Source organism: Phyllobates terribilis, unplaced genomic scaffold (assembly GCF_046119375.1).
Source record: "Phyllobates terribilis strain yellow unplaced genomic scaffold, ASM4611937v1 Scaffold_9__5_contigs__length_417890890, whole genome shotgun sequence".
Taxonomy (NCBI): domain Eukaryota; kingdom Metazoa; phylum Chordata; class Amphibia; order Anura; family Dendrobatidae; genus Phyllobates; species Phyllobates terribilis.
In genome coordinates this window covers 330,795,546-330,939,724 of record NW_027362769.1, presented here as the reverse complement: position 1 = coordinate 330,939,724, position 144,179 = coordinate 330,795,546, and the positions used below count along the sequence as shown (strand labels likewise).

General features: G+C 45.3%; 1 protein-coding gene and 1 long non-coding RNA gene across 3 annotated transcripts; one reads left to right on the top strand and one right to left on the bottom strand.

Moving 5' to 3' along the window:
• Window positions 1-12,815: 12,815 nt before the first annotated feature.
• Window positions 12,816-13,853, bottom strand: LOC141160980 (uncharacterized). The gene is made up of 2 exons (XR_012250602.1): window positions 13,772-13,853; window positions 12,816-13,632 (listed from the first exon to the last, which is right to left on the bottom strand). It is a non-coding gene; the product is annotated as an uncharacterized lncRNA (long non-coding RNA).
• A 57,305-nt stretch (window positions 13,854-71,158) lies between these two features.
• Window positions 71,159-143,721, top strand: LMTK2 (lemur tyrosine kinase 2). 2 transcript variants are annotated; one of them, XM_073647994.1, is made up of 14 exons: window positions 71,159-71,547; window positions 94,637-94,758; window positions 97,660-97,804; window positions 107,031-107,104; window positions 108,870-108,988; window positions 109,268-109,355; window positions 120,464-120,597; window positions 125,500-125,584; window positions 127,300-127,421; window positions 128,206-128,355; window positions 129,930-132,405; window positions 134,044-134,176; window positions 136,417-136,671; window positions 138,646-143,721. In XM_073647994.1, exons 1-14 carry the CDS (start codon window positions 71,457-71,459, stop codon window positions 138,672-138,674), a joined length of 4,023 nt encoding a protein of 1,340 aa, XP_073504095.1. In that variant the 5' UTR covers window positions 71,159-71,456; the 3' UTR covers window positions 138,675-143,721. The 2 variants fall into 2 exon arrangements, with proteins under 2 accessions (XP_073504095.1, XP_073504094.1); XM_073647993.1 differs by having other exon boundaries at window positions 71,159-71,553.
• The last annotated feature ends 458 nt before the right edge of the window (window positions 143,722-144,179 follow it).

The following is a 144,179-nucleotide window of genomic DNA, read 5'->3' as shown; positions in this document are numbered from 1 at the left end:
CGCCCCAGGGAGCATTTCTGACCCCCAGGTCACTGCTGTCAACAACGTGGTCAGAGGTATTAAGCCACTTTTACGGACTCACAATAAAACGTTAAAAAACGAAACTGAAACTGTTTTCCTGTGAAATATGTTAAGTAACATCTTTTCCAGGGTAAAGACTTGTGTATAAGGTAAAATAAATAACCAAAAACAAAAATACTCCTCTACACCTTGGGCTATGTTCACAAGTAGCATTTTTTATGCGTTTTTGCACTTTTTTATTGCTTTCAAGCGTGACAAAAGCATTCACTGGGAAATGTCATTTTAACATTTTACAACCTTATCTGGCCATGTGCTGTGTGACACATGCATACAGTGCTGAAAAGACATGGGAACAGCATGGGGAAGACCCCTGGAAGCATCTCTGACACCAGGTCACTGCCTAAAAGTGTGCCCATCAGAAGTGATCCTTGCCGCATCAGAAGATGCAGACTTGCAATTATCCCCGTGCAAGTCCTTGTCCCAGGGCAGTGTTCAATTGTACCTTCCACATTCCTTGCAATGGAAGCGCAAATATGCAGCCAACTACTCACCCACCCGCAGGCTGCAATACTATACTGCTAGCTTGCACTTGAAATGGGGCCTTTTAGTTTGGAGGAGGCCGAAGCTGGCCACTACCTCATGGCTGCGTCGGCGGCGAGGTCTCCATACTCAGTCCCCAACCGCCACTATTTGTCCCAGGAACCTTCCCCACACTTTTCTTAGCCTGTCCTGCTTTAGAGCAGCATTGGGCGAGCCCACCAGGCAACCAGAAACTCCTCCGGTGGGCCCTGGCTTCTCCATCAGGGGAGTTGAGAGTGCCAAGGTGAGGAGCATGATGATGATGATAGAAGTTAGCATCCGCTTTCTTTTCTTGGAATGCAAGCGTAAGTGTGCAGCCTGCCATCCACCCACCCCCAGGTTGCAATACCATACTGCTAACTTGCACTTGAAATGGGGCCTTTTAGTTTGGAGGAGGCCGAAGCTTGCCACTACCTCATGGCTGCTTCGGCATCGAGGTCTCCATACTCAGTCCCCATCCGCCACTATTTGTCCCGGTAACCTTCCCCACACTTTTCTTAGCCTGGCCTGCTTTAGGGCAGCATTGGACGCGCCCACCAGAAAACCAGACTCCTCCGGTGGGCCCTGGCTTCTCCATCATGGGAGTTGAGAGTGCTAAGGTGAGGAGCATGATGATGATGATAGAAGTTAGCATCTGCTTTGTTTTCTTGGAATGCAAGCGTAAGTGTGCAGCTTGCCACCCACCCCCAGGCTGCAATACCATACTGCTAACTTGCTTGCACTTGAAATGAGGCCTTTTAGGCTTGTGGAGGCAGACGCCGGCCACCATGTCATGGCTGCGTCGGCGGCCTGGTATCCATACTCAGTCCCCAGCCGCCCGGCGGCCAAGTGTCCACGCTTGGTCCCCAACCGCCAGGGGGCGGCCGGGTGTCCATACTCGGTCCCCAGCCACCCCGCGGCCGGGTGTCCATAAACGGTCCCCAGCCACCCCTATTTGTCCCGGTGCGCCTTATACACAAGCGCGCATACCAAAACATTACCTGTGCCCTCCCCAGTGCATTTAGTGGGAAGGACAGCCTAACCACAAACACGTGGACAAGTGAATGTAGCCAGGGATGGTCCATCTCACTGACGCCTTCACACTGGGTTAATATTGTGGAAGCCAGGACACAGTTGGTCACTGGGATGCAACACGTCCTCCAGACATAGAGGATTGCGGGTCCTGGGTCAATCAGGCTTCAACACAAAGTTCAGAAGGCAGACAGCAGCAGTGGTTGGCCTCCTACACAACGAGTAAATTATTCATGATCATGAGGCAATCCATCTCCTTAGCTTTCTGTGCTAGGCCTGAGGTGGTCAGCGTTTTGGCGCATATCCTACCTCCTCCGAGGATTGCAGGATGTTTTCCTGCTACTATCCCAGTTCTATGACTCCCGTTAAAACAGAGCTTCAGGTGATGAATGATGGATGAGGCAGTGGCAAAGGAGAAAGAGCAGGAGGAACAGGGACCATTCACATCAATATCAGGCCAGTCAACCACACATGAAAAAACAGGAGAAATAGCGAGTACATATGGCATAAAATAGATCTTTATTTATAAATAATTAATTATTTAATTTCTTCACTGCTGTTAAGGACCTCCACCTTTTTGCCCGTAAATTAATTTTGAAAAAACTGCATTCCAAGCCAAGTGGTGATGGAGACCGGGTGACTGTGGCAGAGAAGGAGGCCATACAAGTTCTCGAAGACCTACTCCTGGAGCAGGAACCCTCAAATAGAGGTGGGTTGCTACAAACATTGCTACCAAAATCAACAAGGTTCCCTCCCCTGTCAATTAGTCCGGCAGTGGAAATCTTCATACGACTGGACAACTACATCAGCTGTCCACTCGCAGAAGATTTGACAACCTAACGCACCCGCAAAGGACGGCTATTCGCCAACTACGATCCCTTCGGATCGTAGTTAAACCAGCAGACAAGGGAGGGAACATTGTTATATGGCCGTGCTCCAAATATGAAAGGGAGGCATTGAGACAATTACGAGATACTAACACGTACTTAAAATTATCATGGAATCCCACGGCCTCCTTCTCTGCTGCGCTCCAGGGAATCCTGTCCCGGGCCTGTGACCAACATATTATTGACAAAAAAACTGTGGAGGCGTTGACTGTGCGCTTCCCTCGAACTGCTACATTTTATCTTCTTCCTAAAATCCACAAGGACGCCCTCTCCCCTCCGGGACGCCCGATTGTGTCTGGTGTGGGAGGCCTTAATGGTCCAATCTGTACGTATATTGATAATCATCTTCGTCCACTGTTGGAGACAACACTCTAATGGTCACGGCCGATGTCGAGAACCTCTATACCTGTATCGAACATGAACTCGGTTTGGCGGCGGTCTGCCTCTTCCTTGGGGGCTTGGACCTGGACGGCCCTTCCTGTGACTTTCTCCTTGAGCTCCTCCACTTTGTCCTTCATCACAATTATTTTCTTTTCAAGGATGTGGTTTATCTCCAGAGGCGCGGCACGGCCATGGGCGCAGCCTGTGCGCCTTCGTACGCCAACCTCTTCCTGGGCGCATGGGAGAGGGAGATTTTTGGCTACGGGGGCGTGCTGGACGTTGACCGGGTCGTGACGTGGCTCAGATATATAGATGATATTTTCTTCTTGTGGCAGGGCACATTGAAGAAGCTTGAGGAGTTCATGAGAGGGCTGAACAAAAATAAATGGGGCATTAAGTTGACACATATTTACCATCAACAAAAAATGCCATTTTTGGACATCAGTCTGGAGGTCGATCCAACTGGTCGCATCCAGACTGACGTTTTTCGCAAACCGACAGCAGTCAACTCTCTAGTTCATGCTTCCTCTGCGCATCACACTTCAACCATTGGGGCTGTCCCGGTCGAACAGTTCCTAAGGATGAGGCGGATTTGTTCCTCTGACTTTCAATTTGAGAGACAGGCGACTGATCTGACAAACCGTTTTAAAAACCGAGGATACAGCAATAGGTGCATCGGCCGTGGCTATAGGAGGGCGCGGGGGACTTCACGTAATCATCTACTATACCCCGCTTCCAATGATAGGAAGAAGGATTTGGGGAGGATCCGCTACATCTCCACCTTCAATCATGAATGGGTGGCGATGCGGCGGATTTTCTCCAAACATTGGGGAATTCTCAGTGCGGAGCCCTCCCTACGTGACTACATTGGAGATTATCCGTTGATGACTCCTCGTAAGGCCAACAATCTGGGGGATCTACTGATGTCTAGTCACTATATCCCACCTCCTCCTTCAACTCACCCATTCGGATCTCGGGGACCTAGGGTGGGGTTTTTTCCATGTGGCCACTGCCTGGCATGCGCCAATATCGTGCGCTCTGTTACCTTCACCTCATCTGATGGCTCACGTGAATTTCAGATCCGCAGCTACATCTCATGCGGTTCCACACATGTTATTTATTATGCGACCTGCGCATGCCAATTAATTGATATCGGCCTGACCACTAGGGAGCTCAGAGTGAGGGTGCGGGAGCATGTGCGCGACATTTGTGCGGCCAGATCTGTGACTGATCCCCGGGAACTTAGGACTCTCCCACGTCACTTCCAGCGCAAACACAATTGTGACCCCAAATCCTTGAAGATATGCGGGATATATATCTTGCATTTGGGTTCCCGTGGAGGTGACTGGGGGAGGATTTTGGCCCAAAAAGAGGCTAAATGGATTATTAACCTTGACACCATGGCTCCTCGAGGTCTGAATGAGGCATTGGGTTTCGCTTCCTTTCTGTGAACACTCTTACTCACGGTCAAATCCCTTTATTTACCTCATTATTTAAATCCCGGCATTATTTGTTTTTAACCTTGGTGTCTATTCTTTAATCATTATACTTTTCTTTCCATTAGTATTGGAGTAGGACATGACCCTAGCTTCCGAATCATCTGCACGACGGGGAGAAATCTGTTGGACCATTTCATCCGTCTGTGTCCAGAAACTGTGCGACATGAACACATTAATGTTGTCTTCCCATGGATGTAAACTGTTCTGTTATACACCATTATGTATTTTGTCATTTTGAGTACTTCTCTATTGTGATATTAGGGTATACGACCTATCATTTGATAAATTACTTTATACCTGTCCATGAGATACCTAATTACCTGCGATGTATGGTGTGGTGCGCATGCGCTCTGGTCCCTTGGCTGCTGGGCCCGCACTCTGCTGTCTCCTCTCCAACGGGCGCTCGCGTCCGATATGCACATTCTGGTGCCTCCGGGTGTGCGCTGTCGGGTGACGGCCGACGCTCGCGCCGAGGCATCCTGGGACCTGACGCATGCGCCATTAAGCACCCACCGCTAGGTGATCTCCCAATCACATGACCGCGATCCGGTCATGTGACTGCATGGGGAGGTACATATAAGGTCCTGCTGCCTTATCATACTTATGCCTCTTGAGAAAGCCAGTTGTTCCAGTGGCGAAACGCGCATCAGAGCTCCTTTTCTGCCGGGAAACTGATCACTGTTGTCCCCCCTTTTGGCTCCCCACTACACTTAGTGGTAAGTAGGATTTATTTGACTTTAGATGTAATTTTTATGCACATCATTGCACAGTGCATACTCCAGCTTCTAGCTGGAACTTCATATACCACTGGGGATTACCTATTTGGGTGACACAATGGTCTTTCCTACATTTTGCACCTTTCCTATTGAAGATTGAAATTTTGATGATTGAGTATGTTACAACTTTTGATAGATGTTTTTTAATTATTTATAAATAAAGATCTATTTTATGCCATATGTACTCGTTATTTCTCCTGTTTTTTCATGTGTAATTGAGTAGGCGAATGGGGTGAAAAGCATAACGGAATGACGGATGGCCTGTCAACCAGATTATAGATATGAAGGCCGATCTCTGTTTACAGTCAACCACACATGTCTTGTAGGATATGTTTCTGTACCAAAAGGAGCGGTTCGGCTACACAGTTATAGGGCATACAGTGAGTGCAAAGCCTACCAAAAATTTCGAGGCACTCCAATGCCCCTTGGAAGTGACATGGAGGTCAGAGGGCCTTAACTAAATAGTTTTTTCCATTTATAGCAACTGGGTCTCCTGTACACTGTTGACCTAAGCAGTGAATGGAAGGCTTTCCAAAAATTATGAGGAACTGCAATTCCCTTTGAAACAGACGTGGATTACAGCGTACTAAAAACCTTCTACCCATTATTGGGGAGTGGGTCTCCCTTAGTGTTCGCCTATGCACTGAAATGCAAAAGCTAACTAAAATTAGGAGGCAATGCAATGCCAGTTGGAAGAGTCGTGGAGGTTAGAGGTAATTAAAAACAACATTTCAATGCCCCTTGGAAGAGCTGTGGAGTTCAGAGAAGTTTAACAAGATGGTTTTAATGCCCCTTGGAAGAGACGTGGAGGTCACAGTAGCTTAACAAGACGGTTTTAATGCCCCTTGGAAGAGATGTGGAGTTCAGAGTGGTTTAACAAGACGGTTTTAATGCTCCTTGGAAGAGACGTGGAGGTCCCAGTGGAATAAAAAGACAATATCAATGCCCCTTGGAAGAGTGGTGGAGGTCGCAGTGGAATAAAAATACAATATCAATGCCCCTTGGAAGAGTAGTGGAGGTCGCAGTGGAATAAAAAGACAATATCAATGCCCCTAGGAAGAGAGATGGAGGTCCCAGTGGAATAAAGAGACAATATCAATGACCCTTGGAAGAGACGTGGAGGTCACAGTAGCTTAACAAGACGATTTTAATGCCCCTTGGAAGAGACGTGGAGTTCAGAGTGGTTTAACAAGACGGTTTTAATGCCCCTTGGAAGAGACGTGGAGGTCACAGTAGCTTAAAAAGATGGTTTTAATGCCCCTTGGAAGAGACGTGGAGGTCACAGTAGCTTAACAAGATGATTTTAATGCCCCTTGGAAGAGACATGGAGTTCAGAGTGGTTTAACAAGACGGTTTTAATGCCCCTTGAAAGAGATGTGGAGGTCACAGTAGCTTAACAAGACGATTTTAATGCCCCTTACAAGAGCCATGCAGTACAGCATATTAAAAACATTATTCCCATTATTGGGGAGTGGGTCTCCCATAGTCTTTGCCTATGCCTTCCAAGCAAAAGCTGCCAAAAATTAGGACGGAGGAACTTGCAATGCCCCTTACAAGAGCCATGCAGTACAGCATATTAAAAACATTATTCCCATTAATGGGGAGTGGGTCTCCCATAGTCTTTGCCTATGCCTTCCAAGCAAAAGCTGCCAAAAATTTGGATGGAGGAACTTGCAATGCCCCTTACAAGAGCCATGCAGTACAGCATATTAAAAACATTATTCCCATTATTGGGGAGTGGGTCTCCCATAGTCTTTGCCTATGCCTTCCAAACAAAAGCTGCCAAAAATTAGGAAGGAGGAACTTGCAATGCTGTCAACACGGACCACGGTCACCTTGGTGGTATAGTGGTGGTGGAGGCTGAGGATAAGGAAAAGAGCAAAAAACAGCTGAAATGAGGAAGCGTATACCCATGTGTGGGTGTGAAGCGGTGCATGGGAATACACCTCCCGAAATAACACAGTGGAATTGACTTTATGTTACTCTGCTGTCATTTGGTGGTGATGAGAAGTCTGGCCCAATCCAGCCCTTGTTCATTTTGATAAGGGTCAGCTTGTCAGGCGAGTGCGCTTATCAGTTATAATTCAGTTATAGTTATCAGTTATAATTCCCCCAGCGGCACTAAAAACACGCTCCGATAACACGCTAGCGGCAGGGCAGGCCAGGACCTCCAAGGCGTACAGAGCGAGTTCATTCCAAGTGTCCAGCTTGGATACCCAATAATTAAAAGGCACAGAGGAATCACGGAGGATGCTGGTATGGTCGGCAAGGTACTCCCTCACCATCTTTTCAAACTTTCCACTCCTTGTGAGAGTACCCCACGCTTCAGGGCCTGTAAGCTGGGCGGGTCTCAGAAAACTGTCCAAGAACCTTGACATTGTTCCCTTGCCTCTGCTGGATTGGAGTTGCGTCTCTCTCGCCTGTACACCTTGGTTGGGCAACGAACTGTGACCTCTGCCGCTAGCGTGTTCAGATGGGAATTTTTTTAACAGTTCTGCAGCAAGGGCCTTCTGGTACTGCCCCATTTTTGTAGACCTCTCCACCTCAGGAATAAGAGAGTGAAAGTTCTCCGTGTAGCGGGGGTCTAAAAATGTCACCAACCAGTAATGACTGTCACCCAACATTTTGACAACGCGAGGGTCACGGTTAAGGCAGCGTAACATAAAGTCAGCCATGCGTGCCAGACTGGTAATGGGCAAGACTTCCGTGTCCTCACCAACATGATGACTCACCATGCTCTCCTCCTCCCCCTCCCCCCTGTCCTCAGGCCACCCGCGCTGAACCGACGGTATGACAGATGTACAGGTACTACCATCTACAGCGCATGATACCAGCTCCTGTTCTTCCTCCTCCTCCTCTCCCTCATTGTCTCCCAATGCACATTGGGATGAGATAAGGCTGGGCTGTGTGTAATCGCCCGCTACGGCTTCTTGATCCATCTCTTCATACTCTGGCTGCAATGCCTCCTCTTTAATTCTCTGCAGAGAGCGTTGCAGAAGACAGACAAGTGGGATGCTGACGCTAATGATGGCATCATCGCCACTCACCATCTTGGTGGACTCCTCAAAGTTTGTCAGGATGGTACAAATGTCAGACATCCAGGTCCACTCCTGAGGTCTTATGTGTGGAGTCTGACCTGAATATTGACGGCCTTGTTGCAGCTGGTACTCCACAACTGCTCTCTTCTGCTCACAAATCCTTTGCAACATGTGGAGGGTAGATTTCCAACGTGTGGGGACATCACACACCAGTCGGTGTCACGGAAGCTGCAAACGCTGCTGCAACACAGCAAGGGCGGAGGAAGCTGTAGCCGACTTGCGGCATACTTTGACGAGCAGATCTGGCAACTCGGGGTACGATTTAAGAAACCGCTGAACCACAAGGTTAAGCACACAAGCCAGGCATAGTACGTGTGTGATCTCGCCTCGCCTCAGAGCCGCCACCAGGTTACGGCCATTGTCACACAGGACCATGCCAGGATGTAGGTTCAGCGGTCTCAGCCACAGATCTGCCTGCTCTTTCACAGCTGTCCACAACTCACAAGCAGTGTGAGGTTTATCACCTAAGCTTATGAGTTTCAGCACAGCCTGTACCCGCTTGACTGAGGCAGTACGGCAGTGCTTCCAGCTTGTAACTGATGTGGTGATATCTGAGATGGAGGCTGAACATGAGGAGCAGGATGATGCGCAGGAGCTGTCCACTGTGGGGGCAACTCTGACTGACATAGGGCCCACAATCCTCGGTGTGGGGAGGATGTGTTCCCTCCCAAGGTCCGACTAGGTCCCAGCTTCCACTATGTTTACCCAGTGTGCCGTCAGGGAGATGTACCATCCCTGGCCACAAGCACTTGTCCACGTGTCCGTTGTCAGGTGGACTCTCCCAGTAACTGCGTTGTTGAGGGCACGGCAGATGTTTTGGGACACGTGCTTGTGGAGTGGGGGGATGGCACACCAGGCAAAATAGTGTCGGCTGGGGACCGAGTACCGAGGGACGGCCACCGCCATAAGGTTGCGGAAGGATTCCGTCTCCACCAGCATCAAATGCAGCATTGGACGTGGACGTTGATGCTGTTTCTTGAGAAACTGCCATAACAAGTGAAGACTAAGAGGAAGGGGCATCTTTGCATGTAGTATGGACAGGGGATTGCCTTGCACGCACAACAGGGGGTTCTCTTACACGCACAACAGCGGAAGAAGCAGTGGTGACACCCGCTGACACTGGTCGTGGACCCTGGGGTTTGCCCCACAAAGTCGGGTGCTTTGCTGACATGTGCCTGATCATGGTGGTGGTGGTCAGGCTGGTAGTTTTGTCACCCCTGCTGATGCTGGCCTGGCAGGTGGTACAAATGACCTTTTTGGGGTTATCAGCAGAATCTTTAAAAAAAATTCCAGACTCTGGAAGACCTACCGGTTGTACTGGCAACGTCCCTCGTGTTGGTGTTACGGGGAATAGTTACCCACTTTCTGTCTGCGGCCACCACACTGCTTCTTCCTGCCTGTTGGGGTACTCTGCCTCCCTCCCCCTGTGTGCTGCTGGCCTCGCTCTGCGTGTCCTCCTGCCACGTTGGGTCAGTTACTAGATCATCCACCACCTCCTCCTCTTCCAATTCTGCACCACGGTCCTCCTCCTCACTTCGTGGCAATTGTGTCTCGTCATCGTCCACCTCTTGTGACAAATTGCCAGCGTCGACTTCCTGTGGCCGTGGCTATTCAAATATTTGGCCATCGCTACATGGGATCTCCTCTTCCACCACTTCAAGTGGAGCAGGCGAGGGGCACAAATATGGAAATGGACCAATGAACAGCTCTTCAGAGTGTCCAACTGTGGGATCAGTTGCTGTCTGACGACACTGGGCATGGTGGGAGGAAGGAGATTCAGGGTGAGGAGGAGTATGCAGTCGAGACTCACGGCTACTAAGACTTGACCGTGTGGAAGACAGACCGGAGGTGGTGGTGCCCAGGTGACTGGAAGTATTATCTGCTATCCAATTAATAACCTGTTCACACTGATCAGTTGGCAATAGTGGTGTTGTTGTGTGCGTCCCTAGTAATTTGGTCAAGAACTGGAAGCGAGAAGATGTGGCTGTTGGTTGTGGCACATTTTCACCTTGGCCACGGCCCCGTCCTCTGCAAGCACCATCACCAGAACGTCCAGTTCCACGTCCCTTGCCACGTGCCTTGCCCATTGTAAATGAAGTAAAATAGCTTACACTCGCACTATCAATGGCAAAAGGGTAATAAAAAGGAGATTAGAACAGTGGAAGAGGAAAACCACAGTTCTATTTCTCTGGCCTACACCAGAATCTTTTAAACAGATATATTTGTGTCTGATCAGTCAGCGGGACACTCAAACTGTTTTTTTATGTAAAAAAGGCAAAAAGGTGGATTACACCCAGATTTGAACCGTGGAAGAGGAAAACCACAGTTCTAATTTCCTGGCGTATACCAGACTTTTTTAAATAGATATATTTGTGTCTGAACAGTCAGCGAGACACTCAAACTGTTTTTCTTTATGGAAAAAAGGCAAAAAAGTGGATAATACAGAGACTTGAACCGTGGAACTGCAAAATCACAGTTCTAGTTATCTGGCCGAAACCAGACTCTTTTAAACAGATATATTTGTGTCTGAACACTCACAGACACTCTCAATTTTTTTTTTGGGGGGGGGGGGATACCAAATAAGACGGGTATTTGTACAGTCTGACTGAGAAAAAAAAAAAAAGAGGATTTAGATGAAGAAAAAAGGATTTTCCTGGCCCCTGAGACCTGGGGCTAAGTCTAGCAATTTGAGTAGCAGCAGCACACAGGACTGTAATGCAGTGTTGGTTGGTATAACCACTGCGTCTCCTATACAGCCTGCCTGCCTGCCTGATTTCTGGGATGGATATTAGTCCTCAGAAGGACTGTTCGTTTGACTTTGCAGGCTTTAGAGACCCTATACTACCTATTTCACAGTATAAATCTCTCCCTAGCTCAGCAGCACTCTCCCTACACTGTCTGATCCGGAGCGACTGTGTCCAAGATGGCGATGCCTGGTTTTAAATACTCGAGGTGACGCTGTGCGGCCATCCAATCACCGTAATGCCCACAACCAACATGGCTGCGGCATTACAGTGACTGGCTGGCAATCGCTGCATGTTCATTGGCTCTGTAAAGAGCGCCAAACATGCAGGGCGGAGACCCGAGCACCCGCCCGAATAACCCGAAAATGCTCGGTGCTCGACGAACATCCCGAGTAGTGAGATGCTCGGGTGAGTACCTAGCAGTGTCGAGCATGCTCGCTCAACACTACATATTATAACTACTATTGATGGTCAATGGGACAGGGGGGTATGAAAGGGCCTTTTTGCTTAATGACCTTGGCATTTGCACTTTATAGTTTTTGCACCTTAAATATGGGGATAGGTGCAATTAAACATTAATTTATAGAATACAAATCTGTGGCAGTCATTGTGATTTCAGCTTGTGGTTGGTAGTGGTTGTATTTTGAAAGTACCTGGATTTTCCTAATGTTTATTTTAAATTGTATAAAATAAAAATATTTATTTTAAAATTATGTTGGTTATCTTCCTATTTTGAAACTAGTGTAACATGATACTAGCTTCTTGTTGTGATTATATGATAACTGGGAAGCAATTATAATTGGACCTTGAGTGTATTAATTAGAAATGTAGTGTAGTTCTTCTGATTAGCTATATCGCTTTCCCCATCTGCAGAGCTTTGCAGTAGCTTAGGTATCCATGATTACAGCCACTGATATAGTGACAGTTAGTTAGCTGTTAGTGGTCGTAACCATGGATATCTAAACTACTGTAATGCCCTGCACATGGGGTAAGCGACATAGCTAATCAGAAGAACTATACTACATTTCTAATTGGAGGTATTTGCTAATATTATTATTATTACACCTATTAAATATGGGATAGGATCTTGGAGATGGGAATACCGATTAAGTGTATGAGAACCAGTATGAGGCTCTCATAGGCTGACATTGTGACTGTTAGCCCTGACTTCCAGCCAGTCAAAAGTTGCAGCCACAAGATAGCGGAATGGGACTGGACCGGCGCTGGGAAAAGTAAAGTTATGAAGCCCCATAAAAGTTCACTTTGAGGTCGACGCTACGAAACCAGTCTAGCTGCTTTCAATCATTTTTTGTTTTGTGGTAAACACTGGATGTTTTTTCGTAGCCAGTAGATCACAGTTCACGCCTGATAGTACAGATTGTGTTTTTAGCATACAAGGCTATTTCCACGTGACAGAGGATGGTGGTTTGTTGAGGTCCATAACGCTTCCCTCTACTGCAATAAAGAACCAAAACATTTAGAATTTATTAGCAAACAGACTAATGGCGACTTTGCGCTAAGGATTTGTCCAGTCGTCCTCAATAGCAACCTAGCCATTCTTATGTTCACTAGTTATTTCTGTTTTTAGATACGTTTTGGAATGAAAAAAAGCAGAAAAAAAAGTATACCATTTGATGTTGACGGAAATGTCCAAAATTGTCTTTTATTTGACTGCAATCCAGCTGCAATCTGTTTTTCTTTTTTAGATATTAATCAAAAAATGGAGTTTGCATAACTTTTTTTTGGCCAAAGAGAAACAGATAGCAAAAGGATCCATTTTTTTTTACATTGGAGTCCATAGGAAATAAATCATAAGGGATGGTTATCATTATTATTTATTTATATAGTGCCATTGATTCCATGGTGCTGTACATGAGGAGGGGTTACATACAAAATACAAAGATCACTTACAGTAAACAAACTAACAATGATAGACTGGTACAGAGGGAAGAGGACATTCAACAGGATGATGGGGAAGGAGACAGCAGGTTGGGGGGTTGCAGCTGCTCCGGTGTTGGTGAGGAGGCCGCTCCGGTGTTGGTGAGGCGGCAACTCCGGTGTTGGTGAGGCAGCAGCTCCGGGGTTGGTGAGGCGGCAGCTCCGGGGTTGGTGAGGCGGCAGCTCCGGGGTTGGTGAGGCGGCAGCTCCGGGGTTGGTGAGGAGGCAGCTCCAGGGTTGGTGAGGAGGCAGCTCCGGTGTTGGGGGTTACAGCAGCTCTGCTGGTGGAGCGGTGACAGCGTGGTCATTGCAGGTTGTAAGCTTTCTTGAAGAGATGGGTTTTCAGGTTCCATCTGAAGGATCAGAATGTGGCGGATAGTTGGACATGTTGGGCACAGAATAGGGAGGAGAGAGGTGGATTAGTCGGGCAGCAGAGTTGAGGACGGACTGGAGGGGTGTGAGAGTGTTAGGAGGTAGGCCACAGAGGAGGATGTTGCAGTAGTCCAGGCGGGAGATGATGAGGGCATGCAACATTTTAGTAGATTGAGGGTTGAGGAAAGGACGGATTCTGGAAATATTTTTGAGCTGGAGGCGACAGGAGGTGGCGCCTTATGTCATCCATTAACGGATCGGATTCTAAACACTTTGTGTGTCCAGAAAATTAGAAGTCTTTAGAGACACCACTCGTAAAATCGGATCTGTTGCAAACATAACAAAAACGGATGTAAATGGAAACCAATATGTCGGTTTTTGCTCCAATTGTAAACAGATCCAGTTTTTTTTAATACTTGATCTATTACAAGAGGATTACAACCAAACATGTAAACGGCGCCTTACCTATGCTCCAGAAAATAAAGTAAATGAGCTAGTAAAATGCTTCTCTTGCTTCTTCCTCAAAGGGGGTTTGTTTGCTTTGAGTAATTACAGTGAACCTGCTGGGTTAACAAGTAACCGTAGATAAGAAAAAATGTTACTGGATGTAAGTAGTCTTCAATGCCAAGAATGTGAAAACAAATGAAGAAACTTCCAAGTTCAAGCACTGCAGATTCATTCATGTTGTCAAATGAAGGTCAATTCCCCATAGGTCTTCTAAACCTGCTCTTGAGTCAAGTAAGTCAATAATTCCATTCTTCCCATTCCCAAAATCCTATATGAGAAGTCAATTTATTTAAAGAAGCACTCCCATATAAGAAGCACTCCCAAAATAAGAAATTGTAAGTACACAACCGCATCTTTTATGCTGGCCAAAAAATCATTGTTGGGCCAAGGCACATTTTCTGCTGTGAACAGTACATGTGCCATCAACAATATGTAAACCACAAGGGTAGTGAACAATCATATCAACAATTGTATACCTGATACAGTTTCTTTTGGTTTATGTGAAATGGCCTCTAAACAAGCGCTGATCGTCTTTGCCTTTATGAATTACTATATCACCTTCCAATGTCTTATTGTAGAAACCTGTAGATTATAGAATCATAGAATGTTAGAGTTGGAAGGGATTTACAATGTCGTCATGTCCAACCCCCTGCTCAATGCAGGAGTCACTAAATCATCTCTGAAAGATGTCTGTCCAGCCTCTGAAGACTTCCAAATATCAAAAGACTGACCGTAACTTCCAAAACAGAAAACTGGTGTGTACAGGTGCATAAATTGGCCAATTCATGTATACCAAGCATCTCCACCCCTAAACCTCAGGCGATTTTAATTACAGCAGGATTTTACCTTCCCATACACATGCAGACTTTAGTCTCTAAGAGGGGATTCACATTGGTAGGTTCGTGGCAACGAGAAAGCCTTACCATGGCTGCCAGGTACACATGAATTGACCAATTTATGCGCTAAGATTTCTCAGTTATTTCTATTTTCTAGAGTAGTAATGCAATTCAAATTTCATATATTTCATGTTTGCATACTTAGCGTTACAGAGTGCTACTTTATTTGTCTGAAGACTTCCATTGAAGGAGAACTCACCACCTCTCGTGGCCGCCTGTTCCACTCATTGATCACCCTCACTGTCTAAAAGTTTTTTCTAATATCTAATCTGTATCTTCTCCCTTTAAGTTTCATCCCATTGCTTCTCGTGTTTCCATGTACAAATGAGAATAAGAATGATCCTTCTACACTATGACAGCCCTTCATATATTTGTAAACAGCTATTAAGTCTCCTCTCAGTCTTCTTTTTTTGCAAGCTAAACATTCCCAGATGCTTTAACCGTTACTCGTAGGACATAGTTTGCGGTTCGCTCACCATCCTGGTAGCTCTTCTCTGAACTTGCTCCAGGTTTTTGATGTCTTTTTTAAAATGTGGTGCCCAGAGCTAGATTAGCCATGTAGAAACCTAAGAAAATAACCCTATCTTCCAAAAGGTAGGGGAGAAAACAAGGGGATCTGCTACTTTGGATCTAATCCTTATAAACAGGGATGAAATGGTTGAGGAGGTAAAGGTGGCTGGGACCCTAGGAGGCAGCGATCATGCTATTATAGAATTTTCGATAACTAGAGGAGGAAGACATGTGAAGACTCAAACTTCAAGGTTAGATTTTAGAAAGGCAGATTTTAAGAGACTCAGAAAGAGAACAGGAGGGATCCAATGGCTGGATGTCCTTAAGGACAAAAATGTCCAGGAAGGATGGGAAATTTTTAAAACTGAGATTCTCAAAGCACAATCGTTAACAATCCCGAAAAGTAGGAAGAATGGGAAGCATTTAAGGAAACCAGGATGGATGAACACAGAACTTAAACACATGCTAAAAAGAAAGAAAGAAATGTTTATTAAGTGGAAAGAGGGAGGCATATCTAAAGAAGATTATAATGCAGTCTGCAGATCCTGTAGGGCACGTATCAGGTTAGCTAAAGCTGACAATGAATTAAGGCTTGCAAGAGATGTCAAAAGCAACAAAAAAGGATTTTGGGGGTATGTCAAAAGTAAAAGAAAAGTCAAAGATGCTATAGGATTTTTACAGGATGAAAATGGAGAAATGGTAAGAGAGGATGTTGAGAAGGCCGAACTTTTTAATTCCTATTTTGCATCTGTTTTCTCTCAGAAAGAAAATGTATCATCAACTGATCTTCACTGTCGTTTTAAAGGAATAGAAGAATCCAAGTTATCTGTAAACAGAAAGATTGTGAGGGAATATTTAGCTAACATAAATGAGTTCAAGTCTCCAGGTCCAGATGAATTACACCCCAGAGTACTGAAGGAGATCGTAGAAGAAATTTTAGAACCACTCTCCATAATCTTTGAAAATTCTTGGAGAACAGGAGAAGTCCCAGAAGACTGGAGAAGAGCAAATGTTGTTCCTATCTTCAAAAAGGGGAAGAAGGTGGACCCAGGGAACTATAGGCCGGTGAGTCTGACTTCTATACCAGGAAAGATCTTTGAACAAATTATTAAACAACATGTAGGTAAGTACATGGATAAGAATGAAGTGATTAACCAGAGTCAGCATGGGTTTGTAACTAACAAGTCATGTCAGACAAACTTAATTTCCTTCTATGACAGAATCACTGACTGGGTGGATCAGGGAAATGCTGTAGATATAGTATATCTTGACTTCAGCAAAGCATTTGACAAAGTATCTCACACCATCCTTATTGAAAAAATGACCAAGTATGCAATGGACCAGGCAACTGTTAGGTGGATTCATAACTGGCTTAGTGATCGGACTCAAAGGGTGGTTGTAAATGGCTTCACATCCAGCTGGATGAATGTCTCAAGTGGGGTACCACAGGGCTCCGTCCTGGGACCTGTATTGTTCAACATCTTTATCAATGATTTAGATGAAGGAATTGAGGGTAAACTGATTAAATTTGCTGATGACACAAAGCTAGGAGGGATAGCTAATACTAGAGAAGAGAGAGAGAGGATTCAAAAAGACCTAAATAAACTGGAGCAGTGGGCAGCAACCAACAGAATGGTTTTTAACAGGGAAAAATGCAAAGTACTACATCTGGGCAATAAAAATGAAAAAAGCATATACAGAATGGGAGGAATAGAGCTAAGCAACAGTACATGTGAAAAAGACTTAGGTATACTAATAGATCATAGACTGAACATGAGTCAACAGTGTGATGCAGCAGCAAAAAAGGCAAATACAATTCTGGGATGTATTAACAGAAGCATACAGTCTAGATCACGTGAAGTCATTATCGGACTTTACTCCTCTTTGGTCAGACCTCATCTGGAATACTGTGTACAGTTTTGGGCACCACATTTTAAAAAAGACATAGACAAACTGGAGCAAGTTCAGAGAAGAGCGACCAGAATGGTGACTGGTCTGCAAACCATGTCCTATGAGGAACGGTTGCAGGATTTGGGAATGTTTAGCTTGCAAAAAAGAAGACTGAGAGGAGACTTAATAGCTGTCTACAAATATGTCAAGGGCTGTCACATTGTAGAAGGATCATCTTTATTCTCATTTGCACAAGGAAAGACTAGAAGCAATGGGATGAAAATAAATGGGAGGAGACACAGATTAGATATTAGAAAAAACTTTTTGACAGTGAGGGTGATCAATGAGTGGAACAGGCTGCCACGAGAGGTGGTGAGTTCCCCTTCAATGGACGTCTTCAAACAGAGGCTGGACAGACATCTGTCTGAGATGATTTAGTGAATCCTGCTTTGAGCAGGGGGTTGGACCAGATGACCCAGGAGGTCCCTTCCAACTCTACATTCTATGATTCTATGATTCTATGATTCTATATATTGACAGGTATCTAGGTTGTCCCCAAGTTTTCACAGATTTACAGGGGATTTAAAGAGAATTTATGACTGGATTTTTTTTATATTGAAACTGAGTACCTCATCTAATTGGGATGATCCACTGATTTTGGAACAGTTTTTATTTTTCTTCTGTAACCCATCATTCCAAAGTTATGCGCCGTAGTAATAATGACGCGAATTTTCCCTTCAAATTTCTGGGCATGTACCACAGAACTTACCTGTGGGCATGGCTGGTTTTTGATTGGCCAGCATCAGAGAAGGAAAAGCAAAGTTCTGTTACGCTCAGCTGGTTGAAGGGGAAAATGTTCTCCATTATTCCAAATAACTTTGGAACGGAAGGGGACAGAAGAAAAAGTAAAACTGTTACGGGATCAGTGGAGAAGAAGCAAATGGATGAGATATTCAGTTTAAATTGAAAAAAACTCAGTTAAAGATCTTCTTTAACCCCTTTACCCCCAAAGGTGGTTTGCACGTTAATGACCAGGCCAATTTTTTAAATTCTGACCACTGTCACTTTATGAGGTAATTACTCTGGAACGCTTCAACTGATCCCCCTGATTCTGAGATTGTTTTTTCATGACATATTGTACTTCATGATAGTGGTAAAAAAAAAATTCAGTATGACTTGCATTTATTTGTGAAAAAATCGGAAATTTGGCGAAAATTTTGCAATTTTCAAAATTTGAATTCTTATGCCCTTAAATCAGAGAGATATGTCACACAAAATAGTTAATAAATAACATTTCCCACATGTCTACTTTACATCAGCACAATTTTGGAACCAAAATTTATATTTATTAGGGAGCTATAAGGGTTAAAATTTGACCAGCGATTTCTAATTTTTCCAACAAAATTTACAAAACCATTTTTTTAGGGACCACATCACATTTGAAGTGACCTTGAGGGGCCTTTATGACAGAAAATACCCAAAAGTGACACCATTCTAAAAACTGCACCCTCAAGGTGCTCAAAACCACATTCAAGAAGTTTATTAACCCTTCAGGTGCTTCACAGGAATTTTTGGAATGTGGAAGAAAAAAATGAACATTTAACTTTTTTCACAAAAATGTTACTTTAGACCAAATTTTTTTATTTTCGCAAGGGTAACATGAAAAAACGGACCCCAAAATTTGTTGTGCAATTTCTCCTGAGTAAGCCAATACCCCATATGTGGGAGAAAACCACTGTTTGGGCGCACGGCAGGGTTCAGAAGGGAAGGAGCGCCATTTGACTTTTTGCATGTAAAATTTGCTTGAATAATTAGTGGACGCCATGTCGCGATTGGAGAGTCCCTGATGTGCCTAAATAGTGGAAACCCCCCACAAGTGACCCCATTTTGGAAACTACACCCCTCAAGGATTTTATCAAGGGGTATAGTGAACATTTTGAACCCAGAGGTATGACACAGAATTTGATAACATTAGGTCATCATATTGAATAAGATGTCATTAGTCTTGAATGCAAGTGCTCGCTACTTGAGTTTACATCGGGTACTCGGGTATGCACCATGTATCGCGGATGCTTGAGTCCCCACCCCCCATGTTTCACGGTTATTAGACATCCAAAATAAACATGCGGGGATCGCTCGTGCCATATGGGGTGGAGACTTGAGCATGTCACTCGAGCACCTGCGATACTCGGTGCATACCCGAGCACCCAATGTAAACTCAAGTAGTGAGCACTTGCACTCAACACTAGTTACCATATCGTCGTCATTTTTTTTCTTTACTTTTGAAAAAATCACAACTCCAACACAACCCTAGCACAACCCTAACCGTAGCACATCCCTAATCCTATAACAACCCTAATCCTAGCACAACCCCAGCCCTAGGACAATCCTAACCCTAGCACAACCCTAACCCTAGAGCAACCCTAACCCTAGCGCAACCCTAACCCTAGCACAACCCTAACCCTAATCCTAGGACACCCCTAACCCTAGAGTTTATTTTTTACGACGTTCTCCATGCGGTATAAGTTGTAATGCACACGCCCGGGGAATACAGGAGCAGGCAGGCTAGAGTGCAGGCTGGGTAGGGTCCAGTACAGACTGGGAGACGGGTTCAGAGCTGCAGATGCATTAATCAAGCAGAGCAAAGCGAAACCGCAGATGCGGTAGACAAGGCCGAGCAGAGCAAAACCGCAGACGCGGTGGACAGGGCTGAGCAGAGCAAAAACCGCAAACGCGGTAGACAAGGCTGAGCAGAGCGAAACCGCAGACGCGGCAGACAAGGCTGAGCAGAGCAAAACCGCAGACGCGGTAGACAAGGCTGAGCAGAGCGAAACCGCAGACGCGGTAGACAAGGCTGAGCAGAGCGAAACCGCAGACGCGGTAGACAAGGCTGAGCAGAGCAAAACCGCAGACGCGGTAGACAAGGCTGAGCAGAGCAAAACCGCAGACGCGGTAGACAAGGCTGAGCAGAGCGAAACCGCAGACGCGGTAGACAAGGCTGAGCAGAGCGAAACCGCAGACGCGGTAGACAAGGCTGAGCAGAGCGAAACTGCAGACGCGGTGGACAAGGCTGAGCAGGCAGGAACCACCGAAGCAGTAAGTAAGACAAGACAGAGATAAATCGCCGAAGCGGTAAACAAAGACAAAGCAAAGGGGACAGGGCTCTGTTCACAAGGAACAGACTGGAAAAAAAGGCAGAACCAGATACACACAAGGTACTTGCAAAGAGGTAGCGAAAGGACTCCAACTCACAAACGGAAGTACAATGACAACGAGTAGAAGTTAGGTGCAGGTTCAGACTCTACAGCAAAAGGGAAAAAACGGACATAAAGACAAAACAGGTAAGAAGCTAGGAGACAGTTCAGACAAGAACAATTACTGCAACAAAATGCAGGAACGAGCCTAGGTAAAGCCAAGTGCTGGTTCAGACACTGCAGAAAAAGGGAGCAAACGGACATAAAGACAAAACAGATAAGAAATTAGGAGACAGTTCAGACAAGAACAGTTACTGCAACAAAATGCAGGAACGAGCCTAGGCAAAGCCAAGCGCTGGCTCAGACACTGCAGAAAAAGGGAGCAAACGGACATAAAGACAAAACAGATAAGAAACTAGGAGACAGTTCAGACAAGAACAGTTACTGCAACAAAATGCAGGAACGAGCCTAGGTAAAGCCAAGTGCTGGTTCAGACACTGCAAAAAAAGGGAGCAAACGGACATAAAGACAAAACAGATAAGAAACTAGGAGACAGTTCAGACAGGAACTGTACTACAACAAATACAGGAGCGAGTCTGGGTATGCGGCCCCCAGAGGGCAAGACGAACAGGCTAGGAGCGTGTTCAGACAGGCCTGGAAATACAGCCTCCAGGAAGGCACAGAGACAGCTGGCTAGAGTGCACAGACAGGACACAGTTCAGACACGGGAACTGATACCGTAAGGCAGGAAACATAGACAGGACCTGGCACGTCAGCGACCAGAAGCCAACTGACAGAACAAGATGCTCAGGCATGGATTCCAAGAAGCAGCTGGTTTAAATACCAGGTGACAGACAGCAATAGGCTGAGGACACATTAGGGGTGTGTCTACAGCAGCTACAAAAATCAGGAAGTTCGGCGGGCGTCGCTCTAAACAGCAAGAGCAAAGCAAAGCAGACAACATGGAAAGAAGCCAAAGTGGCAGTCTGGACTGGAGATCAAATGCGCGCTCTTGCACAGTGGGAGATGGACCACTATGCAAGGACGCCGCCAGGTATGTTACAGTACCCCCCCCTTACGCCCCCTCTTCTTCAGGCCTGCCAGAATCTTCCGCAGGGAATTTGAGGGCCAATCCTTCTCTTCAAGGAGATTACTTCTACTGTCCACAGGAAGAGACAAAACTGGTCTCATCTGGGTAGCTAGGATGCTAGCTCCTATCCAGCCATCCTCAGCACCAGACGAAACGGATGGAATACCAGGAACAGCACACAAGGAAGTCTCTCTCCACTCACCATCAGGCAGCACCCCAGAGGGTCCAGAGACAACCGGAAGTCCTCCGCCGGGCCGGAGGGGCGCAGAGACTCGGGGGTAACCTCTGCTTCGAGGTACATCTTGTCAAGCTCACAGGATGAAATAGGCGAGGTATCAGGTACAAGGTGTAGAAAAGTCACTGTCCCTTTGTTATCTGGTGGTACCCCAGAGGATTCAGGAAACCGGAGGTCCTCCGCCGGGTTGGAGGAGTGCAGAGACTCGGGGGTAACCTCTGCTTCGGAGTACACTAGGTCGGACTCACTGGACGAAGCGGGCGAGGTATCAGGTGCAGAGTATAGGAAAGTCTCTGTCCATTTGCTACCAGGTAGCACCCCGAAGGGTTCAGGAGACAACTGGAGGTCCTCCGCCTGGTCGGAGGGGTGTAGAGACTCGGGGGTAACCTCTGCTTCGGAGTACACTAGGTCGGACTCACTGGACGAAGCGAGCGAGGTATCAGGTACCGGGTGCAGGGAAGTCTCTCTCCATTTGTCATCAAGTGATATCCCGGAGGATTCAGGAGGCAACAAGGGGTCCTCCGCCAGGTTGTAGAGGTGCATGGACTCGGAGGTAATCACTGCTTCGGAGTACCCTTGGACAGGCTGCCCGGTTAAAGTGGGTGAAGTATCAGATACCGGGTGCAGGAAGTCCTCCTGTGTGGATTCTGGGTGGGCAGCAGTCTCTTCGGGCAGGAGAACTGGTGCGCTACCCACGCACAATACCCGTCGGGTCTGCTCCGGGATACTGGGAAGTGAAGCTTCAGCAGGGACTTCAAAGTTGGGGTCAGGAGGTCTTTGGGAGGACAGACCCTAGCGTGACGGCTTGCCTCTACGCCTAGCACGTCTGGACTGCCTCTTGAGGTTGGAAGAAGTATTCCGGAGAGCGTAGTCATCCTGTGTGGATTCTGGGTGGGCAGTAGTCTCTTCGGGCAGGAGGACTAGTGCGCTACCCACACACATTACCCATCGGGGCTGCTCTGTTATATTGGGAAGTGAAGCTTCAGCAGGGGCTTCCGGGTTAGGGTCATCAAAGACCATTAGAAAGGCCACCAGGAAGGCCTGCAGGTCCAGGACGATAGGATCCTGTGCGTCCCATAGAGGGGTGATCCATTTCAAGGCATCACCCGCTAGGTAAGACATCATGAATCCCACCTTAACCCGATCGGTGGGAAAATAAAGAGGGTAGAACTTGAAGTGTAGCAAGCATTGCTCCACAAATGCACGACTCAGTCTTGGATCCCCATAGTACCGTGGCGGATCCGCAGGAATGAGTGCTGATAGATCCATCTGGACGGGTGCGTAATTCGCCTGGAACTCAGCTGGTAGCAATAAAAAAAAAAAAAATTCTTCTAGATGCACGTATTCGCTGAAAAATGTCTCAGAGAGCGAAGGCCGTGGGGCTCAACGGGAACCATGGCCTGAGCATGCTGTAATGCACACGCCCGGACTGACAGGCGTGTGCGTGTTTAGTGGTTCCACTGTGCCATGAACCGGAGAGTGCCTGGAGGGGCGTAACTAAGTATCTGCTCGATCCGACCAAGGTCGCACGACGGCATACGACGCCAGTGCACCAGGGAGGAACCAAGCAGAGGGACCAGGGTCTACTCCAGGTCAGACTCCGGACACGGCTGTTGACCCACACTGGGGAATACAGGAACCGGCAGGCTAGAGTGCAGGCTGGGTACGGTCCAGTACAGACTGGGAGAGGGGTTCAGAGCAAAGCGAAACCGCAGACGCGGTAGACAAGGCCGAGCAGAGCAAAACCGCAGACGCGGTGGACAGGTCTGAGCAGAGCGAAACCTCAGACGCGGTAGACAAGGCTGAGCAGAGCGAAACCGCAGACGCGGTAGACAAGGCTGAGCAGAGCGAAACTGCAGACGCGGTAGACAAGGCTGAGCAGAGCGAAACCGCAGACGCGGTAGACAAGGCTGAGCAGAGCGAAACCGCAGACACGGTAGACAAGGCTGAGCAGAGCGAAACTGCAGACGCGGTAGACAAGGGTGAGCAGAGCGAAACCGCAGACGCGGTAGACAAGGCTGAGCAGGCAGGAACCGCCGAAGCGGTAAGTAAGACAGGACAGAGATAAATCGCCGAAGCGGTAAACAAAGACAAAACAAAGGGGACAGGGCTCTGTTCACAAGGAACAGACTGGAAAAGAAAGGCAGAACCAGATACACACAAGGTACTTGCAAAGAAGTAGTGAAAGGACTCCAACTCACAAACGGAAGTACAATGACAACGAGTAGAAGTTAGGTGCAGGTTCAGACTCTACAGAAAAAGGGAAAAAACGGACATAAAGACAAAACAGGTAAGAAGCTAGGAGACAGTTCAAACAAGAACAGTTACTGCAACAAAATGCAGGAACGAGCCTAGGTAAAGCCAAGTGCTGGTTCAGACACTGCAGAAAAAGGGAGCAAACAGACATAAAGACAAAACAGATAAGAAACTAGGAGACAGTTCAGACAGGAACTGTACTACAACAAATACAGGAGCGAGTCTGAGTATGCGGCCCCCAGAGGGCAAGACGAACAGGCTAGGAGCGTGTTCAGACAGGCCTGGAAATACAGCCTCCAGGAAGGCACAGAGACAGCTGGCTAGAGTGCACAGACAGGACACAGTTCAGACACGGGAACTGATACCGTAAGGCAGGAAACATAGACAGGACCTGGCACGGCAGCGACCAGAAGCCAACTGACAGAACAAGATGCTCAGGCATGGATTCCAAGAAGCAGCTGGTTTAAATACCAGGTGACAGACAGCAATAGGCTGAGGACACATTAGGGGTGTGTCTGCAGCAGCTACAAGAATCAGGAAGTTCGGCGAGCGTCGCCCTAAACAGCAAGAGCAAAGCAAAGCAGACAACATGGAAAGAAGCCAGAGTGGCAGTCTGGACTGGAGATCAAATGCGCGCTCTTGCACAGTGGGAGATGGACCACTATGCAAGGATGCCGCCAGGTATGTTACATAAGTGATTAGACGACTTTATTCTTCGGGTCGGTGCGATTACAGAGATACCAGATGTATATCGGGTTTTTATGATAGACAGCTGTTACACACTAAAAAACCCTTTTTTTTTTTGCAAAGACTAGATTTTGCGTCGCCATATTTTGAGAGCTATAATTTTTCCATATTTCGGCCAACAGAGTCATGTGACGGCTTTTTTTTTGCGGAACAAGATGATGTTTTTATTGGTACCATTTTCGGGCACGTGACATTTTTTGATCGCTTTCTATTCCGATTTTTGGGAGCTATAACTTTTTTATTTTGCGGCTGATAGAGCGGTATGGTGGCTTGTTTTTTGCGGGACAAGATGACATTTTCAGCGATACCATTTTTATTTACATTCGTTTTATTTCATTTTTGGTTTGGCGGTATGATGATACAGCATCGTTTTTTGATTCGTTTTTTATTTTATTTTTTGGATTATTTTTTTCATTTTTTTTTATATTTTTACAAAAAAAATTGTATTTCTTTTTTCACTTTTTGATACTTTTTCTTACTTTTACACTTTGTCCCAGTATGGGACTTTCACTTTTTGCAGCCTACTCGACTGTATAGCACAGGATTGCAGCAGCATCTCTATGCTAGCCAGGCTGTCAGCGCTGCACAGATAGAAGTTACTTTGATCGCGCATTGCTCATGACGAAAGTAACTTCCTGCTGTCTGATGACCCGGGTGTCATCATGACAACCACCGGAACCCGGCAGAGACAGCGCAGGACGCCGGAGAGGATGTAAGTATCGGCGCTCGCCTCCCCTTGCTCCCGGAATTCTGTGATCGACTTCGATTGCAGCATTTCGGGGGTTAATGTGCTGGGAGCGGTGCGGCACCACTCCCTGCACATAGTACCGGGTGTCAGCTGTGACAATCAGCTGACACCTGGCGGCGATTGCGCCCGCACAGGCCCAAAAGGCCCAGGGCACAGATACGTATTAATACGCCCCACGATAGAAAGGGGTTAAAGAGTTAGTGCCAGAATTGAAAATTATTCATAGGACAGCGGATAATTTAGTGGTTGCTGGGTGTCTGACGAATGGGACTCCCGAGAACGGGGCTGTGTATCCCAAAAACGGGGTTTTGTAGAGTCCCATTTTGAATGGAGCGGAGATGCGCAAGCTCGACCTCTGCTCTGTACAGTGTCTATGTGACTGTCAGAGAAAGCAAAGTACAGAGTTCGCAGTACCATAGACAATGAATGGACAGGTGTTTGGTATTCGGCCGGGCTTTACAGAGCTCCGGTCCCTGGATAACTAGGGGTCCCAACGGTTCGACCACCAGGGCTCAGTAAGTTATCTTTCAATGCTCACTCATTGATTTACAGCAGCCATTCTCTATTAAAGTCTTTGAGATTTCTGGAAAGCCGACTGCTCCTTGCCTGACTCTGTCAGTAAATGTCACTATTGAAATCTATGGCGGAAAGTATCACAGTGAATCGTGGTCACAAACGATCCCAACCGATCCAAGCGATGTTTGTCAGAAGCTATGTCACATGTACATGCAGCAATAGTAGGGACATTAGACATTCAGAGGACCATTGAGGAAAATCAGTTTTGATTCGACTGAATACACTTTAATGAATCATTTATATAATTCCACATTTTGCTTCTTTCCTCCCCTCCAGCGACAGGAGAGGGAAACAGCTGGACTCATGTCATTTCTGTGCAATTTATGTACAGCCTGGAGGTGTAGTCAGAATAACTTGATATGATTAATCATCTAGATCTTGTAAATCCTGTAAATCTGCACCACAGTTGGAACAGACCCAGATCCTTATATAGAAACAGGGTTTTCCCACGGACAAAGTTAATTTTAAAGTCAATTTTAATCAATAGATCTTGGAATAATAATAATTTCCACAATTGGATGCGTTTAAAAAAAATGTTCCTGTGCTGAGATAATCTTATAAATGTGCCCCTGCTGTGTACTGTGTAATGGCTGTGTCTGACCATACAGGAACATGGTCTGATCATACCACATCTCCTGGACAGGGGGGGAGGCAAAAGAGAGGATACAGACAAGAGAACAGGGGTCACAGCTGATTCTTTTTGTGAGAAAAAGAATTTCCCTGCCTGTTTTTAAAAAATGTTTTACCTCAAAGAATTATTTGCGATTCCGTGCTGTAATATCTGTATAGACTTTTGCTTTCTCCCCTGCCCAGGAGCTGTGTTATGATCAGACCATGTTCCTGCACAGTCAAACACAGCCATTACACAGTACACAGCAGGGACACATTTATAATTATTCATGCTCCATCATGAACTGGAGCATCTCTGCAGGGTCAGACACAGCCATTACACAGTACACAGCAGGGGCACATTTATAAGATTATCTCAGCACAGGAACATTTTTTTTTAATCACATCCAAATGTGGAAATTATTATTATTCCAAGATCTATTGATTAAAATCAACTTTGTTCATGACACAACCCCTTTAAAGGGAAACTCCCCAATGTAACTGCAGAGGGGTCCTTTGATGATAACCCGTTCACTAAGTGTAATTTGCTTGGACCCAGAGAAATTAGCTGTAATCTGTGGAAAAGAGCGCCACTACAGGGGGAATTAGGCGTTACATTAAGTCCATTCAAATCAATGTGTTTGTCTGTGAAGTACTGGAGAGAACAAGTCCTCCAAAGAGAGAGACGCTCTTTGTATCTGCTCTTCACTGTGGCTCAGAGATGAAGATTATCAAAAAAGGACGCCTTTTATTAGATTAAAATGCACTATGAAAAGGGTGCAGAAAGGATTATTTCTAGAGTTGGTGCGACTTGATTCGGAGGAGCCACGTCAGTAATCTGTGGCCGCTGGATAGGACTCCTGCATCCCGCCGGAATCTGCGGCTCTTCTTTTGATTGATTCCTGGGAGAACCCATTAAAGGGAATTTTTCATTAGAAAATGACCAATTATTTAAATCAAGTTTTTATGTTAAATGTATTTTTTAAAAACTTTTTTAGATATATTTTTTTATTTTTCATATCACTATATTTTAAAAAATGTAAAACAATCTTGCAATTATCACAAGTCCAATATTAGAGTCCTACTTCCTGGTCATGGATATTGGTATCAATATACTGACTCAGACCCTGTTTGTTTGTATAGAAGTATAAAACTGGCATGCTCTAATCTGGGCAAGATTAATTTTGAAGGGAGGATGAGCAGGTGAGCTGTGACATCACTTATTGAAATTTGTGATCCTATGTTATCTACTGTATATAGAGGTGTTATCAGAGGAAGAGGTGAGCTGTGACATCACCTATTGTTCATAAATTGCGGATCGTGTTCTATCTACTGTATCTAGAGGTGTTGTCACTTATTGTATAGGAGGAGGTGAGCTGTGACATCACCTACTGTGAACGGTGCATTCTAGGTTATCTAATGTATATAGAGGTGTTATCAGTCATTATACAGGAGGAGGTGAGCTGTGATATCACCTACTGTGAACGGTGGATCCTGTGTTCTATCTAATGTATATAGAGGTGTTATCAGTCATACCGGAGGGGGGAGTGAGCTGTGACATCACCTATTGTTCATAAATTGCAGATCGTGTTCTATCTACTGTATCTACAGTAGAGGTGTTATCAGTCATTGTACAGGAGGAGGAGGAGGTGAGCTGTGATATCACCTACTGTGAATGGGGGATTCTGTATTATCTAATGTATATAGAGGTGTTATCAGTCATTGTACAGAAGGGGAGGAGGAGGAGAAGGAGGTGAGCTGCGATTTCGCCTATTGTGAATGATGGATTCTAGGTTATCTGATATATATAGAGGCATTATTTTTACTGTAATTGTGTCTGTGATGATAATGAGACTGCTGAAAAGGTATCTGTATAGAACAGAAAGTCTGAATTTATTATAAGGCCTAGTGGACTGAGTGAAAATGTAAAGATTTCAGATTTTTTTTATAGACAAGGAAAATTGAAAACAATTTTTTTAAATACATTTTGCAACGGGAGTGGTGGAACCACTGTGCTGTGGTCCGAGGAGAGCCTGGAGGGGCGTAACTAGGTGAACACCTGACTCTTCGCTAGAGTCCCTGATATTGGGGTTAGACTTGGCTCCAGGTGCTTCACCAGGACCGACCTCAGACAAACATCAGCTGACCCCCAAAGGGATAAGAAGCTGGAATGGCCAAGAAGGTAAGGTTCAGCTGATACAGGCAGGCACAGTAGGAACCCAGAAGCGGCAGGTGCTGGCGGGCACAGCTGGCATGCAGGCATGCACTGGCAGGTGCAGACAGGGACAGCTGGTATACAGGTGGCACTGGCAGGTGTAGGCAGGTACGGCTGGTATACAGGCAGGACTGGCAGGTGTAGGCTGGTACAGCTGGTATACAGGCAGTTATAGTAGGTGCAGGCAGGTACGGCTGGTATACAGGCAGGACTGGCAGGTGCAGACAGATACAGCTGGCATACAGGCAGGCACTGACAGGTGAAGGCAGGTACGGCTGGTATACAGGCAGGACTGGCAGGTGTAGGCTGGTATAGCTGGTATACAGGCAGGAATAGTAGGTGCAGGCAGGTACGGCTGGTATACAGGCAGGACTGACAGGTGCAGGCAGATACAGCTGGCATACAGGCAGGCACTGACAAGTGAAGGCAGGTATGGCTGGTATACAGGCAGGACTGGCAGGTGTAGGCTGGTACAGCTGGTATACAGGCAGGAATAGTAGGTGCAGACAGGTACGGCTGGTATACAGGCAGGACTGGCAGGTGCAGGCAGATACAGCTGGCATACAGGCAGGCACTGACAGGTGAAGGCAGGTACGGCTGGTATACAGGTGGTACAAGTTGATGCAGGCAGGTACGGCAGATATACAGGTGGCACTGGCAGGTGCAGTCAGGTACGGCTGGTGTACAGGTGGCACAGGCTGATGCAGGCAGGAACGGCAGATATACAGGTGGCACTGGCAGGTGCAGCCAGGTATAGCTGGTATACAGACTGGCACTGGCAGATGTATGCAGATACGGCTGGTATACAGGTGTTCACTTGCAGATGCAGGCAGGTACAGCACGGCAGGTGCAGGCAGGTATGCCTGCAGGCACAAGCAAGGACAGGCAGGAACTAGCAAGAACAAGCAGGTACGGGCAAACAATAGCAGGTGCTGGCAGGTACTAACAGACTTGGGACCTAAGAACTAGCAAGCTTGCAGACTAACTGACTAAACATGTTGCTCAGGCACCTCCCAACAGATGGAGGTGCCTTAAACAATAAGTGTCTCCCAGCCATTGGCTGGGGACTGTTAGAACCTTGCTCTTAGGTTTTTTTTCCTTTGCTGGTCACATGACCTTGTTGGCCTATTTAAGCCTGCTCCGCCCTTCTGGCTTTGCTGGACTTCATTGTATTACTACTTTCTAGCTAGCCTGTGCTCTGTATCTTACTCTGTTAGTTTGCTTGGTCTACGGACCTCTATGTTCTATATATATTGTTTGTTCGTCTGTCTGCTACTATTTCTGTTAGGAGGTGTCCCATATTCCTCCCAGTCCTTAGTACTTGTAGGGATTCCTTCCCCACATCTATAGGTCTCCGTACAGACTAGCTTAGGACTTTAGCAGGTCTGATCGCAGGATCAGGTCCCCTGTTACATCGTAGGGATAAAGCTGAGTTCTATCGTAGGGACAGATCTCCTCTCTTTCCTTAGCTCTGGTAGCAGAACATAACAGTAAGTCCAGCCTGCAAATTCTCTAAGGAAAGATTTTTCTGTTCCATCATGGTGTCGGTTCAGGATTTGGCTCATCGCCTGCAGGGACTCTCTCTGGAGGTGACCGAGCTCCGTCAGCACGTGAGTAACTGTACTGGAGCACATTTCTTGGAGCCTAAGGTATGTTTGCCGGATTTATTTTTTGGTGAACATCGAGAATTTTTTTCATTTAAAAATGCTTGCTTATTGTATTTTCGTTTGAGACCCAAGTCCTCTGGGGATGAATCCCAGCGCATAGGGTTCATAATGTCACTTTTGCGCAAAGAGCCTCAGGAGTGGGCCTTTTCTTTGCAACCTAGTGATACATGCTTCAGATCAGTGGATAGTTTTTTTTCTGCTTTGGGACTATTATATGATGATCCTGACCGTGTTGCATCAGCTGAGACTGAGTTGAGACGTTTGAAACAGGGATCAGGTAATGTGGAAAAATATTGTACTCATTTCCGTCGTTGGTCCACTCAAATAGGGTGGAACGATTCTGCTCTGAAAAGTCTATTTCTTGCTGGGCTCAGTGAAAGGGTTAAAGACCTGCTAATTGCTTATCCTACACCTGAAGATTTGCAACAGGCTATGCAATTAGCTATACGGGTGGATAGGAGACTGCGTGCTAGGGTTAATGAGAGCAAATCCTCTGCTATGTCAGTTTCTGGTTATGAGAATGTGTGTACTAACAGTGGTGAACCGATGGAGATTGGATCGGTGGCACCTCGCTCTCAAGAAAAAGACCGTCGATTTTCTGAAGGCTTGTGTTTCTATTGTGGAAAATCTGGTCATTTGATTAAAGGCTGTGAGCTTCGTATGAAGAAAGAAAAAAAAATGGTCAGTCATGCCCGTATTGCCTGTTTAAATTCCAAGGGTGTATTTTTAGCTGCTTCCACGATTGCTCAGGAAAAATTAATGGAATTTCGGGTGTTTGTCGATTGTGGGTCTACTCTGAATGTAATTGATGGGGGATTCTTGGAAAGACTCAATTTAAAACCCGAACCTTTATCATCCCCCATTGCTGTGGTTTCTGTGGATGGTTCCCCTTTGAAGAATATTACTCTCAAGGTCTGTGAATTTCCTCTCACTATTAATGGTGTTCACCATGAGAAATTGGATTTGGTAGTTTTGAATAACTTGCCTTCTCCAGTAATATTGGGATTGCCCTGGTTAAAATTTCACAATCCTGTACTGGATTGGTCTACCAATGAAATTAAATCCTGGAGCCATAAATGTTATGACAAGTGTTGTAACGGGCGTATTGCAGCTTTGGATAGGGGAGAATTGCCTGTTCCTATTCAGGATTTTTGGAGAGTTTTTTCTGAGAAGGAATCGCAGGTTTTGCCTCCCCATAGAGACTATGATTGTTCTATTGAATTTGTCCCTGGAGCGACTCTTCCTAAAAGTCATTTATTTAACCTTACTATTCCTGAGAGGAAAGCTTTGGAGGAATACATACAGACAAGTTTGGCTGCCGGTCACATTAGGCCCTCTAAGTCTCCTGTGGCGGTTGGATTTTTTTTTGTAAAAAAAAAAGGACGGCGGTTTACGTCCTTGTCTGGATTTTCGTGAGATTAACAAAATTACTGTACGCAATCCTTACCCACTGCCATTGATTCCTGATCTGTTTAACCAGTTAATGGGGGCCAAGTGGTTCTCTAAAATTGACCTTAAGGGGGCATACAATCTGTTGCGCATGAAGGAGGGTGATGAATGGAAGACTGCTTTTAACACTCCTGTGGGTCATTTTGAGAATCTGGTTATGCCTTTTGGTCTTACTAATGCTCCTGCATTTTTTCAGAATCTTATTAATGACATCCTGAGACCTTTGATCGGCAAAAATGTGGTTGTGTATTTGGATGACATTTTGATTTATTCGCCGGATCTGGAGTCTCATTGGCGGAGCGTACGTGAGGTATTACAGTTGTTAATGGACAATTCGCTTTTTGCTAACCTGGAGAAATGTGAGTTCGCTGTACAGAGAATTAGTTTTTTGGGTTACATTATCTCCAGCGAAGGTTTTGAGATGGACCCGGTTAAAGTTCAAGCTGTACAGGAATGGCCTAGGCCTATTGGTTTGAAATCGATACAGAGGTTTTTAGGTTTCGCCAATTATTACAGAAAATTCATAAAAAATTTTTCTAGTATTGTCAAACCTCTGACCGATCTCACCAGGAAAGGTGCTGATGCGGTTCAGTGGTCTTCTGAGGCCATTGAAGCTTTTGTGTATCTCAAGGAGAGGTTCACCTCTGCTCCCATCCTTATGCAGCCTGATGTGACTAAGCCGTTTTTGGTTGAGGTTGATGCTTCCTCTGTGGGGGTTGGCGCAGTATTGTCTCAGGATAACGGGGATGGATTACATCCCTGTGCTTTTTTTTCAAAAAAATTTTCGGAGACTGAACTGAATTACGATATTGGTAATCGGGAATTATTGGCTATTAAACTCGCATTTGAACACTGGCGTCACTTCTTGAAAGGTGCGGAATTTCCCGTTCAGGTTCTTACGGATCATAAAAATCTGATATATCTTGATGCTGCCAAGCGCCTGAATGCCCGTCAGGCTAGGTGGGCACTGTTTTTCTCGCGGTTTAATTTCTCCGTTACTTACATCCCTGGTACTAAGAATGTTAAGGCGGATGCCTTGTCTCGCAGTTTTTCTCCCATAGTCGGTGCTGAGAAAGAGGAGAACATTTTACAAGAAGGTGTTGTGATAGCTGCTTTGGACTCCATTTTGGAAGATGAGATTCTTAAAGCACAGGAGAATGCCCCATCTAACACTCCCCATGGGAGGTTGTTTGTGCCTGGGACCTTTAGGAGAGATTTATTTGTTGAGTGTCATGAATCTCGGTTGGCAGGTCATCCCGGAATCTCTGAGACCAAGAGACTGGTGGGTCGCAGTTTTTGGTGGCCTGGATGGCAGAAGGAAGTCATTAAGTGGGTGCGTCAATGTACTATATGTGCTAGATCTAAGTCCTCTCATACTCCTGCTGCGGGGTTGCTTTGTCCTTTGGAGGTTCCCAGTGCTCCTTGGACACATTTGGCTATGGACTTTATAACTGACCTTCCCCCCTCTGAGGGTTTTACTGTCATCTGGGTGGTCGTGGACCGTTTTAGCAAGATGTGTCACTTGGTTCCCTTTGTCAAACTGCCCTGCGCTAAAACTCTCGCTAAGGCCTTTGTCAAGGAAATTGTCAGACTTCATGGCGTTCCTACTGACATGGTTTCTGATAGGGGTCCTCAGTTCGTGGCTCGTTTTTGGCGTGCCTTTTGTGACAGGTTGGGAGTTCATTTATCGTTCTCGTCCGGATATCATCCTGAATCTAATGGCCAGACAGAAAGGAAAAACCAGGATGTTGAGCAGTTCTTGCGTTGTTTTGTGGCAGACAATCAAGAGGGGTGGTCTGAGTTTCTGCCACTTGCTGAATTTGCTCTGAACAATCATACATCTTCTTCTGCTGGTTGTTCGCCTTTTTTTTGTTGTTCTGGGAGACATCCGTCGTTTGGGTCGTTCTCCAAGTTGGGATCTGCCGTGCCTGAGGAGGAGAATTTTTCCGGTGATTTGGAGAGAGTTTGGACGGATGTGCGTGGTAATCTTCAGGAGGCCAACAGAAAATCTAAGGACTACTTTGATAGGAAACGACAGGAGGTTTTGTTCGCTGTTGGTGACATGGTTTGGTTGTCCTCTAGGAATCTGCGGTTGAGGATTCCTTCTAAGAAATTGGGTCCCAAGTTTGTAGGGCCCTTTAAGGTGCTTCAGGTTGTCAACCAATCTGCTGTTAGGTTGGAGGTTCCTACCTCCTGGAGAATTAATCCGGTATTTCATGTCTCTCTGTTGAAAAAAGCTGTTGTATCGGATTGTGACGCCTTTGCCTCTGTTCCTCCGGTGGTGGAGGACGGGGAATATGAAATTTCTCGCATCCTTAACTCTAGACGGTATAGAGGTAGTTTGCAGTATCTTGTGGCCTGGAAAGGTTTCGGACCCGAGGATAACTCTTGGGTGAGGTCAGATGATGTTTCCGCGTCCAGACTTATCAGAGCGTTTCACAGGAGATTTCCTGATAAGCCTGGTCCTAGGGGATCCGGAGGATCCTCTTAGAAGGGGGGGTACTGTTAGAACCTTGCTCTTAGGTTTTTTTTCCTTTGCTGGTCACATGACCTTGTTGGCCTATTTAAGCCTGCTCCGCCCTTCTGGCTTTGCTGGACTTCATTGTATTACTACTTTCTAGCTAGCCTGTGCTCTGTATCTTACTCTGTTAGTTTGCTTGGTCTACGGACCTCTATGTTCTATATATTTTGTTTGTTCATCTGTCTGCTACTATTTCTGTTAGGAGGTGTCCCATATTCCTCCCAGTCCTTAGTACTTGTAGGGATTCCTTCCCCACATCTATAGGTCTCCGTACAGACTAGCTTAGGACTTTAGCAGGTCTGATCGCAGGATCAGGTCCCCTGTTACATCGTAGGGATAAAGCTGAGTTCTATCGTAGGGACAGATCTCCTCTCTTTCCTTAGCTCTGGTAGCAGAACATAACAGGGACACCTTAAGACGATGCACACTGTCCCTTTAAGAGGGAGCGCGCACGCCCTAAGCACAGTGCCTTCTAATAAGTATTTTTTTACGCTCATGGCACCACTTCATGCTCTGCACCCACAGTTTTTGATATTTGCAATTATTTCAGAATGCCAATGCCTGATGGCAGTGCAACTAGTGTGAGGCCATCCATACAACTGACAACATCTCTTCCAGGAACTCTGTAACTCGGGTGACTTAGAAACATTGCCAATAACTATACCTGTTTTATCAGGTTACAATTTACTGCCAAAGGAGGTACAACCTACCCTTTAATAATTGTTTATTATGGTAGATTATATGAATTAATCACTAATGATTATTATATTGGAATTTATTAAATAATTTTAAATATATATAATTATTTTTAATAATGTAATTTATAATTTCTATTTTGTTTTCATTTCTTATATTAAATTATCAATCCCCCAATGTAATACTTTCTATAGATGCAGAATTGCACATTAAGAGGGACCACAGATATTGATGGTGTGATTGTTAGAAAACGCCCGGCTTATGCCTCGATTGCTAATGCCATTCCTGACTGACCCACTGGCACAGTCTCCGCTATTGCTCTCCCTCTCTAATACGTCTCTGTCCAGACAGTGCAGATCAGGTGACGGGTGATTCTGTCTGGGATCTGCCTTGATCTCTGCTTTGCATGTGTCCCTCGCCTTCGCTGTACACTACTAATACCAGATGGCTTTTGCCACCTGCTGCATAGGCTCTCGGATGGTTGTGTCATAATTAAAGGGGTATTCCCATCTCCTAGATCCTATCCCAATATGTAGTGCGTGTAATATTAATAATATTAGCAAATACCTCCAATTAGAAATGTAGTATAGTTTTTCTGATTCGCTATGTCTCTTTCCTCATGTGCAGGGCATTGCAGGACCTTAGGTATCCATGGTTACGACCACTGATATAGTGACAGTTAGTTAGCTAGATGCTAGTGGTCGTAACCATGGATACCTAAGGTCCTGCAATACCTGCACACGAGGAAAGACATATAATTATGCTCCTTTAAACTTTTACAGTATGGCAAATCCATAGCACAGCCTGCCCAGCTGTTTTTGTAATCCTGGCCACCCCTGCCACTTCCATATAGGCAGATATTCCCATCGCCATCACAAATGGCTAAGATGCCAATACTCATTTAAAAGAAATAATATAAAATAAAAAATAATAATAATAATAAATAATATGTCAGAAACCACCACCACCCTTAATTGCTGGCAGGAGCGGTCTGTGACTGCAGAGATTGGCGTTGGGCAGAACAGGCTTTTAGGCCCATAGTAAAAAAAATTGTCGTGGATAAATCCTTTAAGTAATTGTTATTTTTTATATTTTATACTATTTTCTTATTGTTAAAGAAGTTTCCTAAAATCCCAGACAACCCCTTTAAGCATTTATCCTATTTGAACACCTTTGGAATCAATCGGTTCATGCTAATTCCAAGAAAAGTAAAAGTTCTCGCTAACAAGTCAAGTGATATTGACAGGAAAAAAAAAGCAAATACCTGATTTTCTAACAGTTTACACCCTGGAAAGGGAAGTATTGTAGTTTGCCCACTACAATCAGTTGGGTTCCATCTTTTCCAATGTATGATGGGGTTCTCCAAAGTTGAGACTTAGGCCCTGATTCATCAAAAAAATTCTAGAACAGCTTATCTGATGGCTGTGAAAAAATGTTTCAACTTTGGGAGTTTTTACTCCAGTCCCAGCCAGCTTCACTAACTTTTCGGAAAATGGCCAAAGTTCTACTGGGAAGGGGCATGGCCTGAAAAATACATTAAAATTTTACCCCAAAAGTGGCATAACTTACTACAGAAATATCAATTGCAAAAAGAACTTCGGCACTCCATACATGAATATATAAGAAATATTGTATCTAGACTAATGTCACTTTGAAAAATGAAGTTTTTTTGCGCATAATTTGGCCAATTTATGTGTGCCCATCAACCACGACAAGGTCACCTTCGTATGATGGGAAACTACGCTACGCTACCACTGGATATGCCACTCTTGGGCTGTAAGCCTGTATGAACAATATGTCTCTGCTTGGGCTTTTAACCTACAATGGGCTTTTAACCTACATTTTTGGGATCCCGCTCCTGGAACACTGCAGCAGGTACGTGTTCACACTATTAGAAGTTTGACAGCCTTTTTTCTGACCATGTGTCCCTCCCATTCAGTCACAGGTGGTTTTAACCAACTCTACCAGCCCATACATTGTAGGTTAAAAGCCCAAGCAGAGAAAAAACCTTCATTTTTCAAAGTGACATTTGTCTAGATACAATATTTCTTATATATTCATGTATGGAGTGCCGAAGTTCTTTTTGCAATTGAGATTACTTTTTTCTTCAGAGCACCCGAATAGACCAGTGAGCGACCCCTCTCTTTTTTCTATTAATCATTTTTGGGATCCCGCTCCTGGAACATTGCAACAGGTACGTGTTCACACTATTAGAAGTTTGACAGCCTTTTTTCTGACCATGTGTCCCTCCCATTCAGTCACAGGTGGTTTTAACTAGCTCTACCAGCCCATACATTGTAGGTTAAAAGCCCAAGCAGAGACATATTGTTCATACAGGCTTACAGCCCAAGAGTGGCATATCCAGTGGTAGCGTAGCGTAGTTTCCCATCATACGAAGGTGACCTTGTCGTGGTTGATGGGCACACATAAATTGGCCAAATTATGTGCAAAAAAACTTCATTTTTCAAAGTGACATTAGTCTAGATACAATATTTCTTATATATTCATGTATGGAGTGCCGAAGTTCTTTTTGCAATTGAGATTACTTTTTTCTTCAGAGCACCCGAATAGACCAGTGAGCGACCACTCTCTTTTTTCTATTACTACAAAAATATACTACAGTCTCTGCCTGGAATACATTCCTTGCGTTGCCACGCTGCAGCTGAAAGATGCATTAAATTCTAGATTTGGTTCATTTGTGGCGCATACTTCATCAAGACCGATGCGTGAATAGTCAGCCTTGATGAACTAGAGCTTTAGAGTTTACATGAGCGACAATTTATTGAGAAGTTTTTTGCTAGTTCTCTGGTGTAAAACTGCTTGGAATGATGCAAACTTTTTGTGTCGCTAGTCGTTGTGTGAAAGTTTTACAACTTTTTACGCCAGTCCTGGCCATCCATGACAAATTTTTGAAAAGAGGGCAAAGCTTCATCGTGAGTGGACATGGCCAAGTGCGGTCAACAAAGTCATCATAATTTACTCTACAAAGTATATTTTTTGCGGTGGCGCCTGATAACCGAAAGATGCACCAAATTCAACAGCACATCTTACTCCAGCGCATTGTTCATAAGGACTGGCGTACAAGAAAAATAAATAGGGGCCACAGTACTTGGATAATTAACTGCACCATGTCCAGAATAGTTACCTATGTAGGTATGCAGGTATGTTTTTCCTAAAATATTTCATTTCCTGAAGGATTAAATACTTAATTTGCAGTTTCTGATGGCAATAAAAGCTCTACAGCCGGCTAGACCCGCTAAGCACTAGTAAGCCGAATCACATCTTCCTGCCAAGTCACGCAGAAAGGATACAGCTTAGCATAGAGCGACCATGGACCATGCAAAATATTACAGCTGCTCGGGAGTTAATGACACATAGTGCCCCATCCTGAGAGGGTTAACAGAAAGGAAGAAGATTATGGAAATAAAGCTTAAAATTACAGGCCGTGCCCATGTCATTAAAGAACATAACGCGCTAATATGCATCGGTAATTGCTGGGTCCATATACTGAGCTCAGTGGCTATTCCAATGTTTTTGCCACGAGCCACTGACCTCACTGACTGGTTGCAGTGATGTTGATGTCATCACTGCTGCCAATCAATTGGGGCAGCTGGGGAGAAGCAGCGCTGGACTCGCAGAAGGTAAGTAAAGTTCAGTGTATTATTTTAGGCATCATTGATCCTGTAGGATAAAAATAGTGGAAAAGGTATTACCCCTTTAAGGAACACCAGTCTCTAATACTGGCCCTGAACTGTATAGTCAGCAAGCTTTAACGCTGTGTTACCTAATAAAATGTTGCATCACATCGGATCCTCGCTCAAACCAAGGAGCAAAAGCTTATTCATGAGTGAGCCGAGCACTGTATGGACTTGTATGTATATTAAAGGGGTTCTCCAGTGAAAATGTAGCGCCCCGAGGGCTCGGTCGCTACAGAGGTATTGTATCTCAACCAGATGTGCGATATCTCACTTCCAGGTAAGGATGGAGTGTGGATAAGGACCCTGAGACCTGCATGCATTACACCACATTTCCGGGGGACAGGGCGACCAATATGCTCCAAGTAGAGCACGACAGTCCCTGTCCCTGGCTGGAGTGGGGGGAGGGAACACCGAGGAAGGGGGGACCCTGTAGTGCATAGGAGGGAGAGGGCAGTTCCTGGGTGCACCTAGAGGGAGGTATAAAAGGTGGGCACCATCTTAGGTCAGAGAGTGAGAGAGGAGAGTTGAGTCAGAGGAGGAGACTGGGAGCAGAGGCTCAGGCCGAGCTCTGCTCCGCAGGCAGGCCGGAGAGAACGGCCGGAGCCTGGAGGAAGGAGAAGGAAGGAAGCGGAGCGGAGGAGGCTCCAGGAACAAGGAACGAAGGGTCCCCAGGGGTGTGGACCGGCGAGTCGCCACCACACGCCCGAATCTACCTGCGTAGGGGGGTCAGGCCAAAGGGGGAGACCGGTCCCCGAAACTAGTGGAGGCGGGGAACTACCCTCAGCTAGAAACCGGGGGCTGTGACATTTTATGTGGCGCAGCCCCTCGCTACACCTGCTAGGAAGGCACCACATAGGGTCAGGGAAACGGCACCAACGCTTACCAGAGAAGGCCCGAGGCAGCCGGACAGAAGCGAGGTCACTGGCGGGGTATGACAGGCCAGAGAAAGGACACACGAAAGGGGTCCTGTGAAACGCTCCAAAGTTATCCGAGCCCCTCACCTGGTGAACACAGTGTGACATGGGACGTTATGACCAGCTGGAGTAACGTGGATAAAGAACTGTGAGTAAATACACTGGACTGCATTACAGGACTCTGTGTCGTTACTGCTGCTCCCACGCGCCATCACCCCCAACATCCACACTTGCTGCCCTGAGGCTATACTCCTCCCGTGGGGAGTGATACTACCCTCCGCTGCACCCTCAACACCAGCCTCAGTGGTCTGCCCTGTAGCGGCGGTTCACCCTGACCGCAATCCACGAGTGGCGTAGTCGGACATTTAATTTCATAAAAACCACATAAATAGACTGCCACTGGTTTGACCGCCCTGGGCACGGACCGGGTCGCCGCCACGGAGACTACAACCCCCAGCATCCACAACAGATCCGGTTCCGGGTATCCCCACACACATAAGGCCCAGGGGGCGCGTCAAGTGCATGGATGGTATGAACATGATTTTGAAGAAAATGTTAATTTGGGCCAAACTGGGACAGTTAGATAAGTATGTTGAGGCAATAGGCCAGTCTAAAGAAATGAGTTTTTAGGGCATGCTTAAACTGTGGGTATTGGGAATTAATCGAATTGTCCTGGGTAGTGCATTCCAAAGAAGTGGTGCAGCACGTGAGAAATCTTGGAGACGGGACTGGGAGGTTCGGATTATTGAGTATTTTAGTTTTAAGTCATTAGCAGAACGGATGGCGCGGGAAGGGTGGTAGACTGAGATGTAGAGTGGTGCTGAATCAGTGTGTATATGCATCCATTCATTCACTATGGATCTGCTGAGTGCCGTGCTTGGCTTTTCCCGGCAGCCCCATACAGAATGAATGGAGTTGATGTTTGGCCATCCGACCTGCAGCTCCATTTTGTCACGGGGATAAAAGTGCTCCACTGGGGATAAAAAAAATCCCCGTTCTTCCGATTGGTGCAGGTCCCAGAAGTCGGACCCCCCATGACCAGCAAATAATCACTGTGGATAGCTGGTTACTTAGCCTATACAACTCTCTATGTGTGCTAAAGCACTTTTGCCCCACTAGCTTCCGCAGTCAGTAGGGGTCTCAGTGATCCACTAATCAACACTAGCAAACATTTCACATATCAAAATGTTGCTTTTTACAGTTTAGGTATGCTTTAAATAAGACTATTTGTATTGGAAAAATACAAAAATAATAGTTGTAAAGGATGGACCTTAATTTTGAAAATCCATTGTTATTCCCTACAACAACTGGACCAAGTAACAAGAAATGTCTTGAATTCCACCAACCAAAGCTAGCTATGTGTAGTAAGACAGGGCCGTGTCCACCCTGGGCTCCCCATTCTTACCTACCTATGTTAGTGTGGCACCCCAGGGGTCTGGTTGCCACAGTAATTGAAATATTACGTCTGAGAGCAAGTGGGAGGTTTCTCTGGTCAGGAGCCCTTAAGCATGCAACACTTCCTGCCCAGACCTGGGAGGGGAGGAATCTGCCCTTATAAACTGGGTCTGGGGCGGGATTAGTGAGTCAGAGCCTGGAGACAGTTCCAGACACAGGGAGAGAAACAGCAGGAGCTCTGTAGGAGCTAGGAGCAGAAGACCAGGGGCTGGAAGCTAAGCAGAGATATAGCTCGCCCTGGCAGAAGAATCTAGGAACCGGACACAGGAGTCCGAGGCTGTGGGGACTGATATTCACCCAGCAGCAGAAACCAGCCGGCAGGGGATTCCAGGTCCTCTGGCCATAGAAGCCCGGAGGCTCAGTCACAAGGAAGGGACCAGCACCGCCATCCAGGAGCGGAGGCTAACAGAAGGCCCCAAGTCACCAGCCATACGGGTGAGCACCACACGGTATACTCAGGGACGTGGGCTACTTCTACCCGCTTACAGCAAGGTAGCCAGAAAGAGTGCAGATAGACGGGGAGGCCTACAACTCCACCTGGTCAGGGGAACTCCTGTTTGCTCACAGACTGACCAGGCCCCTTATGTTAGCCAGTACTCCCGGGAGGGTCTGCCTTAATATCACCAGTAAAGACCCTGAACTGCACTGCAAAGACTCTGAGTCATTTCTGCTTCATCGCCGCACCAGCACTACTAGTGCTGGGACTCCCGTGCACTATCACCCTCACCATCAACTACACTGCCCTGGGGCTCCACTCTTCCCGTGGGGAGTCACACTACCTCAGCTGCACACACCATCAGCCCCAGCGGTCTGCCTTGCAGCGGCGGTCCGCGCTGACCGCAAACCACGGGTGGCGTAGTCGGACAATTAACCTAAAACCTCCACAAAATACCGCCATCGGCCTGACCACCCTGAGCCACGGGACCGGGTCACCGCCACGGATTCTACAACCCCCAGAGACCTGGCTCCAGGTATCCCACACACGTCCACACTAGGCCCAGGGGGCGAGTCAGCTTTGGCGTAGTCGGCAGGATTTCGTGCCCGCAACCACCGGGTACTGCGCGCCTTCAAAAGACTGTCCTACCTGCCGTGGTGAAGGTTCCCGCCATCCGGAGCCGTTTCCCGCCATCTTCAAAAGTTCCCCGTCATCTTCAAAAGTTTCCCGCCATCCGCAGTCGTTTTCCCGCCATCGGACGCCAACTTCGGGACGCCGTGCGGGAAGAAAAGGGGCGTGGACGCCGAAAGCGCGCGAGACCCGAAGCTCCGCCCCACGCACCGACGCTGCGCAAGGTCCTGGAAGGGAGAGAGAGCGATGCTGACGTCACCAGAGCGCGACGCAAGGTCCTCCACCCTGACGATCGTCTGCGAAGCCGCGGCCTACGGAGAAGAAGCAACAGAAGGTAGGCCACACTTAACTAGGGGGGAGGAAGATGACGGATATGGAAGGACCCTCTACCACCAGCGCGGCCGCCGCCGCAGTAATGCCATTTACAATGCCCTATATCCCCGGAGCCGCCTGGCTGCCCCAGTACTCAGGGGAGTCGCATACCCTAAGCGACTTTAAAGAGAGACTGTACAGCCTGTTTAAGGTGTACCCCCTGACAGAGGGACAAAAAGTGAGCATATTGGTAGGCCAGCTAACCGGGGCAGCCCAACGTGAAGTAAAGTCCTGGTCAGTCCGGGACAAGGAGACTGTAAAAGAGATCTTAACCCATCTGAGGGACACTTTTGATACCCGTACCTCAGCAGAGATCAAAATGAAATTCTATGGGTGCAAGCAGCGGGCCCAAGACAGTATAAGAGACTATGCTTTGAACTTGCAAGAGGCCCTGGGAGCCATTAAACAGGCAGACCCTGACAGTGTGCGGAATGCAGATGAACTGTTAACTGAGCAATTCATTGAGGGTCTGCTGTCCAATGCCCACCGAACCCAGTTACGTGCAATGGCCTTGCAGAACCCTGGTTTGGACTTTGCAAAGTTCAAAGACAGGGCCATCCGGGTGCTCCGAGAACCGGCACCGGGTAGCGCTGTAACCCATCGGCGCCCTGCTATTACCTATCACCAGGAGGCGGCGCCCTTGTCTACAGAGTCTGTAGGAGCTGGTGCGCAGGCTTTGGATAACAACCCGGCTACAGACCTGCACCATCAGGTCCAAGAGTTAACCAAAAGTGTAGCCGCGCTAACCAGAACTGTGCAGTCTTTACAGGTTTCCCCTCCAGGGAAGATCCAGCTGGCATCCAGACCGGAGGACGTCCCATGGCGCCGACAGAGGAGGATCCCAACGTCCAGAGGAAGACCCAGCGACCGATACAACGAGGACGGACAACCCATCTGCCGCCGCTGCAATCAACCCGGACACATGGCAAGGTACTGTCATTTAAACGGGCACAACCTGGGGTAGAGGGCCAACCCCCAGGCATAAGATCATCAGGCCCATCGAACTGGCGTGATAAATACGTAGGGGGACGTCCGGTCTTGCCTGTGGTACTGGATGGCATTCCTATGAGTGCCCTACAGGACACTGGGTCACAAGTGACTACCATCCCGTACGTGCTCTTTAAGCGGTACTGGAATGACTCGGACATAACCTGCTACCCAGATGACGACCTGAGTATCATCGCCAGCAATGGTCAGCCCATGCCGCAGGTGGGATTCAAGGAGGTGACCCTTAAGGTCGGTAAAGTCGAACTGGCAGCACAAGGACTGATTATTGTGGACATAGACCGTCATGAGAGCCACCCTAGAATAACCTTGGGAACTAACGTGATTGAAAATTGTCTTGCAGAGATGATTCTCATTTTACAGCAGGTTGCCAAGAACGCCAGTTCCAGCCAGCAGCGTGTGCTCCAAAAAGAGATCCGGGCACTGATAAAACGGCAACAGGTGGAATTATCTGGTGGTGAGATAGGTAGCGTGAGAATGTGTGACCCGTTCCCTATTGCCATGCCCCCGAAAAGTGAGATGATGATCTGGTGCCGGGCAGCTATTGGTCTAAGAGGTAGAGACTACCAAGCAATGGTAGAACCCGTCTACTCAGACAGTAGGCCCACCATTTTGACAGCACAGGGGGTGGTCAATGTACGCCATGGGAGGGTGCCCGTCCGCATCATAAATATCGGGGAGAGAGAAGTATACCTGCCCCGGTATGCCACGCTAGCCAAATTGTTCACCATAAACCAAAATTCTGTAAAGGCCGTAGAACCCTTGCCTCCATCTCAACAAGAGGAAGGTAACGGCTCTAAGAAACAAATGGAGGACTGGTGTCAGCAACTGCATTTGGGTACTGACTCCACTCCCTCACACCAAAAACAGGGAGTCTACCGGGTGGTTCAGGAGTACGAAAGAATCTTTAGTAAACACCCGCTAGACTTCGGGCGGGTAAAGGGGGTAGAACATCACATCCCAACAGGAGACCATCCGCCCATAAAGGAAAGATACCGACCTGTACCCCCTGCACACTATCAGCATGCAAAGGGGATGTTGCGGGACATGAAGGAGGCTGGGGTAATCAGGGACAGCTGTAGCCCCTGGGCAGCTCCACTAGTTCTAGTGAAGAAGAAGGACAACACAATGAGAATGTGTGTAGACTACAGAAAGGTCAACCGTATCACACACAAAGATGCGTACCCGTTACCTAGGATAGAAGAATCTTTAGCTGCATTAAGATCTGCTAACTTCTTCTCCACTTTGGATCTTACTAGCGGGTACTGGCAGGTTCCTGTAGCAGAGGCAGACAAGGAGAAGACTGCATTCACCACCCCGATGGGCCTCAGCGAGTTCAACTGTATGCCGTTCGGGCTCTGCAACGCACCAGGAACCTTCCAACGGTTGATGGAATGCTGTCTGGGACACCAGAATTTCGAGACGGTCCTGTTATACCTGGACGATGTCATCGTCTATTCCAAAACCTACGTGGACCATCTGAAACACCTGGCAGAAGTGTTTGACGCCCTGGCAAGCTACGGCCTAAAGGTGAAACCCTCCAAGTGTCACCTCCTGAAACCAAAGGTGCAGTACCTGGGACACGTGGTGAGTGCTGACGGAGTGGCTCCCGACCCCGATAAGATCACCGTGATTAAAGACTGGCCAAGACCCTCCAGCATAAAGGAAGTGCGGCAGTTCCTCGGGTTGGTAGGCTACTACCAAAGATTCATTCCCGGTTTCACCAAAATGGCAGCTCCTATGCAGGACCTCCTGATAGGTCAATCCAGGAAGGCCAAAAACCAGAAGCCGCTCTTCAGGTGGGAAAAGCTGGAAGAGGAGTCCTTCCGCCAGCTGAAGATGGCCCTCACGGGGGATGAAATCCTGGCGTACCCTGACTACAGCCAGCCCTTTATCCTCCACACGGAAGCGAGCAAGATCAGGCTAGGAGCCGTACTGTCTCAGATCCAGCAGGGGAAAGAACGGGTAATTGCTTACGCCAGCCGAAAACTACGGCCCACAGAGAGAAACCCTGAGAATTATAGCTCATTCAAGCTAGAGTTCCTGGCAGTGGTGTGGGCAGTGACCGAACGTTTCAAGCATTACCTTGCCTCTTCCAAGTTCACCGTGTACACGGATAACAACCCGTTGACACACCTGGACACTGCAAGACTTGGTGCCCTGGAGCAGAGATGGATGGCCCGCCTGTCCAACTACGAATTCACCATCAAATACCGGGCGGGACGCTCAAATGCCAACGCGGATGCCCTGTCCAGAATGCCAAACTTACCGGACGTCGGGGAAGATCCAGAAGAACTGGAAGAAATCGAACTCCCTGCGTTCCACCGTCATGGGATTACCCTGTATTCCCACCATGTGAGGGACAGGCGCTCTGCTACGTTCAATCCCTTACCCCACTACAGCTGGGCAGAGACACAAGACAGTGATCCCGCAGTCCGTCTGGTGAAGGAAATGCTGACACAGGCTGATGCCCGTCTTGACCCAGACACTCCGGAAGAGACTAAGCAACTGTGGAAGGAGAAAAGCAGGCTGTTTCTTTACAAGGAGAAGCTGTGCCGGAGAATAGTCAACTCTAGAACACATGAGCTGACCTGGCAGGTAGTGGTCCCAAGACGAGACGCGGCTATGGTTCTGGAGGCGTACCACAACGGAGCCGGACACTTCGGATGGAAAAAGCTGGAGTTCTTGTTGCGTGAACGGTTCTACTGGGTAGGCATGAGAGGAGCTATCGAGAGGTGGTGCAGAGACTGTGGCCCGTGCAACCTAAGAAGAAAGGACCGTGCCAGCCAGAAGAGTCCCCTGCAGACCATGATCACCAGGCAGCCACTGGAACTGGTAGCCCTGGACCATGTGAAACTGGCTCCAAGCAAATCTGGGTACGTCTACGCCCTCACCATCGTGGATCATTACTCCCGGTTTCTGGTGGTGGTCCCTGTCAAGAACTTAACGGCTCAGACAGCAGCCAGAGCCTTCCAGCTGCACTTCTGCCATCCACACAGGTATCCGGAGCAGGTGCTGACGGACCAAGGACCAGCCTTTGAAGCGGAGGTCTTCCAGGAGTTCTGCAATCTGTATGGCTGCAGGAAGATAAGAACGACGCCCTATCACCCTCAGACCAACGGACTATGTGAGAAAATGAACCAGGTGGTGATAGACTTGCTAAAAACGTTGCCCCTGGAAGAACGCAGTCTGTGGCCTGAAAAACTGCCTGACCTGGTGGACTTGTATAATCACATCCCCGTAGGCTCCACCAACTGTACCCCGGCTTACCTAATGAGAGCAAGACCTGGTAAGCTGCCTATTGACCTGGATATGGGAGTCCTGACACCTGAGGACACCTCGCCAGAGGCAGACTGGGATACAGAATGGCAGCAGCAGTATCGGAAAGTACAGGAGAGCGTCGAGCGAAGTCTGTCTCAAGCAAGAGAAAGGCAAGAGAAGGCTTATAACCAGTATGCTCCCGCTGTTCCCCTGGTACCTGGAGAGCAGGTCTTGAAGAGAAAGAGACGGCTCCACAAGTTGGATGACCAGTGGGAGAAGGACCCGTACACCGTACTGCCCTCAAGTCATGAGAACCCAAAAGTATGTGTCATCAGTAAGGATGGAGGAGAGACCACAGCCATTGTCTCCAGAGACCACCTGAAGAAGTGTCCCGAGCAGCTGCAAAGCCCTGACGAAGATCAAGAGAACCCTCAACCTGCAGAGGAAAGGGAAGAAATGATCAGTACCGTACTCGGAGACTTTCCCCGGTCCTGGACTCAAATCAACAAAGCAGTCGGGATACCCGTCCTCACCTTTCTCCAGCCAGCCCCTCAAGAGCCTACAGAAGAACAGGGAGTGTCAGGAGAGCAGCCGGCCCAGGAGGCAGAAGAATCCATACTAGCAGCCCAGGAGAATCAACCCTCTGCTAGTAGTGAGCCTGCCGTGCCCCTAGTAAGCCAAAGAGTACGCAGAAAGCTGCCAGACCTACCCGCAACACCTCCTACACCCTGTAGTGCAGAACTAGACAGTGGGTTACGTAGGTCCACCAGGAGCACTAGAGGACAGATGCCCGCTCGCTGGAGAATCTAAACTGTGATACCTGTAAACTGCAAGTGTTGAAAATGGTTTATGTTTTTGTTGCCTGTTCATTGATTATGTTTCTCTAGTTACTCTGCAGGTTTATTTGGACTGACAGTTTATGGACGCTGAGTAACCGGAACTACATTGTAGATAGTTGCACCTTGGTGCCTCTTGCGAAGATGGCTGCGGAAGAGAAAACCTGTCTGGCGTGGCCTCCTTGTGGCCCAAAGTAGCTAGCCTCAGCCTTGCAGCCACGCCCAGGGCCAACGCTTGGGGTTTGCTTTGGACAAGTCCCCTACTCTGTGCCAAAACTTCACCTTGTTGGGTGACATGGACACCCGGTTACGGACACGCCGTGACCTCTAAAGACTAAAGCTTCTTGTATATATATGTTACTGTATTATTGTTTATACCCTGTATTTGTGTTTTCTTAAAAAGTGTTTAGCCCCGGAGTACTAAAATTCACTAGGGGGGAATGTGGCACCCCAGGGGTCTGGTTGCCACAGTAATAGAAATATTACGTCTGAGAGCAAGTGGGAGGTTTCTCTGGTCAGGAGCCCTTAAGCATGCAACACTTCCTGCCCAGACCTGGGAGGGGAGGAATCTGCCCTTATAAACTAGGTCTGGGGCGGGATTAGTGAGTCAGAGCCTGGAGACAGTTCCAGACACAGGGAGAGAAACAGCAGGAGCTCTGTAGGAGCTAGGAGCAGAAGACCAGGGGCTGGAAGCTAAGCAGAGATATAGCTCGCCTTGGCAGAAGAATCTAGGAACCGGACACAGGAGTCCGAGGCTGTGGGGACTGATATTCACCCAGCAGCAGAAACCAGCCGGCAGGGGATTCCAGGTCCTCTGGCCATAGAAGCCCGGAGGCTCAGTCACAAGGAAGGGACCAGCACCGCCATCCAGGAGAGGAGGCTAACAGAAGGCCCCAAGTCACCAGCCATACGGGTGAGCACCACACGGTATACGCAGGGACGTGGGCTACTTCTACCCGCTTACAGCAAGGTAGCCAGAAAGAGTGCAGATAGACGGGGAGGCCTACAACTCCACCTGGCCAGGGGAACTCCTGTTTGCTCGCAGACTGACCAGGCCCCTTATGTTAGCCAGTACTCCCGGGAGGGTCTGCCTTAATATCACCAGTAAAGACCCTGAACTGCGCTGCAAAGACTTCATCGCCGCACCAGCACTACTAGTGCTGGGACTCCCGTGCACTATCACCCTCACCTTCAACTACACTGCCCTGGGGCTCCACTCTTCCTGTGGGGAGTCACACTACCTCAGCTGCACACACCATCAGCCCCAGCGGTCTGCCTTGCAGCGGCGGTCCGCGCTGACCGCAGTCCACGGGTGGCGTAGTCGGACAATTAACCTAAAACCCCCACAAAATACCGCCATTGACCTGACCACCCTGAGCCACGGGACCGGGTCACCGCCATGGATTCTACAACCCCCAGAGACCCGGCTCCGGGTATCCCACACACGTCCACATTAGGCCCAGGGGGCGAGTCAGCTTTGAAAGTGCCACATTAGGTTCTGTTCACATGTCGTTATGTGACCACTCCTGGTGTACACAAAGGGAAAATCCCAACACATTCACCAAAAAAACTAACTGATTCAATGTTGACTAGAAGACTGTACTATTGGCCTTTAACAGGGGTCAAGTGCTGACATTTGATTTTTTAACCTATAGGGAAGAAGCACAGACGACTGAGAAACCAAAAAAAGATTAGGCAAATAGCTGATGTATCGGTATGTGTAAACAGAGCTTTATCCCCTCCCTCTTCTATTTGCCAATCTATAATTTCCTTCTGTAAAATAGAAAGAAAAATTGGCATCAGAGCTGTTTGTCACTGTCCATGAAAGTGGGTCAGAGAGTAACAGAAGTCCCAATAATAGTGCATGATCTCCACAGTTCTACTTAAAGGGGACCTGTCACTAGGTCAAAAATGTCCAATTTTTGCTCATATTTTATTCCCACTGCTCTTCTGAGAATTGCGCAGTTTACTTTTTTAAAATCCGCCATACGGTTCCACAGATATGAACCTTTTTATTAAGCACTCATTTTTATTGTCTTTACTAATGGGGTGTGGCTCACAGGGTAATTATAAAGTGCAGACTAAAGACACGCCCCTAGAGAAAAATGACAGCCACGCCCCTTTTAGTAAAGACCATAAAAATTAGCATTAGCTAAAAAGGCCTGTATTTCTGGAACCGTGTGGCGGATTTAAGAAAAGAAAACAGCGTAACACTCAGAAGAGCCGCGGGAATAATATAAGAGCAGATTCTGGACCTTTTAACTTTGTGACAGTTTCCCATCAAATAGATACATAAATAGACTATTCCTCCAAAAACAAAAAAATCCTAAATTAAAGATTGTCTCTTTAAATGTTCTTTTTTTTATTTTTGCAAAGTTCTTCTATAAAGCAGTTGCCAGCATTAAATACTGCAGAGCTTACAGATGCTTTTATGTAAGGTTGGAGGCGCTAAATATAAATGCCTCTGTCAGATTGTCATGGAAACAGGATGACTAAGGTTCATGGCCAGTGTACTAAAATCTAAAATTCATGATGAGGAAAAGATTAAATGATGAACTCGGCACAAGGGAGTGTGGTCTCTCTCCTTGTGCATAGATCTGCGTGCAGGTTCCTGAGGGTCCCAATGATCATCTAACAGCTCCATTGTCTACTATGAAGAATAAGAAATACTCAGCAGCAGAGGTTTGCACATACAGTGTACAGTGCCTTGAAAAAGTATTCATACCCCGTGAACTTTTCCACATTTTTTCACGGTATAACATATATGTATTTTATTGGGATATTATGTGATACCAACACTAAGAAGCAAGTACAGTTTTGCTCAAACGTTTACATATCCCAGCAGAATTTTTCCTTTCTTGGCCTTGTTTCAGAGAATATAAATGATAACAAAAAAACTTTTTCTCCACTCATGGTTATTGGTTGGGTGAAGCCATTTATTGTCAAACTACTGTGTTTTCTCTTTTTAAATCTTAATGACAACCAAAAACATCCAAATGACGCTGATCAAAAGTTCACATAACCTGGTGATTTTGGCCTGATAACATGCACAGAATTTGACACAAATGGATTTAAATGGCTACTAAAGGTAACATCCCCACCTGTGACCTGTTTGCTTGTAATCAGTGTGTGTGCATAAAAGCTGAGTGAGTTTCTGGGATCCGGACAGACTCTTGCATCTTTCATCCAGCCACTGACGTTTCTGGATTGTGAGTCATGAGGAAAGCAAAAGAATTGTCAACAGATCTATGGGAAAAAGTAGTTGAACTGTATAACACAGGAAAGGGATACAAAAAAATATCCAAGGAATTGATAATGCCAGTCAGCAGCGTTCAAACTGTGATTAACAAATGGAAAATCAGGGGCTCTGTAAAAACCAAACCACGGTCAGGTAGACCGACGAAAATTTCGGCCACAACTGCCAGGAAAATTGTTCAGGATGCAAAGTAAAACCGACAAATAACATCAGCTGAAATTGAGGACTCTCTGAAAACTAGCGGTGTGGCTGTTTCAAGATGCACAATAAGGAGGCACTTGAAGAAAAATGGGCTGCATGGTCGAGTCGCCAGAAGAAAGCCATTTCTTCTGGCGAATGCCACAAAGTATCTCACCTACAATACGCCAAACAGCACAGAGACAAGCATCAAAACTTCTGGAACAAGGTAATTTGGAGTGGCGAGACCAAAATGTAACTTTTTGGCCACAACCATAAACGTTACATTTGGAGAGAGGTCAACAAGGTAAAAGTTTAAGGAAAGATGAATGCAGCACATTATCAGCAAATACTGGAGGAAAATTTGTACTCATCAGCCCGAAAGCTGAGCATGGAACATACTTGGACGTTCCAACATGACAACGATCCAAAACACAAGGCCAAGTCGACCTGCCATTGGCTACAGCAGAACAAAGTGAAGGTTCTGGAGTGGCCATCTCAGTCTCCTGACATCAATATCATTGAGCCACTCTGGGGAGATCTCAAGCGCGCAGTTCTTGCTAGACAGCCCAGGAATTTACAGGAACTGGAGGCTTTTTTGCCAAGAAGAATGGGCAGCTTTACCATCTGAGAAAATAAAGAACCTCATCCAAAACTACCACAAAAGACTTCAAGCTGTCATTGATGTTAGAGGGGGCAATACACGATATTAAGAATTAGGGTATGTGAACTTTTGATCGGGGTCATTTGGATGTTTTTGGCTGTCATTAAGATTTAAAAAGAGAAAACACAGCAGTTTGACAATAAATGGCTTCACCCAACCAATAACCATGAGTGGAGAAAAAGTTTTTATTATCATTCATATTCATATTTCCAAGAAAGGAAAAATTCTGCTGGGGTATGTAAATTTTTAGCACAACTGTATTTGTGATGTGTAAAGGAAATGATACATAAAAAATATAAACCCGAAAATTGTGACGTACATTTTTATTCAGCCCTCTGTCAAGGACAACAGCCGGGGGGGGGTCACGCAGATTCCACTGCTGCCACTACCAATCGATTATACAGGCCGATTGGACACTCGTTACAAGGTAGAGTATGGCTTCAGGGGGCAGTTTACAGAGCAAGAGGATCAGAGCTATTAAATTCGATATATTTAATCCAGAAATGTAGGCAGTGTTTACAAAAAAAAAATATGCAAAGATGATACAAAATGGAAAAAAAACAATACGATGTATACAATTACATGAAGATAAAAAGGAATAACAAAATAAAATTACTAAACCTGATGTAATGGAAACGGCTCAGAGCTTAGCGTAGGGAAGCAATCCGATTGGGAAAAAAGAACACTCTTACAACAAACTTATGTTTTCTAAAATGAACAAAGAAAGACACCCAAACTTTCATTTTTATTAGCTCAAGGTTATGCCAACATACCTCCCTTTGATGAGCTAATATAGAGGCTGGTTGTGGGATGTGCTAGATCCTTCAGAATTCCATGAGATCCCCAACTTACAGGATATCTTCGCCCCTGGAGGCCCCAGGTGGTAGATATTGTTGTCATGTTTCTTATCGCGATTTTATCAGTCTATAGAGATGAAACATGGCCTGGATAGCACCATTCATTGGACCGTCATTAAGTTGGAGGGGTTAGAATGGCTTTACGGTGATGTTAGTGAATGCATTATGCCTGTCGCCTCGCTAAGACACTGAAGATATATCTCCCATAAATATCAGATTGATGCAAACCCCAATATTCATCACTAACCACTCGCTCCAAAATGTCTAAAAATATTCTTTGATCAGAGGAAGCCCTATCCCTGAGAAAGATACTTTTCCACCTCTGCATAAACAGATCTCAGACTTGTTGTCTTCTTCCCAGCAAATCTCCCTCCTGTAATTATCTGGTCACTGCCGGAGGCCCCTACTTCAATAGTGATGGAAGTGCCAGCTCTCTTTCTGTTTCCTAGTTATAGTTAGTTTTCCTTTTCCCAGCTATAATTAATCCCATATGTTCAATGTAGAGTAATACTACAATGGAGGTTGAAGTGTTAGTTCTTTCTCTCTTCCCAGAAGTTCAATGTGAGGGGGCATGTCCCCTCCCTGGAGAGGTCTGTGTGGATTTTCATTTTTCTCTATGACACCCTTAAATAAAATCCTGAGTGACCAATTGTCAGCAGAAGTCGAAATGGATTTGGATTGGTTAGATACTTGGGCTGAAAAGTAGCAAAGTGAGGTACAACACCTTTATAACCATGCCATTTTTCATTTTACACTTTCATATTGGGGCTCAAAATGTACATTCTCTATGGGCATCTTCAGTAGACCCTCAGCTGACAAGGCAAATTTTGCCAAATTTGAAAATCCACAGCATGCTCTCATTTTCATATCTCATCACTGTCCCCATTGGGGATCACAATCTAAATTCCCTATCAGTATGTCCTTGGAGTGTGGGAGTAAACCGGAAAACCCACGCAATCATGGGGAGATCATACAAATTCCTTGCAGATGGACGCACCCCAAATTTTGGGGAGGAAATAGGAAATACTTTTTTTTAATAAAATGGTGGTGCGTCTTATAGTCCGCTTTTACGGTAGGGGGGCGGCTGCGATGGGTCCCAGAGGCAGGGTCGCTGCTGCAGCTGGCAGCAGCAGGAATGAGGCTATGCGGGGGTGTTCGGCAGTGCAAGGATGCGGCGGGCCCCGAGCTTTCATAAAATGTTGCCGGTGCCCCTGCACTTCCCATGGTTTTCAATGCGGTGGACTTTGGGAAAATGACTGCCGGAGATGGCGCTGCGCAGATTAAGATCTCGGGATGTAAGCTACATTCGTATTATAAGACGCACCCCCATTTTCCCCCCAAATTTGGGGAAAAAAGTGCGTCTTATAATCCAAAAAATATGGTATATACTGTATATTTAACAACATTTTTTTAAATAAATTTTTAATCTACTATTTTAGTCCCGCTTGGGAACTTGAATTAACTTTTAATCACTCGTATAAGAAAATGCAATGCTACAGAATATAGTGAAATTAACAAAATCTTATGAAGCCCAGACACAGATTGAGTTTCATGCAAATAAGATGGTGGCAATGGGGACCTTCGGAAGACCCCCAGCTGACAAGTCAACCTTTTGGTAAATTTGAAACTCCACAGCATGCTCTCATTTTCAGACATCATTCAGACATCTGTTTTTGCAGATAGAACTCGTACCCATTATAGTCTATGGGGTTGTTCACATGCTGGTAATTTTTTGCAGATCGAGGCGTCCTTAAAGGGGTATTCCCATCTCCAAAATCCTATCCCAATATGTAGTAGGTGTAATAATAATAATATTAGCAAATACCTCCAATTAGAAATGTAGTATAGTATTTTTGATTCGCTATGCCTCTTACCTCATGTGCAGGCAATACAGGACCTTAGGTATCCACGGTTACGACAACCATGGATACCTAAGGTCCTGTATTGCCTGCACATGAGGTAAGAGAGATAGTGAATCAGAAAAAATATACTACATTTCTAATTGGAGGTATTTTCTAATATTACTATTATTACACCTACTATATATTGGGATAGGATCTTGGAGATGGGAATACCCCTTTAAATAAAATAAGGGAGGCATATCCATTGAAAATCTGCAGCAATCCACAAACAAAATTTGCAATGTTTTTTTGCCGCTGTGGACTTTCCACTGTGGGTTTTCCTGTGTGCTCATACCCCAGTTTTTTGGCTATGCGCGGAATTATAGCCAAATCCATTAGGATTGTGATTGATTTATGGAAAGGATGTTTTTATAGCGCTCTGTCTATACAGTGGGTACGGAAAGTATTCAGAACCCTTTAAATTTTTCACTCTTTGTTTCATTGCAGACATTTGGTAAATTCTAAAAAGTTCATTTTTTTCTCATTGAAGTACACTCTGCACCCCATCTTGACTGGAAAAAAGAAATGTAGAAATTTTTGCAAATTTATTAAAAAAGAAAAACTGAAATATCACATGGTCATAAGTATTCAGACCCCTTGCTCAGACACTAATATTTAAGTCACATGCTGTCCATTTCCTTGTGATCCTCCTTGAGATGGTTCTACTCCTTCATTGGAGTCCAGCTGTGTTTAACCCCTTAACCCCCGAGGGTGGTTTGCATGTTAATGACCAGGCCAATTTTTACAATTCTGAACACTGTCACTTTATGAGGTAATTACTCTGGAACGCTTCAACGGATCCCCCTGATTCTGAGACTGTTTTTTCGTGACATATTGTACTTCATGATTGTGGTAAAATTTCTTCGATATCACTTGCGTTTATTTGTGAAAAAAACGGAAATTTGGCGAAAATTTTGAAAATTTAGCAATTTTCAAAATTTGAATTTTTATGCCCTTAAATCAGAGAGATATGTCACACAAAAGACTTAATAAATAACATTTCCCACATGTCTACTTTACATCAGCACAATTTTGGAACCAAAATTTTTTTTTGTTAGGGAGCTATAAGGGTTAAAAGTTGACCAGCGATTTCTCATTTTTCCAACATGGTGTCCGCTAACAAATTGAATGGAAAATCGGCTCAATTTGTTAGCGGACACCATGTTGCGTTTGGAGAGCCCCTGTGTGCCCAAACATTGGAGCTCCCCCACAAGTGACCCCATTTTGGAAACTAGACCCCCCAAGACACCTATCTAGATGCATAGTGAGCACTTGGAACCCCCAGGTGCTTCACAAATTGATTCGTAAAAATGAAAAAGTGAAAAAAAAACAAAACATTTTTTCATTTTTATGAATCAATTTGTGAAGCACCTGGGGGTTCCAAGTGCTCACTATGCATCTAGATAGGTGCCTTGGGGGTCTAGTTTCCAAAATGGGGTCACTTGTGGAGGAGCTCCAATGTTTGGGCACACAGGTGCTCTCCAAACGCAACATGGTGTCCGCTAACAATTTGAGCCGACAATTTGTTAGCGGACACCATGTTGCATTTGGAGAGTCCCTGTGTGCCCAAACATTGGAGCTCCCCCACAAGTGACCCCATTTTGGAAACTAGACCCCCCAAGGCACCTACCTAGATGCATAGTGAGCAGTTGGAACCCCCAGGTGCTTCACAAATTGATTCATAAAAATGAAAAAGTGGAAAAAAAATATTTTTCCATTTTTACGAATCAATTTGTGAAGCACCTAATGGTTCCAAGTGATCACTAGGCATCTAGATAGGTGCCTTGGGGGGTCTAGTTTCCAAAATGGGGTCACTTGTGGGGGAGTTCCAATGTTTGGGCACACAGGGGCTCTCCAAACGCAACATGGCGTCCGCTAACAATTTGAGCCGATTTTCCATTCAATTTGTTAGCGGACACCATGTCGCGTTTGGAGAGCCCCTGATGTGCCTAAACAGTGGAGCTCCCCCACAAGTGACCCCATTTTGGAAACTATACCCCTCAAGGATTTTATTAAGGTGTATAGTGAACATTTTGAACCCAGAGGTACGACACAGAATTTGATAACATTGGATCATCATATTGAATAAGTTGTCATTAGTCTTGAGCGCAAGTGCTCGCTACTTGAGTTTGCATCGGGTACTCAGGTATGCACCATGTACTACGTGTGCTCGAGTGACATGCTCGAGTCCCCGCCTGGATGTTTCACGGTTATTAGACACCCCAAAAAAACCATGCGGGGATCGCTCGTGCATGGCAGGCAATCCCCGCAAAGTTTTTTGGGCCGTGAAGCATATGGGGCGGAGACTCGAGCATGTCACTCAAATACCCACGATACTCAATGCATACCAGAACACCCGATGCAAACTCAAGTAGCGAGCACTTGCGCTCAACACTAGTCGCCATATACTCATCTTTTTTTCTTACTTTTGAAAAAAATCCCAACCCCATCACAACCCCAACCCCAGCCCTAACCCTAACACAACCCTAACCGTAGCACAACCCTAACCGTAGCACAACCCTAACCCTAGCACAACCCTAACCCTAGCACAACCCTAACCCTAGCACAACCCTAACCTGAGAGTTTATTTTTTACACCGTTCCTCATGCGGTATAAGTGATTTGACGACCTTATTCTTCAGGTCGGTGAGACTACAGCGATACCAGAATCATATGGGGTTTTTATGACTGACAGCTGTCACACACTAAAAGATGCATTTTTTGTAAAATCTAGTTTTTGCATCGCCATATTTTGAGAGCTATAATTTTTCCAGATTTTGGCAGACAGTCATTTGACGGCTCGTTTTTTGTGGGATGAGTTGACGTTTTTATTGGTGCCATTTTCAGGCACGTGACATTTTTTGATCGCTTTCTATTCCGATTTTTGGGAGGCAGAATAAACAAAAACCAACAATTCAGGAATTGTTTTTTTATTTTTTTATTCTGTTCCGCGTGTGGTAAAATTGATAAGGCAGCTTTATTCTTCGGGTCAGTACGTGTTCAGCGGTACCACATTTATATCGTATTTCTATGTTTTGCACTTTTACATAATAAAAGCAATTTTATAGAAAAAATTATTTTTTAGCATAGCTTTATTCTGAGAGCTATAACTTTTTTATTTTTCGGCTGATGGAGCTGTATGGCGGCTTGTTTTTTGCGGGACGAGATGGCATTTTCAGCGGTACCATTTTTATTTATATTTGTCTTTTTGATCGCGTGTTATTCCATTTTTTGTTTGGCGGTATGGTGATAAAGCATTGTTTTTCGCTTCGTTTTTTTTTTTTTTTTTTTACCGTGTTCACTGAAGGGGTTAACTAGTGGGACAGTTTTATAGGTCAGGTTGTTCCGGACGCAGCGATACCAAATATGTGTGCTTTTATTGTTTTTTTTTTTTTTTTTTATAATAATATTTATTGATGGGTACATTATATTTTTATTTTTGGTGGATTATTTTTTTATTTTATTTTTTTATATTTTTACAATTTTTTTTTTATTTTTTTTTTCACTTTCTGATAGTTTTAATACTTTATTACTTTGTCCCACTATGGGACTTTCACTTTTTTTTCTCTGCTCGCCTGCATGGCACAGGAATGCAGCACCATCCCTGTGTCATGCAGGCTGTCAGCGCTGGACAGGGAGAAGATTGTTTGGAGATGCACTGCGCATGTCCAAAAAATCTTCCTGCTGTCTGGTGACCCGGATGTTGTCATGACGACATCGGGTCGTCATGGCAACATCCTGGAAGCCACGGCAGTCAGCGCTGGAAGCCGGAAGAGGAGGTGAGTATCTGCGATCACCTCCCCTTGCCACCGCAATGCTGCGATCGACTTCGATCGCAGCATCGCGGGGGTTAATGTGCTGGGAGCGGTGCAGGACCGCTCCCTGCACATAGTACCGGGTGTCAGCTGTGACAATCAGCTGACGCCCGGCGGCGATCGCGCCCGCACAGCCTGTGTGCGCGCGCGATCGCCATGACGTACTAATTTGGGTCTGGCTCTTAAGTCCCAGGGCACAGACGCGTATTAGTACGTCAAATGTTGTTAAGGGGTTAATCAAACTGATAGGACTTGATTTGGAAAGGCACACACCTGTCTATATAAGACCTCACAGCTCACAATGCATGTCAGACCGAATGAGATCATGAGCTCTAAAGGCCCTGTCACACATAACGAGATCGCTAGCGACATCGTTATTACGTCACGGTTTTGGGATCGCTGGAGAGTCGTTTCGTGATCGCTGGGGAGCTGTCAAACATGCAGAACTTCCCAACGATTTCGCCCGCCCCAGCGATCTCGGCGGTCGTTGGCACGCTTTCACACAGCAGCTATTTCAACGATCCACACCTTGATAGGGACTGTACCGTGTCACAAAGGCATGCATAAAATTACTCGCGCCCCCTCATCTCCGATTGGGGGAAGCTACTGCGTTCTGATTGGGCGGCCTTGGTTTAAAAGAAGGCCACGTTGTAGCAATTCCGTCCCTTTGTTCCTGACTGCATTCTGGTTTCAGATCGTAGTAGCGTTCTCCGGCTGTGACTCTGTATCCATTCATCTGGGCTTTGTTCCTGACTGCATTCTGGTTTCAGATCGTAGTAGCGTTCTCCGGCTGTGACTCTGTATCCATTCATCTGGGCTTTGTTCCTGACTGCATTCTGGTTTCAGATCGTAGTAGCGTTCTCCGGCTGTGACTCTGTATCCATTCATCTGGGCTTTGTTCCTGACTGCGTTCTGGTTTCAGATCGTAGTAGCGTTCTCCGGCTGTGACTCTGTATCCATTCATCTGGGCTTTGTTCCTGACAAGCGTTCTGGTTTGTGGATTGTAGTAGTGTTCTTCGGCTGTGACTCCACATCGATTTCTATTCTGTTGCCTTCTTTATGCACGGCGGAAAATGAGAACGCTGTAGCGACCACCAATCGGGGACGAGGGGCGTGGAAAAGTCCAAATTATGCACGCCTACGTATCTCAGTTCTGAATCGCTAACGAGGTCATTGATAAGGTGTCAAATACAGCGATGCACACTGCCCAGCGGGAGCGCAACGACCCAGGAATGGTCCAGGAAGCTTTGTAACGATCAGCGATCTCACAGCAGGAGCCTGATCGTTGCTACCTGTCAGACATAACAAGATTGCCAGCAAGATCGCTATTGCGTCACAAAAACCGTGACGTATCAACGATCTCGCTAGCGATCTCGTTATGTGTGACGGGGCCTTAAGGAACTGCCCAAGGAGCTCAGAGACAGAATTGTGACAAGGCACAGATCTGGCCAAGGTTACAAAAGAATTTCTGCATTACTCCAGGTTCCTAAGAGCACAATGGCTTCCATAATCCTTAAATGGAAGATGTTTGGGACCACCAGAAGTCTTCCTATACCTGGCCGTTCAGCCAAACTGAGCAATCGTGGGAGAAGAGCCTTGGTGAGAGAGGTAAAGAAGAACCCCAAGATCACTGTGGCTGAGCTCCAGAGATGCAGTATGGAGATGGGAGAAAGTTCCACAAAGTCAACTATCACTGCAGCCCTCCACCAGTCGGGCCTTTATGGCAGAGTGGCCCGACGGAAGTCTCTCCTCTGTGCAAGACATATGAAAGCCTGCATATAGTTTGCTCAAAAACACATGAAGGACTCCTAGACTATGAGAAATAAGATTCTCTGGTCTGATGAGACAAAGATAGAACTTTTTGGTGATAATTCTAAGAGAAAACCAGGCACTGATCATCACCTGCCCAATACAATCCCAACAGTGAAACATGGTGGTGGCAGCATCCTGCTATGGGGGTGTTTTTCAGCTGCAGGGACAAGACGACTGGTTGCAATTGAAGGAAACATGAATGCGGCCAAGTACAGAGATATAATGGATGAAAACCTCTTCCAGAGTGCTCTGGACCTCAGACTTGGCCGCAGGTTCACCTTCCAACAAGACAATGACCCTAAGCACACAGCTAAAATAACAAAGGAGTGGCTTCAGAACAACTCTGTGACCATTCTTGACTGGTCCAGCCAGAGCCCTGACCTAAACCCAATTGAGCATCTCTGGAGAGACCTGAAAATGGCTGTCCACCAATGTTCACCATCCAACCTGACGGAACTGGAGAGGATCTGCAAGGAAGAATGGCAGAGGATCCCCAAATCCATGTGTGAAAAACTTGTTGCATCATTCCCAAGAAGACTCATGGCTGTGTGACACCCCAGGGGTCTGGTTGCCACAGTGATAGAGATATTACGTCTGAGAGCAGGTGGGAGGTCTCTTGGTCAGGGATCCTATGCATGCCACACCTCCTGCCCAGTCCTGGGAGGGGAAGAACTTCCCCTATATAAACCTAGGGCTGAGGCAGGGTTAGTGTGTAGAGAAGAAGAAGAGACAGAGAAGAGAAGCAGATATAGGAAAAGAACATCAGGAGCTCTGTGGGAGCAGTGCTATAAGGAGTCAGGGGCTGGCAGCTGCAGAGCTCGCCCTGACTGAGAAGCTATCACTGGACCCGGAGTCCGAGGCTGTGGGGACTAATCTTTACCCAGCAGCAGAAACCGCCCGGCAGGGGATTTCAGGTCCTCTGGCCAAGAAACCCGAAGGCACGGTCACACGCGTGGGACCAGCACCGCCGTCGTGGAGCGGACGCCACTAGAAGGCCCCGAGTCACCGGCCATACGGGTGAGCACCACACGGTACACTCAGGGACGTGGGCTACTTATATCCGCCTCTAGCAAGGTAGCCAGAAGAGTACAGTCAGTTTGGGAGGCCTACAACTCCGCCTGGCCAGGGGAGATCCCATCTGCTCAAGGACTGACCAGGCCCCGATCGCTAGCCAGTACTCCGGGAGGGTCTATCTTTATCACCAGTAAAGACCCTGAACTACACCGCATCGTCTCTGAGTGATTCCTGCTACCCCCTTCATCCACGTCGGCTGCCCTGAGGCCATACCCCTCCCGTTGGGGGTGATACTATCACGCTGCACAATCCTACCACCGGCCTCAGCGGTCTGCCCTGCAGCGGCAGCTCCTTCGCTGCATTCAACGGGTGGCGTAGTCGTCCAACATCTACCGCTAATACAACGCCACTTAGTCTGACTCCCTGGGCACGGACCGGGTCACCGCCACGAGACTACAACCCTCAACAGATCCGGTTCCGGGTAAGCTCCTGCATGCGCAACGCTGTGCGACACAGGCCCAGGGGTGCGTCAACTTTTGGCGCAGTCGGCAGGATCTCGTGCCCGCAACCACCGGGTACTGCGTGCCTGAAAAAGACTGTTCAAACTTACCAGTGGTGAAGATTCCCGCCATTCGTGGAGGTTTCCCGCCATCCGGCGCCATCTTCTGCCTTCTTCCCGCCATCCGTTGAGTTTTCCCGCCGTTGGACGCCATCTTGAAGACGCCACGCGGGAAGAAGAGGGGCGTGGACTCCGAAAGCGCGCGAGAACTGAAGCCCCGCCTCACGTCCGGACGTTGCGTAAGGTCCTGGAAGGAGCCCAGCAGACGCCGACGTCACAGGAGCGCGACGGAAGGTCCTCAACCCTGACGATCCACTGCGGAGCCGCGGCCTACGGAAGAGGATCATCGCAAGGTAGGCCACGGTCCACTAGGGGGGAGGAAGATGTCGGATACGGAGGAGAGCTTCACTGCCTCAACCCCCGCCAGCGCCACCGCTGCTGCAGTCATGCCTTTCACCATGCCCTATATCCCGGGAGCGGCCTGGCTACCCCAGTACTCAGGGGAGTCACATACCCTGCATGACTTTAGAGAAAAGCTGGATAGCCTCTTCCAGGTGTATCCCCTCACAGAAGAGCAAAAAGTGAGCATCCTGGTGGCCCAATTAACCGGGGCAGCCCAAAGGGAGGTAAAGTCCTGGCCACCTGGGGGGAGGACTGTTGCAGGGATACTAACCTGGCTGAGGGACACCTTTGATACCCGCACCTCAGCCGAGATCAAGCTTAGATTCTACGGGTGCAAGCAGCGAGCACACGAGAGTATAAGGGACTATGCCCTGAACCTACAAGAAGCCCTGAGAGCCATTAAGCAGACCGACCCTGACGGCGTGGGAGACGAGGACAGGCTGTTGACTGAACAATTTATAGAGGGTTTATATTGCAATGCCCACCGAACCCAGTTGCGGGCAATGGCCTTACAGGACCCTCATCTGGGATTTGCACAGTTCAAGGACAGAGCCATCCGGGTGCTCCGAGAACCGGCACCAGGTGGCGTTGTGACCCACAGAGGCCCCACTACCACTTACCAGGAGGAGGCGGCGCCCTTGTCGGCAGGGCCTGTGGGAGCTGATGCGCAGGCTTTGAACAATGACCCGGCTCCAGACCTGCACCATCAGGTCCAAGAGCTAGCTAAAAGCGTTGCCGCGCTAACCCGAACTGTGCAGTCTTTACAGGTTTCCACTCCAGGGAAGATCCAGCTGGCATCCGGACCGGAGGACATCCCGTGGCGTCGACCAAGGAGGACCCCACCGGCCAGAGGAAGACCCAGCGACCGATACAACGAGGACGGACAACCCATCTGCCGCCGCTGCAATCAACCCGGACATATGGCAAGGTACTGTCCTTTAAACTGGCACAACCTGGGGTAGAGGGCCAAACCCCAGGAAAAAGATCATCAGGCCCATCGAACTGGCGCGACAGATATGTGGGAGGACGTCCAGTCTTGCCTGTGGTACTGGATGGCATCCCTATGAGTGCCCTACTGGACACCGGGTCACAGGTTACCACTATCCCGTACGTGCTCTTCAAGCAGTACTGGAATGACTCGGATATCACCCGCTACCCTGACGACGATTTGAGTATCATCGCCAGCGATGGTCAGCCCGTGCCACAGATTGGATTTAAAGAGGTGACCATTAAAATCGGTAGAGTTGAACTGGCGGCACAGGGACTGATCATTGTAGACATTGACAAGCACGAGAGTCACCCAAAGATAACTCTAGGAACTAATGTAATTGAAAATTGTCTTGCAGAGGTGATTTTCCTTTTACAGCAGGTTGCCAAGAACGCCAGCTCCGGCCAGCAGCGAGTGCTCCAGAAAGAGATCCGGGCACTGATGCGACGGCAACAGATAGAACTCTCCGGTGGTGAGATTGGTAGCGTAAGAATGTGTGACCCTTTTCCTATTGCCATGCCCCCAAAAAGTGAAATGATGATTTGGTGCCGGGCAGCTATTGGTCTGAGAGGTAGAGATTACCAGGCAATGGTAGAACCAGTTTACTCAGACAGTAGGCCCACCATTTTGACAGCACGGGGGGTGGTCAATGTACGCCATGGGAGGGTGCCCGTTCGCATAATAAATATCGGGAAGAGGGAAGTGTACCTGCCCTGGTATGCCACGCTAGCCAAATTGTATACCATCAATCAAAATTCCATACAGTCCGTAGAACCCTTGCCTCCATCTTCCCCGGAGGAAGGTAACGGCTCTAAGGAAACAATGGAGGACTGGTGTCAGCAACTACATTTGGGTACTGACTCCACTCCCTCACACCAGAGACAGGGAGTCTATCGGGTGGTTCAAGAGTACGAGAGAGTGTTTAGTAAACACCCGTTAGACTTCGGGCGAGTCAAGGGGGTAGAACACCACATCCCCACGGGAGACCATCTTCCCATAAAAGAGAGGTATCGACCCGTACCCCCTGCACACTACCAACACGCCAAGGGGATGCTTAGGGACATGAAGGAGGCTGGGGTGATCAGGGATAGCTGTAGCCCCTGGGCAGCTCCACTAGTCTTAGTCAAAAAGAAAGACAACACCATGAGGATGTGTGTAGATTACCGGAAAATCAACCGTATCACACACAAGGATGCGTACCCCTTACCAAGGATAGAGGAGTCTTTGGCTGCTTTAAGATCTGCTAACTTCTTCTCTACCTTGGATCTCACTAGCGGGTACTGGCAGGTTCCTGTAGCAGAGGCGGACCGGGAGAAGACCGCATTCACCACCCCGATGGGACTTAGCGAGTTTACCTGCATGCCGTTCGGACTCTGTAACGCACCAGGAACCTTTCAACGATTAATGGAGTGCTGTCTGGGCCACAGAAACATCGAGACGGTCCTGTTGTACCTGGACGATGTCATCGTATATTCCAAGACTTATGAGGACCACCTGAAACACCTGGCGGAAGTGTTCGAAGCTCTGGCAAACTACGGCCTAAAGGTAAAACCCTCCAAGTGTCACCTCCTAAAACCAAAGGTGCAGTACCTGGGACACGTGGTGAGCGCTGACGGAGTGGCTCCCGACCCTGATAAGATCACCGCAATTAAGGAATGGCCAAGTCCCTCCAGTGTAAAGGAAGTGCGGCAGTTCCTCGGGTTGGTAGGCTATTACCGCAGATTCATCCCCGGTTTCACCAAAAAGGCAGCTCCTATGCAGGACCTCCTGATAGGCCAGTCCCGGAAGGCCAAGAACCAGAAGCCGCCCTTCAAATGGGAGAAGTTAGAAGAAGAGTCCTTCCGCCAGCTGAAGATGGCCCTCACGGGGGATGAAATCCTGGCGTACCCTGATTACAGCCAGCCCTTTATCCTCTACACCGACGCAAGTAACATCGGGCTAGGAGCCGTACTGTCCCAGATCCAGCAGGGGAAAGAACGAGTAATCGCTTACGCCAGTCGAAAACTGCGACCCACCGAAAGAAACCCTGAGAATTACAGCTCATTTAAGCTAGAGTTCCTGGCAGTGGTGTGGGCAGTCACCGAACGCTTTAAGCACTACCTCGCTTCTTCCCGGTTCACCGTGTACACGGATAACAACCCGTTGACACACCTGGACACGGCAAGACTCGGTGCCCTAGAGCAGAGATGGATGGCCCGTATGTCCAACTACGAGTTCACAATCAAATACCGGGCAGGACGCTCCAATACCAACGCGGACGCCCTGTCCAGGATGCCAAACCTACCGGACGTAGGAGAAGATCCAGAGGGACTGGAAGAAGTCGAACTCCCCGCGTTCCACCGTCATGGGACTATCCAGTATTCCCATCGAGTAAGGAGTAAGCAAGCCGCTACGGTTAACCCCTTGCCTCACTACAACTGGGAGGAAACGCAAGACAGTGACCCTGCCGTCCGACTGGTGAAGGAGATGCTGACTCGGCCAGAGGCTCGCCTTGACCCAGGCGCTCCGGAGGAAGCCAAACAACTGTGGGCTGAGAAGAGTCGACTGTTCCTTTACAAGGGGAAGTTGTGCCGCAGAATGGTTAACTCCCGGACGCATGAACTAATTTGGCAAGTAGTGGTGCCACGAAGAGACGCAGCCATGGTGATGGAGGCATACCACGACGGGGCTGGACACTTCGGATGGAAGAAGCTGGAGTTCCTGCTGCGCGGGCGGTTCCACTGGGTAGGCATGAGGGGAACCATCGAGAGGTGGTGCAGAGACTGTGGCCCGTGCAACCTAAGAAGGAAGGACCGTGCCAGCCAGAAGACCCCCCTTCAGTCCATCGTCACCAAGCAGCCGTTGGAACTGGTAGCCTTGGATCATGTAAAACTGACCCCAAGCAGAAGTGGCTACGTCTACGCGTTAACCATTGTGGATCATTACTCCCGGTTCTTGGTTGTCGTCCCCGTTAAGGACTTAACAGCTCAAACAGCAGCTAGAGCCTTCCAGCAGCACTTCTGCCGTCTACACGGGTACCCGGACCAAGTGCTGACGGACCAGGGACCTGCCTTTGAAGCGGAGGTCTTCCAGGAATTCTGCAATCTGTATGGCTGCCGGAAGATAAGGACGACACCCTATCATCCGCAAACTAATGGACCCTGTGAGAAAATGAACCAGGTGGTAATGGATCTTCTGAAAACGTTGCCCCTGGAAGAACGCAGTCTGTGGCCTGAGAAGCTGCCCGACCTGGTGGACCTGTACAACTACATCCCTGTAGGTTCCACCAACTGTACCCCGGCTTACCTAATGAGGGCAAGGCCTGGTAAGCTACCTGTTGACCTGGAGATGGGAGTCCTGACACCCGAGGACACTTCACCGGAAGCAGACTGGGACACAGAGAGGCAGCAGCAGTACCGGAAAGTACAGGAGAGCGTGGAGCGAAGTCTCTGTCTCGCTAGGGAAAGACAAGAGAAAACTTACAACCAGTATGCTCCCGCTGTTCCCCTGGTACCCGGAGAGCAGGTCTTGAAGAGGAAGAGACGGCTCCACAAGTTGGACGACCAGTGGGAGAAGGACCCGTACACCGTACTGCCCTCAAGCCACGACAACCCAAAGGTCTGTACCATCAGTAAAGACGGAGGGGAAACCACAGCCATTGTATCCCGGGATCACCTGAAGAAGTGTCCCGAACAGCTACGGAACCCAGAAGGAGAGCAAGAAGACCCTCGACCCGTAGAGGAAAGGGAAGATATGGTTAGTACTGTGCTCGGAGACTTCCCTCGGTCCTGGACTCAAGTCAATGGTGCAGTTGTGGTACCCGTCCTCACGTTCCTCCAACCAGCATCCCAAGTGCCTACGGAGCAACAGGTAGAGCTGGAAGAGCAGCCGGTCCAGGAGGCAGCAGACTCCACACAAGCAGAACAGGAGGATCAACCCTCTGCTCATAGTGAGCCTGCCGTACCCCTAGTGAGCCAAAGAGCCCGTAGACAGCTGCCCAGTTTACCCTTGACAGCTCCTACACCCTGTAGTTCAGGGCCAGACAGTCAGCTCCGTAGGTCCACTAGGGCCACTAGAGGCCAGTTACCCGCACGTTGGAGGATTTGAAGTGTTTAAATTGTTTTATTTGTGGTCACCTGTCTGTTACTTGTAAATAATTATGTGTTTCTAGTTATTTTTAGGAGTCCTTGGTGGATTTACCGGGAATCCTTGTACAATTGGTTGGAGCGTAACCTAGGAATGGACTAAAGGCTGTTAAGGACTCGGGGCAGGACAGACCCCTACCTGGTTACGTCTCCCTGTTTTGGTGAAATGGACACCTTGCTTTTCTTCAAAACTGCACCCGGTTGCGGACACGCCGTAACCATCTTTATGTGCTTTTCTTATTGTATTATTATTGTTTATACCTTGTTATGTTTTTCTAAAAAATATGTTTAGTCCCGGAGTACTAAATTTCACTAGGGGGGAATGTGACACCCCAGGGGTCTGGTTGCCACAGTGATAGAGATATTACGTCTGAGAGCAGGTGGGAGGTCTCTTGGTCAGGGATCCTATGCATGCCACACCTCCTGCCCAGTCCTGGGAGGGGAAGAACTTCCCCTATATAAACCTAGGGCTGAGGCAGGGTTAGTGTGTAGAGAAGAAGAAGAGACAGAGAAGAGAAGCAGATATAGGAAAAGAACATCAGGAGCTCTGTGGGAGCAGTGCTATAAGGAGTCAGGGGCTGGCAGCTGCAGAGCTCGCCCTGACTGAGAAGCTATCACCGGACCCGGAGTCCGAGGCTGTGGGGACTAATCTTTACCCAGCAGCAGAAACCGCCCGGCAGGGGATTTCAGGTCCTCTGGCCAAGAAACCCGAAGGCACGGTCACACGCGTGGGACCAGCACCGCCGTCGTGGAGCGGACGCCACTAGAAGGCCCCGAGTCACCGGCCATACGGGTGAGCACCACACGGTAGACTCAGGGACGTGGGCTACTTATACCCGCCTCTAGCAAGGTAGCCAGAAGAGTACAGTCAGTTTGGGAGGCCTACAACTCCGCCTGGCCAGGGGAGATCCCATCTGCTCAAGGACTGACCAGGCCCCGATCGCTAGCCAGTACTCCGGGAGGGTCTATCTTTATCACCAGTAAAGACCCTGAACTACACCGCATCGTCTCTGAGTGATTCCTGCTACCCCCTTCATCCACGTCGGCTGCCCTGAGGCCATACCCCTCCCGTTGGGGGTGATACTATCACGCTGCACAATCCTACCACCGGCCTCAGCGGTCTGCCCTGCAGCGGCAGCTCCTTCGCTGCATTCAACGGGTGGCGTAGTCGTCCAACATCTACCGCTAATACAACGCCACTTAGTCTGACTCCCTGGGCACGGACCGGGTCACCGCCACGAGACTACAACCCTCAACAGATCCGGCTCCGGGTAAGCTCCTGCATGCGCAACGCTGTGCGACACAGGCCCAGGGGTGCGTCAGCTGCACTAGCTCGAAAGGGTGCTTCTACTCATAACTGAGCAAAGGGTCTGAATACTTATGACCATGTGACATTTCAGTTTTTCTTTTTTAATAAATTTGTAAAAATTTCTACATTTCTGTTTTTTTCAGTCAAGATGGGGTGCAGAGTGTACTTTACTGAGAAAAAAAATGAACTTTTTAGAATTTACCAAATGGCTGCAATGAAACAAAGAGTGAAAAATTTAAAGGGGTCTGAATACTTTCCGTACCCACTGTATCTTGTATGTGATCCTGCAGTAATAACATCCCGCTCATTGTAATATTACCCATGACTCCGCAGTTGTACGGTCTGATCCCTGATTACTGTTGACTGAGGTGTTTTCATAAAGCAAATACATCCTTATTTACATAACCGGCATAATGTGTACAGTGCAAACTGATTGGGTGGAGCACAACATCTTATATAGCGCACACACCGTCAGCCGCTGTCAGTGTTCACGCGATTCTGCCAGTGATTACTGATATAATAAAAAATATGAAAAAAACAACATGCACGGGTCTTCTGTATGTGCCCCGCTTGTAGGTTTCCCAAACTTATCTAAAAACAGGATGATTTTATTACTGAAACTAGTTGAGTGGCAGTACAATATATTATACTGTGTGTAGGGGCATCATACTGCAGAGGGGGGACTTTGGGAACCATACTGTGTGTGGGGGCATCATACTGCAGAGGGGGGACTTTGGGGACCATACTGTGTGTGGGGGCATCATACTGCAGAGGGGGGACTTTGGGGACCATACTGTGTGTGGGGGCATCATACTGCAGAGGGGGGACTTTGGGGACCATACTGTGTGTGGGGGCATCATACTGCAGAGGGGGGACTTTGGGGACCATACTGTGAGTAGGGGTGGGCACTGTGGGGGCATCATACTGTGTGTATAGAGGGGAGCATCATACAATGAGGATATTACACTGTGAGTGGGGGACACTGGGAGCACCATACTAAGTGTCGGGTGGGGGGACTGTGAGGGCATTAAACTGTGTGTATGTGTGTATAGGCGGGAGCATCATATAATGGGGACATAACACTGTGTGTGGCGGACACTGGGGGCAATATACTGTCAGATGGGGGGTGAAACTGTGGGGGCAATATACTCTGTGTATAGAGGGGAACATAGGAAGGGGAAGTAGGAGCCCTACAGTAAGTCTTGGGTGGGGGGCATCATACTGTGTGTGTATGGAGGGGAGCATCATACAATGGGACATTACACTGTATGGGGGGGACAAGGAACACTATACTAAGAATTGGGTGGGGGGCATCATACTGTGTGTGTATAGGGCAGAGCATCATACAATGGGGACATTACACTGTGTGGGGGGACACTGGGGGCACCATACTAAGTGTCGGGTGGGGGCATGATACTGTGCGTACAGAGGGGAGCATCATACAATGGGGACATTACACTGAATGTGGGGGATGGGACTAGGAGTCCTATACTAAGTGTTAGGTGGGGGGCAACATACTGTGTGTGTACACCATTATGGAGATGTAGGGCATCATATTGTGTGTATCGGGGATGGGAGGGGGTCACCATACTGTGTGGGCGAACACTGCAGGGGTTATGTTTGAGGAGGGACACTGTGGACACCATATTGTGTGCGTGCGTGTGTGAGGGGGCATCATACTGTGTGAGGGGGCATCATACTGTCTGTGAGGGGGCATCATACGGTGTAAGGGGGCATCATACTGTCTGTGAGGGGGCATCATAATGTGTGTGAGGGAGCATCATACTGTGTGAGGGGGCATCATACTGTGTGAGGGGGCATCATACTGTCTGTGAGGGAGCATCATACTGTGTGAGGGGGCATCATACTGTGTGAGGGGGCATCATACTGTCTGTGAGGGGGCATCATACTGTGTAAGGGGGCATCATACTGTCTGTGAGGGGGCATCATAATGTGTGTGAGGGAGCATCATACTGTGTGAGGGGGCATCATACTGTGTGAGGGGGCATCATACTGTCTGTGAGGGAGCATCATACTGTGTGAGGGGGCATCATACTGTCTGTGAGGGGGCATCATACTGTGTGAGGGGGCATCATACTGTCTGTGAGGGGGTATCATACTGTGTGTGAGGGAGCATCATACTGTGTGAGGGGGCATCATACTGTGTGTGAAGCATCATGGGGACACTATTTCCGATTGGGAGGAAATACAATTTGCTGTGGCTTTTTCTTTTTTTCAAAAATTGGGGGGATCCTAGGGCAGCAACATTACAGAGCAGCCGTGCACGTCTTCCCGGTATGTACATACTACATATGTGATGAACAGGCTTTGCTATGAGAGATGTTTATTAATCATGCAGGAGAACACTGCGTGTATGGCGGCGGCCACCACAGACCCGCACCGGCGGCAGCGCTCCAAATGACGTCACCGGCCGTCTTCACTCAGTCAATGACGTCACCGCACTCACCTTGACAGGCGGGCTCCGCCTCTTGTCTGCTACTGGCTGGGCTAACTTAGTATCTGCTTTCCTATTGGACGTTAGATTTGCCAATCGGAAAAGGAGTTTTTTTTTTTCCTCGTCTTTTGCTCCCGCCTTCGGCCGCGGCGAAGTCAGGGAACATGGCGGCTGCTGTGTGGTGAAGCTGCCGGGGAAACTGCGGCGGTGTCCGAGCTCCGCGGCCTGGTGAACTATGAGAGCCCCGGGGATTGCGTTCATGACGAGGCCCGAGGAGAGGGTCTGCAGGCCGGCTGTGATGAGTGTCGGTGTGTGAGTGCAGGCTCCGGGTCACTGCTCAGACCCCCTCCCGTCCTCGGGGAGCAGGACGCCGTGTGTGAGCAGCCGGCTGGGCCTAGGACAGCGATGCTACGTGCGGCGGGGAGCGCCCTGGGCCTCGGACTCCTGCTGCTCCTGAGTGCGGGGCGAGGACAGGCGGCGCCACTTCCTGATACAGGTGCAGGTGAGAGCGGGGCCGCGCCATGTACCGGCGTGACGTCACTACCGTACTGTTATAGGTGATATCTGCCTGCTGTCACTGGATGTTAGTGCTCTGCCCCCAACATCCTCTGCGCGCGCCGGCGTTGGCTCCGCGCGGGGGGGGCCTGTCGCCGGCGTTGGCTCCGCGCGGGGGGGCCTGTCGCCGGCGTTGGCTCCGCGCGGGGGGGCCTGTCGCCGGCGTTGGCTCCGCGCGGGGGGGCCTGTCGCCGGCGTTGGCTCCGCGCGGGGGGGCCTGTCGCCGGCGTTGGCTCCGCGCGGGGGGGCCTGTCGCCGGCGTTGGCTCCGCGCGGGGGGGCCTGTCGCCGGCGTTGGCTCCGCGCGGGGGGGCCTGTCGCCGGCTCCGCGCGGGGGGGGCCTGTCGCCGGCTCCGCGCGGGGGGGGCCTGTCGCCGGCTCCGCGCGGGGGGGGCCTGTCGCCGGCTCCGCGCGGGGGGGGCCTGTCGCCGGCTCCGCGCGGGGGGGGCCTGTCGCCGGCTCCGCGCGGGGGGGGGCCTGTCGCCGGCTCCGCGCGGGGGGGGGCCTGTCGCCGGCTCCGCGCGGGGGGGGGCCTGTCGCCGGCTCCGCGCGGGGGGGGGCCTGTCGCCGGCTCCGCGCGGGGGGGGGCCTGTCGCCGGCTCCGCGCGGGGGGGGGCCTGTCGCCGGCTCCGCGCGGGGGGGGGCCTGTCGCCGGCTCCGCGCGGGGGGGGGCCTGTCGCCGGCTCCGCGCGGGGGGGGGCCTGTCGCCGGCTCCGCGCGGGGGGGGGCCTGTCGCCGGCTCCGCGCGGGGGGGGGCCTGTCGCCGGCTCCGCGCGGGGGGGGGCCTGTCGCCGGCTCCGCGCGGGGGGGGGCCTGTCGCCGGCTCCGCGCGGGGGGGGGCCTGTCGCCGGCTCCGCGCGGGGGGGGGCCTGTCGCCGGCTCCGCGCGGGGGGGGGCCTGTCGCCGGCTCCGCGCGGGGGGGGGCCTGTCGCCGGCTCCGCGCGGGGGGGGGCCTGTCGCCGGCTCCGCGCGGGGGGGGGCCTGTCGCCGGCTCCGCGCGGGGGGGGGCCTGTCGCCGGCTCCGCGCGGGGGGGGGCCTGTCGCCGGCTCCGCGCGGGGGGGGGCCTGTCGCCGGCTCCGCGCGGGGGGGGGCCTGTCGCCGGCGTTGGCTCCGCACGGGGGGGGGGCTGTCGCCGACTGGTTCAACTGCTGTATAACTTGTCAGGAATGGATCCATTAGTGGGGGGCACTGTGTGTTGATGCCCCCTCTGCAGTATCCAGTAATACATTCAAGAGGCTTGTAGCTAATAAGAGGGGAGTCTGACACCCACCGATCTGATATTGATGACCTATTGTAAAGATCAGCATCCATATTTCTTACCTGTCTATATTGATAAGTATCTGGTATTGAGAATGAGAGTCTGTCCTGGTACCATAGTGGCAGCACTCGCGCATACACTGCTACCTCAAAGTCTGAGACTGACAGTGAAGCGCTGCCCTTCACTCGTCTCACTGACTTGGAATGGAGCGTCAGTTCGCGATCCACTGTCTTTTGCTGTGCACGGCTTGTGTGATCCATTAATATATACCGTACATGTCGCATTACAATGTATACACCACAATAACCTCCCTATGAAATAATTTCCTTCCGTTGTCCAGAATCGTTCTGTGATAAGACATGCAGGGAGGTCGGGTTCTCTGTGTCTTTCCTGCACCCCGTGCAATGGTTATTTTGCTGTGCTTGGCGTCCTTTTGCTCTACTTTCTGACACAGATCCTTATATTCAATAATACGTATCCATGTTTGGCGTTAGTCAAGGCCCAATAGTGAGGGTCTAGTTTATTTTTGGGCTCTGTTCACACTTGGTAGTGTTCTTCTGTGCATTGTAGCCAAACGAAGCATAGTGCAAATCTGCACCACAATCTGTAGCTGAAATTGATTTGCTGCAGGACAGTTTCTGTGGTTTGTGGTTGTTTTGCTAACATGTTGCCAGCTTTGCTGCTATTTTAACACACTAGATTTTTTGGGGGAAATCTGCATCTAAATTCTCCATGTAAAAATACCCTTAAGATGGAGCGAAGTCCCCTATCGTATCTTTTCTTCATCCAATGAATCTTCAAATTAAACAAATAAGTAGATATTATTGGAGAATCACTACGATTCCAAATTCTGTCACAAAAAATTGCTCTAAAAAAAAAAAGTTGAGCAGATTGTTTGCACTCGTTTATCTTGTGTTCTAGACACTTTCAGCACCTTATATATTTTTTAATAAAAAGCAATGATTAAGATTGTAAAGAATGCAAAATCTTTTTATGGCCGAGTCCTGTTGGAATAAGAAACACAAGTATCAAACGCGTATGGAAAGATATGCTGAATGTATTTCACTTGGTTTGCTTTTTGTTTTGACTGTGCCTGTCTAAAAATTGAAGTCAGGTCTCCCCCATTTTTAAAGATCAAAGATCTATTAAGTGTAGTGATCACGTAAACATGTATAATTTTTTTTTTTTTTTTACAAAATGTAATGGTCATTCAGCATCTCTAGGGGTGCGTTTACACAGCCCAGTGCCTGCGGTTAAATGACCACTGACTGGCTATATGGAAGCTAATCGATGGTGTGTTAATAACCTTTTTAAAAACGCAGACCTCTGTTCCATTAGCACAGAACGATATTTAGTACGATCAGTCTGTACAAATAGAAAATCCTTTTCTCTGTTGCCCATGTCCTGTTTACCCTTAACTTGCATTTAGACAGGCCGATAACTGGGGAACAAGCGTTTTTGGAAACACACTTTCCCAGTGTAAATGGTGAACTGATTTCTAAGCTTGCTTAAAATCATCATTCTCGACAGCACATCGTCCTGTGTAAACATGTGCTGCCGAGAACATGACAATCGTATTACTAATCTGTGTGCCTAGAATTGTGGTCAGCCAGCCATTAAATGGCCACCACGTAGCGTGCATGTAGCTGATCGGTGGACTTGTGTAACTTGTGTAAACCAGCATTAGATATTTTCATTAGCGCATCAATCATTCAACCTGTTGACTTGCAGCCTGTTTAGAGAGATCAATATTCGTAGAAATGCTAATTTCCCCATTGTTTGTTCCCAATTATCAGCCAGTGTAATTTCAGCCTTCTGAGAATGCAAAGGGTTCTTGTACAATTGTTCCATTGTCTGCCGTTATGAAGAGGAATACAATGGAGCCAATTGAGGACCTATGTGCTGCACTTCTATTGCTTGTATGTGGACATTAGGTGCTGGAGGAGGTGCGGTATTACTTGGCTCGCCCTGCAGAGCAGAGATCAACCTGTGGGAATCCAGACCACGTCCTCTTTCCAGAGCAGAGAAGGAATCTTCAGAATTTTGCTTTAGTTTGAAGATTTGCACGACAAGCGCCTGCACAAACCCGTGTACCGTCTGCAGTGTAAGGAGACTTGTGCAGAGTTGGTTTCATATGGCCAAATGTCAGCATGGATCTTATGTAAAATAAAGTGGCAACTCTTGAGTAGATCCACTGAGGATCCTGCCGTGATATGAATACTAAAATGTGGCTTTATTATGATCATAAAGGGGTTGTGTAATTTTTTTTTGTTCAATATCGGAAATGGCAATCCAAGCACTCCCTGTCTGGCACTTAAGTGTTCGTTGGCAGGGCTACAGAGATGACATCTACAGAACTTGATTACTGCAGCCATTCACTCCCTGCCATGAGGCCAGTGATTGTCAGCAGTGGTCACCTACTGTAGCATTGTCAACATAGACTGGCAGGGAGCTGACAATCAGGAGCTTCAGCAGGTGAATTATGCCTGATTTTATTTTACAGCATAAAGTGTGGTTCATACGGCCGTAGTAAATAGTCGGTGTGATCTTCCGGTCCGTAAGTCTAGTGCAATCTGCGTTTTCTTTTTCGGTCCTTCAAGGACCATCTGTTATTATCATTGAGCACACTACTGCACGCTGACTAAAAAATACTGTCGTCAGAACGAGCCCCAAGTTGCTTTGACCCACGGTTTAATGAAACCCCCTTTAAATGAAAGTTAAGCCTTACCAATTTAATATTTAAAGATATCAATGGGGTTTATCATTGATAGGCCAAAAGAAGTCTGCCATTCCGGGTAAAACGGTGCCACCCATGCCCTATACGCATTGTCAGCCCTGTTCACTGGAATAAGGTGAAACGGTGCAAATTGCTTAAATGCTTTAACCTGCACTAGAAAAATACCAGCAGGGAAGTAGTATGCCGGCGCCTCCATGTCGATTGTACGTGGTTGTAGTTGTTTTTCTTGCTGCTGCTTCAGGCCAGGACTCCGCAACGACATCTCGTGTGATGGATGGCGCTGCAATGTCGTGATTGACATCGAAGGGTTAATTGACTTAAAAAAAAAAAAAAAAAATGACAACATGTTGGTGTGTTTGCATATACCTAATATAGCTTGTATACATGCAGTGCCCATAGCCCCATAGAGCAGTGTGGGATGTAGATCTGCTGTTTGCCATCAATGACTTTTTTAGACCTCTATAACGGCCAAAATAATCGCAGAAGATCAACTTTTCAGCAGTATCTGTCATCAGCCACTCGTATTGATGTCAAAAGGAGGCGCTCACAATTGGCAGAAATGGTCCAAGTTGGCTTTTTCGGCAATTCTGAATCTCTAGTGTTCGGCCAGATTTAGTATTTTGGACTAATGAACCTCCGAGCTGAGCTGTTGCTGCTTCATTCGGACACTAATAGCCTCAAAGGGTTTTCTGTAGGATTGCAGAGTATTTTCAGTGAAGCTGTGCCTGTTACCTTACAAGCCTTGACATTCTTGTCATTCCTTATCATACTGTTGTGCTTGTTGGAGATCTATGTGTAAGACATTATTAGGCTTTTGTCTTAGGCTAGTAGTTTTATATGCATAAAAAAAATACGTATATACACCCAACATTGCCATTACAACGCTAAGACGGAAAAGTCGTGAAATGATGGAAAACACAGGATGAGATTGATGGTCGTCTGTGGAATGTTTTTGTCTCACTGAATGCATTTGAGCAAATCATCAAGATCTGTTGCTGGCAGCTCCCTTTGCATTTGTGACCAATGACGTCCCAGATGTGCTCGATTGTAGACAAGTCTGGAGACTCTGCAGGCCACGATAGAACATTTAGGCCACGCAGTCTGCTCATAGTGGCACTAGCAACATGCGGCCTTGTGTGGTCTTTTTGAGAAACGGCTCCTGGGATACCGTAGAGAAATGGGAGCTGCCTGAAATAGATCTTGATCTTTCCACTATTAGCCTCAATTTGGCCAAATGGCACTATCCTTGGCTAATAGACCAAATGAACTAGCTTTGTCTAATGCATGCTGAAATTAGTTTTTTTTTCTTCCGCGTGAAAAGTGTAACTTATGTGAACTTCTGTAAACTAGCAGATTGGACAGTATACTGACCAATAGAAGTCATTCTGCACACAATTGTTTGTTTCAACGTAGCCCGTAATTGACCCTGCTGACCAGCTGATGTTTAAGGGCTTCCAGCTCTCCCACAACAGATGTCCTGGGAGAAAAGAATTTGGCATGTCGATGGCCGTATCTTTCTCGTTTCAGGAAAGCAAACCCGTGTCTTTCTTTTTATTCCCAGTTAAAAAACACACATGAAGATTCTGCTGAACTTGAGTGTTCATGTCTGTGGGGTAGTCGAGAGAAAAAGGCGGTCTACCTAAAGCTTTTGGCCTCTCGTGTGGCCAACTCAGGAGATCTTCCCCACCTCCATCTGCAACTAATGTTGTAATTGCTGCAATACTTCTATAATAACATGATAAAGTAATTGGCAGTGCATTTCTTAATGTTAAAATTCCCTGCCTTTTTGTGAATACAGCACCTTTGTCCGTTGTGGTAGACCATAAACAAGAGTCTTACCTACAGATTTTATGAGAAATGACAATCGGGGAATCAGAATGGATGGTCTCCTTTTTTGGAAACTATACTGCATTTCAGCTATCCAGGGGTAAAGTTGAGCAAATAAGATTTGTAAAACCCTGAACTAGGGACATGTGGGTCATTCGTGGCCCCACAGCAGCCGTGACTTTTTATTAATGGGCCTAACAAACGAGGTTCTGTGCCTACTAATCAAGAGGTGTTGAGGTTCTCGGGACTCTTGTCTGATCAATGGCTACAGATGTGGCCACTGGACCCAGGTTCTTGTGAATCTTTTTGCCCAACTCTTATGCAGGACTCGCTGCTGTTCCTGTTTTCCAGTTGTACGATTATAGAAGGAAAGATGTGCTTTAGACACCTGGGTGTGAGAATGGGAAGTGGACTAAGTGACTCACCTTTATAATGCTACGTGTTGTTTGCTGGGTACTGAATCATCTTCAAAGTATGTCATATTGTCTGTGTGGCTAGTCTTTATCTCAACTCTGGATTGAGAATTGCTCGATGATACCACACCACGTTTTGCATGACTCCTTTACCACCAGGTAGGCTAGGTTTCCACATGACAGTAGTGACCACATGCGGTAAAACGTCACTCTTTGCCATGGAGTTGCAGACAGGAGGAAAGTTATCCATCCTTTACCCCCATTATAAAAAGTCCTTTTGATCCTCCAGCTCTCGCCTCCTCATGAAGATGCTAGAAGAGGGAAGGAAAACAGGGTTGGATGAGCAAGTGTCTTCCTTTCTGGATTTCTGTGGCTCCCAGAGTCTTTGTGAAACTCATAGCAGAAGACTCGGCATATCCTCTTCGAGTACCTGGGGTTTTTTTTTTTTCTTTGTGTGCGCCTGGACCGTGTTGTCTGGTACAAATTCTTAAATCCCTAGGTTGAATTGTGAACAGAGAGAAAACCAGACTAAGTCTCTTGCAGGTCCAAATCTTTTGGGAATAAACTCCTTGCAATGGAGCCATTTCCTCCCAGCAGATAAACAAGGTGGCTTGGGTTACTCCTCTGTCTGGAGGTTCCTCCTCGAAATGCGATTGCTCTCTTTGGCACCCTGGCAGTATTTATCCCAGCTTTCCGGTGGGCCAGATGGACACCAGACCCTTCCAATAGTCGATAATCTCTTTCTGGTACAAGAATCCAGATCATCTGAATTGGAGGATTCGGGTATCTAAACTCTATACTCTCTCTTCCAGTGGAAGGTTCACAGTCCCTCAATTACTACGAGCACAAGTCTGGTTTGGTGAGTGGCTCATATGTGAGATCAGGGGAATTTGGGTCTGTATCTAGAGAGGAGCGCCTCAAACAAGAAGGCGTTGACAGTGGTAATAATGTCTGAGGGAGACCCATTTTTGAATTATGTGGAAAATTGTAGTTATTTTGTCAGACAACAGTAGAACAGTATCTTGGCTCAATCACCAGGGGGGAAGGCATTACATCCAGATTGCTTATGAAGTAAACCCGAAAAATCTTCAGAATTCCAAAAGCAGACCCCCTGGCCCTCTGTCCACTATCTGAAAAGGGAGGAAAATTCAGTGGCAGATTATCTAAGTCGACACCATCTGAGTCAGGAGTAGTGTGCGCTCAGTCAGTGTTCAACCAGATTGTTCTTCTTTTGGAGAAGGCTGGCAATTGATCTTTGCTACCTGAAAAATGTGAAAATACCAGCATTTTCACCCTTTGAGTGGATTCACACATCCATGTGAAATGTCAGAGTGCTGTCTTTTTTTCTTTTTTTTTTCCTTTTATAATCGGACAGCAGTTCGGACCCATAGTATCATAGATCCCGTCATACAGCTATTAAGATCACGGACACGAGAAAAAGATCTGTAAAACTCGGAGCATGTCCTATTCTGATCGGATATCGAGGATCAGAATAGAACAATACTCAGCAGGTCTGTGTGATAAAGAATCTGGCAGCAAACATCTATGCAGACAGATTTGTGGTGAATGCACCCTAAATCAAAGGGAATACCCTTGTGAGGTGGATGCTTTGCACCACAAGTGGAATTTCAGTCTAGTTTACACCTTTTACCCTTTCTATTGTATTGGTGGTACGGAAGAAAATTTGGGAGGACAGGGCAAGTGTGATAGTTATAGCTCCCTTCTGGCCCACAAGAACCTAGTTTACCTGGCTGAGTCCTGTCTGTATCTGATCAATGGATCCCTCCGGAAGTTCCAGATTTATTATCTTGGGGTTGCTTTTCCATGCGTAGGTTCAAGCTCTACACCTGACGGCCTGGAGTTTGAAGTCTGATCCTGAGTAGGAAATTTGTAATTTCTAGAATATATGTTAGAACTTAGAAACCTGTTCCTCGTGTTCCAAAATGGATATCTTCTCTTGTGAACATCTGTGTGTATATCCTTTTAACATACACCCTTGATTTCTTGAAAAAAAGGACTAACATGGGTCTCTCCAGCAGGACACTCAAAGTCCAGGCTGCAACCCTGAGCACCCTGTTTAATTGCTGACCACCCATTGGTGGTTCGGCTTGTCAAAGCTTCCTATCGCTTAGACCCATTGCAGGACTTAAGGCCCCGTCACACTAAGCGATATCGCTAGCGAGATCGCTGCTGTGTCACGGTTTTGGTGACTCACCAGCGATGTCGCTATGTGTGACACTTTGCAACGATCAGGCCCCTGCTGTGAGGTCGCTGATCGTTGCAAAGTGTCCTGGACCATTTTTTGGTCGTTGGCCTCCCGCTGGCCAGCACACATCGCTGTGTGTGACCAGCGGGACCAACGATCTGGCTGGTAACCATGGTAAATATCGGGTTACTACGGGCACGCGCGCACTTAGTAACCCGCTGTTTACCATAGATACCACTCTGCTACGGTGCGCGGAGGCTCCAGCGCACCGTAGCAGAGTGGTATCCATGGTAAACAGCGGGTTACTAGGGGCACACGCGCACTTAGTAACCCGATATTTACCATAGTTACCAGCCTGCTCCTGCTTAAGCAGCAGGCTGGTAACGGGAGCAGGACATCGTGGAACGATTCTTTCCACAATGTCGCTGCTCCCCTCATCGCTGGTGAGCCTGCCTGTTTGACAGCTCACCAGCGATGTATTAGCGACGCAGCAACGATCCCTGACAGGTCGTATCGTTGTCGGGATCGCTGTTGCATCGCTTAGTGTGACGGGACCTTTAGTGGCTTCATAGGATCTTAACCTAGTCTTGGGGGCTCTTACTCTGTTTCTGTTGAGCCAATATCTTCCTTAAAAGTTCTTAAACCAGTTCTACTTGTAGCTTTGACATCTGCCAGGATGATTAATGAATTACAGGCTAACTCTATAAATCCTCTTTTAAATCATTCTTGCAGAAAGTCATTAAACCTGTCCCAGCTTTTTTGGCCAAAGTAGCCTCTAATTTTCATAGACCCTTAGAAATTGTTCTTCCTTCCTTTTGTGGGGATTTGGCAGGGGGAAGCGTTAAACATTCTACATGTTAGATGTTTGCTCCTCTACCTAAGAGCTACGTCTTTTTGGGAGAAAATCTAATAACCCAGTGTTCAATTGCAGTCCTCAAAGCCCACCAACTTTTTCTGGGATTTCTTTAGTATTGTACAGGTGATATCCTCATGATCTTGTGGTGGGCCTTGAGGACTGGAGAGGAGGAACACTGCCTATTTGCATTATTTCAGGACACTAGTAAATGGAAAGCCGCCACTTAAACCTCCCTGTCTAGGTGGGTTATATCTGCCATATTCTTAGCTTGATCCTCGGGTGGTCAGAATCCTCCTCAGGATATCCGAGTACAATATACTAGGGCTATTACTAGTTCCTCAGCTACGTATTGAATACATTTGTAGGGCAGCTATTTGGTCTTTTCCATCAACCTTTGTCAAACACTATAGGTTGGACTTGGGGAACTCTGAACTTTCCTTTGGAAGGAAGGTTCTCCAGGTGGTAATTCTCCACAACGCAGAGAGTCCCTTATTAATTCACTCTGTGGTGCGGTCAGGTTGATTGGGGGAAAAGATAATTACTCACCAGTAATTTGATTTTCCCAAACAATAATAGCACTGTCCTCTTATTCATGCCCTTATTGGTTATGGATTTTGTTTCTTTTGCGCAAGGTGTGTAATAAAAAAATACATACGTATATATGTATGTGTTTAGCAAAGCCAGGTAGGCTAAGGTTTAACCAGCTTCTGATTAGGTGTGCCTGGCTGACTCTGCATATAACCAGGCTAGATGTTCACTTTAGTCAGCTGCGGAAGCTGAGAAGTCTGTGTGTTGCAGCTGGAGAGAGACCAGCCAGGATCTCTGTCTGAAATGAGACTGCACAGGTTGTGTTCACAAAACGTCAAGTATCACTGGTTGCTATGGACAATAGCCATTTTGTTTGACCAAACTGAGACTAGCTCAGGCATATGTATTAGCCCCTGTATAAGGATGGGGATTTTGTGTTTGTGGTTTTGTTTTCGGTGCTGTGCAACCTATGGAAATGAATGTCGCATTGTTTTGACACAAGAATCCAGTGCCTGTGTGAACGCTGCCTCCTACTAAGCATGACTCACTATAGATATTTATTTAAATATCCAATAATGTGAAAAAAAGGGATCCTTTAATCACCAATGCCAGCTACGTTTCAGTCACTGCTTGTGATAGCCTCAAAAGAGCGAGCTGAAATGTACTTGGCGAATAAAGGATCCCTTTTTGCCCTTTCTTGGATGTGCTGCCCACATCCCTTTATTCAGTTTTATACTGTTGATAGGATATTGAGCCAGTACCCTTGGAAGAGTTGTGCACCCAGTTATTGTGTGTGTGTGTGTGCTGCTGTGTTTTTTGTAATATATATAGTATGCTATATAGCTTACATATCACCAAGGTTTTGTCGGACAAACATGTATCTTGTCCTAGAGAGAACCATTTCTGATCCTGAAAGTGACTCCCGCTGAGTTGCCGGCTCCCACCAATCATGGCATTAAAGACCATTCTGAAATTGCTGTTTTTGTTCATTCTGTTGCTCAAGAATTGGAATAAATTGATTCCAAAATGTTATGTACTTCCAAAATGAACTTCATTTCATCCTGGGGTAATAAGAAAAAAAAGCCTACTCTAATCTGTGATCTATCAACAGAAAAATTACATTAGTAGCGCAAAGGCACTGGAAACGTGACTCCCAAAAGCCAATCCAGTAATAACCACGAGCCCAAATCATGATGGCCTCACCTGTTCTACGTCCCGCAGTGTGCCCACACCACAGTTGACATCCACGTATACGGCTTTGATGCAGAGGGGAGAAGGCACTTACAGAGGGCCTCTGGGTCTAATCATCTATGACCTATCCGCTGGTTAGATCATCAGTATGAGATTGGTGGAGGTCCAACACCCGGCACACCCACCAGTCAGCCAAAAATCCCTCCGACAGCAGCTATAACTAAGCGGAGTACAGTGGTCCCATACACTGCTTTGTTGGCCACCAATGAGTATTGCACTCCCATTGAAGTGAACTCCGCAGCGGCCACTAAGCAATGCACAACGCTATTCTGCCTGTATATCGCTGTCGTCATGATGTCCCTGTACTTGCAGCACATGTGCACTGTCATGAGTACATACAGTCATGGCTGAAAGTGTTCGCACCCTTGAAATTGTTCCAAAAAATGAAACATTTCACTCAGAAAATTATTGCAATTACATGTTTTGTTATACACATGTTTATTTCCTTTTGTGTGTATTGGAACAACAAGAAAAAAAAGACAAATTGGACATAATTTCACACAACCCCAAAAAGGGACCGGACAAAATAATTGGCACTAGTGTTGAGTGAGTATGTTCTATTAACCCTTTCACCGAGTATGCTCGGGCCGAGCTCCGAGTATTTACAGCTGCTCTGTGATATGGTTCAATCGCTCCCGTGTGCATGATTTGCAACTGTTTGACAGTTTTATTACATGTGAGGAATGTGTAAGAAATAGACATTCCTCCCATGTAATAAAGCTGTCAAACAGTCGCAAATCATGCACACGGGAGCGATTCAACCAGATCACCGAGCAGCTGTAAATACTCGGCGCTCGGACAGAACATACTCGCTCAACACTAGTTGGCACCCTCAGCTTAATATTTGGTTGCACATCCTTTGGAATAAATAACTGCAATCAGTCGCTTCCTATAACCATCAACTTCTTATGTGCCCACGATGCAGAAATGAAGCAGAAAATTTCTGCAGCATTTCTGCATCTCCCTGGCAGAAAAAACGCATGCGGATTGTACATGCGTTTTTCCTGCGAAATACATGCGGATTCACATGCGTTTCCGCATGCGGATTGACGAGCGCTTTCCAAGCGATTTTAGCATCACTTGGAAAGTGCTTGTCAACTTGGTCACACTATATAAATCCATGCAAACGGCATGGATTTATATAGTGTGACCCCAAAGAATGGTTAAAAATAAAAAAATAAACCATACTTACCTTCCGATGGCCCGGTGTGTGTTGCTGCGCTCCTTCCCGGCTGCCAGCTGATCGCTGGACACTGGACTGAAAGACCTGCCGTCACATTTTGACGTCACCGCAGGTCCTTCAGTCCTGCCCGCAAGCACAGGGAAGGGGGCCGTCGGAAGGTGAATATAATCTTTATTTTTTATTTTATTCTTGTTTCTACAGTTTCTATGGTACCTGGGTGTGGAGGAGAGTCTTCTCTTCTCCACACCCGGGTACCATCCGCACATTAGAACGCGCCAATTACGCAAGTACAGATGCAGTCTTGCGGAATTGGCGCGTTCTAATGCAAGTCAATGGTGGTGAAAATGCAGCGCTTCCGCAAAATAATTGGTAGTGCTGCGTTTTTTTCCGCAATGATAATACGCAGCGGAAATTTCCGCAGCATGTGCACAGCACATGCGGATTATCATTGGGGAACATTGCTGCCCTTCTACCATGCGTTTTTAATGCTTTTCCGCAGCTGCAAAAACGCTGCAGAAACGCATTAAAAACGCATCGTGGGCACACAGCCTTGACACCTATCAGCTGGAATCTTGGACTTTTATTTTTTTTTTTATAAACTGCTCCAGGTCTCTCTCTCATATTTGAAGGCTCCTTCTCCCAACAGCAATTTTCTCTCCACAAGTGTTCAATAGGATTTAGATCCGGAATCATTGTTGGCCACTTCAGAAATCTCCAGCGCTTTTCCATCCATTTCTGGGGGCTTTTTGAAATATGTTTGGGGTCATTGTCCTGCTGGAAGACCCATGACCTAGGACTCCAATCCAGCTTATTTTACACTGGCCACTACATTGCGAATCTTCAGATTTCATGATGTCTTGCACACAGTGAAGGCACCTCATGCCAGAGGCAGCAAAAGAACCCCAAGACATCTTTGAACTGCCACCATATTTGACTGTAGGTACTATGTTCTTTTCTTTGTAGGCCTCATTCCGTTTTCGGTAAACAGTAGAATGTTGTGCTTCATCAAAAAGCTCCATCTTGGTGTCATCTGTTCACAAGACACTTTCCCAGAAGGATTTTGGCTTACTCACATACTTTGGCAAATGTCTTTGTCAGCAGTGGGGTCCTCCTGGGTCTCCTGCCATAGTGTTACTTTTCATTCAAATGTCGACTCATAGCTCGCGCTGACTCTGATGCACTCTGAGCCTGCAGGAAAACTTGTATTTTTTTGTAACTTGATTGGAGCTGCTTATCCACCATCCGGGCTACTCTGCGTTGCATTGCAACCTTTCAAACATTTTTCTCTGCCGTCAAGGGAGATTAGCTACAGCGCCATGGGTTGTAAACTTTTTGATATATGTTGCTCACTGTGGACACAGGAACATCAAGATCTCTGGAGATTGGCTTGTAACCTTGAGATTGTTTTTATTTTTCAAAAATGTTGGTCCTCAGACAGTTCTCGTCTCCTCTTTCTGTTCTCCATGCTTAATGTGGTACACACAATGCAAAGATTGAGTCAAGTTCTCCCCTTTTTATCTGGTTTTAGGTGTGATTTTCATATTGCCCACATCTGTTACTTGCCGCAGGTGAGCTTGCTCGAGCATCGCTTGCTTGAAACAAAGTTGTGTACCAAAAATTTTGACTGCACTTTTTTTTGTGAAGTTATGTCTAATTTGCCTTTTCTCTTTTTTTGTTGTGTTCCAAAGGAAATAAACATGTGAATAACAAAACCTGTATAATTGCAATAATTTGCTGGGAGAAATACTTAATTTTCTGGAACAATTTCAAGGATGCCCACACTTTCAGCCTTGGAGTGTCTATGCGATGGTCACGCTGCTTCTCCTTATATAATGTACATGCATACAGTTATATGAAAAAGTTTGGGCACCCCTATTAATCTTAAGCTTAATGTGTTATAAAAATTGGTGTTTTTGCAACAGCTATTTCAGTTTGATATATGTAATAACTGTTGGACACAGTAATGTTTCCGCCTTGAAATGAGGTTTATTGTACTAACAGAAAATGTGCAATCTGCATTCAAACAAAATTTGACAGGTGCATAAGTATGGGCACCCTTATCATTTTCTTGTTTTAAATACTCCTACCTACTTTTTACTGACTTACTAAAGCACTTTTTTTGGTTTTGTAACCTCATTGAGCTTTGAACTTCATAGCCAGGTGTATGCAATCATGAGAAAAGCTACTTAAAGTGGCCACTTGCAAGTTGTTCTCCTGTTTGAATCTCCTCTGAAGAGTGGCATCATGGGCTCCTCAAAACAACTGTCAAATGATCTGAAAACAAAGATTATTCAACATAGTTGCTCAGGGGAAGGATACAAAAAGCTGTCTCAGAGATTTAACCTGTCCGTTTCCACTGTGAGGAGCATAGTAAGGAAATGGAAGAACACAGGGACAGTTCTTGTTAAGGCCAGAAGTGGCAGGCCAAGAAAAACATCAGAAAGGCAGAGAAGAAGAATGGTGAGATCAGTCAAGGACAATCCTCAGACCACCTCCAGAGAGCTGCAGCATCAACTTGCTGCAGATGGTGTCACTGTGCATCGGTCAACGCACTTTGCACAAGGCGAAGCTGTATGGGAGAGTGATGCGAAAGAAGCCATTTCTGCAAGCACGCCGCAAACAGAGTCGGCTGAGGTATGCAAAAGCACATTTGGAGAAGCCAATTTCTTTTTGGAAGAAGGTCCTGTGGACTGATGAAACCAAGATTGAGTTGTTTGGTCATACAAAAAGGCGTTATGCATGGCGGCAAAAAAGCACAGCATTCCAAGAAAAACACTTGCTACCCACAGTAAAATTTGGTGGAGGTTCCATCATGCTTTGGGCCTGTGTGGCCAATGCCGGCACCGGGAATCTTGTTAAAGTTGAGGGACGCATGGATTCCACTCAGTATCAGCAGATTCTTGACAATAATGTTCTAGAATCAGTGATAAAGTTGACGTTACACAGGGGATGGATCTTTCAGCAAGACAATGATCCAAAACACCGCTCCAAATCTACTCAGGCATTCATGCAGAGGAACAATTACAATGTTCTGGAATGGCCATCCCAGTCCCCAGACCTGAATATCATTGACCATCTGTGGGATCATTTGAAGAGGACTGTCCATGCTCGGCGACCATCAAACTTAACTGAACTGGAATTGTTTTGTAAAGAGGAATGGTCAAAAATACCTTCATCCAGGAACTCATTAAAAGCTACAGGAAGCGACTAGAGGCTGTTATTTTTGCAAAAGGAGGATCTACTAAATATTAATGTCACTTTTCTGGTGAGGTGCCCATACTTATGCACCTGTCAAATTTTGTTTGAATGCAGATTGCACATTTTCTGTTAGTACAATAAACCTCATTTCAAGGCAGAAACATTACTGTGTCCAACAGTTATTACATAGATCAAACTGAAATAGCTGTTGCAAAAACACCAATTTTTATAACACATTAAGCTTAAGATTAATAGGGGTGCCCAAACTTTTTCATATAACTGTATCTAGCATCACGGCATAATTTATCCATATTGTTGGTTTCAATAAGCTACTCAGAAATATACTCGGGATTTATTCTTGTGAAGTAGGTTGTAGTGAAAGTCTTCTCTGCCGTCTTGATCAGCTCTGGATCCTTAAGGAGAGTGTGGTTACTGTGGGTTGGGGTATATGGAGAACTCCCCCCTCTAAATACAGGAACAGAGAAATCTTGGATGAAGGACAAGAACAGGAAAGTCTCTGATGTAAGAAGCCCTCATCACTGACATGGCAGCAGCTCCGGCTCTTCTCTCCCACGAGCTCTGACAATAGCATTTATGTGGTGAGCATCTTGGCAAACCACGAAACCAGATGCTATATATAGAGGGCGACCTGGAAGGAAAGTGCAGATTTTTATCACTGCTTCTGTTACTCCTGTATATTTTTAATATTTTACAAGTGGAGCCATGATTCTGAGTGCTACGTACAGGTGAAGAAACCAGGTAACATGGGTGCAAGCGGCAGCTCAAATGTAATCATTAGCAGGATTTGTGTCTGGATTTTTAATACATAAAATGTTATGCTTTACTGCGGACTTCTCCAAAACCAAGGGTTACTGCGTTATCAGGAATACATAATATAGCTATAACCCAAATTACTTTACAAGAAGGAATGAAGTCAAATTCCTCACAAGCGATCTCCCTGCACATGAGCCTGATATGGGAGCCATCATTAATAATGTACTGCTGACAATCATGGCGCCCTCCCGTCTATTCCCCAGTACTGGCACACTTGCCGCAGAGCCCACTTGTAAATAAATGAGCTAGAGTTTGAGAATGGTCACCTGATTATAAAAAGGTGAGTAAATTTATAACTACACGTCATTTGTGTTATGCCATACGTGTCAAACTCTGGCACATGGGTCAAAACTGGCCCTCAGCGTGATTGTTTGGCCCATGACTCCATATGGAGGACTGAGACCCATTATACTCTGTAGAGGGCTATGTGGGGCCCATTATACTGTATGGAAGACTATGTGGTCCCCATTATTCTGTATGGAGGACTATGTGATCCCCATTATTCTTTATGGAGGACTATGTGCGGCCCATTATACTGTATGGAGGACTATGTGGGGCCCATTATACTGTATGGAGGACTATGTGGGACCCATTATACTGTATGGAGGACTATGTGGGACCCATTATACTGTATGGAGGACTATGTGGGACCCATTATACTGTATGGAGGACTATGTGGGGCCCATTATACTGTGTGGAGGACTATGTGGGGCCCATTATACTGTGTGGAGGAATATGCGCGGCCCATTATTCTGCGTGGAGGACTATGCGGGGCCCATTATTCTGCGTGGAGGACTATGCGGGGCCCATTATTCTGCGTGGAGGACTATGCGGGGCCCATTATTCTGCGCGGAGGACTATGCGGGGCCCATTATTCTGCGCGGAGGACTATGCGGGGCCCATTATTCTGCGCGGAGGACTATGCGGGGCCCATTATTCTGCGCGGAGGACTATGCGGGGCCCATTATTCTGCGCGGAGGACTATGCGGGGCCCATTATTCTGCGCGGAGGACTATGCGGGGCCCATTATTCTGCGCGGAGGACTATGCGGGGCCCATTATTCTGTGCGGAGGACTATGCGGGGCCCATTATACTGCGCGGAGGACTATGCGGGGCCCATTATACTGCGCGGAGGACTATGCGGGGCCCATTATACTGCGCGGAGGACTATGCGGGGCCCATTATACTGCGTGGAGGACTATGCGGGGCCCATTATACTGCGTGGAGGACTATGCGGGGCCCATTATACTGCGTGGAGGACTATGCGGGGCCCATTATACTGCGTGGAGGACTATGCGGGGCCCATTATACTGCGTGGAGGACTATGCGGGGCCCATTATACTGCGTGGAGGACTATGCGGGGCCCATTATACTGCGTGGAGGACTATGCGGGGCCCATTATACTGCGTGGAGGGCTGTATGGGGATGACAGTTGGGGCATCATACTGTGTTGGGGTCACCATACTTTTTGCTAGGGGAGTTGAAGCCCCGCTATGTGTAGCACAAGTGATCAGATAATCGCAGCTTCAAGTCTCCTATGGAGACTATTGAAGCATGTAAAAAGTGAAAAAAAAAAAGTTTTTAAAAGTTCAAATCACCGCCCTTTTGCCCCATTCAAAATAGAACAATAAAAAATACACATATTTGGTATCACCGCCCGATCTATTAAAATATAAAAATAATTAATGCGATCGGTAAACGGCGTAACAAGAAAAAATTTCAACTCCAAAATTACTTGTTTTTTTGGTCGCCGCAACATTTCAATAACGGGCGATCAAAACATAGTATCTACCCTGAAATGGTATCAATAAAAACTTCAGCTCGACTCTCAAAAAATGAGCCATCACCCGGCCTCAGATCACAAAAATGGACACTACGGGACTCGGAAAATGACGCCCTTTTTTTTTTTTTTTGCAAATTTTTGGATGTTTTTTTTCACCACTTAAAAAAGAAACTATACATGTTTGGTATCTACAAACTCTTAATGACTTGGAGAATCCTAACGGCGGGTCAGTTTTAGCATTTAGTGAACATGGTAAAAAAAAAAAAAAAAATTGTGGAATTGAACTTTTTTTTTGCAACTTCACCGCACTTGGAATTTTTTTCAGTATACTTTATGGTACATGTTGAAAAGTGCAACTCGTCCTGCAAAAAAACAAGCCCTCGCATGGCCATATTGACGGAAAAATAAAGTTAAGGCTCTGCAAAGAAGGGAAGCAAAAAAAAAATGAAAATGGCGCATGCGCGGGGAATAGAGCGTCATAGCACATACATAGTGAAGCTGCGAACTACACAGCCTCACTGCGCACGCACAGAGAACACAGCGTCATAGCTCCCATGTTACAGACACGGCTGTTAGCATGCTAAAATTGGCGAAGGGTACTCTTTAAGCCACTGTTAAAAATGACCATACGTACTGTAAATCAAACCTTTTTTTTTTTTTTTCTCTGCATTTAAAATTTCTGCTACATGTTGGCTGCCAGTCAATAGAAAAATATGAAATGTTCTACAAGCTGAGCCTGTATTTTTTTGGCATGTTTTTCACCCTAGTTTTCCCAAGCAGGCTGTGATCCGGTTTGCATTTTATTTACTCAAATACTGAACATGTAAGGCTATGTTCACACATTGCGTGTTTTTTTTTTATTTTTGCTTTGTCTTTTTTTTTTTGCAAATTAAAAGCTGCGTTTTACAGTACCGGCAAAATATATGAGATTTCAGAAAGCTCATGCACACATTGCTTTTTTTTTTTTACTGACTGAATTGGAAAACTGCAGCATGTCACTACTTTGAGCTTTTTTTCACCCACAGAAAGCAGTGAGTGAAAAAACACAGTAATCAGGTTTTGCTGCATTTTTAGTGAGAAAAAGCAAGTATAGCAGGATGTAAAACACATTTATTTTTGTGATTTCCACCACCCTCCCCCCCTCAAGTTGAAACCATAATGTCTGTCTCAACTGAAAATGGCAGTAAGGATTAGTACAGTATAGTTAAATTAGTGATATGTGCAAAGTAAACATTGGCTGATCAAGGTGTGAAATTGAACAGTACCTGAAAAACTCAAGGGCCAACCAATGTGTGAAAGTAAAGCGTGTCCTACAAAGTCCATGCTCTGACACTGTCTTGGGTAAACTATTCCCGACCGATTCACCTCCCTTCCGTTGTTACAATTGTAATTGTGTATTTTTTCATGAACTTTTATGTTCAGAATATTCACTATTTTTTCCATTAATGTGATCAAATTGCCCTTTATCCAAAAAATGGTTTTGCATATGTCTTGCTTTGGTGACTTGTGTTCATGCTTCTGTTGTGGAAGTAAAGCTGAACTTTGGGAACCTGAGAAACACAGCAAAACCTGCTTTTTGTAAGCAGCTTCTTTACTGCCAAGAGAGCACTGCCTGCAGGAAAAAAACGCAACATGTGAACATGGCCTACATGTGGCCTTAGAGTGGACTTCCTGCTGTTACGCTTTGAGGAAGACCAGGGAGTATGACTCTGATACCAAACATGCATAAATTTGCTTTTATTTAAAGGGAACCAGTCTCTCGATTTCATACTGCCCAAACCAGATTATAATGGTTTGATTATAATATGATTTTTATTATATTCTAATATGATTATTTTTTTTTTAAATCTGAAATTCTCCTGCATTTCAGAGAACATATATTTTGACGATCCCAGCACTGCATCAGGTGAATGATGGGTTTATCCTTTAACAAGATCCTTTTAACTCTATTTTCTCTGAATTGCCAAGGTGTTTCAGAGAAGAATATACCTGGCTGCCATCATGCAACCGGGCCGTAATCAGTTTGGGCAGCATGAATCACATGGTGGGTTCACTTTAAGGCTACGTTCCCACAAGCTTTTGAAGAGTTTTGATGGAAATTTTCTGCACCCATTAAGTAAAAATAGGTTATAAAAGAAACAAAAAGTAATTCCGCCATGGATTTTTTTTTTGGGGGGGGGGGGGTGTCACTATTTCAACGCTGCTAGGAATTTTTGTACTCATTTTCCATTGTGTGGTAAAATGACAACTCGTCCTGCAAAAAAAAAACATCTTAGGCTATTTGCCCATTATGTGTTTTTTAAGCGTTTCCACGGCAGCAATTCCGCTGCAGAAACTCTTAAAAAATGCTTGGTAGAAGGTCTGCCATGTTCCCCAATGATAATCCGCATGTGCTGTGCACATGCTGCGGAAATTTCCGCTGCAGCACTACCAATTATTTAGCGGAAGCGCAGCGTTTTCGCCGCCATTGACTTGCATTGGAACGCATGGAATCTGCATCACTGCATCTGTACATGCGGAATCCATGCGTTTCAATGTGCAGATGGTACCCGGGTCTGGAGAAGTGGAGACTCTCCTCCAGACCTGGGTACCATAGTACCTGTAAAAAAAAGAATAAAATACAAAATATACATTATACTCACCTTCTGATGGCCCCCGGTGTCTTTATCCGGTGCGTCTTGGCTTGCCAGCAGCTCGCGGGTGACTCAAGGACCGGCGGTGACGTCACTTAGTCATGTGATGGATCACGCGACCGCTGACTTCGGCAGGTCCTTTAGTCCACCGCGAGCTGCTGGCAGCCAGGACGCATTGGATAAAGACTCCGGGGGCCATCAGAAGGTAAGTATAGATTTGTGTTTTTATTTTTTACCATTCTTTTACTGTCACACTATATAAATCCATGCTGGTTGCATGGATTTACATAGTGTGACCAAGTTGTCAAGCACTTTCCAAGTGATGCTAAAATCGCTTGGAAAGCGCTTGTCAACCCGCATGCGGAAATGCATGTGAAGAACGCTTCATATCCGCATGTCCCTGGCAGGAAAAACGCATGTACAATCCTCTTGCAGATTTTTTGCCAGGGAGATGCAGAAACGCTCAGGAAATAATCCGGAGCATTTCTCCATCGTGGGCACATAGCCTTATGGCTATGTTGATGGAAAAATAAAATATTATCGCTTTTCAAAAGAGATGGGGACAATATGCAATAGTAAAAAAAAAAAAAAAAAAAAAGCTGGCTGCGTCCTTGAGGGGTTAAAAAAATCTAGGATTGCTGTTTTTTTGTTTTTTTTTCCCCATTTTTCTTTCCAAAGTGTATAATAAGCAATCAAAAAGTCACAAGCACCACAAAATGGCACCAGTGAAATCTAGATCTTGTCACACAACAAATAAGCCTCATCCACCTCTCCTCAAACTCCTGGCTATGAGAATATGGTGACACAAAAATAAATGAGGGTTTTTTGTTCCAAGTGTGTAATACCAGACAAAAATATAACACAGAGCTATATCCATTTACTAAACCATATTTGACCTGACCTTCAGAATCCAGCTACCACTTTTTTACTGTTTTGTGAATCACGTAACATTGTAAGTACAAAAACACTGCCAGAATGTCTTTTTTGGTTAAGTCACCCTCCTCCCATCAATTTTGTATCCTCTTAATATATTGCAGTCATCATATTATATAGCACTGAGTACTTACAATTGCTCATTTTGTCTTTCTACCCAGATAATTCTTCTCTTTTCCATTAGATCTATGATATCATGTGATTAAAAACTGACTGGCTGAATCCTTCTAAGCTCTATGGAGAAACAGGAGGTCAATTTTCCCTGCATGCAGGGACAAGAGACTTCCAGTTTCTACATAGAGCAGAGAAAAGAGAAGAATTATCTGGGTAGAAAGGCAAAATGAGCAATTGTAAGTACACAGTGCTATATAATATGATTGCAATATATAAAGAGGATAAAAACTTTGGAAATGCTTCTTTAAAGGGGTGGTCTAAAATTAATATTGATTTTCATCCTAAATGACATTTAATAATGTAATAGTTTTAATATGGTTTATTTATGGTTTATTTAACAAAATAAGTCTCTACCCTTCACTCTAATCTAGCTGCTTTATTTTATTGTTTTACCTATTTCCGTTTTCATATTTCGTTTGAGAATCCCAAGTGTATGCTGGGATACTCAAACAGGGTATCCTCTGTCCCCACCCTGAAATGAAGTAACACCAGTTTCAGGGGCTGAGCTTGTCCCTGCTCTACTGAGCTTGCCGTCTGTTGTCAATTCCCACATATGCTCAGTACTGTGAAATGTTATTCTCAATGCACAGTAACAGTGCACTCCTTTGCCAGCTCTAATTAGAAGTGATGAGCAGCCAAGAGCGCACTGTCGGTGCACATTGCAAAGAGAGAATACAGCGGGCAGAGACAAGCCCTGCCCCTGAAACTGATGTGGCTCACAGGAGGGGTTAATGGGCAAACATAAAAACTTGGTGTAAGGCCTTGTTCAGACATTAGTGATTTTTCTCGTAGACTAAAAAAGGACCAATTTTCACCAGTGTTTGGGCAGTGTGTCTGTTTTTTTACCATCAATGTTTGGGGGAGGGGGAAGGGGTATAATTACAAAGCTTCTCCCCATTAGAATGCTGATCAGACAGCAAACTGATAGTATCTGTGTGTAGTCCGTGATTTCCATAGACTTATATGGGTATTTTTGATCTTGGTCCTGCGGCTGTGTAGCCCCATGGAATACAATGAATGTGTTCGAACTGTGAAAAACACAGAACGGACGACTGAATGAGGACTTAACAAGACGTCATTTTCTGATGTCCCTTTAGCTTGATAACATTAGTCAGTAGCCCAGCCAAGTCACGCAGTGTGTTTAGTTTCATAGTGATCTGCCGGTCTGGTCTGTGTATAACTAACAGTGATTTTCTTTCTTCGTTCTACCTTTTAGATGTTACAAGCAGTGACGTCCCGGTGTCCCTGGTGCTGCTGTCTGTCTGCAGTTTCTTTGCTCTGGTTGTGCTGCTTGTAAGCTGTATATCCTGCTGCAAAGAGACCGAAATAGATTTCAAGGTGAGATGATACCGGCACCGTAATCTTTTATCAAGATGTTTTTGCTTCGTGCTATGTGGGGTTGGTACCGGCACTTGGAATTTTTTTTTTTCATTCTTGCGTTTATAGCGAGCAAACATTGGCAAGTGGTTTCCGTACATGCAGGTGACCTTGTTCAGCCTCCAAACGTACAGGCTGAAAAACTGAGATCTACATAACAATATCCAGTCTCGGTGATGAAAATCTAAGCACGAATTGCTGGTTTAGCAAGATCTTCCGGCAGCTGGTAACGCAGGTCTGCTCTCCTGTGATGAATCACATCTGCGCTGTCCTGTCCTTTCACACACACACAACTGCTGACTGATAGGCTAATTGTGTGATGTCTACATGTAGAGTAGTAATAGTTTTGGGGAATGACACTTTTCTATTTCTGCTTACATCCCGTCTGGTTACATTCCAGGGAGGAATTTTGGCATTTAGTCAGCTTGAACAACACAATGGATTTCACTGTGCCGTCAAATATTGCTATCCCGCACCCTGCCCATACTCATTAAATGTCACAATGAATGTGGATCTGGACAGGAAGTTTTGTATTTACATAGGATAGGTCATATAGGGGGTTTATGATGCCATATTTCAATCACTGCCCTTTCCAGGAATTTCGCCATCACAGGATATCACGTGCTGATGTTTACATTGTACACATCACTCATTTAATTAAACTGTCCTAATCCAAACTGCCATCTCAGGTGACCAAGACAAGATGGTAAAATCACAAAAATAAGTGAGTTTCACATACTGCTGTGCTTGTATTTTTTCACTAAAAGCGCAACAAAACCTGATAGCTATGTTCACACTAGGCCTTTCACCACCCATTACTTTCAATGGGTGAAAAAACTCTGAAAGAAGTGACATGCTCTCATGCAAAGCACACAATACTGATGACACAAAAACCAATGTGTGTGCATGAGATTTCTGAAATCTCAGACTTTGCTGGTACTGTAAAATGCAGCCGAAACTCTGCATAAAAAATGCCTAGTGTGAACATAGCCTTAGTGTTAGAGCACCAGTCCCAGGCGTGTTTTTATTACTAAATATCAGTATTCTTCATCACTGAACAATTTTGTAGCATCTTTTATTAATTGTGTTCTGTTCTTTTGTTGTTCCTCTAAGGCTATGTGCCCACGATGCAGAAATGCTCCGGATTTTTTTTGAGCGTTTCTGCATCTCCCTGGCAGAAAAAACGCATGCGGATTGTACATGCGTTTTCCTGCCAGGGACAAGCGGATGTGAAGCGTTCTTCACATGCATTTCCGCATGCGGGTTGACAAGCGCTTTCCAAGTGATTTTAGCATCACTTGGAAAGTGCTTGTCAGCTTGGTCACACTATATAAATCCATGCAACCGGCATGGATTTATATAGTGTGACCGAAAGAATGGTAAAAAATAAAAAAAATAAATATATACTTACCCTCTGATGGCCCCCGGTGTCCTGCTTCCCTCCGTTCTCCCTTGCCGGCAGCGGTACACTAAAGGACCTGCTGACGTCAGCGTTGCGTGACTCTTCACATGACTATGACGTCAGCGCAGGTCCTTCAGTCCATCGCGAACTGCTGGCATGCGAGGAGGAGCGCATTGGGGGCCGCCAGAAGGTGTGTGTATGTATATATATATATGTGTGTATATATATGTGTGTATATATATATATATATATATATATATATATATATATATATATATATATATATATATATATATATATATATATATATATATATATTATAATATAATTTTTTTTTTTTTTTTTTTTACAGTTTTCTATGCTACCCAGGTCCGGAGGAGAGTCTCCTCTCTTCCACACCCGGATACCATCCGCACATTAGAACGCATGGAATGCGCATCTACATATACAGTGATGCGTAATCCATGCGTTCTAATGCAAGTCAATGGCGGCAAAAATGCAGCACTTCCGCAAAATAATTGGTAGTGCTGCGTTTTTTTCCGCAATGATAATCCGCAGCGGAAATTTCCGCAGCATGTGCATAGCACATGCGGATTATCATTGGGGAACATGGCAGGCCTTCTACCAAGCATTTTTTAAGCGTTTTTGCCGCTGCGGAAACGCTTAAAAAATGCATCGTGGGCACACAGCCCAAGGCTATGTTCACATGTTGCATGTTTTTTATGCAAATTTTCAGCTGCGTTTTACAGTACCAGCAAAATCTGAGATTGCAGAAATCTCATGCACACAGCTTGGTTTTTTTTTTTTCCTGACTTTTGTCAGAGCTGTGTTTTTTGCAAACTGCAGCATGTCACTTCTTTCAGCTTTTTTGCAGTGTTTTTCACCCATAAAAAGCAATGGCTATTTGCAAAAAAAACATAGGCATCAGATTTTGCTGCGTTTTTGGTGCCAAAACGTGCTGAAATTGAATCGGGTTATTTTTTTCTGCACAAAAGTTTATCAGCATACGCAAGAGAATACTGACAAAACCGCAGTAAAAAAAAAAACGCAACAAAAACTCAGCAAAACCTGCTTTTTTTCATTGTTTCTTTACTGCCAAGAGAGCTTGTTTTGCCTACGGAAAAAAAATGCACCGTGTGAACATAGCCTTGGAAATAGATGATTACATTGACACCTGGGTGTTAGCAGCTGGCGGCGTCTCCCAGTTAAGTCTGACATTGTCTGGTCTGGCCATTGTCCCTGTGTAGGAATACGACCTCTTTGTTGTTCTTTCTGAACATTTAGGAATAAATTTGTCAAACGGAACAATGTATAGAGTTTTTAAAAAGTTTTCTTAAGTGTTGTGATGAGAAGTGGTGACAGATCCTCTTTAAGATAATTGTCGGACAGTCCTTGTGCCGCCTTATGCTAGTTATTTGTCTTCACTTTTTTGCTTATCAAAGTTTTTATTTTCTTTGTAGGAGTTTGAAGATCATTTTGACGATGAAATTGAGTTTACCCCTCCAGCAGAAGACACGCCATCCAACCAGTCTCCTGCAGACGTTTTTACCTTAACGGTCCCTACGGTGTCTCTGTCAGTCCCAGCACAGCTGCAAACTCCGCAAGGTCAGGAATGGGCTCTGCTCCCTGCTTTACTGTTGGCTTGTATTACTTTTCTCACCTCCATTCTGAGTCTTCACATTCTCTGTGTCTTCTGGCTACGACTTTGACCAATGGGCAGGTAGTGAAGATGTTTAAAGACAAGGTCCACACTCAGAAAAGTTTTCCTATACGTTTCTTCAGTAGTAAAAAAATATATATATTGTGCTTTACTTTGCCCTGTCTGGGTCTATCGCTGAGTCTCGTTGGCTGCTCCCGGTGACGGTCTGCAGTGCTGACATCTGATCGACAGCGCTGCAGCCAATAACTCAGCTCTGTGTAGAGGGCACGTGCCGCTGAGCTCAACGTATGATTAATAATCTTTATTTATATAGTGCCAAATGTTCCGCAGCATTTTATAATTCAGAGGTTCATATACAACAGTCATAAGTAACCTAGTTTAATGTATTATCTTTAAGCAAACATAACGACGACCCTGCTCATAAAAGCTTGCACTCTGCGATGAGGTGGAGGTGACACAAAATACAGGTGCTTATTTACAATGAAGGTCCAGCCATCTTGAGGGAATGTGGGATAAAGGCTGCATGAGCTACCCTTACATCTTGCTGTCAGAAGGTCATTGGTCACTTTGATAAAATCAAGTTTCTGTAGAATGTAGTGGGTGGAAGCTGGACTGTGATGGGTCTAGAAGAGAGTGAATGGAGAGGTAACAGGTAAGGCGGGAGTAGACCAGGCGCTCCAAGAGTTTAGAGATGAAGGGGACATTGGAGACTGGTATGTAGTCATTTGCAGGATGGGTCAAGAGAGGGTTTTTTTTTAATAATGAGTAATAGTGTTTGGAGGAGGAGAAGATACCGGAAGAGAGGGAGAGATTGAAGATTTAGTTAGGTGAGTAGTGACGACTGGAGTAGGTGTAAGGGAATGGGGTCGGTAGTGCGTGTAGTAGGATGAGAGGAGCCTGGAGACTTCTTCTTCTGCGACTGGGTCAAATGTGGGGAGGGATGGAGGTCACGGCACTTGGTATCTAGGAGCTGATTTCCTGATGGATATTCCCTATTTTTTCTGTGAAGTAGGAGGCCAGATTATCAGCACAAATGTCCATGATGGGGGCCTGCGCTTTAGCACTAAGGAGGGAGTGAGAGGTGTTGAAGAATTTTTTTGGGGTGGTTGTATAGTGTGAAGATCAGGGTGGTGACATAGGATTGTTTGGCGAGGTGAAGGGTGGAGTTATAGCTGCTTAAAATTTATAGTCATAATATTATTATAGTGATTATATGATTGTCCCACCATCCAATTGGTGAATTCTGCAGCTCGTGCTGTCTACTCAGACGGAGCCACGGTACTCCATTGTCATCAGCGCTGCAAACAGCAACAGGGAGCAGCAAATGAGACTCAATGCTGGACCCAGGCAGGGTATGTGAAGCCCGAAGGAATATTGGGGAAAAAAGTTTCTTGAAAGAGGACAACCCATTTGACACTAATTGAAGAAAAAAGCAATGTCAAATGTTCTGTGAGCAAACGGGTGACTAAAGGACGCTGGATCTCTGTGGTTATATTTTTCTTGTACTCCTTGTGCTATGGATCTATCCTTGATCTGCTTTTTACCCTTGACTTGTTCGTTCAGGGCTTTTTTCCTTGCAGCAATAATCTGCTCTAAATGATCATAATTGCTTAGTCTAGCTGCACAAAATAGATGCCTGGTAGCGTTCTGCAGAAAGGCTAAATACACGGTAATACAGGAATTGCAGTCTATTGTATCGCATGGTCTAATCCCTTAGTAGAACATAAAGTTGAATGTACTAAAAGTGAAATATTAATAAATGTAAATATATATATTTTTTTAGTGTAAAACATTTTAACTCAAAGTACATATTTGCCTCTTTTCGACTTTTCAAAAAGTCACAATTGGTGGTAAATCGGCCCAAAACATCTGGAAACCCCAAACTGCCCATAGTGGCAAACACACATAAAAAAGACTTTAAGGCTACAATCCCATAGTGAGTTTTTGATGGTGCAGATTTTCTGTACCTAATATGTAAATTGGGTTACTTTCATTTGCGTTCTTGGGTGCATTTTTTTTACTTGCGTTTTTGACGCTGCATATTTTTTTTGTCTTTTTCATATTTCTATGTTTTAAATAAAGCTGCGTTGTTTTAGATTCTTTTTGGTATTTGGCTTTGACAACTTTATTGATTGTCCTGTTCGGATTACATGTGTTATTGATGGTTTTCTGCCATGGAAATGCACTAACGATGCATGTGTTGTTTTTTTTCACCTGTGTTTTCCACATCTAATGCAAGTCTATGGGGAATATGCGCACAGAAAACTCAGCGTACCTGCAAGAAAAATTGACATGTTGCGGATTTGAAACCTGCAGGTCCCTTAACGCAGTGTAAAAGGGAAAAGGATTTCTGTAAATCCCATCCACTTTGCTGGAACTGTAAGAAAAAATTTGCAGCATCAAAAACTCCACCAAAATCTCATCGTGGGCACACAGCCTTAAGGCCTCTTTCACACGTCAGTGTGTCGAGTACGTGTGGTGACAGTTTCCACACGTACCGGAAAGACTGAAACACATAGACCCATTCAAATCTATGGGTCTGCGCACATCTCGGTGTGCTTCCACGGGCCGTGTGTCCGTGTGCTCCACACGCTGACATGTCTTTTTTTTTTGTGGATACACTGTCCGTAAAAGTGCCTCACGCTAAACACACACGGATGACATCCGTGTGTCATCAGTGTGACACGTACCGGCGCTTGGGAATCAGCGCTACAGTTAGCACTGTTCCCTAGCGCCGTGTGCTGAACGCTGCTCTCATCGTGGTTCCCTGCCGGAGCTGCAATCACCACCAGCAGGGATAATGATGAGAGCAGTAGTAGTCTGCTCCCGCAGTGTCCAGGCGTAAAAATAAGATTAAAATAATAAGATCCATATACTCACCTGTCCTAAGTGTTCCCCGCAGTAATCCTCTGACCACTGACGCCGGGGAGAATGAGCCGCTCCAGCGAGCGAGCCCCAGAGCTGAGCTCAGGAGCAGTGTCCTGTCACTCACTGAGCGCAGCTCGGACCAGGGCCCTGCTCGCTGGAGCTGCTCATTCTCCCCGGCATCAGCGGTCAGTGGATTACAGCGGGAGGACACTTAGGTGAGTAAATGGATTTTATTATTTTATTCTTATTTTTACACAGGGACACTGCAGGAGCAGACACTACAACCCTCATCATTGTCCCTGTCGCAGTGCTGGCAGGGAGCCACGATGAGGGCAGTGTTCAGCACCCGGAGCTTGGGAACAGCGCTAAATGTAGTGCTGATTCCCAGGCGCCGGTCCATGTGATACTGATGTGGCACACGGTTGCCACACGTGTGACACACACGGGACACGTATATCTCCGGTACCAGAAATATACGGACGTGTGAAACCGGCCTTAAGGGAACCTGTCATGTTGAAAATTGTCTCTGATCTGCAGGCGGGATGTTGTCGCAGGAGGAACTGATCACATTTATGTAGGAAAAGTTCCAGTGAAACTTTCATTTTATTAATTGAAATTCATAGTGTTGGGATGCCTTGGAGTCCAGTGGGCGGTCCTACTCAGTGATTGACAGTCTTTCCTATATGACTATGCATGCTGTCAATCACACTAGGGCCGCCCACTGGACTACTATACATACAAACACCAGGAATTCCAATGAATAACATACAAGTTTTGCTGAATCTTTTGCAACAAACTTCTATATCATGGTGCTTATCTCCTCCTTTATACTGCACTGTCTGTGGATCGGACAGTATGTACAGCGCAACAGGTTCCCTTCAAAAAAGGCGCAAATGGCAAAAGCGCCACAAAAAATACACAAAGACATTGAATCTGGCTCTAAATGGTTATGGACTTTGGAAATTGGAGACCTAAAAAAATAAAAAATGTTCTGTACATTGAAGTAGAGCCACATAGGTAACATCCTGCCGCTGTTCCCTCGCAGGACCCCTGGTTTTCTCTCCCTGTCGGAGGATATGTCAGGTGACCGCTGCAGCTAGTCAGCAGCCACTTATTGGATGCAGCTGTTATGTCTGTACCAGAAGAAATGATCTAGTCCTTTCTTCTGCCTCAAGCACAGCTTGACCGCTGCAGCAGTCACAAGTCCCACTGTGAATTTTTTTTATAATTTTAATACCATTTTAAAACTAAATGCAGTGGATAACACCTCGGTGGGGTGCGCAGTGCCCAGATTTGTTGGGGTATTGAAGGTGAATGAGGTAGTTGTAAGATTCGGCTCTCACTACAACAAGTGCGGATGACCCAGTTTACTTCAATCTCCATTACTTTTACTCGCTCTTCACAGTGAAGTGAAGGTTTTCTTTATGAAGTATGACATTTGTCACAACTAATCCTCTCCAGTCCTTGCTGAGTGGTAACAGAGCTGGATTATATCGGCTCAGGGAGACGCTGAGGAGCACGATTTGCTGCATTTTTTCCTTTAATGCCATCCAGCGCGCTCCGCAATCTACTGGAGAAAGAACTGAAGAAGCCAGATATAGCGGCAATCATTCTGACTTTGCATTCTGAGATTGAAGGGTTTTTTTTGAGGGGGAATTTTTCTAACATTAGACACCATGTAAATCAGGGGTCTCAAACTCGGCTGGGTATATGGGCCGCACACGGGAAAAATTTAATTTGGGGGGCGGCATTCTTTGCATGACAGTGACATTTTTAGTGATACCATTTTTTTTTCTATACACCTTTTGAACTAGTCCTCATTTTGTAGTAATGTGCACATCCTGTTCCTCATCTTGAAGTATTACCCCATCCTGTTCCCCTTTTTGTAGTAATGCCCCATCCTGGTCCTCATCTTGTAGTAATGCTCCATCCTGGTCCTCATCTTGTAGTAATGCCCCATTCTGGTCCTCATCTTGTAGTAATGCCCCATTCTGGTCCTCATCTTGTAGTAATGCCCCATTCTGGTCCTCATCTTGTAGTAATGCCCCATTCTGGTCCTCATCTTGTAGTAATGCCCCATTCTGGTCCTCATCTTGTAGTAATGCCCCATTCTGGTCCTCATCTTGTAGTAATGCCCCATTCTGGTCCTCATCTTGTAGTAATGCCCCATTCTGGTCCTCATCTTGTAGTAATGCCCCATTCTGGTCCTCATCTTGTAGTAATGCCCCATTCTGGTCCTCATCTTGTAGTAATGCCCCATTCTGGTCCTCATCTTGTAGTAATGTTCCCATCCTGGGACTCATCTTGTAGGAATGTTCCCATCCAGACGGCCATATGTCCCCATCCAGGTGCCCATATGTGCTCACCCAGGTGCCCATACTTCCCTATCCAGGTGCCCATATGTGCTCACCCAGGTGCCCATACGTCCCCATCCAGGTGCTCATAGTGCACTTAACAGAGAGAAAAAAAAAAAGATTCTTCTCACCTGTCCTCCGCTCTCACGGCGTCCTTCTGCACATGCAGCCCGCAGGCACCATAGACCCCTTGACGATCGCAGCCCGGTCCAGGAGCTGCCGACGTCAGCGCTGTAGTGCAGTGTATTGCCGCGCAGAGACCGGCTCTCTGCACAGCAATACCAATGCCAGCCGTCAGCCCTACAGAGGCCCGCAGCTGACATCTGCACGTGTCAGTGACGTCATACACTGCTGCGCTGGGACGCAGATGTCAGCTCCTGGCCTCTGATAGGCCGGCAGCTGGCATTGGTATTGCTGTGAAGAGAGCCGGTTTCTGCGCGGCAATGCACTGCACTAAAGCGCTGTTGTCGGCGGCTATCGGGGTCTATGGTGTCTGCGGGCCGCATGAAGCAGGCGGAGGGGCCCCTGATGTAAATGATTTTACAATAATGAAATCATTATTTATCAGTTGAACCTTCTGCCTCTTCGGGGGTCTCCACCTCTTGCTAAAGTGACTGTCCTGTCTATCAGTCCCCGATTGCTCGCCTTTAGCGGTGAGGTTTGCCTATACGGCCAGTGACTGGCTGCCATGGTCAGCGGCCATAGGCAATGGGGGGGTTGAGGCCACTATACAGTTAATGGAGCTGAACAACTGATCGATGGGTGTTGAGGATGGTCTCCTACCCCCCGAGAAGATGTTCATGTCTTATGCTGAAGATGAGCAGCATTTTTTCACCCATAAAAAAACAGTGGATAAGCGCTGTAAAAAAAGACACCGCTTTTTTGGTGACTAAAACTAACTTTATTAAACATGCATTTTAGGCAAAGCACATATGCAATCCGTACCCCCCAAAAAAGCTGCAGAAAACGCTGAAAAACAGGATGTTTTGACTTCAGAAAAAACTCAGCAAAAACGCTGTGTGTGAACATACCATCAACTAGGTGAGGGGTACATGAAGTAAAGACGTGGCCATGCACGAGCTCTGCCATAGGATATGTGCACACATTAAAGGGTATTCCCCTTTCCAAACTCCTATCCCAATATCTAGTAATAATAGCGGATAGAAATGTATTCTAGTTCTTCTGATTAGCTGTATCGCTTACCCCATGTTCAGGGCATTAGAGTAGCTTAGGTATCCATGGTTACAACCAGTCATATACTCAGTTAGAGGTTGTAACCGTGGATGCCTAAGCTACTGCAAAGCCTTGCACTTGGGGTAAGCAACACATCTTATCAGAAGAACTATACTACATTTCTAACTGGAGGGATTTGCTAATAATAGCAATATTGCACTTACTGCAAATTGGGATAGGATGTTGGGGATCTTAAGTATTTGCTGCATTTTTTTTTTCTGCTCAAATTGGTCACAAAAACTGAAAGATTTCCAAGTACCAGCAAAGTGAGTAAAATTCCTGGAGTCTCATGCACATGCTTATTTATTTTATTTTTTTTAACGGTTTCAAAAATCTGCAGCATCTCAATTCTTTCAGCGTTTTTGCCAAGTGTTTCACGTATTCTAGTGAATGGGGAAACACATAAAAACACGTATTTTATACTGCATTCGTCCTGCCAACACATCAGTATATGGAGCAGATTTTTTTGCTGCAAATACTGAACATGTGCACATAGCCTTAGTCATTGTGGTTTATGTGAGAAGGGAAACACTCCCCTGCGTCTTGCATGTCCTACCTTGGAGGCAGCGGAGTCTGATCGCTTCCTCTCTGGACTGTGATCGGGAGAGAAGCGGACCTCTGTCTTCCTAATAGGTGGGACTCCTAAACATGGAATCTGCACCTTTTAATGTGTTGTGAAGTTTTATTGCTTCCCATGAGGTTGGTACAATCTGGTCTAAAAATGATTGTGCCCCCCACCCTGGTGTTCAGAGTGAGCTATATACATGAATAGCTGACATTTCTCTGGTGGTTTGCTGCAATGTGTCAGCCTGGAGTCCTGCCGGCTTTCTGCCTTCAGATGGAGAGGAGCTTCTGGCCCTGTGACTCTGCGTATCGCAGACGACAGATGCCTCCTGCAGGTGGTCACCTAATAATGCTTCAGAGTTGGCATCGGAGTCGGATCTCCTTCTACTAATGCCAAACCTCCTTTGGTCACTTTGCAAAAGATTTGTTTGGTTCTCGTTTTTTTTTTTGTTTTTTTTTTATCACCCAATGACTTTAACAAACGCCAAGTTTTGATAGAGACTTAATGTCTTCATTTATTAATTCTACAATTACATTTTTTTTTGCCAAACTTGATATATTTTTTTTAATCTGATCAGATATGAGCAGTAGATATTTAGATGGTGGGGCTGAGGTGGAGAATAACCCCCTTGTACTTTGTTCTAAAGTAGATGATCTGGGGTCTTTCAGTTCCCAGCTCTAGTCATCAGGTAACTCCAATAGGTTGTGTTCTTAAAGGGGCTTTCCATGAATTCACAATTTATTATCTGGGCACAGAGCACGTAATAGGTCTCCCCTGTTCAGACTTTTGACTACTGCCCCACATCAATCGTGAGAACCGGCTCCCTGTGTGAATGGAGCGGTAGTGGGCACGCGTGACCACCTATTCATTTGTGATCTATGGATCTAACAGAGATGGCCAAGTATGTCGTTATCACATGTGCGCTACTGCTCTAGTCATACAGAAGACACAGACTTCCATTCTTGTGCTCGTGGGCAGAATCGCTCAGTAAATAGCCTGCGCCCGCGCTCTCCAATGCGCCCGCGCTCTCCAATGCGCCCGCGCTCTCCAATGCGCCCGCGCTCTCCAATGCGCCCGCGCTCTCCAATGCGCCCGCGCTCTCCAATGCGCCCGCCCATTGGCTTTCTATTGCACCCAAGCGGTAGCTGAGCGTTTCTGCTTCCTGCTGTAGAGAGGATTTTTAATCGTTCAGCGAGGGTCTGTGGCTACAGACCCCCACAGATCTTCAATATGTATAATAAAAAATGAACATATTAATGAAAAAAAAGTAGGTATGCTTGGTATTTTTCTAATAGTATATAACCAATTAAAGTATTATTACACCACCAACCTTTTAGATGTGGCATCACATCTGTACACGGGCTGTGCCTGCCATTGCAGATTTGCCACATTGAAGTGACTTTTACTTGGTTGCCATGTTCTAAAAAGACAGTCCACTGTGATTAAACAAATGTAGTTTTATTTGGACAATAATAAAATATTTTTTATATACATAAGGGAGCCACATGATATATATTGTAAGGGTAACAGACAAGAGGCAAACAACCCATTATAGTATGTCAAAGGTAGTAATGATATAAATATAACGGTGAAGTTGTAGAAATATGTAAATGGTAAAATGTAATCCAGATTCTTGTAGACAAGTGTATATGAATACTACATGGATAGGGATACCAGTGATTATCAGGAAAAATAAGTCAAAACAAAATACACAATCATAAAATATAGGGAGAGCTCCCACTCCGACGTACGTTTCGCACAGCGCTTTTTCAAGGGGTGATAGTTGCCTTGCTGGACAAGAGTAGTTGTGTTGATGGAATGAAAAATGGTTACTTATTAGTATTGGCTATGGTATGAGGAGATGTTCTGCCCTGCTTATCCCACATCTGTAACCAGTGCACTGTGATCGTGGTGGAGGTGTAGTTACTCACAATTCGTTTTCACAAGTCAGTACACTTTCTCAATGAGTCCTGTTGCGCTCCGCACTGCGTACTCCACATATTCTTCGTGCTATTATTCTCCCACGCGTCAAACATTTATAAATGCAGCCGATTTTTTTTTTCTTACTTTGTACTGAGACGCTGTCTGATCCAGTTCTCACACTTCTCCTATTTATGTATCTGGGGATTTTCCATCTTTCTGTTCCTCTAGATGCATCCAAGTTCCAAATAGCCCGCCACAGCCTGAGCTACATCCAGGAGATCGGGAACGGCTCCTTTGGCAAGGTACAGTTTATATTCCCTCTTTGTATTGAAATACAGTGTAAGGAAATGTTACAGGTAAGGACAGTTCATACTACGTTCGCACCTCTTTTGCAGGCTTCAGTCTGAAAGCTAGGAAAAATTGATTTAGACCCCTCCCTATAATGAGGCAAACTGAGTCCAAAGTGTAAACTGGCATCATTTCCTTCAGTGCCATGCTGGATGCAGTAGTGTAGTCTGAATGTCTTTTTTTTTTTTATGAGCTTTGGACAAAAGTCCCCAATAAATGGCAAAAGAAGCGTGAACGTAGTGTGAATGTATCCCAATACATTTGTAATATTTGACTGGGCAGCCAGATGTTTCATATGGTCTTGTCTCCTGTTCCATGGAGGCGTGTGTATCATGTAGCATCACTTTACAGCAGTGGTCCTCAAAAGTCACCAACAGGTCATGTTTTCAGGATTTCCTTAGTATGGCCCAGGTGATTCCATCACATGGACGGGCAAGAATTCGATCACCTGTGCAGTACTAAGGAAATCCTGAAAACATGACCTGTTGGTGGCTCTTGAGGATCAGAGTTGGGGAACACTGCCTTATGGGGGTATCTAAGCTTTTAAACACTGTTTAGTAGGGTTAATCAGCAGGTATGGGGGTCATTCTTGTCGGAAGACCCTCACCTTTCACTCAAACCAAACATACTGAGTAACTTTCAGATCCATACTTTCTATTAGACCTGTGTCTACTCTACTCGTGGTCAATGATGACCTCAGCTCTTCAGCCTCTTGGTTTGAGCCACTGCTTGGGGGACTATGGGATTGAGCAGCACAACTCCCACCGATCAACGCTTGTAAGTGAGGGCTCTGCATAAAATGTATGCAAGTAACAAAATCTGGAACTGCTATTCCAGCTCAATCAGTTTTGAGAACGATATGTTCACGTCATTAGATGGGTCCTGATGTAAAGAACAAGCCAGTGTCCTGGGATAAAGTTCTTTCTGCTCCTTGCTTAATCTGGAGGTTCCCGACTCTGCTGGCAGCGCATCTTGCTCCAGTTTTATGCTTGCATACATTATACTGTGGTATTTTGTGGACCTTGTCTGAGAAATAGAGGATTCTGGCACGACAAGGTGAGCAGGCACCTCTATACTACAAACGTTTAGTCCTGTACCACCCCATCATTCTCTGGTGTTTTTATCTATAGCTAAAGAACGGCTCTGAAATATCCAAGTATTTTGGTTTATTTACCCTTTAAAGGTGATTCTCTACCGTTTTGTATGATGGCATATCACGTAACTCTATCCGTTTATTTCCCCGGGCCGGTGGAAGTCACTCAGTTGATGGCACCTCAGATCTTCATAATGAAGGACTTCCGGTCCCTTCCTTCTCGGGATCTGTATAACTTCAAAGCTTTATTCTTATCTTCTAACATCAATAGCTGTTCCCTAGACTTAGAGCAGGATTTATGCCATCCTTTACAGGATCTGTTCACAGTAGGACGGCTTTGATTATACTTATGTGATTTATTAGAAGGCTCCTAATTACAATGTTAATATAAACCTTGGGAGGAAATCTCAGTTTTCGCACAAAATCCTGAAATGGCTACCATAGGGGAATTAAACTTGTAGATTAAAAGCGTCTCCATGATCAAAGCCAGCCTGTAATGTATAAATCTGAGCCGGATGTCTCTTCCTAAGAGTTGTGTTATGGCTGTCCCCATCTGTTGGAAATTCAGCGCTTCCGGTCTGTGGGCTTCACGGTATAACGTAATCTCGACCCCATTGTCTTTTCAGGTCCTGTTGGGCGAGATCTTTAGAGACAACAGCGTGGCAAGAGTGATCGTGAAAGAGCTGAGAGCCAGTGCAAGCGCCAAGGAGCAGGATCACTTCATTAAAAATGGAGAGCCGTACAGGTAAGCCACACTTTGCAATTAGGTCAGTGTAGTAGACGAGTAGATGCTGGAGTCCAAAGGGCTTCCATTATGTTAGTCATTTTAAATTTATATTCATCACAAATGAAATGTGACCATAGACCGCTATGATGTTTTTATAGGTCCATGTGCTGATTATCCTTCCATTGAACAAATGTCTAAAATGCAGGGATTGATGTATTTATTTCTGTACACCTGCACTTGTTACTACAGCTTTTTTATTACATCGATATTTCTTCTCTTTTTTTTTTCTTTTTCAAGCTATCTTCATCATCCGAATATTGTGCAGTGTGTCGGGCAGTGCCTGGAGACTTTGCCCTACCTCATGGTATTTGAGATATGTGACTTGGTAAGTTATTTACTGTGCCATAAAATACCCTTTAACTGGAAGTCATGGATCACGTGAATTATCACCTGGTTTACAATACGACTGTCACTGCAAAAGTTTTCTTCCGATACCTTACATTCAGGATCGTGTTTTTTTTTTTTTTATGGGCCTTGATGATCTGTAATTATTTTTTATTTAATTTGTTTCAGCAGCCATAACTGTTTGTTTCTGTATTTTTTTTTATTTTTGCTTTTTTTTTTTTTTTTTTTTTTTTTTTTTGGGGGGGGGGGGTTTTATGCGATTTGTTTATGGTTACAAATAACTTGCTGTGTAATTTATCAATTTTTGCAACGCAAATATAGAAAGATACAATTTTTGATTTTAGTAATTTTTTTTCCCATTTTATAAGGTTCACGTTTCACATTAAATAACCTGGAGAATTCATTCAATTAGTTGTTATGGGGATGTTGATGCCTAATATATGTAGGATTTTTTTTTTTACGCTTAAGTAATAAAATGTATTTTATTTGAAAAATCAGATGTATTTTTTTCTTTCCGGCAAAAGAAAAGACAGCAGTGATAAAAGCCGAGTTTATCTTCTTCCTTTGGGTCCCCTGAAGACTGGATCTGCCCCTGTTAGATTGCAGGAGGTTTAACCCTACAATGACGCAGAGTTAATTTATTTAAAAAAAAATGAAAAAATTGGTCGTGATCACTTTTTGCTCTTTACTACTTAAATCATAGAATCATAAAATGGTAGAGTTGGAGGGACCTCCTGGGTCATCTGGTCCAACCCCCTGCTCAAAGCAGGATTCACTAAATCATCTCAGACAGATGTCTGTCCAGCCTCTGTTTGAAGACGTCCATTGAAGGGGAACTCACCACCTCTCGTGGCAGCCTGTTCCACTCATTAATCACCCTAACTGTCAAAAAGTTTTTTCTAATATCTAATCTGTGTCTCCTCCCATTTAGTTTCATCCCATTGCTTCTAGTCTTTCCTTGTGCAAATGAGAATAAAGATGATCCTTCTACAATGTGACAGCCCTTGACATATTTGTAGACAGCTATTAAGTCTCCTCTCAGTCTTCTTTTTTGCAAGCTAAACATTCCCAAATCCTGCAACCGTTCCTCATAGGACATGGTTTGCAGACCGGTCACCATTCTGGTCGCTCTTCTCTGAACTTGCTCCAGTTTGTCTATGTCTTTTTTAAAATGTGGTGCCCAAAACTGTACACAGTATTCCAGATGAGGTCTGACCAAAGAGGAGTAAAGACCGATAATGACTTCACGTGATCTAGACTGTATGCTTCTGTTAATACATCCCAGAATTGTATTTGCCTTTTTTGCTGCTGCATCACACTGTTGACTCATGTTCAGTCTATGATCTATTAGTATACCTAAGTCTTTTTCACATGTACTGTTGCTTAGCTCTATTCCTCCCATTCTGTATATGCTTTTTTCATTTTTATTGCCCAGATGTAGCACTTTGCATTTTTCCCTGTTAAAAACCATTCTGTTGGTTGCTGCCCACTGCTCCAGTTTATTTAGGTCTTTTTGAATCCTCTCTCTCTTCTCTAGTATTAGCTATCCCTCCTAGCTTTGTGTCATCAGCAAATTTAATCAGTTTACCCTCAATTCTTTCATCTAAATCATTGATAAAGATGTTGAACAATACAGGTCCCAGGACGGATCCCTGTGGTACCCCACTTGAGACATTCATCCAGCTGGATGTGAAGCCATTTACAACCACCCTTTGAGTCCGATCACTAAGCCAGTTATGAATCCACCTAACAGTTGCCTGGTCCATTGCATACTTGGTCATTTTTTCAATAAGGATGGTGTGAGATACTTTGTCAAATGCTTTGCTGAAGTCAAGATATACTATATCTACAGCATTTCCCTGATCCACCCAGTCAGTGATTCTGTCATAGAAGGAAATTAAGTTAGTCTGACATGACTTGTTAGTTACAAACCCATGCTGACTCTGGTTAATCACTTCATTCTTATCCATGTACTTACATACATGTTTAATAATTTGTTCAAAGATCTTTCCTGGTATAGAAGTCAGACTCACCGGCCTATAGTTCCCTGGGTCCACCTTCTTCCCCTTTTTGAAGATAGGAACAACATTTGCTCTTCTCCAGTCTTCTGGGACTTCTCCTGTTCTCCAAGAATTTTCAAAGATTATGGAGAGTGGTTCTAAAATTTCTTCTACGATCTCCTTCAGTACTCTGGGGTGTAATTCATCTGGACCTGGAGACTTGAACTCATTTATGTTAGCTAAATATTCCCTCACAATCTTTCTGTTTACAGATAACTTGGATTCTTCTATTCCTTTGAAAGGACAGTGAAGATCAGTTGATGTTACATTTTCTTTCTGAGAGAAAACAGATGCAAAATAGGAATTAAAAAGTTCGGCCTTCTCAACATCCTCTCTTACCATTTCTCCATTTTCATCCTGTAAAAATCCTATAGCATCTTTGACTTTTCTTTTACTTTTGACATACCCCCAAAATTCTTTTTTATTGCTTTTGACATATCTTGCAAGCCTTAATTCATTGTCAGCTTTAGCTAACCTGATACGTGCCCTGCAGGATCTGCAGACTGCATTATAATCTTCTTTAGATATGCCTCCCTCTTTCCATTTAATAAACATTTCTTTCTTTCTTTTAAGCATGTGTTTAAGTTCTGTGTTCATCCATCCTGGTTTCCTTAAATGCTTCCCATTCTTCCTACTTTTCGGGATTGTTAACGATTGTGCTTTGAGAATCTCATTTTTAAAAATTTCCCATCCTTCCTGGACATTTTCGTCCTTAAGGACATCCAGCCATTGGATCCCTCCTATTCTCTTTCTGAGTCTCTTAAAATCTGCCTTTCTAAAATCTAACCTTGAAGTTTGAGTCTTCACATATCTTCCTCCTCTAGTTATCCAAAATTCTATAATAGCATGATCGCTGCCTCCTAGGGTCCCAGCCACCTTTACCTCCTCAACCATTTCCTCCCTGTTTATAAGGATTAGATCCAAAGTAGCAGATCCCCTTGTTTTCTCCCCTACCTTTTGGAAGATAAAGTTGTCAGCAAGAGAGGATAAGAATTTGCTTGACCTGTTAGTTTTACTTGAGAGAGATTCCCAACAAATGTCTGGATAGTTGAAATCTCCCATGACCACTACGTCATATTTTTTGGAGAACTTGGTCATTTGATACATAAAGAGTTCATCCATATCTTCAGCTTGCCCAGGTGGCCTGTAGTAAATGCCTACAATGGTGTCCTTTCCGTTGTTCTCTCCTTGTATTCTTACCCAAACAGTTTCCACAGAACTCCCAGTCTCTGAAGCTTCAATCTCTGTGCAGATATACGCTTTTCTAACATACAATGCAACACCTCCTCCTCGTTTATCAAGTCTGTTTCTTGCAAATAAGTTGTATCCTTTTAGCCTTTTATTCCAATCATGTGTATCGTTCCACCAAGTTTCAGCGATTCCAATGACATCATATTCCTTTTCCTGTATTAGTAGTTCCAATTCTCCTTGTTTGTTGCCCATGCTTTGTGCATTTGTATAAAAACATTTTAGTTTGTGATTGGTTTCTCTTCCTCCCATATTTTTATTATTTAAATTGTTTTGTCTTTGTTCTTCCTTTCCACTTCCAGTAGCAGAGATCTCAATAGTATTTGTCAGCTGTATGGCTTTTTCTGGCCTTTTGCTTCCCTTCCCACATTGTTCTAGTTTAAAGCTCTTCTGATGAGTGTAGCAAGGCGACTTCCAAATACATGTTTTCCAGTCTTCGTAAGGTGCACCCCATCTCTAGCAAGTAGTCCATCGTATAGGTAATTCATTCCGTGATCCAGAAATCCAAATCCTTGTTGACGGCACCATCGACGTAGCCAGTTGTTCACCTGTAGAATCTTATTCCACCTCATTGTTCCATGGCCATCCACTGGGAGGATGGATGAGAAGACCACCTGCGCTCCCAATTCTTTCACTTTCTTGCCTAAGTCTTCAAAGTCACTGCAGATGGTTTCCAGGTCCTTTCTTGCGGTGTCATTTGTCCCCACATGTATTAGCAGGAATGGGTAGTGATCTGTAGGTCTGAAGAGTCTTGATATCCTGTCAGACACATCTTTAATTTTTGCTCCTGGAAGACAGCACATTTCTCTTGAGGTTATGTCTGGTCTGCAGATAGCGGCCTCTGTTCCTCTTAACAGGGAATCCCCCATGACCACCACTCTCTGTTTTTTCTTCACAACATTCTTCTTTCTCCATCCAGGAGGATTCTGAGGGCTTACAAGGTTATTCATTGCTGGCAAAGTCTTATTTTGCTGTATTTCTTCATGGTTCTCCTGCGTGAGAACCTGGTACTGGTTCCTGAGCAGTATAGGTGCTGACTGCCTCTCGATCCTCCTGCTTCTGTGGGTCACATGCTTCCATTCCTCTGTTTCGTCAGGTGCAGTTCGAATTTCTTCTCTTTCTGAATCATGAAGAGATAATTCTGCTCTGTCTAAGAACTCTTCACCTTCCTTAATGATTTTCAAGGTAGTTAACCTCTCTTCTAGATTTCACAACTTTTCCTCCAACAGGGACACAAGCTTGCATTTTTGGCATGTGAAGTTTGGCTTTTCCACTGGCAAGTCTGTGAACATGTAGCAGGATATGCAGCTCACCAAATGGCTCCTGGACTCTTCCATGTTCTTATTGTTAATGTTCTGAAAACAGTGAAAAAAGCTTAAAAAAAAAGCTTCAAAATGCGCGCGCCAGTAGGCGCGCGGTTTACCGATGTCGCGGAGACTCTTCACTTACCCCAAAATGCAGTGGGAATATGCAAATTATCTCCTCAGGACTCCTCCCCTGGTTTTCCATTTGTTTTTTTTTCTGCCAAGCTGTTCCTGAAATGTGAACCTTTTATTCAATATGCTAATTTTTATGGACTTTTCTAAGGGGGCAGTGCTCACTGGATTTTTTTTTTGGGGGGGTGTCCTTGCACTGCTTTGCAAAACTACCCTGTAAGCAACCACCACCCCCTTGGTAAAGACGATAAAAAGTAGCGCTAAATAAAAAGGTCCATATCTCTGGAGTAGTATGGCGAACTTAAAGGGGAAAAAAAAAGGAAAATTGACACTTTTTACTACTTTGATGGGCTTTTTATTTTTTTATTATTTTAGCATTACTGCCTCCGGCAATCCAGAACTTTAAGCTGATCTTCCTTGTTTTAGCGGTCGTGCCTTTTTACAGGCATCACTTAGATGCCCAAGAAGAAGTTGCTAGTTCAGGTTTAGACCCATGTTCAAGCCAGGATTTCCAAGTAGTGGCCACATTACACTTGTGTGAAACCGTCCTATGATCATAACTGGTGATTTGATTCAGCACAGGTACATAAAGGTTTTGTATGTACTTCTGGAACCAGCAGTGTTATTTACATACTTTATTATTTTTTTTTAATACTACTTTTGACGTTTAGGTAGTCTGTGTTGAGCTGTGGCATTTTCTAATTAACTTTTCCTAGTATTTGTCTATAGAAAAGCCTGATTATGGGGGTTATTATGTTGGGTTCCTCAGGTTAGTCTGGTGCTGTAGCTATGGGCAGAGCATTGGACTTCCAAGTTTTTGTGTCTGCATATGTGTTAGCAGCGCCTTTATTAAGGGTGTTGCCTCCATTATGATTTTGCTCAACAATATTGAAGCTGTTTATTCACACCTTTAATAGAGAATGTGTAATAAAGGCGTTTGTGAGATTGGGCATGGTAATGAGACTATTAAGCCCATTTACGGACTACCTGCACTGGTTTCACTTACTCTAGAATTTGACTGCTGCCTATTGGATTTAAGGCTTTGTACAAAGAAATTGATATTTTAATGCTGGAGTTTTAAAGGCTATAAACACCTTATGACATGGAAAAATTATATTTTTTTTTACACATTAGAACTTATCTTTAGGTATTAAAATGTAGTTTCATTAATTGCTTTTTCTCATATTCAGCCTTTATATGCAGTTTGCAGCCTGATCTTTTTCTCTTTTGAGAGCGTCTCTCCATGTTACATAGGCTGCATTTCCAGTTTGTGTATTCAGAGTGCAGCTGTTTTCATAAACGCCTCTACCATCAAACCTATTCTTCACTTACGTCCTCATGTGTTTTCTTTTTTTTTTTTTTTTTTTTTTTTTTTTTTTTTTTTTTTTTTTTTTTCTGCCCTCCCTGAGACTGTAGATACTTTGTCCCCTCTCCACACTATGGAGATCTGTATACTGCTCCACCACTACTCCCTTAGACTGAGAGAAGAGCGTGGGGAGCAGATAGAGCCGTCAGAAGCTCTGATGGATTTGTAATGTTTTTGCAGATCACTCAGCTAGATAAAGGACTTGCAGACACACTGCAGCTGCAAAATGATAGGAAATGTTTGAAGACCATTTAGAATTTTGTCAACTTTGCACATAAAAAGCAAATTAAAAGTAAGCATAAAATTTGTACATGGCTGAATGCACGTAGTAAGTATTATTGCCATATAAAATACCATAAAACTGACAGCGGGTCACAAATCCTTGGCATATGGGATGACTTGTTTTGAGCCAATATTGCAACTACCTAGTTAGTTTATAACTAGTTTAGTTTGTAAAAATCAAGGTAGAAAACCAAACTGTTTTTGGACACGTGTGATTATCCTGATTATCGCTGCTAACTCGTAAAGAGGATCCATCACTGCTCCTGAAAGGTCTGTTTTTTTAGACCCTTTGAGGTCTACATTGCACCATTCCTCTGTTCTTACTCCTGGAAATGTATGACTAATTGTCAAATATATGTTAATACTTAGGGAATATAAATTATTTCCTTAAAGCATATGCACATTCTCTTAGCCCTTGGTGATACTTTGTATTTGACAGTAGCCAGTGCAATGTTTGCATTGTGCGGTTCCTTCTTTGTGGTGTAGGAAATATTTTGCATATGGTGTAATGTGACAAAGTTCATTATTGTGAAAAAAGAAACAATTTTAAAAGCAGCAAAGTTTTATATACTTCATGGTGGTTGTCTGCTGCCATCTAGTGGTGCATAATGAATAAGTCTTGGTAGTTGCAAAAAAAAAGGGGGGGGGGGTAGAGTAATCAAAACTTACGATAATGGAAGCTCATGCTACATAAAGTTCTGTTGAGACTAAAGAGAAGAGTAAGGGCAGCAGAGCAAAAAATGTTCAAATTTTTAGGGGTTTTTGTCACACTTTTTATTCATTTATTTTTAACACTTCGTTCTGTCACAAGTCAATGTATGTAATATTTCAGCTACTGTCGCCTTTATGTATTTTTTGAAGGGAAAATCGGAGAATTCATGATATCCTTCTACTCATTTAGGTTATGTGACCCCCTCCTGAGAATTACATGGCTTTATGTTCCCTTCATGGTGGTCACCCTCTTGGTTACCAGAACTGCATGTATGATGCGATTGCATGGAAAGGACCACACGTTTTCTCCACACATGTGTGAAAAGCAATTATTCTCACAGATTATGATGATGATTATGCAGCTAGTGTTACCACTTATAATGGAGATCACCTCTCGGTCTCCTGACTGTATACTGATAATCTATTAGCTTATTTGGGAGACTATAGGATAATTAGTGTTACCACAGAAAATATATGCTGATGCATCTTGGGATTGATGGCGGAGCACAGAGGAGAAAGAAGCAGAGTGGAGTTTGAAGAGAACAGAAGGCTGAACTACAGAGAAGCATGTGTCCTTTCCTGATATACTTTATTTGCTTGCTAAGCTATAATGTGATTAATACTTTTAGAATTAACCAGTTTGTCACTGCCAGAATTGGCCTTTATGACAAACCATGGTTTGTCATGGGGTGACAGTCATATGAGGGCTTTTACTTTTTCCCAGGATTAATTCTATTTCAGTGGAAAAATTTGGTGCAAATATACTAATAAACTTTTATTAACTGTTTATTGGCCGTATATAAACAAAACAATTCTGCCTCTGTTGCATTTTTAAATTTTACGCTATTCATCTTGCTGCACAAGTAGTCTTAACTTTTTCTGGTCAATTATCAATATGGCAATACCAAATTTATATTTTGTCTTTATTTTAAACCATACTTAAAGCGCACCTCTTAGCAGGATTGTGCCAAGTAAACTACATGCGCTGTCAGGTAGGCGCCATTACACTGATTAATATGACACCTTGGTTGGTGAAATCCATACTGTGGTTCTTGTGTAATCTTTGATTGCAGTTTTCAGTTAATGAGATTCTGGTGCTTCAGGGCGGCCTGTGGGGGGCGCTCTATCTGGTGCTCTGGTTACATATTCATTTGTATGCGCTTATGACTGCATTAGATGCTACTGCGCATGCACCTGCGCCATTTTGCTGGATGTAATTTTGTTCCTTATCCAACAATAGTATATGCAGGTCAGTGAAGGATCAGTGACCTGTCATAAGTGCATACAGATAAATATGTAAGCAAAGCACCAGATAGAGCGCCTCCCACAGGCCGCCCCGAAGCACCTGAATCTCATTAACTGAAAACTGCAATCAAAGATTAAACAAGAACCACAGGACATATTTCATCAACTCGGGTATCATTTTAGTCAGTGTAACGGCACCCACCTGACAGTGTATGTGGTTTACTGAGCACAATCCTGCTGACAGGTGCGCTTTAAAGGGGTACACCAGGGAGATAAAAAAAAAAAAAAAAAATTGTACTGTCCCTGCCCTAATGAACTGTAAAGATCAGGTGCCCAGTGCAGTTTTATGATCTTTATAACCCTTATAATTCTGTGTGACAGGAGCTTCTCCTCACTGTACCCCCCTCCCATCTGGGCCATTACATCACACAGTAGTGTGTTTCTCCCCCCTGCAAGGAACAGCCAGCCTAATCAGCCTGAGAAGAGGGGACGTGGCCACTCCCCCTGTTCTCTGCAGGGAATCGGCCATTAGACTGGCTAATTACAGCAGTGTGCAGCTCCCCGCTGTTATGTCCCAGACAGAGGGATGAGCAGTGCTGTGAAAAGCCGCTTCTTATCAGGGGCTGGTGTGACGGGTCTCCCTGTCTGCAGTCAGAGGTGGGGGAGCGTAGCCTGCTCCGCAGCTTCTAGTCGCAGCCCCCTGATGTCTCATTTACAGGGCTACTAGCAGGGAGCAGGTGACGCCCCCTCACCTCAGCCTGCAGACAGGGAGATATTTATCAGGGGGCTGGTGTGACAGCTGTTTTCACTGCACTGCTCACCCCTGTCTGGGACGTTACAGCAGTGTGCAGCTCCATGCTGTTATCAGCCAGTCTCCTTATAGCTGTTTCTCTGCAGAGAGCAGGGGGAGTGGCCACACCCCCTTATCTCAGATGGCTGTTAATTAAAGAGGGAGCAGCACTTGGTGTATAATGTAATGACCCAGACGGGAGGGGGGAGCAGTGAGGAGCAGCTCCTGTCACGTGGAATTACAAGTGTTATAATGATAGAACTGCACTGGAAATCTCATCTTTATAGTGTATGCGTGCAGCAACAGTAAAAAAAAAAATGATCTCCCGGAGTACCCCTTTAGTAGTTCTAAAAGGGGACTCAAACATGCTAACTTTTGATTGCATTCATAATACACTGTACTCCTTTGCAGTATAGTGCAATACCTAACATCAATGTTTAATTGACAGCCTATTAGACACAGCCTCCAACAGGATCTGATGGGTTGAGGGATATAGCTGAAACTAGGCAGTCATCAGCACTCTACCTTACGCTGTGGGAGTGCCGACGACCTGATGGAGCCATCTCCCTATGTCCTCACTATTGACACCGGCATCAGAGGGATTAAAGCGCACACAAAGCAGGAGCTGTGCATAACAGGAGGTTCCTATTGCAGATGGCACGGGCACAACACCTGAGCCCATGCCATCCTTGTGACTTAATTGTGTGGCGGATTGCGGGACAGCACTTGTAATCTGGAAGTATATTCATGTGAGTTTGCTAGAAGGGGTTAAAAGCTTATCCTTAGGCCTTCGATATTAAATCAGCAGTGGTCTGATTCTTGAGTCCAACACCTGTCAACTGTACAAAGAGGTTACAGCACTTGCCCTGGTGCCTCCGGCAGCTGAAAGGCTTCTCTGCCACAGAGTGGGGGGGGATAGATGTGGGGGGGGGGGGCGGGATAGATATGGAGTGGGGGGGGGGGATAGATGTGGGGGGGGGGGGATAGATTGTTATAGGGCACAGGAGCCTCAGGTTATGTCTCCAATGGTCACCACCTTCTATGTAACTACTGATTTACAACTGGGCAAAAATCTTGTACAGATATTCATCATTTTGGGAACTGCATGTGAGATATAGTGAGCCATGTAAAATAGTCCAATCTCTTGGTAATTGGGCATGTGGTTTCCGTTTTTTTTTCTACCTCCAGATAGCATGGCAAGGAAGTAATTTTGGATTTTTTTATTCTTGGGTGGAGCACTGGTTTTGGTGCATTTTGTGTACTCTGTAACTATTAATTTCCCATGAATAGATTCTACAGAGGAATTGAACAGACATGGGCAGGATAGGAAGGAGGTTACAGAAAATGACGGAGGATCCCTGCAGGTAGACACGACGTGATCTGCTTACGGTTAGGGTGGCCCTTCCAACAAAAATGGACAACAGCTTTTTATTAGTTTTCATGCAATTTACCTTGAGGTTTCTTTGGTCCACGTGCTTGGCATCTACTGACGTATGGCTCCTGAACTGGAAACCCATAGCAAAATTCCTCTTGAATTTTCCTAGTCCAGGTAACGAAAAAAAATTTGGAAGAAATGGTATTTTGGGAAGAGTTTCCAGCGTCTTATAAGGGCCCGTTATGAAGCTAGGACTATGCTGACTTTCCCGCACCCATTTCGTGGTCTCCAGTCTTCGTGCCCGTGCTGCGATTTTTCAGAAAGCACATGAGTGAAATTGTGATGTAAACGACAAGAAGCGATAATTACCCATAAAAGGAAGCTTGCCGTGTGTGCGCCTCCAGGAAACATGAAACTCGATGAGTTGAGGACTATTAAGCCGGACAACTTTACTAATAATAACCCTGTTGACTGATTAGATCTGAGTAATGTATTTAGTTGCTGCTTTTTAAGCATCTCTGAAGTGCAATCAGCTGATGAACAAGCTGATGATGAGCTGTTGCTTTCTTTCGCAGGGTGACCTGAAGACCTATTTGAGTAATGAGAAGGAGAAACTGAGCGGGGAGACGGAGATCCTGCTGCTGCAGCGCATGGCGTGTGAGATCGCTGCCGGCCTGGCCGTCATGCACAAACACAACTTTGTACACTGGTATGTTCACATTATGCACTGTATATACTTTTTTTTTTTAGTACATAGTTTAGTAGCGTAAAATTCATTGCATTTAATGGTAAAATAAAATCCATATTTGATCTTACATGGAACAGGAAAGAAGCCCTGCTCCTCTAGGAATGGTGGAAACTTGTCTGAAAACAAGCTCACTGTTCTACACGGGATAGGGACACCCACTGATCAGCTCATTATCCGCCATCCTTGGGGGTAGGTGGTGATTTGTCACCGGACAACCCCTTTACAAAATTATTCCCAACTCCTACATTTCCCCAGAGGTCACCTTAAATGTAAAGTGTGGATCCCACGAATGGGATCTTCATCCAGCTTGATAATATGTGCCACTATCAGTGGAGAGGTGCTCAGAAATCCTATTGTATGAAAATTCTGAGAACCTGCAAGCAGCCCCATTCTCCAGATTTTAAACACCCCAAAGCCCTTTAAATGTTAAGCAAGTTGATCCCTTTATGACCTCAGTGATGCTCCTGCAAGGAGGTCTGCATATTTGTGTCAGCAAGTGCGGAGCGTGATGATGCACTTGCAGCTCCTCAGCATCACGCTTCATTCCCTGCCGTGTATTCGAGGCAATGACCTGTCAATCAACCAGAGGAGAGGGACGCTAGGCAGGGAATACAGCGTGAGGCCGAGGAGCTGGAAGTGCATCTGCAAAATGTGTTTTCTCACCGCTGGAGCATCTATGGGATCATAGAGATCAACTGGCTTATCTTTTAAAGGGCTACACAGTCATATAAATGCATTGGGGGTACAGAAGTGTCAGACTGGTGTGCTTTAATCATTACACTGTCTGTCTAATTGAATCGGTCTCCCTGTGTTATGTGGGACGGGTGGAGGAGTCTGCCGATACAAGAGGCGCCCTATGTAATGGATTCTACTAGGACTGAAAGCTTCTGATCAGAAGACCATCCTAGAAGAATAGTCCATAGTAGTGTATATGACATTGGCTTTATTAACTTAGTGTACCACTTTAAGGTGTAACTATCCTGTTATAATACTTTCTATGTATTCTAGGCTCGGCATAGTGTTGCTGATCGGCGGGGTATCTGGTAGATAGAACCCTACTGATCAGTCAGAACGCCGCTGTGACGTTTTGCGGTGTACGGGTTCATTAGTAAGTCTATGGGTCTGTATATTTACTATCACAGAGCTGTGTATGGATCACATACATACATTACATACATCATGCAGGAGCCGTTCACTTCAGAGCGGTGTTGTGACCAGTGGGGCTCTCTGGACCTGGGCTCTCACCAGTCAGCAATACTATATGGCGCCTATAACATATAAAAAGTCTTACACCGTAATAGTTACACTTATAAGTGAATCGGTCACTTCCTCTATGCTACTTAATGCTGTGATTTGTGACAAGCCAATGTCTGCTTTGGCCAAGGACTAGGTGGCACAATGCTGCGGTGCTTATGGGATCCCTCAGTCTCCTGCATTGGCTGTTTGGAAAATTCTATAGTGTTAATGAATTATTGCAATTGTATCTGGTGCGCAAAAGAAGAAGAAATATCCATGCTGCAGTTTTACAGCAGAAGTTGGCATTCATCTATGTGCTTGTAAACTACGGCCACCTCATGAGGACAGGGGGTTCAGCCGACGTTGGGGCTGTATAGCAGGATCTCCGCAGGTCACCAGTGTGGGTCTTTGGTTTCCTCTGAAGAGGAGCAGCTGGGAGTTACTGCGGCTCCTTCTGCTCTTCCATCACTTATCCTGGTATGGATTATATCAGCATGGCGCTCATCAGTGTGCGGATACCTAATCTGTGGCCTGAGACAGCACTTGTTACCATTCTTTACAAATGGCTGACATATGACACTCGGTTTGGAGTGGCTTTCCTGACCTCTTGATTTAATAAGTCCCACATGCCGTCTAGACCAAGCTCTGGGCATCTCGGTCAAGGAACAGCATGTTCACCAGGAGCACCTTTTTTTGTATCAGCACACCAAAGATATATGCAGTCATAAGTGTGTTCTTTAAAACCAGAAATGATGCCTACATATACCATGGCCTTGAGATGCACTTCTGTGTATAAGGATTTACCTCAACGATCAGATCTAAATGATTAGAGAAGTATATGTGATCTAATATGTAAAAAAAAACATATCCTCGTAGTGAAGACTAGTATCATTTAGTTGTATGAGTAGGTCCCCTAGATGTGGATCATATGTACATCAGCAGCGGGGATACATTCAGTGTAAGCCAGGCCGAGGCTCATCAGCTTCTCCGCTTACAGGGACTGTGCCAGCACCATCTGCAGATTGATCAATTAACGCTTTACATCAGAGACTCGTTTTACATCTGAATTGGTCGAAAGTCTGAGTTCTCTCCACCAGTGGGTTATTGGGTTCATACTACACAGATTTAAAGAGAAAACCGAGGAAATGAGCAAATAACCGGCCGTTTGTAAATTAATAGTACAAGTTAATAGTATAGGGTGCTTAGTTGACACTATTTTGATCAATAGAGAGTAAACGCCATGCCAACACGACAAGATGTACGCAATCGGGATGGATCCTAACTCTTGTATTAACTTATATTTTAGTTCACCTCTCGTTTTAGATCAGTAGCCATTATCCCCACCAATCATCCAGATGTCCAGTGTGCAGAGCCGCAGCAGCACAGCTCCGTATACTGGGTAGTTGTCGCTCTTGGGTCCTCCATACAGTATAATGGACCCATATAGTCCTCCATGCAGAATAATGGGCCCCACACAGGCCTCCATACAGAATAAGGGGCCCCACACAGGCCTCCGTACTGAATAATGGGCCCCACACAGGCCTCCGTGCAGTGTAGTGGGCCCCACACAGGCCTGGTGGTTCTGGTGTTGCGGGCCCCACACAGGCCTGGTGGTTCTGGTGTTGCGGGCCCCACACAGGCCTGGTGGTTCTGGTGTTGCGGGCCATATACAACCACCCTGAAGACCAGGTTTTGCCCATGATCAGAGTTTGACATGTCTGGTATAAGCACAGCCTTAAGGAGGAGAGTTTACTTGAACGGTTTCCACTGCAAAACTCATTGTGTTTGATGGCCTGTGTGCACACAGCCTTAAAAAAAACAATGAGACCACAAAATGTCCCACGGCCTGCTGGAGACAAAATATCACTATGGTCTCCTAGGCTAAAACTGGTTTTGTAGGAGAAAATGTGAGGGATGGCGGCTCCTGTCCTCACCCTCCGTCCTAACCCCTGACTATAGTGCACATTTCCTTTATCAGTGCGGTTTCTAGTTACGGCCCATTAGTGATGTGATTTGGTATTTGGTGATTTAGTGCACGAGCTGTGCAGTAATGTGGTAGGGCCGGATCAGAGGCTTGTAAGGTTTTTTTTTTTAGATTTTGAATCAAAGTAAAAACTTTTGTGAGATCAGACCCTTCCTTGTTGTTTCCCACATAGCGGTCTGTCCCGGGTCCATTGATGGCAGGGCCATTGTGCCACCTCTTTTCTGTGCATTCATGGTGTGTAATAACGTGCTGCCCGGTGGGCGCAGTCCATGCACATGTGAGCGCTCCCATCCCGTCTACTTCCAGCAACATTATCCTGGTGCTGTCTGAGTTACAGGCAGATCTCCAGCATCAGTGATTTTGTTGTTGGTGGTAAATGATTGCAGCCTCTCCGGATTCCCCGTATCCCTCACCCAGCGCAGTCATGCACAGTATTTTTTGCTGGGTAAACCTGTTTTGGCCAAGCTTTAGGAAAAATGGCCTACCAGCCAAGCATTAGGAGTTTGAGGAATTCTGACTCTCCCCTAATTATAGACGGGGAAAGACTTGAGCATTTTTAAAGGATATGGACACCTTTTTGGGAGCATTTGTTTTTTTTTTACTGAAATGCATGTATTTTGGGATAAAAATGGTTTTTGACAAATGGGTGTCATTAAAAATGTTGCCTTCTATAGCCTCTGTATTGCACGGTCTATGTCTGGCTGCAGGAGGTTATCTGAGAATCTGTCAGTGATGGGAGTCTATAACTCTTCTCTTCCACCAACTTTCTTTCATAAGGTCATAAATGGACTGAGGGGAGCTCAGAAAAAGGAAGATATGAGTTATAAACTTAACAGCTCACTGATGGATTCTCTGTTAACTCCTCCTACAGCCAGCAATGGACAGGTTGAAGGCAGTGCACAAATACAAATTTTTGCCCCCCCCCCCCCAAAAAAAATACACGCATTTAAATAAAAAAAAAAAGTGTCTGCTGTGTCTAGATCCTTTTTACATTTTAACATGACCAATCACTTGTTCTCAAGTGAGACGAGCTGCTGCCAGGAATGTCTGGCAGCTGCTTATTACAATTTCCTCATTGAGCACACATGCACCGCCATATTGCCATTACTACATTTCTATTGTAGGGGTTTTCGCTGCCTTCTTAGACCCTGACAGGTAGTTCTTCCCCACCAATCCAATGTCTATGCAGTTGTGTGCCCTATAAGCTAATGTCCAGATAGGGTAACCCCTTTAGGCAAGGTCGGTGTGTCGCCCATGGTGTGTTTCTGAGCGTCTTTATGGTTAGTTTGTTGTGTCTAGCCGTATGGACGGGGATCGGAGCAGCGGATCACTGGCTCTGGTGAGGAGGAGATCACAATGCTATTTCCTGGCTCATGTATTTTTGCAAAATGAAAAGGTTAAATCCCGCACCTGAATGCTCTGCTGAGCCTCGCTGTGTGGTTTAGGTTTAGCGTGTCTAGAATATCCTGTGGGTGAAGAATTTCTTAGGAATATTTACTTGCACTGATGTTGTGCTGAAAGATACAGATATAACGGCCCAGATTGTGTCCGCGACTGCCTTTTCCATTACTGGCCTGCAATATATTGATATTGGGTTTTTTTTCTCCCAGATCTCATTTCTTTGACCCCTTTTTGTTTTTCAGTGATCTGGCTTTACGAAACTGCTTTGTGACATCTGACTTAACAGTGAAAATCGGCGACTACGGCATAGGGTTCAGTAGGTATAAGGTATGTAAGGACGGCATGCGTCTGGATTCCCTCTGATGCACCTCAGTCATTACTATTCCAATATTGGATGATTGTATCCACTAAAGGCTGCGAGTAAACGGCACCATCTAAAGGATCATCAATAATGCACCATGGAAATGCTCAAATCACACATTCATGAATACGGACATATTGAGCAGCTCAGTGTGCCTGTATTACTTGTGGAGACCGCTGCCACTGTTCTGCTGCTCCCGGCCAGTCTACACGCTCACTGTGGCTGCTGATCGGCCGCAGAAGTCACTAGAGCGGAGCATATACATTTGCAGGACCCTGGTTCAGCAGCCTTCAGAATGAAGCTGTGTGATCTGCCTCCTACCTGTTAGGCTGCACCTCTTCTGATAACTATGTGCCAGGGCTACTGATTAGAGGAGGCACTATGGATGCCAGCAGGTAGGAGGAACGGGCGGCTGATGTGACCATTGGGCCAAGTCTCTGCGAATCAGTATGCTCATCTGTAGCGTGCACATGTAGACTGCTGCCCCCCTGTACATAAAGAAAAAATGGTAGAAGAGCAACAGAGGCTTCAATAGCTAAGTAATGCTTATGATATATGCCAAAAATAGCACTTTCTTCTGGGGTATGCTTTAATTCTGCCACAAGCCTTTTTATTTGCAAGTCAAACCCCAAAAGGGTGTTTTTTCTCCGTGTTCGATATGCATCTGCATCCTGTTTGTTGGACTATATATTTGTTTAGTGGCTCCTAATGGTGGCGGATGTCTGGGTTTCCATCCTGACTGTGGCCACTGCTGGACACTTACATCCAATAGTGGTGACTGGTATATTACAGCATTACCAGCTTTGTCCCCAATTCTATCTAATCTTGTCTGACTACATAAGTGATATGTGTCACCCATGGGGTATAGTGGTATCGGCTTCATGGGTGTGCCAGAAATGGCTTGTAAAGTTTACATTTAATGTGTGAGACAGATGTCATACAGCAGAATCTGCACCAATTGCTATAAAAATAAGTGTAGTATGGACTATGGTCGGCCACTATGCCACGGCTTTGTGTCTATGCTCTACTGATATAAACTGGCCAGACAATGGCCGAAAAACACTTCTTGGCCTCCAAAGAAAATCTGCAGCAAACTCCACTTCTGGTTGCTTACAGAAAAGGTGGACAGCAGAGTTCTCTCCAGGCTGTCTGACCACCAGCGTCTCAGCCCTGCTGCCAATCGGTGGTCAGGTGGTTGTGATGTGATCACTTCTGGTCTGGCAGAGACCATTGGAGCCGGAGCTGTTTTCCAGGGAGACTAGAGCTTTTTATATCAATAGCTTCCCCCCCGTCACTCCTTAAGCAAAAGCTTGATGTGAATGGGCCAATCTGCATATTGTTACATAGGTGTGTTATGGGAGCTTGCTGCTTTACCTATATACAGGGAGAATTTTTCGGGAAAAGTTCTCTAGGTGTGTATTTTATCTGGATTTAATTTGAATGTGGTGTAGTTTAATGTCTCACCACTAGGTGGCAGCAACTCCCTAATGCTGAGACCGCATGTTTCTGCAGACAGCTTGGCTCTATGGACTGTACTGTGTGAATGGACAAAATAAAGGGTCTCATCTGCAAGTATGTCTGCCCCATACAATGCAAATAAGATCTGTACTACTACCTCTGCTTGCTATAAAGGGTTTTATTTTTACTATTTTTTTTAATCTTTTCTTCCTTTCTTTTGTAGGAAGACTACATGGAGACGTCTGAAGAGAAATGTATCCCAGTGCGATGGACGGCGCCGGAGCTAGTAACTTTGTTTCAAGAAAGGGTAATAGTTGCAGATCAAACCCGTGCCAGCAATATATGGTAGGTCCTGACTTAAAGCAATGTAATGAAGTTTAAAGGGATATCTCTTTAAGGAATATTAATTTACTAGTAGATGACACCAAGTCTGTTTTTGTTTTTTTTAATTGGAACCATTTAAAAAAAGAAAAATGCTAATGTCTAGATATTGCTGTTGTATACCCTTGTCCTGGTGTGTTTTATTTTTAATTTCCTTTCCGATATCCACCAGATGCCAGTGGTGGCACCCACTCAGTAACTCTGCCCCACCACCCAGATACTCCTGGGCACAGACAGGAGTGGGATTTGCAGTGTTACAGGCTAAACAATTCGCCGTGCACTTGAAGCGATTCTTTTCTTCTGTTTTAGACACATGTTGAAGCTCTAAAATGAGGTGGCGCAAACCAGGGAACACCATATAAGTGTTTAAAAGCAATATCTAGGCACAGGAACTTTGTGTTACAGCCATGTAGTAAAGAAATGGTAAAGCACTAAATCAGTAGTGAGCACGTGTCTGCCTGAGTATTGTTTTTTGCATTGCAAAGTAATTAAAGGGGTTTGGTTATCTTTTTTGAACATCCCTCACTTATGTCCCGCTAGTAAGGGTCCATACTTTTGCCATAATCCAAGGTCGTTTGTTTTTTTGGACATGTGAAGCCAGCTTTAGTAGGATGTATATAAAATAATTCTCAAGCAGACCACCCTTTTTACTTTGACTGCTCAGTTCTGTTTTTTTCTCTAACGTAAATGTCTTCCAGATTTTCAAATCTAATTGTATTAATGGTAATTTTCTGTTTTTTTCCTTTAGGTCTCTCGGTATAACTCTGTGGGAACTATTCGATGGCTGTGCCACTCCTTATGCTGAACTTTCAGACAACGAGGTCTTAACCTATGTTTTAAAAGAGAAAGAAGTTAAACTTCCTAAACCTGTACTTGACCAGCCATATGCAGACCGATGGTAAGAGCCTTGTTCTGATGGAGCAGCTCCATGTCATTCCCATTGCACTTCTCTTGTTGAAGTGAAGTTCCACCTTTCCCCCCAGTGTTAAAGGTTTTGTCTCGTCTGATTACTTTTTTTTTTCTTGCTGCCACTCCAAAGTACTAAAAATGTTATACTTTCCAATAAACTCACTATTAAAGGGGGACTTTGCAATATTTTGAAACACCTATTTAAGACCAGAAGCCGCTCCCCGCTTCAGCACGGCTGATGCAACAGTCTAAGAACTTTTAATATACATTTTAGAAATCTGATTTGGTTTTTTTTTTTTGGAAAAGGTGGACATTCGCCTTTAATATAAAATTTCTGCTTTTTAGTTTAAAAGGGTTTGGGGCTCAAGTCTACAGTCACTCTATGTGACTGCAGACTTCTGAATCCTCACAGCGCACTGTCAGGATTTGCCCGGAGAGGGCGGTCATGTCACAGCAAATATGTGATTTGCGTGCTTCCGGCCACATTCAGACTAGACGTATCCAGCCTCGCTCAATTCACTTGTATTGAGCGTGGCTGCACACGTTTAGTCAGCAGGTGACCGCATGTATGCAAATCTTATTCTTGCAGTCAGGCAGCGGAGAATCCTGACAGTGCGCTGAGGAATACACAAGTCTGCAGTTAGTGACCCCCAAACCTGGACAACCCCTTTAAATGCTTACCTTTTTCATTTATTTAAGTTTGAACATTGTGCGGTATATAAAATATATCCTTTTAAGATTTTAGAATTATTTTATTTATTAAAATGTGACACGGTGTATGTACTGCGCTTCATTATTATTTCTCAATACAAACTGCATACCTTAATCAATGAGCCTGTGTGGTATAATCCAGTCTCCTATTCACATGATGGCTGATAACTTTTTTTTTTTTTTTTAATGAAATAATTTTTATTGAAAAACTCCAAATACAAAATTTCCATCTTTTAAATAACATAAATGACATAGTAATTCCATAGTGTAAAAAATAAAGTATTTCAACTTCAATTCCCTAAACCCAACATTGCAGAGAGAATCATTTTCAGGATAAAACACTAGGGGGAAAATAGCGCAAATAGGGTCTTATCCAACCAACATTAAAGGTATTTTTTATCAGATTGTGCTAACCTGATCCGTAGTATGAAGCGTTTTAAGTTTGATGGTCAGCTGCTGCGGATCCACAGGTTGTCAAAACCGATGAACACCAGGATCGGGAGAATTTGTGGACACCCCCCGGGCTGCTGATTTATTGAAAACGCCAATTTAAAGAGATTTATTAACTTGTGGTTTTTATTCAACCCGTTTCGAAGTGACCGGCACGTCTTCTTCAGGAAAGAACCACATCTGCATTTGGGGATATAACAGGTTCCCTTTAATGTATGCAGTTTGTATTGTGAAATGTAGAGATAAATACACTTTAAATTTACATCTGGCCACATAAAAATTGTCAAAAAAAGTCATTAACAAAACGTAATTTACTGGTATGAAAAATATAGTTTTGTAAATTTTTACTGAAATATGTTCCTGACTGTGTAAATCCTGATTTTGTCTCTTTTTTCTCCTAAGGTTTGAAGTCCTGCAGTTTTGTTGGCTACCTCCAGATAAGAGACTGACGGCAGAAGAAGTCCACAGACTACTGACGTACCTCCGGATGCAAAGCCAGAAGGAGAGTGAAGAGGACTTCGAGCAACGTTGGAATTCTCTGAAACCAAACCCGAACAGCCGGCCGTCTGCAGTAAACAACCTGGCGTTTCCAATCTTGGAGCACTTCAATGGCGACGAATTGGGCCGTGAACTGGATGAAGTTCTTACTGTGACTGAAACCAGCCAGGGCCTGAGCTTTGAGTACGTGTGGGAGGCAGCCAAAGAGGATCATTTTGAAGAGCACAGTCATCCGGACTCGGACACTACGGTCAACTACAATAGCATATTTTTCCCCGTGCCTGTAGATATTTTTCAGAAATCAATTTTGGAATCTGAGCAAGCTAATAGAGACTATGCCCTTTCTGTACCCGAGGTTGTTCCGGTTTTCGATTCCCACAATGCTTCTGTATCTAACGAATATTACATCCGGTTGGAAGAGCAAGGCGAAAGCAGGTTGGACTTTGATAGCCGCAGCGATCACAAAGAACGCAAAGACGATAATCTACAGTTCATTGCACTGACCGATCTTAGTTCTGCGGGAGCCAGTAAAAATAACAATTGCTCCAAAGTACCCGATAAGTCAAGTATTCCCGAGTACCTTTATGTCTCGGAGCGCCCAGATTATCCACCCCATAAAGCCGTAACCAGCTTGGATCCATCAGACAATAAATCAACCGAACTGTCTCTTTCTGACTTTTCAATAATAAATGATCAGGACTCTCCTCTGACGGGTTCAAAGACAGATTTTTCGAAAAAGGGGGGGCAGCATCTTTTTGATCCAAACACTTTCCTCTTTGACAGTATTTCAGACTCGAGGTTGGGATTGGCAGAATTGGAAGAACTGTCAGACAATTTTTTCTTCTTACAAGAGAAGAATCTATTGTCTGACCATCCCAAGTCGTTGCAGAGTAACGTTGGGTCAAAGAGCATTTTTGAAAACGGAAGTAATTTGGACATTGAGTTGACTCTGGCCGAGCTCGATACTTCCTTCCTAAATTTTTCGAGCGAAGTGTTGACAGGCAAAAAAGAGAGCGCTCAAATAATGGACTTGGGTCCGATAGAACAATCTGGTTCTGCTGCAAATGAGGACTTTTTACAAGAATTCATTACGGACCCCCGTCTTTCTGAAAAAGAAATTGAAAGCACAACCAGGGATGTTATCCGAGATCAAGCTGAAGAATTTGTCATAATTGACTCACAAGCCGGTACAGAGAGCAATGATCTGTACAGATCCTTTGATCCTAAGGTTCATAAAGATGACACGTGTAATGGTCAAATCTGCCCTGAACCCACGGATGAGTGGTTCACAATAGATGCTAAAAAATCCGGAGAACAAGTCAACGGGGATCTTAATGGATCTCCACTATTAAAAACTTCTGCTTCACTTGATGTAGCTAGTCAAGACAGCTTGTTAGATGATACTGCGTCCAACTGTACACCATCCTTGGTCCCATCCGTAGGAACACCCGACTCTCTCGACTCGCTAGATGTTCAGAATATTTTAGAGAGTGACGATTCGAACAAATTCATACCATCTGACAAACCCGCTGATAGCGGCTATGAGACGGAGAACCTAGAATCACCAGAGTGGACCTCGCACGTCAACGGCTCTTCCAGCCATTCTGTAACCAATTCGGATGTGTCCTCTCTCGCCACGCCTATTATTATAATATCAGAAGCTGTCGAAAATGACGCGGAACTTGATTTTGAAACTCAAAAACCTGCCAACGGCAGTAACCATTCCTATCGGGACTCTGCTTATTTCTCCGATAATGATTCGGAGTTGGAGAAGAAGCTCGATGCGTCTGAAGCCATTGAAAAGGAGGGTACAAGTTCGTCATTGGAAGAGACTACTAGTAGCTTTCAGAGAAAAGTCCTTGTCCCAGGGGACTGGGCTGCAAATCTGTCTCTGACTTCAGACCATTCTGACCTAAATTTACCAGCTGATGACATCACATCCGAAAACGATGAGGAAATTGTAAACCCGTTTGGTCCTTCCGAAGTGTACTGCTCGGTGAGTGCGATCAAAGATCTGCCGTTTTTGAGCCACAATGAAGGGCAGAAACTTAAAGAGCCTGATATGGAGGGGAAATACCTTGGAAAGCTTGACGCCTCTGGCCTGCTCGACTTCTCTGAGGACGGCATGGATGCTGATGAAGAGGATGAAAACAGCGACGACTCTGATGACGACATAAGAGCCTTCAACCTTCACAGTTTTAGCTCCGACAGCGAGGACGACACCATCCATCCTGTTCCCGTTGTGCACATGGAAAGAGATGATGGGAAAAACTTAAAAAGCCTGATCAAAGTGCGCAAACTTGCCTCAGACAAGCACATGAAAAGGAGCAGAAAAGCGGTCAGCTTTTTTGATGACGTTACAATTTACCTATTTGATCAGGTAAACCAGCAGCCATTATTTATTATGGTCAGGACCAGCAATATCCTATTATACAACCATTTTTTTCCGTGCTTATAATTTGTCGTGAGATTATTGTCCTGGATTATTTTCTAGCTGGTTACACGATAATCTGGGTGGTTCTGCGTTCTTAATTAATGGAAATTTGCATTGTATTTCCTGTCTGAATTGGCAACATTTTCTTATGGCAGACTTATATAATGAAAAAATGGTTGCAAGTTGGAAAAATGCTTACCGGCAACCTGCAAATTTACTTCTAAAATCTGGAGATTAAATATACTCTGCCTACTTGTTCACTAGAGGGTTTTGCTGCTTGGCTCCTTTAAAGAGAACCCCACCCAATGTAATATTGGCTGCAGAGCAAAATAAATGGTGTGGGTTGTTTTTTTTTAGTAATTTTGCCTCTCCCTTGTGGATATATTAGCAATCAAAACCTAAATGAGTTAGAAAAAAAAAAGTCAAGTTCACCTGGGTGTTATCAGCACTGGGGGCGTGTACTTCTTCTCCCTGTAAGATGCTGACCAATCATAAGCAGGCAGAAAAGAACATGCCCCCTCCATAGCTTAGAACAGGTTTCTCAGTGTGTGAGATGTATGAATACAGCCCTGACCTCCTGGTCTAACCTCCTGCATGATTAGAAAGCACAGATGACTTAACACCTTTCCGTTAAGGTCCCTGTGTGGAGAAGGGACAGCACAACTGAGGTTAGCTGTCACATTACAAATCCTTAAAACCTCTTCCTTTCAAAGCTCTCTGCTTTGCTGTACTGTTCTCCCTCCTCCCCTTCCACCTCCACACTGTATGTCCGTTGATGTCAGTAATCACACTGTCTGTTGTGCTCAACTTGTAAGTTCTCTGCAGTGAGATCAGGGCTGTCATTACATCTCACACAGGTGTAACCTGCCTATTCTGGGCTCCTCCTATGTGTTTGTAATGAGACCCCTGACCTACTCACTGCAGAGTGATTACTAGTTGAGCACAACAGACAAGTGTGATACTGACGCATCTCCAGACAGTCCATGTTTGGGGAAGGGCAGTGCTGCAGAGGTGACGGTGCTATGAGAGGAGGCAAGCTAATAGAAGGGTGTGCATGTGACACAGCTAAACTCAGCTGTGCTGTCCCTCCCCTCACACTGACTCATGCAGGAGGTTAGAGCAGATTTCTCAGTAGATGAGATGTAATGATACATCTGATCGGCATCTCTTGGTCTAAGCCATGGGAGGGGGGACAAGTTCTTATTTCCTTTGAGTGTTGTTGCCTGTTTCTGATTAATCAATGTCATACAGGGAGAAGTACACACCCCCAGTAAATAGGGGACAAGATCTTTCCTTTGTTTTGCTGCCTGCGTATGATTGGTCCGCTTCATATAGGGGAAAAAGTACATACCTCCAGTAAAAACTATCTAACACCCACTTGGACTTAATACCTTTTTTTTTCCCTCATTAGGTGCCGTACTTGATTGCTAATATTTCTGCAATGAAGAGGCGAAATTTAAGAACAAAAATTAAGTTTTATTCTGCTCTGCATTCACTATTACACAGTGTGTCTAATTCAACGCGATACATTTGGTGAAAAGTCCTCTTTAACACCCATTCACTTTCCACTTCTCTTTAAATTAGGAAACCCCAACCAAAGAACTAGGAACTCGAGCTCTGGACACCAGCAGTCAAAGGTCCAGCAACAGCAGTCCAGTGTCTCCGTCTGCTCCTGGATATAGATTTGCCAATTCTGAAAGCTCCACAGATGAAGAAGGTACTGGACCTTTCCGTTGCCGAATCTATACTAGACTTTTTTTTAAATCTAATAATTTTTAATGAAAAACTCCAAATACAAATTTTCCATCTCTCAAATAACATAAATGACCTAGTAATTCCATAGTATAAAACCTAAACAAAGTATCTGAACTTCAACACTCCAGGGAGAACCATTTTCAGAGCAGTTCTAGAGTAACGGAGTATAAAATTCGTAGAAGGGGGAAGAAGAGAAGAGTCTAACAAGGGATAGAATATTTACGATGCCATCTCTAATTAGAAGATTCGTGGGCAGCCCTGGAGTATCCAACCAAGGACTCCATATCTTTGCGAATAGAGTTACTTTTATGGTAGACTCCTCTTTTCAACCAGATTATATTATTTCTCCTTCGTTGTAGTTCTCCCATAGATGGAGGTTGTCTAACCAGTGAAATGCAAGAAGTTTACGTGCTTGAAATAAGAGACAAGAGATGCCTATGAATAGGGATCCACTCCATCTTCAAATATTCCCAATATACCTATACGGGAATCTGTGAACAATTTCACTCCATACACCCTTTCTATCAAGGAGATGACCTCATTCCAAAATGGGCCTCTGTCGACATTCCCGCATCAAACGAGCCTCATCAATCCCACATCTAGAATATCACCATGATGCAAAATGCCCTATCTTGTGTAAGAAGCTTGGAGTTTTGTATACTCTGTGAATTAAATATAGTTGAGAGCCTTTGGGTCTCACGGGGAGATAATTTGAGAACAGTTCCTAGAATCTCTCTCCATTGCTGCATCGATATAGGGCCGACATCCACCTCCCATTTAGCTTTAACTGTCAGAAGGTGATTATCCTGTTGGGATGACAATAGACACTTATATATGGTAGAAATTAAACCCTTTGTATGACCTGTAGAAGCAATGATATCTATTGGGGCATGATGTTGTATGCTCAGATCCATCAGACCTGATTGAGCGGAGAGAGCGTGTCGGATTAGGTAAAAAATGTTACGTGATGAGTTGAATTCCTCTTGGAGCTGTTGAAAGCTTTTAAGGACAGAGTTTGTAAATAATTGATCAATCGCCCAGATCCCTTTTTGCTCCCAATCAGAAAACTTTCATAAGTCATCCAAATTGGGATTACGCCATAGCGGTGTGTATTTGGTGAATCCCTTAATACCCATAAGTTTCTTTTCTATGTCCCACACTTTATACACCAAGTAAGGAGAAAGAGAGGATTCCCTGCGGGAGAAATCCCAGACTCTGGAAGACAGAGGTGAGGACCATTTCATAATGTAGACGAGCACCCGACTTGCCCATGTCATCATGTACTTCTCTGATGACCTTAATCAATCTATTGGCCAAAACCTTTGCTAGTAGTTTAATATCCACTGGGAGTAGAGAGATTGGCCTATTAGTTAGGTTTTGACATCTTTCCTGGGCTTTAGTGTTTAAACTATTATGGCTTCATTCATAGAATCTGGTAGGGAGCCCCTTTCTAGTGCCTCCTCAAAGACATGTAAGAGCTTTGGCAATAGTACCTCTTAATTTAGTTTATAAAATTCTCCTGGGAGACATTCGGCACCAGGTGCTTTCTCGTTTTGCAGTGTTTGTGTATACTAGACTTTTTAGATCCATTTTGGACGTGACTGTTTTTCGGCATAGATTTCATACCACAAATTACAATATATGTGAACAGGGTTTAGAAAAAAATGTTTTCTTTAAGTAGCAGAAATTTTTCCCGGCAGAGAAATGAGAATTTTACATAATTTTCAGACCCACAGAAGGCTCATTCTTTGGCGGAACTGGTGAGAATTTTCACTATGGATTTCACCCCTTCAGTCTGTAGACCTAAAATCCATAGTGAATCCTCTGGATTTTACGGCATGACCCACAGCAGGAATTGGACCCCATACACAATAGATGGCTGTCGGCCGGACGATGACTGTCTCCTGCCTCCTCCATACACAGGAGCGCTGCTGTGCTCTCTACAAGAGAGCGGCAGTCGTACTCCTCTGGCGACAGCTGGTTTCATGAAGAACAAAAAAGGATTGGCAGATTGATATTGAAAATGCCGAATAATCTGTCGGGGAGAAAGTAGAGGCCCCCATACCCATTTTCTTTGGACTTGGCCGACAATCTAGTGGTAGGTTCAGCTGTGTTTGGGGGCCTTTACAGAGGTGAAAGCTTTACTGTAATGCCATTGTGTGCAGTCTCAATCCTGTACACTTAAGATATCTCTCCTCTTAGGTGGCGGATTTGAATGGGAAGACGACTTCACATCTTCGGGGCCAGCCTTTATAAACAAACCAGCAGCGAACCCAGTTGGCTCCAAACTGTCCGTCAATCCATCGAAATACTTCTCCCCTCCTCCACCTCCTCGGAGTCCCGATCAAAGCTGGACCCACGCCCCCGCACCCTTTTACTCAAGATTCTCCATTTCTCCAGCAAACATAGCAAATTTTTCCTTGACGCACCTCACAGACTCCGATATGGAGCAGGGCGGTAAGTGACCATTTCTGTATGTATTGACCAGTTAACAAAATATTATTTATATTTTTTCTGCGTTAGAAATTGCTGTTTGCACTTGAAAGTGATAAGATAACCACTTTAGTAGCAAAAAAGAAAATCAGCTGCACCCAACGTTCTAATTTCCAGATTAGTCGTAAAGTGACATTGAACTAATGTGTGATTGAAGCAGATGTGTGCAGGTATGAGAGAGGAGCAGGTGGAAGACTGTGGCTGCAGTTAATGATTTACTGCTGCTAGATGTAAGGAGACCATGTGGCTGTACGAACCACTGGCTTCTGCTCAACTCTCCCTTTTAATTTTGCTGTATTTCTGCCTGGTTCGGAGAACTCGCAGCCCTATTTCTAGACATCCGTGAATAAAACCATCACTTCTAGCCGACTCATTTCTTGGCTGGTATAAAATAAAATGGGAGTTTTACTACCGTAGGAGGGGAATGATGTATTGACACGTGCTTCAAGTGCCGAGACCCCTACTAATTGCTAAAACTGAGCTTCATGCCCCCTCGGTTTTGAGGTGCCAAGTTTTCAGTGCATAGATCCATAGAAAGTATATCAAAGTGATTAAAGCTCTATGCTTTAGTGTTAGCGATCAATGTGGGGTCTTGGCACTTGGACCATCCCTCTCCCCCAGCGATCAAACTTTCTGACATCACACATCAAAAGTTTCACAAAACGATTTACACTTTACACAGCCGATAATGGAAAGGGTTAAGAGAAATTAATCTCCTGTGTTCTATAAAAGATTTCTACAAGTCTGTTTGCATAAGGAACAGGCAGAAGATCTTGCAGACTGACAAACACCCTGGAGGATGTTCATCTCCTGTTTACCAGTATCATTCATTTTTTAGGTTCCTTTCATAAGCTAGCAGGTGCTATTAACTCTCGTGCCAGTGTGCCAGTTTCTGCACTGTGGGTCAATGGCCGTCATAGCGTGCGCATTGTATGTTAAACAGGTCTGTAGGGAGCACATGACTGGTTCCACAACTCCTAGCACAAAAGGTGCTGTGTGTAGCCGGTCCTGGGATCTCCCTCAGCCAGGCAGCAGTGAGGAACATTGCTCAAAGGGGTTCTGCAGCGCCTCTCCTGTACCCTCCTCCGCACGCTCTTTCTTCATATTGCTGATCATTGATATGCCATACCGGGATATGTCTGCTGTCCTCGGCAGCTATACTAACTTAGCGCTCTTGCCAGGGGAGCATCAGATCATTGATGCTTGTGCTGCATTAATTGCAATTTATGTTGCTTTTAACCCTTTGAAGTGAACAATGTTAATCATTTTACCAGATTACTTTTACGGGAACCTGAAAGGAGATTTGGCCTGGGCCGCGGGCGGCCTGGGCCGGATATTTGGCTGCATTATTGCAGCCTTATGTTTCTGTGATAACATACTTTGAAAAGTTGGCTGAAGGATTCAAGTCTCAGATTACTAGTCCAAGAGGCCAGCCTTCTCCCGGCCATGTTTCCCTAGACTGACAGGTCTTTCCATGTATACACCCAGGGATAAACCTGTCTGTCGTGGTGAGTGGAGAATTCGCTGGGGACAGGCTTCGGATTAATTGTCCGAGACACATAATACCTGGCCGGCTGTTTTCCCGGTGTGTCATTCATGCTGCAGTTGTTTGGGCAGTACGATCTATCCTGTCAGGGTCTCTTTAAATATGAAATGATTAAAGCGCATCAGTCAGTAGGATCAGCCCTCCTACGTCTATATGGTCATGTAGGTCATAAGCTGAATAAAATGACACCTTGATCTCTGAGATCCGATGTCTTATTGTAGAGGAATCCACATTTTTCTTAATATGTAAACGAACTGTTAAGATCTATGGGCCGGACATAGATCTCCCAGAGAATCCAGAGCTTATTGTACATGAAATTCCTATTGGACCCTGTGGTCTTAAAAATTGTATAAATCTTCCTTTAAAAAAAAATAATATTTTTTTATCAACAGGTAGCAGCGAGGATGGTGAGAAGGACTGACTCCATACCTGAAGAACTACTGCTGAAAACGCGTTAAGCGGAGGACATACGTGCAATCTTGTGATCTCTGTACAGGAGGTCTGGGGGACGGCGTGTCGCGTGTACAGAGGGTGTAAATGACTATTGTGCAATCTTCACCTCCAGCCACGCTCCAGGTCCCCGTGCTACTACTGTCTGTGCGGAGATGTATCAGTGCGTACGCTGCAGGTCGGGACTGGGAACTCCACATCTTATTGTGCCCAAATAGTGTGTAATTTCCAGGCTGTGTACATACCAGTATATAATCTATCTCCAGTGTCTGTGCTCATGTAATAAGTGACGTGTGCCCAATGATGTTATAAAACACTATGTATTGCTCATTATTGCACTGTAATGTTTCTTGCATATCGATATCTGTACAGAATTTTTTTTTAATTAAGAAGAAACACTGCTCGTTATACATTTTATCTGTCTGAATGTTTGTGTTCTCTGCATTGTAAATTGTGTAATAAGCTGCTGCTGGGACGCGAGCGCAGTCTTATATGCTGTATATTTTTGTTTTCTCAGCAATACTTCCTTGGTTTCAGGTTTGGGATTTCCTTTCTGTATCTTATAGAAGTATATGTTGTATGTGGACTTGTCAGACGGCGCTGCCGTCTGCGCCGGCGGTCGCGCTCATGTCTGCGCCGGTGGTCCCGCTACTAGGTGTAGGAATGGGTTGGATATTTTACAGCCTCTAGTTGAGTCTTAATTCTTCTTGCATGCTGCACAGTTTCTGGAATCGAATCCGACACACAATGATTTAATGCACTACATAAAAGGCGTCTTCTTCCTGACATGTATGACTTGGTGTTAACCGCTTGTGTTGTGCCGTAGTTTGTCTTTCAGGAAACCAATGACTAAGCTGTCTGTTGGGTTGTCAATGGGGTGTGCCACTACATCTCGTCACTGATCGGATGTTGTCAGACTGGGTAGAGACCAGACTTTTTGTAAGAGGGAGTAGTAGCACAATTTAGTTATACTTTTCCAGGAGGAATAACAGAGGAGTGGCGCAATGCAAATTATTTACTAACTCGCACATGCCAGGAGATGAATTTATTTTATAGGTCTAGTTCACCTTTTCCGATTATTTGGGGGTATTTTGCCACTTTTTTTTTTCCCTAATAATTTTGTACAAAATTGTCATGAGAACCAAATGGAGTGAGGTGCAAAAGTTTCAGGTTTCGGATAAAAATCAAACTTGTTTCTGAATTTTGGCCTTATTGCTGCCTTAGTTTCCAAAATTAGGTCCTTTTGGTTCCAGATGAATAGATCATCCACTAGTGGCCGTTCCTTAGAGGCAGAGCTTGAATTCGTGGTGCCCTTGAGGAGCGGTGGGTCAGAAATTGGCCTGAAGACCATGGAGGCGACCTTGATTATGAAACAAACAGACCATGTTCTGGGGAGGGAAATATGCCACAAAAGTGGGGGTCCCATTTCCAATCCCCCTGACCCTTCCATTTCCTGTAGGTCACTGGAGTTCATCCACTACATGAACCACTTTTTTGTTGGTTTGTTTCTTTACCAATATGACATGTCTCACCTCACTTGCATTGCTGATTTTTGACACATGTTCCGTGTGATACCGGACTTGAACTTTACTTTTTTTCTTGTTTCTTATACTCATGCAGTTTAATAAACTTGACAGACTTATTCCACGATTGGGATGGTCTTCTCTCTGCTGCTATGCGGGGTATAGTACGAGCTTTTGTATATTTTGTCTTTTTTATATAATGTATATAATTTGCTGCCCCTTCTGTTGTGGATTGCAGTGCTTATTTGTGGATGTTTTAGCTTTATTTTTTGACTAGTGCTGATAATGCCAGGTGTAGAAGAGAAGACCGGGCTTGACGAAGGACCAGGGAAAGCACAAATAGTATTGCTCGTCCCTGATAATAACCATGACCAAAGCACCAAATTTTAGTTTTTTTTGATTGCTCACATACATTTATAATGAAGTAGCTTTGCCAATATGTATAAAATAGTTCCTTCTGTTTTGTGAGTACAGCTCTTATGCAGACACATGTATCTCCGAGGTAACAGACTACAAACCCTTTTGTAGTCTGATCCTGCTGTCATAATCCCATTTGCTCCTTACTAAGGGGGAATAGATTGGAGGGAATACAACTACAGGATCAGACTGTTCATAGTCTGTAAATGTAGATGCCTATGGGTAGGAATGGGAGCTGCAAACCCAAAACGATAGACTGTTCAAAAAGTATCCTAGCCGCCCACTGAAAGGGAATAGATCGCTCCGTTGTGAGCGGAGTCCATATATTAGGAGACATTACTGCAGGGAAGGGGTTGAAGGTCCAGATAGTGGCCCCCGTATTGGTCAGGATGTTGTCATAGGTTAAAAATAAAATGGGACTACTTCAAAACTAACTCTGCATTAGTAGTGATAGGGTACTATATCAGCTTTACAACTGCATAAATTCAATATTATACAAAACGTGGTTGCACATCAGGTATAAATATATTGATTTCCCATTCATTTTTTCACAAATGATAAATGGAAATATAGTAAGAAACCAAAACTAATCAAGCAAAGTTTGTTCCTTTCTAGATACTCTATATGGACAAAGGTGTTCAGGGTAATATATGGTGTAATGAATCCTATACCTATAATGAATTTATTTCCCATACTCATAGAATATGTTGTTCCCGTCTCAGCAGGAAACTGATTGCTGCTTATGGTGGACGCCACATGAAATTGGAGAGTAGGAGACGCACAGGTTTTTTCCAACTAAAATACAAGCTAAACCAGTTGTATTGTTCCTCTGCTCTGGAAGATGGATGTCTTAATGAATGGAATAGATAACCGGATTGTCCGGGATTAGTAAACCTTGCAGTCTATTCATTTATATTTTTGCTCTTTTTGGGCTTGGGTCTAGTGGGCGGGCCGATCAGTGATTGATTGCAATTTCTATATGCTCATTTAGTGTAGCTGCGCTTTTAGGTAGCTTTTCAGAATAAGTTGTGGGTGGGGGGTGAACATGAGGAACAACACTGGTCATTGTGGCATTTGAATTGGTACTGTGGGCAGAACTGTAGACAGATTTGAGCAGAGTTGAATAATTCGGTGCTGAACAAGGTTTTTTCTCTGAAGTTTCTTACATTTGCTTATACTGTTTGTTGAAAATCAAAATTAGAAATGTTACTACTTTAAACATGCTGTCAATCACTGATGGGGACCGCCCACTGGACTCCTGAGGCCCAAAAGGAGCGGGAATTTAAGTGAATAGATTTAACTCTTACTGAATAATTTCTTACAAACCCAAATATCAACGTGCTCATCTCTATTCCACCAAATCAGGCGACGTATACATGTGCCTCCCGCTCATTTGTTTATTTGAACGGGCTGATATCGGTGACAGTCTCCCCCCGCCCCACACACACTCCCCGTTTAACACTAATTCACACTCCACAGTTCACGATTTAGACAAATGGATACACTTTCCCAGGTGATTGGAAAGGATAGAGACGTGTGCGCCTTCGACACTTATGGGGAAAGGGGGGGGGGGGGGGGGGGTTGAGTCCACAACATGTACCACTTCCGGTCCCAACACTGTACCTCAATGTGTTGCTCATTTGGTTCTGATCTCTGCACTGATCCCATTTCCTACAGTAATAAGCAAAATGCAATCTGTCAGTATTTCTAATAGTTATTGTACCCTAAATCCTGCTCTAAATATGAGATTAAAGCATGTGGCTTTATTTTTCATCCCTGCTGTAAAGCACTACCTTGTACTGAATATCCAGTATGTGTGCGGACATTGGATGGTGATGGGGAGGCGATATTGGAGGCGCAGACACTGAATAGGGAGGGGGAGGAGATGTTGGAGCCGCCGACACTGAATGGGGAGGGGTAGGCGATGTTGGAGGCGCCAACACTGAATGGGAAGGGGGAGGCGATGTTGGAGGCGCCGACACTGAATGGGGAGGGGGAGATGAAGTTGGAGGCGCTGACACTGAATGGGGAGGGGGAGGCGAAGTTGGAGGCGCCGACACTGAATGGGGAAGGGGAGGCGGTGTTGGAGGCGCCGACACTGAATGGGGAGGGGGAGATTAAGTTGGAGGCGCTGACACTGAATGGGGAGGGGGAGGCGAAGTTGGAGGCGCCGACACTGAATGGGGAAGGGGAGGCGGTGTTGGAGGCGCCGACACTGAATGGGGAGGGGGCGGCGATGTTGGAGGCGCCGACACTGAATGAGGAGGGGGCGGCGATGTTGGAGGCGCCGACACTGGAGGGGGAGGCGAAGTTGGAGGCGCTGACACTGAATGGGGAGGGGGAGGCGATGTTGGCGGCACAGACACTGAATGGGGAGGGGGAGGCGATGTTGGAGGCGCCGACACTGAATGAGGAGGGGGAGACTATGTTGGAGGCGCCGACACTGAATGGGGAGGGGGAGGCAATGTTGGAGGCGCCGACACTGAATGAGGAGGGGGAGACTATGTTGGAGGCGCCGACACTGAATGGGGAGGGGGAGGCAATGTTGGAGGCGCCGACACTGAATGGGGAGGGGGAGGCAATGTTGGAGGCTCCGACACTTGTGTAAATTGCCTTAACTCAAGTATACTCAGTGGGGTTTTGTTTTTTTTTTCTCCCCCCATAATAGGGCCATTTTGACTTCCGATTCAAGGTAATGTCAGCAACTTTCTAAACGTTATAATGACTGTGGACTATATTTACCGAGAGAAAAACGAACTTGAATTACAATGAACCTGCTGATCAGATTGTGTTGCCTTGCACGACGACTGTATATACAGAAGAGATATAGATGTGCAATCTCGTCTATGAGGCTATAGACGGCCGGCGATTGTAATTTACATCAAGTATGTAAGGTAGATGGCAAGATCTTATTGGATGAATTTTCCAGATATAATGGTCTTTAAATGGTGTACATTTTTTTTCTTTTTAATTTGTAAAATTTTTACTGTACATTTGATTCTCATGCATAGTGTGATTCCAACTGCTTGTAATTTAAAACACTATTTAATATTCAGAATAAAAGCTATATATTTATAAGAGCTTTGTCACGCGTGTTTCCTTGCAGCTCTGTACATTTATATACATGAATATAGTGGGCAATTGGGGTGGATTATGTACTAAATTCAAATACATACATATGATATAGATATAATTTTATTATAATATAATTATATTAATATTATAAGCTAATTATAGTAACATTATATTAATATAATATAATTATAATGTAATCAGTGTTAATATAATTAGTATATTTAATATTATATTGGTGTTTTATATTAATATATTATAATTTAGTATAAATATTAATATTAATATAATTGTATTATATCTTACTATTATATATTACTATTAAAATATAATTATTACTTTGCTATTATAATATTATATTATAATTTATCCTATTAGATTTCTTATTCTATATTATATTTATAACAATATTGTTATTGGTGTTATAAATATGTATCATTGTAATACAAATTCTATAATAAAAA

Bases quoted from the DNA above. Each gene is read 5' to 3' on its own strand.
- LMTK2 (XM_073647993.1), top strand. From the start codon at position 71,457: ATGCTACGTGCGGCGGGGAGCGCCCTGGGCCTCGGACTCCTGCTGCTC. The intron at 94,759-97,659 runs GTGAGATGATAC...TTTTCTTTGTAG, and splicing joins AGACCGAAATAGATTTCAAG to GAGTTTGAAGATCATTTTGA. The intron at 109,356-120,463 runs GTAAGTTATTTA...TTTCTTTCGCAG, and splicing joins TATTTGAGATATGTGACTTG to GGTGACCTGAAGACCTATTT.